The sequence below is a fragment of the Gallinula chloropus genome, assembly GCF_964237585.1.
Source record: "Gallinula chloropus genome assembly, chromosome: 16".
Lineage (NCBI taxonomy): Eukaryota > Metazoa > Chordata > Aves > Gruiformes > Rallidae > Gallinula > Gallinula chloropus.
The window spans coordinates 3,055,453-3,167,624 of record NC_140101.1 but is presented as its reverse complement, the minus strand read 5'-3'; the positions used below and the strand labels follow the sequence as shown (position 1 = coordinate 3,167,624).

Below are 112,172 nucleotides of genomic sequence, written 5' to 3'. Positions count from 1 at the left end.
CACTTGGCTTAGTACAAACATAAGGAAAAGCTCAAAATAGTAAGTTGTTTCATGTTAATTAGAAGTTTGAACAAAGCCAGTGAATCTTTCTCTTGCACTGCATGATGGTAGTAATGCAGTACTGGTTTTAGTCTCTACATTGAGTTAAGTTGTTGTGTTCTTTTCAGCCTAGCTTTTGCTGCCTGCTGCAGGTAGAACACAGGAACCTTGCTGTAAAATCCAGGTCCAGGTCATTATAAACTACATAAAACCGTGGTTTAAAAGAATTAGTCATGTCTGTCTGTCTGCTGTTGGGTTTTTTTCTGTCTGTATGCTCTTGGGATTTTTGTACCACTATATTTGTGGGAGGATGCACTTACTGTTCCTAAATCATGAAGAGATTCCCCCAGGTGATGTGTGATAAAGGACTGTTTCCTAGAAGATTCAAAGCCACACATCTATTCCATAACAAAACCCAGGGATTCATAAATGGTGTGAACTGAGTTTTTCCTTAAGTTCAAGACTGACCTGAATTTGGTTTTGTTGTTGTTTTTGTGGGTTTTTTTTATTCAAATAAATCAGATTAAATTAGGGAATGTTTGAGAGGAAATTCACCTGCAGAGATTTTCATCTTATATGCAGAATACCTGCAGTTAACCCTCAGCTGGTAGATAGTGATGTCCTGCAAGACTTCTTTGGTTAAACAATGAGGAAATGAGCCCCATGTGCCATAAGTCCCCTGTGGCTTGTTCAGAAGTAGCAATATTTAGAAAATAATACACACAAACAGATCAAAGAATAGGACAACAGTTCTCTGTAGGTGTTTATTCTACTTACAGTAACAAAAACCTGTGAAGTCCCATATTTTAATGTACAGCAATATATTTTGCCATATAAAATACAATTTACAGAAATTTCTATCAAGTATACCTAAACAAACACACTTAGCTTTTTGCATACTTTTATGTATGTCTTTTAAATTAGAAACATCTCATTAAGAAAAAGATCTTACATCATAGTAGATGTTTGTATTTAATACCACCTCTGCATGTTAATGATGTTTTGTTTTTTTTTGTCTACAGGTTCAGAATACAGATGATCGTTTTCAACCAGCAAATCCTGGATGGAAAAGGACTTGAAAGATGCACCGATGTGAACCGTAAAATCTGCAGTGAGATACACGGTGTACATGCCACTTGTAATGCAGTCTTCAGGATGCAAGTGTTGATAGGGATCTTAAGTTTACATTTCCAAAACTACTTTATAAAAATATCAAAATATTTAACCCAACTGTCCCTCTCCACGTTCAAATAAATTAGCAAGGGGGGGGGTTGTTTCATACTTTAGAATGATGTGCTTGAAGAATACATGGAAAAGCAGCGATGTGATGTATTTCACAGTGAAGAGCTTCCCCCTCTCCTCACAGCATGAAGTACCACCACTCTTCTTTCCAAGCTTAATGCAGTTATACCTTTCTCAGTGGAGAGTTTTATATACAACTACCAGCCTAAATACAATCTAACAAAAAACAGTAACACTTTTTTTTTTTCTTTCCCAGAAGCAAAACACTTTTAGAATGAACAGTAAAATAAACCAGGGATGTTCCTTAAATCTATGGCAAAATTCTGCAAAACCAAACCACCCCCCCCTCCCCAAAATACACCACTAAATCAGTTTGATCAAAGTAACAGATTTAGTGGCTTATTTAACCAACTATTTCTTCTTTCCTTTGGTGTACCAATTCATTTGTAGCCTTAACCTTTTGCAAAGAAGTTTCTGATGTTTCTAAAAGATTTTGCTGGTTGTAAAGGTGCTACTCTTTGATGTTCTTTAATTACAGATTTGTAAAAATGTGACATTTAAAACCCCCTCAGCCTCATGAAAAAAACTAAGTATGACTTGTTTCTTTGCTGTACACTAAACAGATGGATTCCAAAACACAAAATACCTGTATATAAAAAGGAAGATAGTGCACTTGAAGCTTATAACATTCTGTTTTCAAATCCTCTGTCTGCCACAAGGAATTATTAACACTGTTCTTCTGTGGCCTTTCCTTAAATACACACGACTCTTCTGTTGTAAAATAAGACAGCAACATTGGACTCCTTTTTTTTTTTTAAAGCGTGTGCTGTAGGAACAACTTTGACACCAAAATATCATGGAAATGAGATGTAAAGGTATGGCTCCTAAAGTCTGGATTAAATTCTCTTATAAAATTACAATTCAAGTTACTGGAAAACATAACTTTATAATCTTAAAAAGCAATATGCTCTTCTTAGACTTTTTCCATTTCTGTACTATAAATGGAAATTTTAAGATAAAGATGCAGGTAGAAAAACAAAATTTCAGTACAGGTAACGTTGTGAATTTTCATAAGAAAAACATTATGCACAAAATGCAGCAAGTGAAAGTCCAGAATGTCCTTGCCATTAATCTGTTAGAGTATCTTCATTCACAGTTGTTCAAAAATTGCTAATTTGTCAGTACGTTTTGTAAGGCGAGTTTGTAAAGGTGAGAATATACAGTATGTACAGAAGATGCTGACAGTCTGTGTTATAAAAGTACATTATTTGTGGGAAATCCACATTTTATGACTGATTGGTGGAAGATGAAGCCTCTGTTTCTGTTTTCTGAGTTTCCTTCAGTGTTTCTGGCTTCACCTCTTTACTGATTTCCCTGCTCTTACTCCGATCTTTGCGGTCTTTTCCTCTTTCTCTGTCACGATCACGATCTCTGTCACGATCTCTGTCTTTTTCCCTGCTCCGATCCCGGTCCCTGTCTTTGTCTCTGTCGCGATCTCTGTCTCTGCTTCTTGATCGCTCTCTATCACGTCTTCTGTAGGAGTCTCTCTCTCTGGTTCTTACTCTCTCCCGGTCTCTGTTTCTGTCCCATTCTTTAGCCCGCTCTGAATCCTTGTCTCTATCTTTGTTTTGGTTTCTGTCTCTGCTTTTGTCCCATTCCTTGTCTCTGTGTCTCTCCCAGTCCCTGTCTCTGTTCCAGTTTCTGCCACGGTCTCTTTCCCAAGGTCTGCCGTGTTCTCGGTCCCTTCGTCTTTCCTCAAAGGGTCTACCTTGCCGATTATCTGCTTGCTGTGGCTCTGGCTGATCTAAACCCTTGTCTTTATTTCCTCCCTCATATCTCTCTCTCTGTCTCCCTTCAAACGTCTGGCCTCTAAATTCAGGATTTTTCCCTTCTCGGAAGTCAGATGCTGACCACTGTCCTTCCGCCTCAGGTCCTTGTCCAGACATATTGGACATAGATGCAGATGGTCCAGCTTCCTCCCACATATCTTTTCTGTGGGATGGTGGATGGCTTGGAAGGTCCAGGAGCGGTCTTGGGGTTGGCTTCATACCTTGTGGCGACTGACCTTGGAAATGAAATCTAGAAGGGGGAGGTTCATTTTCTTCTGGAAACATGGCAGGTGTAGCTCCTCTTGGTCCTCCAAACTGCAGCGGTGCCGGACCTCTCTGGTTAGAAAATCTGGGTGGTGGACTCCCTCTTCGTTCTTCAAATGGCTGTGGCAAAAGTCCTCTTGGACCAGGCATATGATTTGGAGCCGGACCTCTCTGCCCTTCAAATTGATTTGGGTGAGGCCCTCTTGGTCCCCCAAAATGACTGGGGGCTGGACCTCTTGGCCCTCCAAACTGAGGGCCTCCCCTCTGTCCTTTAAACTGAGCTGGAGGGGGTCGTCTTTGACCTCCAAAAGGGAAAGTCGAAGGTCCTCTGTTTCCCATAAACTGAGGTGGATCTGGTCCTTCAAACTGTCCTGGAGGCCTGATCATTTCATTATACTGGGAATCTGAGAATTCCCTTTGTTCCGTGTGAGGTTCCCTACGATCTTCAAACTGAGATGGTGACATTCCTCTCGGAACACCAGGATAAGAAGGAGCAGGGCCCCTATTATCACCAAAAAGAGATGGTGGTCCATGCTGTGTAGAAAATAAGGAAGGAATGGGACCCTTCTGACCTCCAAATCTTCCTCTTTGTCCATCATTATTTGGAGAACCGTGCTCTTCAGAGAACTGCGGTGCTGGTCCTCTAAAATTAGGTCCATGAGGTCCCCCGGATGGATTGAGCATCAACTGTGGTGCAGGGCCTCCTTTCTGCCCAGACAAAGCATATGGAGGCCCAGCTCGGTTTTCTTCAAAGTGCTGTGCAGAAGGTCCACCCTCACCCTGAACTGATGGAGACTCAGTTTGTTCTACAAATTGATGAGACTGAGGATTTCTTTGTTCGTCATATTGCACTGATGAGAGACCCCTCTCTGGTTCAAAGTGACCAGGTACCTTTTCCTGAGAAGTAAACATTGCATTGGAAAAAGCATCCCTTCCCATTATTTCCTTTGCCTCATTGGACCAGGAGACTTTATGCATATCTTGCAAAGACTGACCGTCGTTTGGTGCAGAGAAATTAGGCTGGAAAGATGTACTGGGAGGTGTTGGAAGCAGCACTTTACGTAAAGGTTTGGATGTAGAAAGTTCTCCAGAAGCTGTCTGACTCAGGTTTTCCAAACCAACTTGGATAGTGTTTTCAAATTTGCTATTAGATGTCTCTTTCTGGGCCAACATCGAAGCCTGTTCACTTGAAACCCAATTATCGCTACTAAAACCGGGCTGAGCAGCAGCAATTAAAGTTTTGTCTTCCTTGCCAAATGATGCCTGCAAAGGATTTGGAAAACTTGCTGGAGCAACTTCTCTTGCAGCTATCTCGTTCTGTACCCCCTGTGGCTTCAGTCGAGAATCAGCGCTGTCGTTTACCTCTGTCGCCATTCTTCGAGCTTGTCGAGGGTCTCTGTTCTGCCTCGGGTCACAGCCCTGGTTTAACATTTGTGCTTGCTGATTTAAAGATGAAGCTAAATCTACTTTTTGTGCAGCTTGCTGGTCCGGATGGAATAACTCAGCCTTTAGTAAGGAAGATTTTGGTGGAGGTGACATTAAAGCATCAGACACTGAAAAATGAGCCATTGAAACACCGACAGCTGCTCTTTGCTGTCTGAGGGCTTCTTCTTGTTCCTCTAGTTGTCTTTTCTGTTCTTCTATTTGCTTGTTCAATTCCTCCAACATTTTTTGCTGTTCTACCAAGGATGAGGATGCAGATAAATCAGGCACATATGAAGCAGATGTTTCTGAAGAGTTGCTTTTAGTGTCCGTATACATTTTGTTAGGTAAATCATCAACAGTAACTTTGGCTTCTTCCAAGATAGTTTCATCCTCTGGATCATAGGCCTCATCCTCCAGTTCAGCTGCATTAGATGGCTTTTCCATATTATAGCGTTTTTCACTTTCACCAGTCTGCATTTCAAAAGCTTTCTCTGGGCCATATTCTTCTTCAGGATCATATGGCCTGTCATCCTCCTCCTCTTCTATAGCTCTGTCTTTCGACATCTGTCCAAATTGTTGCACGATGGGATCTAACAGAGGAACAGCTGACATTCCTCCATCAGCAGCAGCAGCAGAAGCTTGGCTTTCCTGATTTGAAGGCTGGACAGTTTCAGAATCCTTAGCAAGAGGCTCAAAAGTTTTCTTTTTCCCAAAAAGGGTCTGCAAGATGTGCTCAAGGGGTGTGGCAGTTTTGGAGGATGAAGAATGCGTAGCAGTGACGCTTGCAGGAGGGGCAGTTGAAACTGGGGGTGTTGCAGAAGTGGTGCTTCCACTTTTAATCGAGGACAGGATTTTTAACACTGAAGGTGTAACTGCTGAGGTGTCTGGCACGGGAAGTGGGGGTGGAGGTGGTGGAGATCCAGGCGGTGTTGTACTTACAGCTGAATCTCCTGAATACAGCATGTATTTTGGAGTCTTCTTCTCTTGCAAAGCAGCTGGGGGTCCTTTAGAGAACAGTGATGTTTCAGTCTCCTCATGCACTTGAATCCTGCTTCGCTTTTCCTCTATCTTGTCTGTTTCAATGCTGCTGGCCACACGTTTCCCTTTCTGGCAGATAACCAATCCCAGAATTAAATTTGGCCGAGATGACTCAAGACCTGAAAGAGAACACAAAGATTGTATATGTAAAAAGCTGTATCTAATTCTGCTTTCACTAGAAACTTATTATTTTATGTAGCTGCAGCTACAAAAGTCATAAAGTTTTTCCAAATCACATCTGATGACATATCAGCAATTTTCATTAGTCCATATACACACATGAAGGTATTTTACTTTTCATATGTATTTGCATAGAAATAAATGTTTTAATTCCTTCATTGATATGATCCCAACAACAACTATGATCATTAAAAAGTGTCTCTGCAAATGTTCAAAACCAAAGAAAGTTCTCACGTTTCTGTTCTATCAGTTTTGCTGTTGCTAAACCATAGTTTGCAAATACGCTGTATATGTACAGATCTTACAGAGTGAGAAAACCGTGGCTAAACTGGATTATTTCTGTTCCCACCTGTGCCAAAAGCCTGAATTGCCAGCAGTCTATAAATATTTTGTCTATCTCTAAGTTAAAACAAATACCAAAATTGCTAAAAAGGTAAATATCAAACAAGTGGTGTTTGGACAACTAGGGGTTGTAACCCACTCCCTGTTTGGTTTCATCCAGTTAGGTGTTATTTGGAAAGGTGAAGGAATGAAAACCTGGTAACTAATGTACCAAAGAGACACAGGGGAGCTAAGGTGGACAGGAGTCTAGCACGAAGGAGGAAGGGACATGGGATGCGTTTGCTTTCTCTGCAAGAACAACCCAGGAGGCAGAGGGCAGAGAGGATTTTAAACTCTCTGTTGCAGGATTCAGTTTGATGCTGGAGGCTTTTCTGTAAGTAAAAAAAAATATTGAGCAGAATGACTCCTTTGTGAAAGCGTCAGACTTGAATCCTTGGGGAAATATGTGAAAAATGATGGGGAAGTTTCTGATAAAGAGGAATAATGCAGAGGTCTGTAAGTCTTGTTTTGTGCTATTGTATTTCTTCCTCTTACATGCACAGCTCCCACTGGCACTTGAGGAAGATAAACATGTCCAGAGTGAAGGGCAGGGAATAAATCCTTTAACTTACAGTCAGTGGCAAATGTAGGAAAGATGTATAAAGAGAGGTTTTTATAACTTCTGGATTTAAGGACTTTTAAAAGACTCTCATTTGAGCACCCCTCTCTTTCCCCATGTGTGCCATTAGCTATGATTTGCATCCAGCTAGGAAGCTGTAATACAGAAACATAAACCATCTCTAAAGGAACAGTTTCTGCTGTGGTTAAAGGCGAGGAGCCTGACCTCCACTGTTCCTTCTATTCAGAATCCTGGAAGCAAGAGGTTTTTATATATACATATATTCCTTGTTCTTATTAAACCAACCCAGCTGCTCACTGAGGAACATTCTATAAGTATCTAATTATTAGCACTTAAGTTTTTTTGATACCAACAAAAAACCCCAAGCCTCACTGCTGTAGATCTATTCCATCAGCAACCCCCATTCACAGGCACTTTACTGAAACAATTCTCAGTTTTAAGGGGACTCCCAAATTAACCATCTAATGAAAAAATTGCACCAGCTGTTTTCCTAAATTTATGCTCATGTTTAATAAACATCTCTTTTTCTAAGTTCTTTGGTTGCTAACTTCACCCTGAGTAAAGAGTTTTGTATCCTTGTAGGTTGGATGGGAAGTTTTGACAGTGGGAAGAGAAGCATCCCTCCTACTGCTGCAGCTAAATTCAGTTAGAACCTTCCAAAGTACAGGATGAAAAACTCAGCTGAACTGATGCCAAGGGAATGCCCAAGTGTTAGAACCAAGACAGTCAAGATTTCATCTTCAATAAAAGCCTATACTGCAGGAATTATTTGCAGTTTGCTAAATTACACATCAAAACCATTGCTGCTTTAAAAAAAAACACTGCTTTAAATTTACTTAGAACTACCTCAGTGTTTGCTATCTAATAAGCAATAGTTTGTTCACAGAATGTCCCCAAATCACAAATGCATCCACTACTTATACTCAAATCTTATCCCATATAAACCTTACTTTCAAATAATGAACTACAGATAACTACAGATAAGACAGTAATTTTTCAAATAAAATAAGTTAATTTCAAATTTTGATGAGATTTCGACAACTGAGGGAAAACAAACCCTCCTCTACAATTCTGTATTCTTGTAACTGGTAATAATTGAGAAACTGTTTTAACCACTTAATAAAGAAACCAGCAAAGTCTGGTTACTCCCCAGAAATAGTATTTAGTAGTATTTGATAGTATTTAATAGTATTATGCCCAGAAATAGTATTTAAAAGACAAATGATAATGAATTATGATGAAAACTTAAGGCCAATCTAGAATATTTCCTTGAGACTCCCTATCAGGAATGGCTCGTTATAACTGAGAAACAAGAACTATTAACTTTGAGTGAATCTTTCTGGACCACAGATTTGCATTCTGGTTCCAAAATACAATTTCTATTATTTCACAGTTCAGTGGTCAAGCCTGCGTTGTCCACAGAGCTGTGTGGTTAAGAGGGCACTGGACATGCTGCTTAATCTTTGATTTTTCATTTTGTAGTACAGATTATTTCCTATTGGTACATCTAAAATTCATTGCCAGAAAGCTTTTTCTGCTGAGTACAAGATTTCAGTGTTTGTTGCCAATTTTCACCATCTTCATGTTTAGAAAAAAATAAAATACATATAAATACACAGAAAATTAACCAGCTATACTACCAGAACTAAGGCTTGCTATATAATCCAGTCCATACACAAGTTTCCTCCTTAAAAGGGGCATGGATGCCAGTGTGTACAATGAAAGCAGGCAGCATAGGAACTAAACAAATAATTACTTTCAGACAATCTAAGGTTATCCATAAAGAACTACATTAATACACCATTTATCCAAATACTCCTTTGCACCCACAGCCTAAAAGCAATTCTAGCATCTCTGTTCACAATAATCTACTACCTTAAATGAAATATTAATACATAACATAAAGGCATAGCTCCAAAGTAAGACAACAGGAGAAAAAACATTCACAATTTACAGTGAGAATAGACTAATCTGTTAGAAATGGTTCACTGTGTGTGAATTTGCTTTGTATTATTTCCTCTATCAATATATAAATAATGACTCTATGTTTGGTCAGTGTTGACCAGTGCAGAGTATCTCACAAACTGGTGTTCATCCAAAAATTCCTGGGAGGCAGTTGCTGTTGTTCTGGTGTTGTTTCGCTTATCTACTTATGCAGAGACTTGTGATTTATACAATTAGTCACAATATGAATCTCAAACAGTGAATAATTGAACAGGTTTCCAAAACCCATCAGACAGGATCTCTTATAAACAGCAGTTACCCAAAGTTTTGAATCCCTGGAAGAAGCAGAGATCAAGTCACTAATAGGGGAAAAATTTAATACACTTTCAAGACAACAAATTCTAGTAGTAAATTAATAACAGTAGTTATAATTTGATCTGTTTAGAGTCTAGCCATCATATCATAAAGTCATTAAAATGTCATATTGTGATACTGTAATTTTATGCAAATACTAGAAGTTCTGCCTACCCTGGCTTCTCCATTCCCTCAGTTTGAAGTGATGAATGGAATGGAAACACACAGCCTGGCCAGCACTTCAAAGGTCAGTCCCACTCCATTCCAATACCCATAATAGCTTAAGTGCCTAATTTTAGGTAATAACGAAAACATTGGCTGCAGTCTCCAACGACTGCTCAATGACTGTCTTTCAGAAGCAAGCATTCTACAAGTGCTGCAAGCTGTGTTGGCAGAGATTTCAGTACTAAATGATTTATAAAATAGTTAGTATCCTATTAAGTCGTTGAAGTCCATGTGCAGGTTTTATCAAGTCGCATCCTGTAACTAAAGCTATTAAAATACACTAAGTATTAATACTAGATGAATATTTGTTTTTCTTACTCTTAAGTACATTTTTTTCATTAGCTGAGTGTTACCCTACTTATGCATATAAAGGCCACCTTTCCCTAGCATCATTGGCTGGTAAGAAGTTACCTGCACCAATATAGATATACACCTGATTGCTGTACAGTGATGCCAAAGCCCTGGGAAGGGAGGAAGCTCACCCCCAGTCTACATTTCTAAACTGCAGAGACCAATACAAAATTGTTCTTTCAACTTCATCAACACTACAATTAAATATTTGTCCTAATTAATCAGGAGAGCAACTGACAACTATCATCAACCCTCTGCGCCCTTAATACAGGGACACAGATCGCTTCCAGCATTGCAACACTGCTGCAGGTAAGGGTGTGTGTGCTGGGTGGACAGGGGCTGGCACAGAACAAAGGGCCATGATGCCACGTTCTTCCACCATCTGCTGAGGTGAAGACACGCAAGGCCAATTTTCTTAGCAGCATGAGGGGATTTCACACCTTCAAGAAAAACACTTCCTGTTGTAAACTACCAAAAGAGCTATATTGACATTTGCAGAATCTTTAGCTGATATATGGCTGATTTATTCAAATCAATATGTTTCAACTATGTAAGATAACTTGTTATTTTCCCAACATTGCCACTAAATCCCTCAATAAATCGCTTTCTATTGGCAATTAAGCCCGATTATGCTGCTTTGTACAAAGTGCTTTGAGATCTACAGGTCAAAGTGCTAAATAATATTCAGTGTGTATGTGAAAAGAGCAAGTGAATTCACACACAGCAAACCCCTGCCAAGAGAGAACACGGAAGAGCTGACTGACACATAGAAGCTGGGAATAAATGCCTGTGATAAATTAAGTATAAGCATGGGTAACCTTCCATTTTCCTTGGGTTTAAAGTCACCCATGTCAAAGGTTTCTGCAGGTCTTGCAGGTACTAGTGCAGTTCAGAAGTCCTCAGTTGTGTTCCAAATCCAGCCCATCAGAAAACAGGAGGAATTCATAATCCGTAAGCGCCTGATGGAACTGGTTGATAGAGATGGAATATCTTCTAACTAGGATTTCTGGAGTGGCAGGGTTTTGTTGTCCTCTCCCTCCTCCCCCCTCCAGCCATACTTATCACAGCATCTCAAGCTATCTAAGGATAGTCCTTTGGAGTCCTTGCTAAACTCTATTTGAAGGGACACAATTAAATTTAAAGAGACAATGACCACTTTCCAGAAAAGATTTTTATTGACTGTGAAAGAAAAAGAGGTAAATTCCATCAGATGCCATCAGAAAGAATGGATTACAGGCCTTTCATGTTGTGGTTTTAATACATACACAGAATCAGAGAAACACCTTACCTGATTTGTTTGCACACACATCACCTCCCAGCTATGGGATCTAGTTGTAAAATACAAACACAGCTTAGCACTGCTATCAGGGTGAAGGCTGCTACAGAAGTTTCCAAGAAGTTTGGGTTGATGGCAGAAGTCTATGTGGGTCTTCTATGAAACTGTTACATCTTTGGCCTTCCTGCCTTTGGAACCTTGCATCTATTGCTATCCTTCAATCTGAACTTGCCTCCATGAACAACCTCTGCAAACAATACCTAGATTTCTTCTGAGCAATTCCCTTCAGTCCTGGAAAATTTTTGCATTTGAAACTCTGCAAAACCAGGCTGATGTTACAAATTTCTACACTAACACCCAGTAGAGTTGGTCTACATTTGCCAGTCTCCAGTGTAAGAGAAGAGTTTCACTTGGAATGAAGCTTATGATGGAAGAGTACAAAGGAAAGCTTGCACCTTTGCTGATTCATACTTACCATTTAATATTCTGCAAACCACTGCTGTGACAATGAGGTTTTGCTTTCACTTTGACCTGTAGTTCTTCAGCTTCTCAGTCTGTTACCTTATATGAAACCCCAGATACTTACTGGGAAACTAAGCATCCTCACATGAAGACAACTTCAGATTTTGTAACAGAAGGGTGTTTCATGGCTGAATTCATTCTCAGTTCTTCTGTCACCACGTTCAGTGCACAAACACTGAGCAAACTCAAGCCAAACATCACTACTGGTAATTTTATCTAAAAATAGAAGATTATAATATAACCTGCCAATACCAACTCCTGCCTGCCACCTACTAACCCTGAGGAACGTGGATCTCTTTCCTTCTCAGCAAACCAATTGTCAGAATCCAGTGATTTGACCAGTTTGTTCCAAGGAGAACAAAGCACTTCAGACACCCTGTGCACCGTATTGCATGTAGAGCATGACAGTTAGCATGAGACGGCGAGGACTGAAACCACTATAAACGTTACCTTTGTCTTCACAGATTTCTTGACTCCTCTGCTTGAGTATCCTGCTTGATTTAAGTGATGGTGAATGGACGTAGGGTTTGTGGATTGATGGGTGGCTGACGATAGGCTGGGGTCTTTTGTTGGTTTGGTTTTTGGTTTTTTATATAGTGGCTGTTCCATGTACTTGATTTTACAGATAAACTCATTCTCCTAGTAGCATATAAGCACCTTGTTGGAAAGGCTATGTAAACTTCATACAATTTTATCTTGAACAGAGTTAGATTTCCAATTTTTCCCTATTTACATGCTTTAAAATTGGATTTTGCATTTAAAAAATTAATTATGTTTATATTAAACATTCATTAACAACTTGTCTCAGATTGACTTTTGCTTTGCAATTTTACCTAGCATTTAACATCCCCTATTTTGTGCTTACCTGGTCCCTCAAATGGCAAGAGTTTGGAAGGAATTGGGTCCTTAGAACTCAGTGGGATCAGGTAGAGATCCTTGATATGTCTGTTGGTATTAGCTACAACACCAAAACGACCACGACTGCTAAAATAGGAGTAGAGAGAGATATAGGCAACTTCTTCCTCTTCTGTTGCAGGATGGAAACGAATCAAACACAATTCCTGTAATATAAAAGCAGAGTGGAAAAATTCAACCTGCAACACACCAGCAAATCAAATGGTCAAGGGGAAGTTCCAGGGGAAAAGAGGAATGGTATGTTCACCACTCCAAATAAGTTTGCAAGGCAATATTCTAGCTTTCAAAGTACTGTTGTTCAATTTGTGATATTAAAACAGGATTAGGTTTGTCATTTTCAGGAATGCAAATTACCTGTGCATCTTACATCAAACTAAACATCTGGAGGCTCAATATGAACCAAATGAAAAATTCATATTTTCATTATTTTACCTGTACACTGTGCATCACTTCTGAAATGTTTTAATCATAAAATCTATTTACATTAAACAATAATTTCCTTTTCTTGTAAATTTTAATTTCAAATCTTCAATATAGAGTAGTTTATGTTCAATCATTACTTAATAAATAGTATAAAGATTGAACTACTACGCAGGAGAGAGAGATCAAGAGGATCTGCAGCTCAATTAACATGTTTCTTCAAGAAATCAAAAATTTCAGGGGAGCATGTGGTGTTGGTAGCTTCCCAGGTGTGATCTATGTCAGTATTTGTAGTCAACTAATTTATATTATTAAAAAACCTGCCATTTTCTATCGTTGTATTTTTCTTCTGGGTTTTGCAAAGGATTTTAAGTCAGTACCTTAGAAAGTGAAGATTTGAGTTTGCCAACATAATCCCAGACTGTCTTCGGTAAGATCCTCCCACCAATATGAATTGTATCTGGTAAATCCTAAACAAGAAGTATTACATGGTAGCATGAGAAAACACAAAAGTGACCAGTCTTTAAAAGCAGTGCAGGTTGCCCCACCCCAGTGGATAATTTCTTATATCTTTATATTTGATATTTTTTAGTAGACTTTCATAAATACTTTTCTGATTTCAGACAGGCTATTTCTAGATGTTAAGGGGTTTCAATACTGTTTTACCCAAAGGCTAACAGCATCCACAAAACTGAAAAGACATTCCCAGACAAGGAAACAAACTGTCTAATAGCTCTGTATACCCATTACTGCCTTTGTTTTTATAGGGAAGGTGCTGTTTGAAATACAGATTTTCTCCACGCTTTCACTTTGTCACAAAACGCTGCTTGTGACTTTACTATAAATCACATGAATTCCAGTGAGCTACCTGTCACCAGGGCACTGAAACTCATTTTACTAAAACCAGCAGAACAACCAACTCTACTACTAACAGTCCTAAAACACATACTTGTGTTTGAAAGCTCCTAAAAGAGAAAGTAAAGCTTATTTCTTTTATTGCAAACCTTTATATTGTCTCACTATGTGTGCCCTCCCAGCATAGGTGGTTTTTTTTTTTAATTAGCCAAAAGGCTATTTTTCAAAAACAGCCAAACAAAATTTTGTGATAGATCACATCACTGACCCATCTAGTTTGAGACCTGAAGAAGAAATCTACTTTAAAATAGTGACTCTAAAACTTCTTCCTAAAAAATGAAGCCTAAATAAAGCATCATTCCAAGTTAGATCTAATATATACATGTTTAAAGACATAAGACTTCTTCACAAATTTCTGAGGGTTTTTTTTTTTTTTTAAAGAGGGATATTATCTTTTTTTCTTGAGCTACTTTCCCTTTTACTAAAGGGATGCCACTTACCACTCCCACAGTTCTAACATAAAATACCTACACACAGTGACCCCAGCCTTTCTAGCAACAGGAGCTGCAGTACAGGTTTACTCTAAACACATGAACACGTCAGTGCTAACCTCGCTAAGGTAATCAAAGGACCCAGAGACAGGATATGCTTTAGTGACAAATTTGGCCACGCTTTGCATGTTAATAAATCCTTTCCAAATGGTGTGGAGACGAGAGAGGAAGAGGGAGGTATCGCTGTCCTGAGGTGAGCGGGGCTCTGCCACACTGCAAAACAAATCCAAAACAGAAAGGTTATAGGATACAAATGAGAACAGTCTCTTCCTGTTTTCTTTTCTTTCCTCCCCTCATTGATCAAATACTTTCTTTTAAACAAACAACAGAAGTTTTACTAGCTGTTTTCTTAATGTTTTCCATTAAATTGATATTAATGAAAAAGGGAAGGAGTAACAGAATATCAACTTGTAGCTGTGGACAGGCAAAAAGATGCTGAAAGATAGGTTTTTGACAAAATTAGGTTAGTGCTACAAGTGTTGTGATCCTGACTTTCTAACAAATTCATCTGAATTATGTATTTCTCACTAATTGAGTCAACAATATGTACCTGAAAGATTCTGCAGTAGAAGTATTTGCTGTGGACAAAAAAAACCCTTTTAACTACTGCTGCAGAAGGACAAACCTTGCAATGCTTAGTTTTAGTATTTTATACACCCAGAATATGAAAGAAATCCACTTCCTTTCAAGCTGATTGGTTGATTTAAATTCTTATCCATAAATTCAGATGCAATAGTATTTTAATATAGGATGAAAACCTGGAAATGCCTTTAAACCATCTCTCATGTACGCTTGTTTCTATATATTAGTCTCCATGCAGACTTCTAGGTCTGCATAATACCTTCAAGTGTTATTTCTCTGCTGAAACACTGTGGAATCTTTGCTGTCAGGATACATTGATGCTCTGAAAATTTTAGCAACTAGAGAATGAGGAGATGGTGAATTAGAAATCTGAATCAGGCAAGCTGAACTCTGAAGCTGAATGTGCTTTTTGGCTGGAGGGGACTTGGATGATAACCACATGAAAGATTCGGTAGCTGGGATTACTATTAATTATACGCACTTGATATTGGGTGAATGATGAACTGCCAAGAACCTTGGATCTGGTGAGGATGATGGTTTTGTTAATATTGATTTGGGAACAGTCATAATTGGTTTTGAAGTTTCCTGTTTTGTTTCTCCTGTTGAACCTTTGTCAGATACAGGACCAGAACGCAGAGCTGGTGTCACAAGAGCAGAGGAGCTGCTCATTGCTGTCCTTGGGTCTCTGCCAGAAACTGTTACGGTTGTGACAACTGCACCAGTGCAAGAGGCAGGAAAAGCACAAGTCTCTTCAGGTACAGAAGAATCTGCATTGTTATGGCCCTGGGCTGTAGGAATGCAAGATCTTTCTACGATAGACTGAGAAACTGTTTCTGCTACTGGTCCAACTTCAGTTTCCATTGCATTCTCAGAGGTGGCCTCTTTGGCAGGCTCTGCTGTTGGGGTTGGTGCAGAACTTTCATACTTGGGCTGAACTTCTGGTTTTGATTTTGACTCTGCCTTTTTAACAGAAGTCACTGCTTTCATCTTCTTAGGTGGTACTTCATCTTCAGATGCTGAAATCTGACCTATAAATGTATTTCAAAAGCTTTTGATTACTATTTAACAATGAAACAGTTTGGAGAAAACCAAACTAACAAACACTCTTTAGACAATAATTCTTTTTCTTTGCACAAAGTCAGCACTGTAGATACCTGTACAGATTTTGCAGTTGAGGTCAAAGAGGTGGGCTCGGTGTTGACTTGTTGTGTCCTTCAGCATACTGCTAAAAACATCTAGAGAAGGAGCACTGTTTAAATTTGATGCAGTTCGGGATGACTCTTGCTGCTCCTAAAAATGAATAAAGACAAAAAGTATTCCAGCTGACCACTTCAACCAGAAAAATTACTTTGGAAACAACTTCGGTTGTTTAAAAATAATAAAATTAAATTAAAGGCCTTGTCTAAAGTGTATCACATCAGATTATAAAGTTCCCAAATAATATTTGTCATCATTTCCTTCCATGGTGTTCTAAAGTAGATAGCTAATGTTGAGAAATACAAGATTTCTCTGTAAATTGACAGCAGGGGCTGAAAAAAAAACACATTTGGTTGCTGCACTCCTTCAAACTAAAAGGAAAAAGGTTCATAGCACACCTACTAGGTAATAATACCCTTAGAGTTCATTGAAACAATCTGTACTTGTGATGAGAAATCTGAGGCCCTAGTTACAACTTAACTCCCCTGTTATCTTTGTGGGGAAGCAACAGGCAACACTTACATCAGAGTCAGACACTGGTGGAGAATCTTCCATGTTTACAACGGGCACATGTTCCCGTTTCACAGCTGCTTTCTTGATTTCATGAGATTTGCTTCTTGCCTCTATCATCTGAAGGAAACAAAAGCCATTTCAGTAAAAAGTCCATGTTTATTTTTTAATTTTATTCCCTTTGTTATCATTTGGCTGGTTGTAGAGAAAAAGTCTATTGAAACTAAATGTTACTTACTGTTTTAGCTGGTTTCTCTTTCCATACAGACAGTTCTTTAGACAACAGCTCTTCTGGTTTCATTCTCACTAGTTTTGAGAGTGAGATTTCCTCACGAAGGACACGATGAAAAAGTCCCTGAAAACAAAACAAACTTTGTTGACATGCTGAGGAGAACCTGCTTGGGTACCTAACAAGATTTGGAGTGCTGAACAGGCAAAACCTGTTCCAGCTTCTTAATTCTCTGTTAAAAATACCAGCTACTAGTAAGCCAATTTGGAAAGGGGCAGCAACCAGAAAATAAGCATGTTATAAACAAAGTATGAGTTCTCCTCATTAATATATCTATCAATAAAACTTTTTAACAGGAGTGCAGAAGTTGAACAGCCACTCTCCTGTTTCAGATCTATCATAGAAATTTAAAAAGAAAGGAAAGAAGTTTCATGTGTTCTCTAGTGAGTGTTTTCATCTGCACCAGCATCCTTTTTTTTTTTTTCTCCTTTAAAGTATAAATATGATCATGTACATGTGCAGTAGCTAACATGTACTACAGAATGTCACATGGGGAGAAATTTATTGATAGAGTCAGCGTTTACTTCAAGAAAGCCATTCTGTACATAAATATTTCCCACCAAACTCACAAATTTAACAAATGCACATGACCAACTAACTTGGAATTTCTACTGGATAAATTCTTTTTAAAAGATTTGAATGGCTTTATAATAATCTTCTATAGTATAATTCATGTATCTATCTTGAAACTCTTAATGTTGAGGGTTGAGTCTGACACATGGTTAAAACCCAAATGTGTATTTCAGTATATTTACTGCTTGAGGAAATTCCAAACCTGGTTTTTGGGGTCCTTCAGGTTGAACATGATGCTACGGTATTTACTCTTGTATCTGTTGTCCGTAACTTGAAACAGATTAAACATCTCCTTTTCAATATTGAGTGCTATTCTCCCTACTTCACTCTCTGTCATGACCAGATCATCACTATCGTTGACTCTGTTAAAGACAAAACAAGGTATGTGCATTTATGTTAGGCATTCATAGGACTCATGTTTCAGAGCTAGCCTAGGGTCTTCCTCACTCTGGGAGCTCAAGGCTCCTTTAAAAGACCTTTCAACAACAAAGCCTACTCCAGGACCTGGAACTGTGCAGGATGGCAGCCTTTTGCTGCTAAGCACAGGTGGCCCTAGAAGACAGCCTGGGAGCATTGGTGTCAGCCTGTATAACTACTGCTGCTCACGGTGTTGAAGTGAGGATATCTGTGCCGTGAATGACACAGGGAGCCCAAGCACTTCAGTTTTAATCCTGGATTTCTCACTTAGAACAGCACTTCCACTTCAGAGACTATACCAGAGCGCACCAGCCCATAATAAGCTGGCATTAGCTTTAATAAACATTGTGGGGATTTGTTTTTTTTCCAAGTGAAACAGTTGTCCAGTGATGAGTGTTATTGTTGATCTTTATAGTGGAGGACAGAATCTCTGCTTCACTAAGTCTTATGTTCCTGACAAACTCTACATCTCAAAACGCTGCTATCAATCCATTTCAGAGAGAGCACCTGCATTATAAAAGCTTTTATGCTGTAATTAAATTCTTCAACTATAATTGCCTCAATATTAATGGAACATTTTCCCCCCAGGCTTTTTAAAAATTTAAATCCAAAATGCCAATTCGACTTGGTGCAATTTATAGCATAAATTCAATATCCCTTTATCAAGAAGCACATAAAACTCTACAGGCTAAGGGTTTACATCCAGCTGTAGATTCCTATATAAAAGAGCAGCTTTGAATTCCCACCTCTTCCATAAAATTTCTTTTAGGGACCGTCGAATATTTTGTCGAATCTGAGAATTGGGTTGTGACTGGGTGGGACTGGCTGATACTTTTGCTTGACTGCTTCCAGAGGCAGTTGGAATGGAAGATGGTGAAGGCTTTTTGAGGCCTCCACCCAGACTGGAAGATGTAGCTGGTTTCTTGGACACTGATGAGCCTTGAGAAAGAGATGGTTGTTTTGAAGGAACACTGCTTGATGAAGGCCAAGGTTTCTTGGGAATTACACCTTTGAAACTTCCAGCAGAAGTTTTAAGTGGTTGCTTAGTTACTGAGGTGTTAGAGAATGATGGGGGCTTCTTTGAAGGAAGATTTTTAGTGAGAGAAGATGTCTGTTTCTCCATCATAGATGGAATAGCTTTCTTCGATGCTGATGAATGCTCTGCTCTATCTTCATGCTTTTTATCTTCCCTTTGAGCTGTTAAAACAAAGAAGAAAATACAATATTAAAGGCTTAACTTTGTAACTTGCTATTCCTGAAGATCAGTTACCAATCTCTAAAGAAAAGCCTGTGAAATGACATCTCCAGAGAGTAACTATCAAGTAGGCAATTTAAGGTATTTGCTTTCACTAGCCTTTTTTAAAGTAATTTTAAAACCCATGCAGAGGCTAACATAATTCTTTGAAGAAATTTGTCTTTGATCCTTTGGAGTTCTTCATCTCTGAGGCTGTCTGAAGAGCTGAAGAGTTCCACTTTGGCTCTAAAGGTTGTAGATTTTATTTGCAATCTACACAAGAAAACTGAAATTAAAGAGAAGGGAAAAAAAAAAAGAGGAAAAAAAAAAAGGCACCACCTTCAAAGATTCCTGAGTGGGATGAGCTCCAGAAACAGCACAAACTTACACACACAGAGTGATAATGCAACCCATATTTAAACAGAAAAACTCTCATAGTACCTTACAGAACCTGTTTATTACAGAGGCTGACACAAGAGAGTCCCTGATTTTGAAACTGCATTATTACCTTAAGTTTAGTATTACTGAAGCTTAATAAACCCTTTCCCCCAAGCTTTTTATTTTGAAGAGCAAAGACAAGCTAGTTACGTAGCACAGAAGTTGCTTAAAAAGCTTAAACATACTCAAGTCTACTTGGTTGCTGGCATTAATACCATAGCTGATAACACTGCCATACAGTATCATTAGATATTCCTATTAAGTTCCTAGCTAAATTCTAATTTATAGAATAATTAAACATTAATATTGCTGCTTAGGCTAAGGCCATCTAATACCCACCATTTGCAAATTATTCTACTTACACCAATTTTACATTTTGACTTTCTTCCTCCCCCCCCCCCCCTTATGTTAATAAAATGATTGATAAACACCATAGACAAGACAATTTACAAAGCATAAGTAAATATTCCAGTTTTCACCCCTGACGAAGGTCCTGCCCAGGACATTAAAAGCAAGCCTTTAAACTGCATTTCATCTGTCTGCCTTCTGGCACCACAGGAACAATTCAGCACAGAAAAAAAAGCAAGAAAAAAAAAACAAAAACAACCCCAAAGCCTGAACCAGGCACAGAGCAAAACACCCATCGTTTACACATCATTAAGGCTACAGTGGGCTAACACCAGCACATTTATCCTGACAGCTCAAACAAGGTTGTGTTCTGATGGCAACTACCATAAACCAACTGAAATGCACCTGTTTCAATTAGAAAATCTGAGCTTTCTCCCCAAAAAAAGGTTTCCCCCCCCTTCACAAATCCATCCATAACCACTGATTAGTTAATAAGGTAACTTTTAATTCGATGCTTTTAGCTAGCAAAGATCTGTAGATGAATTAGCCCAGAAGCTGTAATTGCAGAACACAGGACACTTCCTGGGAGAGATCCAGGACCTGAACCTGTGGTAACTTTCCCAAGGACCAAACAATCCCTCATCTGCACCTAGATCTGCTCTGACAAGAGCAGAAGGTACAAGGAAGGGTCCAAACTGTCCAACCTTTCTGTCTGTGCAGAGACAGACTCCAGGGGACAAAGCACCCCTGTGAAAATTGGCTCAAGAAACTCTCCAAGTCAGCCCAAGCTTTCAGTGGAAACACCCTTCAAACTGGGGAAGATCTGGAATGCTCAAGAGACATAACATGATGCTCCCCTGTTTCCGGAGGAAACGGCTTTACCACCTCTGCCTTCCTGAACATTACCATTCCCCTCCAACAAAGGTGCTTCTGTTCCTAACTGGGCTGGTACTGCTGGTGGTTATGGCACAAGCACAGGCCCAGGGGGTTATGATGAACAAAGAAATGACACTGTACTTGAACTTGGGTAAGGCAGAGTAGAAAGGGCTGTGCTGACCTTCTGCTGGAACACATGGAGAAGCCAGAAGATCCAGAAACACTATGTATTTATCCCTTCGCCCCCCAGAAGCATTTTACAAGTAGTGACCTTGAACAATTTTCCTGAGTGAGATTTCACTATTTTAAGTGTTAAATAGCTTTGATAGTAATTAAATAATTTTAAAGAACGTGACGATTGTGCTAGAAATTAGATTAAGATTATTACTTTTCTGCTGCTCCCACAGTTTTCCCAAGAGACCAGTCTTGCCTACTGTCAGGGACTGAGCTAGGGAGACCTTCTGTGTGACCGAAAACTTCTCATCTCTCCTCCTGTCCTCACCCTGCCCTACCCTACACCAAGGCCGTACTAGCTTCAGGAGGGCTTTGGCAGTCCCAGGCAGGAGGAGGGGGAAACTACTGCTCGTGTTGCTGGTCAGATGCGGCACCTGAAATGTAACAGAGGTAAAAAGCCAAACAAGCTATGTTGAGTTAATAGCGTTCAATAGAGAAAAGGTGAATACCCAAAATGTGGGCACCAATAAGACCAGAGGAATGACTCTACTTCCATTCTGTTTTCCTGTGTCTTCTGCATAGATCTGCACCTTCTCAGGCAGGTAGGACAGAGGCACATTCCCCTGATCCCTCAGGGAAAGGCAGGAGAGCACAGCTCAGGTTTCAAAATGACGACACTAAAAGTCAGCCCTCAGTGCTAAGACATTTAGTTCTTTTCTGGTTTACAGCACAAATACAAAACGTGACATTCTGAATTTGTATTTAATCCTCTATACACTATCTTTTAAATTAGTAATTCCAATTAGTTAACAAGAACTACATACATAAAATTAAAAATAGCACAGCCAAGATGTTTCATATCAATCAGATGAATGTATGAGAATTATAGTCCCAGCACAACAAACCTTTCTATGTTACAGACAGCTGTATGGTAGTAGGAATATGTACTTGTAAAATAAATTAATAAGTGCTGCAAAGGTAGACTGAAGCTCCCAGGGTTGCAAGGCAGCAGAATCAGTAAGTATCCAAGAAGATGCAGAAGCATCTTTTATTGTGCAGGAGGACATCATGGCTATTTAGAAGGGTTTCCAAAGGCAGCATGTGATTCTCTGCTTCTTCAGCACACAGAAAATTTGGCATGTAACTTGTAAGCTTCCTTAAGAGTTTCAAGCTACAATACTACTTTCTACCAATTAAAAACTGTCTACCTAGCATTACTTGTGGATTAGAAAAATTGATGGTACAGATTTGGTATGTAGTAATGTAGATTTTTAGCCCTCCAGAACATCTGCCAACCATTCATATTTATCAGACACCTCACTGTATTTGAAGGACACTGTCAAATCATGTGCATATTTTGACAAAGCAGAGAGACTATTTAAAACCTACACATGCAAATAACCTGTGATGACTGCAAGTGAGCCTAGTCTAAAAAATAATCTTAGCTTATTTTGACTATGAGAAACCAGAATTTCTGTCCCACCAAGTTTTTGTTTTTAGAGTTTTCTGCCACCTGATCCAGCTGAACCAACTCACTGTGTCGTCACTTGGGTCCCAAGCACCGGAGCACCTCGCTGCGTGTGAGGAAGGAGGGCTGCCTCTTCTGGTGGCAGCTCTCTTCTATTGACTTGGCTGCATTGTGAGCACACTGCAAGGTATGAAACCATGGCATGTGTATGTTTGGAGGAGTTAACTCCAATAGGTACTCTTTCCAGAGAGCAGTGTGCCAACATTTGTGGAATTTAACTTCTGAACAGATGCCACAGTTGCTCAGCAAATTGACGGGACACAGGATGCAACTGGTTTTCTCTCAGACCATGAGTTTCAAATTGCTTGGCCTTGCAGTCCACAACCACCTGAAGATACAGCCAACATCTACTACACATACAGGCCACTGTATTTTATACCGTGATGGTTCCAGTCCTTCTCATCAGTAGCTCTAGCGTACCTACAGTAAATACAAACTTAAAATAGAAGGGTAGAGAGGACTATTGAGCATTAGCCTACCCAGCTGAACAGAGTAATAGAGTTTCACCACAGACAGGATCTCAGTGTCAGAATAAGGCATTTAGTAGCTCTTCTATTCAGCACTTCTCAGCGCAGGGGTGTGCCTCCTGGCTCCGTGTTGGAAATGCTCTTTAAAACAAACCCTTAGTTCCCATTTTCCACATTTTGTCCTGCAAGCCAGGTATTAGGACAGCAACAGGATTCTTACTGCCTGAAGAGAAGGATGGGCTAAAATGACAGAGGTAAATGTGGAGCAAACAACTCAGCTCATTTCCAGCTGAAACTCAGTGAATCCTCTGGCAGAAAGAAGTGCATTCCTTGCACGACTTAAGAAGCAGCTTTACTACGAATAATCTCTCCCACTACATGCCAAGGGATACAGAACCCCTCCTCTAAGCAAGCTCCCTGTGAAGCTAAGCCAAATGTTATGACTTGCAGCTAAGAATGAAACTTCTGTAAGCGGTGGAGGACGTCACCACTGTTATCTGCTGTGCCACAGACCAGCCTGCTGAAAGCCCTGTGGTTATGTCTACTTCATTTCTGTACATTGATGTTTCAGTATTGTAATGTGGCTGTTGAGGCCCAATCCAAGAATGACTTCCAGGGAGCTCTGTTTAATTTTGTGTGAAGCTCTCCTATCACAGTCACTCACGGGAGGCTGTGTTTTACACCACTGGCATGGAAATTATCCTAAGGAAATTCTGCTCTTGCTCTGATCTCTAACCATTTCAGTATAGCTTTCAAGCCTAGGCTGGCTCTTCCCCCTTCACCTCTCCACCCATCTTTGCTTGTAATAATAACTTTAGAAAGTCACTTATAAAAACCACCCTGCCAACCACCCTGCCTAATTTCTATTTAAATTATCTCATTTGTGACGGGTTATTTTGCTGGATACCATTTCCTACTGTTAAATAACTGAAGAAATGTGCTATAACTTTCCCTTGTATAGTTTTAGTTATTCAAATCAGACCTTGAAGATCTTCAGTTTCTTCCTCTAATTGATGCTGTTTTAAATGCTGCCGTAGATAAACTGTAGGCAGCTTCACTTGAAGAGCTTTTTTTGTAATTATCTTTAAAAAAAGAAAAAAAAATCTTTAAAAAGAAAAAAGCATCATAGCCACTACTGCAGAACACCAAAAAGACCCTTGTGAAAGAGGTCTTGCAGCCACACACAAGCTGTTTGTTACAGGGTACTAATTACGAGAAGTTTCCCTACAGAATTAAAAATCTGGCATAAGGCTGCTCCTACAGAACCATCGCCTCTGGTGTCTAATATTGTCTTAACATTTCCCTGTCTTCTCCTCCATCTATTCTATCACACTTTTTCCCCCCTCCCCAGATAAAATTCCTCCAGGCAGGGTGTGTGGAGCACAGGCTGATGGCAGTGTCATCTTGTCCAGCTTGACACCAAGCTATCCACAGAGGGAGGGCTGGCCCACAGGAACACCCCAGCATTTGAGAAGCCGCTGCCTTGCACATCAGCGAGCCTTCATGAGCCCACAGTGCGGAGGCTGCTGAACACGTGTGGGTTCTACAGATACTTCTCTTGTTCCTCTGACACCGAAATAGGCTTTTAGGGGAAAAAAACCCATCCCACAGCATTCAAATGTATGCACAGCATACAAGTTTGTGTGGCACCTAAAGTAAGCTGGTAGTTAACATTATTTTCTGTAAAAAAATTCTGCAGAATTCCACAGTATGAATAAACCCTAAGCAGCAGAGTACAGCTACTTGCAATCCACCTTTAAAGTGGATCGTTTACTACATTTAGAAGGATTTTTATGTTCTTAAAAAAACAAACAAAAAAAAAAAACCCAAACCACAAATACCACCACCTAATGAGAACTTAAAGAGGAAAATAAGCTACTGTTAAAAAAGCAAATATACCTGTTCGAACCTATTCTACAACAGCATGTGTAAAGGCTGGCTAAAGCCAGGTCATGATGTATTCTGCAAGGAGCTAATCTCTAACCAGTGAAACAGCACTGGCCTTTACAATAGCTTGGAGTCCAACAGGAATGCAGGTGTGAAAGGACCGACCAGGAACAATCATCTACTTAGGAATTCACAAAAACCCCAGCCAACATCTTGAGTGTCACTCAAAAACAGGCCTGTGAAGCTGTGTCAGGTCCCGCAGCTCCTTCTGGCTCAGATGCAGGCAGCTGCTCCGTTTCTCTGTGCGGTCGTTCCAGCGTGCTGCGGCTGTCCGGTCTGATCGCTACAAGAGGTGCGGGCAGCCTGTTTTGGCACGTCACAGTAGACAAGGACAGTCTCTCAGTTCAGAGATTAAATAGCTCACTGCTATTTGCCAGCACCTGAGAATTTAGGAACTGTGTTTTCCCCTGTGTAAAGCTGCTGAAGCAGAGGACAGGCAGGACTTCTCCAGTTTAAAACTGGTGGTGTTCCAAGAGCTTCCCTTCGCCACTCATCCTACGGCCTAAGCGGCCTTGTGCGATGCAGCTGAGGTAGGCCCCTTCCTGCAGGACTCCCGACAGAAACACAGCGCAGAATGGAAACTACCCCCTCCGCCCCAACACAGTGGCTGACAACGAACTTTAATCCACAAGCTCTTCCGAAATGAAACCTTGTGATGCATTATCCAGCTTTACAAACAAACGGACCGCAATAGAGGGGCGAGCGGTGCTTCGATGTCAGCTATCGAGCGCTCGACAACGGGAAGTTACTTACCAGTTAGAAGTTCCTCAAGAGCAGCCACAGCCACACTGCCGGGATGCGTGCCTGCCATCTGAGCCTCGGGAGCTTGTGGAAGCGGATCCGTGAGGTGCCACTGAAGCACCCTCTTGTGGCACCGAGCACTCAGTGCCCAAGGCTGGCAAGGTGAGGTGCTTTGTAACCGCTTCGGTTCCACCGCCCGTCAAGCTGCTGATTTCCCGAGACCTGCTTTCAGACCTGCTCTCGCTAGGCTCTCATTTCCCTCAAAGACAGCTTAGCCTTAGTGCTGAATAATTCAGACGTGTTGAACTATTCTTCAATAGGTTTCAGTGTTAGTTTTCACTGCTAACTGCTCACAGAACATCGTGTCTGCTCTCTTTCAAGACCAAATCAAGCTTTATTATCACCGTGTTTCAAAGGTGTGCCTCCTGCCCTGCTGGTTTTCTCTAAAAGCCTCTATCTGTTCTGATCTGCAACACAATGAGAAGCTCCTAATTAAGCCGCCTGTGTGCCAAGCCTTTACATTCAGGCACACAAAGGAAGTGATTAACTTTAAAGCCAGATTTTCGGAAACTCTGAGGAGGGCCTTTACTGTGGTGGTGATTTGTTCCCATTCTAGCCAACACTGTAGCTATGATCATGCAAATCGGCAGTTTCGACATGCAAGGCTTTGTTTTAATCTATATGAAATTACAGTGATTTATCTCATCTACATCAGACGACTGTATCTCCTCAACTACACCACGCTGGAGTGAAAGAGAGGCACTATCTGCTGCAGAAGGGGGGCTCCTTATTTTCCAGTTTATGGATCGGTATCATCATTCCTTGCAGGGACAGGCCATCTTCAGGTTCCAAGTTCAGTACAGATCAGACACAGCAAATCAACAGTACCAAGATCGGCAGCAGAACTTGACTCCAAAGTCCAAGAGATCACCTCAGAGAAACCCTTTTATTGGGGGACTAGCAGAGGAAGACCTTTTGTGCTGGCTATGCAGTCAAATGAACAAGTTCAAAGAACTAAAGTAGTATTAGCAAAATAAAGCAAAACAGCAAGAGGGTGGTGAGGTGTTTTTTTTTAATCAAACTTTCATCACTTCCAGTGTTGATGACAAGAGATAAACCACCCTGATATTCATAATGCATTCATAAGTTGGTAGTAACAGGTTTCTGCCCCCCCAACCCTTCCCTTCAGACATGGTTCCTTATGCTGAAGTCAAGCACCCAACTATGGCAGGAGTGCTGGCTTTCTGTTGTCCAAGTGCCTTGAGGGTGCTAGGGGCTTGCAAGGCAAAACAGAAACACGCCAGCAGCAGGGACCCACCTTCCTAGCTTAAGAGACTCAGCAAAAATCTTCACATGGCTGCCAGCCACAGGTCAGATGTAACATACCTTGTAGAGCAGAGAAGGGGAGCTCCAGCAGTTCACAGGCAGGAGATGATAATCACTCCCCAAGGATCCCACTGCTCCGTTTAACTGGCTGGGTCCCAGGGGACGCTGGCGTCAGCAGCCACTACTAGTCTGCCTCACTCCTCAGCCAGGGTTCACGTGCCAGCGCCTGTGCCAGCACAGCCCCTGCCATTCTCAGGATGCAAGTGCCACACTGGAGCGGTGTTACACCAGACACTCCTGTACTATAATCCTTCCAGAGCCAGAACTCCAACATTAACTTCCCTGAAGTTCTGGCAGACTTCTCTTGGGTATTCTGATCAACATTTGGTCCGTCAGCAGCGTTTCTGAAAGCTCCTCTAGTTACAAAGGGGTAAGGCTAGACTACATATAAAGTAGCCACATGGCCCAGAAAAAAGCAACATAAAGTAAGCAATTATTTTTATTCCTCCTGGACCTATTCAATACTAATTGCCTCTCAGTAAAGGGTCTACATTGCAAAATATAGCATTAGGCAAAGATACCTTAGCTTTCAAGGAGCTCATTTGGATGCCAGAAGTAGTTTAGTTCTAACACTATGGAACTTGGTACAAGCTCTTTTTTCCTACAGAGCAGCACTCACACCAAATCAAAGGCATAATGTTTAACTACAATCAGCCCTTGCAGATAAATATAGTCATGACTTATGACCAACTCCCCACTTTAAGTGAAGTATTTTTTAATAATTAAGTCAAAGCAACAGCAGTACATATCCAGTGTATGTGGGTATCCACACAGACTGAAGAGTCACAACTTAAGCTGGTAGAGTCTTGCCTGAAGCATTAAACTGGCACCAGCCTGTGCAGAGACATGGCTTTATTTTCTTCTTCTCACGAAGGTACTTACAGCTTCCTACATAACTTGTATCTACTGAGCCCTAAGTCTGCTCTCTTTATAGGGGAGTATTTTTTCTTTCCTGCCTTCTTACTGTTATTACAGAACTAAAATTACACAAGAGAAAGAAAAGTATGCTGTAACCTAAGTATTTTGGTGTGTGCATCACATTTTCTGATGATGAGCTCCCAGTGTCATTGTAATTTTTATGTCACTGTTTTGTTAAGAGGTGTATAGGAATACTGTAGTCCCACTGTCCTTCCTATCTGGGACCTTTAACTATGCAAGCAAATACTGTTCACTTGTGAATAGCTCTTGGGTGCAGAGAAGTTTAGCTGCAGAAGAAGTGAAGAAAACTGGAAGCAAACAGCAGCTCTACAAACCTGGCCTCCCACTTCCAGGAGGTGGCAGCATTAAGTTGTCTTTCTGTAATTCGCTGCTGTAAAGCGGGAGAGGTACCACTATAACGGTGCTTTTAACGAAACACTTCCCTGCATGAAGTCCCACTCCATAACAATTTCTATGAAATACTAGCACCAAAACTAGACATAACAGCTAGCTATAAACTCACACTGTTCATCTGCCTACAGCTAAACAAACAGAAGTTTAGTGCCTTACAGTGACAAGTAAGTGCTTTTTACTCAGGAAGTTCTATCCCAAAACTAAGAAACACTTAAAATTTAATGGGGTTTTTTATTTAATAAGCTCCCTCCACTCTTCTGCGTGCTTAGCTACCTTTACCAATAAATGCAGTTAAGATGTTTAAGTAGCTTTAGCACCTGAGTTCAGTATTGGTTCACGTGTTTCCTTTATGTCTAAGATCAGTCAGGGGAACTTCAACAAAGATTAGAAGCACAGATGAGTACTTTGCGTACTAACTAGGTAGTTTAAAAATACGAGCAAATGTTTGTCTTCTTCCCATCCTCTTGGATTAATTTTCTATTTTTAAACTGCCAGTACATTTGCTGCTGAATTCTATTTGACAATTAACAACAAAAACAAAGAGACTTTTTTTTCTATCAGAAAACCTGAGCCCAAGTGCTTCCAACATATGAATTGGAAAACTTTATGCCTGAAGTTTCCCTTTACCCCCTTTTTACAGGGCAGCAATGAATATAATGGACAAATATTGACACAATACATGGTATTAATTAGTGTAAAACTAAGTATAAAAGCCCTCAGCAGAGACAGCTAAGCACTGGATACCAGCTGCTTTTGTTCTTTTTTCTCCGTAAGGAACCACATGTTTATATTTATGCTGTTCTAAGTTTGTTCTCCAGTAAAATTAAAAATGTTTCCCATTATGGCAAGATGTCTGTTAGTCTGCTACCAGAACTGAAACATTTCAGAAATTAGTTTGGTTGGTGCTTCCCCACAAACCCTGAGATGATCTTTCTAGATAAACTGCAGCTTGTTTTGCTTTTGTCAGGAATTTTACATCTCTCCTGATAGGACTTCAATATTGATAATTAACACTGGCTCACATGATGAATTCAGGATTCTATCACAACTTGAAGATCTGAACAACAAAGCTCCTAAATCTCACAATCCATATAGTTGTCTCAATTTGGAAGCTAGGATGGCTTTCGAAATTCAATATAAAACTTGAGCACTGCATAGTAAGTCAATACTAATTTGCCTAACAAAATTGAAAGCAATACTTCTGAAAGGGAATGTGACACATACCTAACTTCCTGTTGTATGTGTAGTTTAAATACTGCCTGCAACTTAAAAAGTACTTAATATTCCCTTATCAAAGCAAGTTCAAGGTATTTTCCACTCTAGCAATTAAATGAGTAAATAAGATTATTTTCCCTGGAAGCATCAAGGCATTAGAAAGTGTCATTAATTAGGCTCTATGTTTTGGTGTACAAAGTCACTTCGAAGTACAGCCCTAACTCATCCCCAAAAAAAAGCTACAGGGAAAAAAAAGTGAAGAAACATGAACTAATGGGGTAACATAGGAAAAAGAAGTTCAAAATGTCACTGCACTATGTAACTGCATAGTACTACCACCAAATATCCTTTGGGGTATTCTTAAATGCAAAACAGCAGGAGAAAAGGGGCTTGGTGTCTGGGTTAGATGCAAATGTAGTATATGCCCCTATCACGCACCACATCTCAAGAGTGGCTTGATTTTCTTCTTGCTACTCAATAAAAGTCATGTGACATTTAACAACAGAATCTTGGACCTGAGAAGTAGAGCAAATGTATAAACTAAGTCTGTGTCTGAAATATGGATAAACTGACTGATGGAAAGTGTATTAGAGAGAGTAATTCTGCTAATTCTGTTAAATATCCATAACTCCTGCAGGGCCTTGTGCACTGAAGTCACAAGGAAGGATTTGCAGAGTGCTGCCTGAAGCTCTGGGAAAACACAGGCTGTATCTGGAAGTACTGAACATGGAAGAAGCCTGTCCTTAGCTTCCTCTGGGCAACCTGAACATTAGACACTCGGATGCCTGAACATCTTTCATAATCTGTGTTCAGAAAGAAACATTTCTAAACAATGAGTCACCTTGTTCTAAGATTAGCGTCTAAAAAAGATGGAATGTTTTGTCTACTGAAGGTGTTTTTCTTTTCAGGCTCACTCAAACTGGAAGAGTTCTAACTCTGAGACACCTGAAGTGAGAGGTCTCAGAAATTTCCATAATGCTATGACTGCTATGTTTTGAATAGCATAGAAAGATTTGTTAAATAAGAAGTATCTTGTTGAACACTCTTAAAGATGATGCAATAGCAGCTTCCTCCGGAAGATTACAGATCAAACCCATCCAATCAAAAGGCAGGACAGTTGCAGGGGTTTTGTTTGTTTGTTTTACAAATACACAAGCTATTTAGCTGGGAATTTAGTAACAGCACAGAGCCCCCACATACTAGTAGAACTTACCTTAATAATAGCAATCTGAAGTTCTTCTTTGCATTTGGCATGAGAGTTCTTCATCACGCGAACTAGGTTGGTTTTCTATTCGTTACTGGTCTGGTACATACACACATTTTGAACCAATTTAACAATTAAGCTACAGGAATCCAATTTTCTAATCAAATTGGTTAGATCTGCATAACCTCCAGTGTGGTAAAACTTATGAGCAGCCCCCACCCCCCTTAAAAACCTCCCGAAGTCACTGCTTCAAAATCTGTATTCCAGTCTCCTAGAAATAAAAAATCTATAGCAATAAGGACATGAAGTGATATGGTTATAAAGACACTTGATATGGTTATAAAGACACATTGAGACAGGATGTGTCAAAATTTTGACATGTAAAATAAGCCCTTGTATGTTCGTTTACTTTTCTCTCCTAATTTTAGTTAGGTAAGAAGCCTAAAAAGTGCAAATTTACAAAGATACCTATCTTAAGAGTTCACCGTTAAAAAGGCACAGGGCCCAAGTAACAAAGTATTCAACAAAATACACAGGGAAAAAGTATAACCATCCAAATGTTTGGCTAGGGTAAATACAATTAAAATATACCTAGTAAGTCTACTATGTACTATAATAATAAAAAGCAATTTAGGGAAGCTGGTGTTCCCTCAGTGTTTAAAAATATCTCATCATGAAGATAAATTTTAAACTTAATAATTGCATCATATGTAAAGTAAGTGTTTAATACCTTGGTTTATTTCTGAAACTAAAACTATCTGAAGTGTGGTTTAGAAGGCTGTGAGAACTGAATTCTGCATTCATTAATCTTCAAGTGATTCAACATCAGGTACCAGTTCATGTGTTTTTAAAGTGTGAAATGTAAGATTTTGTCCGAAGTTCCACCACTGCATCATAAAACTACTTAACTGGAGTCAATCAAAATATGTCGTTAGCATTGTTCAGGCTACAAAGCAGTATTTACTTACCTTCACATGAGTTACAAGGATGCTATTCAAAACCTGCAAAAATATTCAAGGCAAGATCTCTGCCTAATATCCACTTAAGATGTGTTCTTGTGTGTGGATAATGTGTGAGGTATGAACATATAAAGAAAAACAAAGGGGAAAAAAGGAAAAAGAAAGTACTGCCTCCCCCCAAACTTAAAAGTAAAGAATGGTCCTTCAGTTATTTCATGTAAGGAAGAAAAACAGCAGAAGAACTTGGATATACTTGACAGTTAAAAGCTGTTTACAGAAGTGTGAAGTATCGTTGGATACCACGTTGAAGATTTCATTCTCGGCACTAACACTGAAATTGCAAAACCTGAGAGACAGGTGCCAAATCTAAATTACAAAAATACAACTCAAATTAGTACAGTCAGTTGCTGATTCGTGGTGCACACTGTGCAATCTTTTTGTAAAACTGAACACAAACTTAGCAATACTTACCTTTTCTAGATCAGAAACAGGTTTTTTTGTCTTATGGAAAAATAATTAAAAGCTTAATCATGTAGTTTTCATCCAGGAATCAGCTGGGTAGATTGACAGGCTCTTAATCATACAACTGTCATACGATACAAAGGAACCTTTTAAACATCTCCCACTTGTGCGTTTCTCTGTGTGCAAATCTTTGAAGGTAGAAAGTAGTTTGGTGCCACATAAAGAAAAAAACCCCAAATAAACCACAAATCCTAAACCTCCCTAGTCTTGCAGAGCCAAGAATGGATGGGTATTCAAAGAAAATGTAAATGATTATTCAGGAATATCCCTATGCGATACATACATTTGAACAACAGTGAAGATGAAATGGCAGCAGTCCTTTCAGGCTTTACAGCATTGTAATTATGATCGCTTGCCCAGGATGGTGTGGTGTTTTCTGCTGCTGGCTCTTTAGCAATAGGTTGAGGGTTTGCCTCAGTCTTGGCAGTTGTCAAAATAGTCTTCTTCACATTCACCTCTCTCTTTTCAGGAAATTGTCTCTTTTGGTTTGAAAGAGGCTTTATAGCTGTCTGTATGATTAAAAGAAGCTTCATTACTAATATTCATAAAAGACATTATATTTTACAAACAAGTGGAGATGTAGTTACTATGAAAGAAGTGTCTTTACATGTATACAAGCTCCTACACATACACTTGCAATGATGTAATTTCACATTCCAGTCTAGAAAGCAAAGGTGATATACACTACAACTTCAGGGAAATGAATAGTAAAGAAACCACCTCAAAACTGTGTTTATCATCAAGTTGTGCACTTGTTTTTTTTCTTTTGTTTGAAAAACTACTGCCCATTTTATAGCAGTTTCAAAAGGGAAAGGAGAAGGCTTTGATTTCATCTATTTGCTTCCCAAAGCGCACATACAATGTGGTCAAACTAGTTCACAATTTTCAGTAATTCCAAATTATTACCCAGTAATTTGAAGTTTTAAAAAGTACAATTAATTTGGAATGGAACAAAACTTTTAAAAGATGCTGTATTGCTTATGCCTTTAATTTTTAAAGGTAAACTAATTTGGAATTAATTCCTATTTTGTTTTTTTCAAGTGCACTGCCATCTAGAAGCCTTTTCAAGAACCTCTCTAGAGGCAATTAAGATTTTTAGAAGAACTGACAGGAAACCATCTTACTCTCAGAAGAACTAAACAGTGCTTTTATCACAGGAAAAGGCAAGAGAAGAAAAAAATTTAATAGAAAGCTCTTCTTCAGTGCAGGTCTTGACAGTTTTACGTCACACTAAGGAGAACACAGAAAGAAGCTACTGTGCTTCAGGACAACTGTTTTCGATCATGAACATAAGCTTACCTGCAGTTGAGATTTTGGCATGCCAGGTTTTTCGGATTTTGGTTTAATCTTCTCTTTAGGTTTTGGTTTTGCATCTTTGCCAGCACTTAAAAACTTCATAGTGGCTGCAGCATGTTTGAGAATGCAATCATTGCTACAGTAGACAGAATCAGGCTGGGCCAAATTAAAACAGCCAGGTCCAATGCACTTCGATGCACCAGGAGTTTCAACTACCTACAGATTGAAACGGAGTGAGTTCAAACTTCAAAGAGGAAACAAAAGATGCACACCCTTACAACATGAAGAAATGCTTACATGACTCACATGCACACTGCAGCTAAGACTGCTAGTGACTTGCACAACTGCCAGTGTTAAAACAACTTTGATTCACAATACAACAGAAACAACCCATAAAAATGTAAGCACTTCACTCTTAAAACTCACTGTTTTCAGGACATGTATTGTGAAGTGGCTGTTCTGCTAGCAGTGAACCATGAGAGGCTGTTCTCCAAATTTCTCAGACCCCTATAGCCCACAAATGCTTTTGTTCAATTCTCTAAAGCAAGAGAAACCTCCCCAATCACACAGAAGTGGTTTCTCAAGAGCAAGGTTTCTAAAACATTTTTTACTCCTATCTCCAGCACCAGCTGTCTTCAACCATTCACATATGCAAGAAGCAGCACTGAGCCATTCAGGTATACAGACAATTCTTAGTTTAGGGGTTTACCAATCCTAATTTCAGAAGTCTCCAACTTACAGCACCATGATTCTCCTAGGCGTTTTGCCATAGCCTAATACTCACAGGCCACAAAGTTTGCATAAACAACTTGTGTTTTCCTCTACTTAACCATTACTCTCCATTTTTATGAAGTAGTTCTTCAAATGTTAATGTTTAGAAAGTAGCATATTCCTTAGAGTACATTAGGTCAAAGTCTAGAAATATGCTAGATCTTAAAGAGCTTTCAAATATCATCTCCATGCATGCCTCTAGTCCAACTCTTCCAGATTACTCCTAAAAATGTTATACAACTGACCTAACACTTGGAACTTAGACAGTCCTTCCTCATTAATAAAATTCAGTGTGTTATTACCAAAAGGAAATTTGTCATTAGTATTTCCATTAAGAAGAGTACCATTTGTACAGTGCAGTTTATTTTTCCCCCAAAGAAAGACACCATCATCTGCTTCAGTCTGATATTAACCGGGTTTGGAAATAAAAATTAGTATTTATCCTTTGCTTTAGAATACTTTTCCATCATATACACACTTAACTGAAGTACAAGAAATATCAATTCATGTTCCTCAGAAGCACCTTAAAACAGATTAACTGAGTTGTCATTCTAATTAAGGGCATTTACTCAGATGATGACAAACCCTTCTGTGCAGATGTCTGTGCTTTCACAATCTCTAGTAGGAGTTTTAATCACAAACCAAAATTCCACAGCTGTAGGTGCTTATGGACACCAACTAAAAGTCTTTGAGTCTCTCTCAAAGTGCTTAAAACACTGGTATAAGAGAACAGATAAAGTGAATAATGAGATTGTTCAGTTACTGTAACACAGAGCAATTTCAGCACATCAGCATATGAAATAGCAATGATCTTTCTGCCTAGAGTGGGCAGGGAATTCTGCAGCATGAGTGGTGCTTGTTTATAGTAGCTATAGAGGGATCTGAGGGTGAGGTAGAAGGGACAGCATGGGGTAAAACAGACTTGAAAATTCAGTTCTCTAAAATCGCAGTACCACCCGGCAAGAGCATGTAGAGCAGTTCCATTCTGCTTGCAATTGCCAAAAGAATAGCTAAAATAAGCAGTTCTTCCAAAAGAGGCATTGAGTTAATTATGATTATGCTTTTCTTTAAATAAGGAGAGATGCCTAACACATTCAAGGAACTTGTTAGCATGCTAATATCAAATAATAACTTGTGATATTCAGAAACAGTGAAATGCAGAACAATGCCAACAAAACTGGACTCTCAAGAACACCTCTGTGTACAAAAACTTGCAGAGAGTATTTTTCTCAGTCTTCAAATAAGTTTTCTACACATCTAAAATGTGTAAATATTTATATATTAGACTAAAGCTCTTCTGATTAGATGTTAAGCTCACTATGAACAGCCCTGTCATTGAAACTGACTAGATGTCAGGGAACTGGGAGGATCTTTCATAAACATTCTGTAGAAAATGTGCTAGAACAGAAAGATTCCTCCAGAGAAACACTTACACTCAAACTTGTAATACTTATTCTACAGATGATTTCAAAGTTTAAATATTAGGTGTCAAAAAACCAAGTTCATACAGAAAAAAAGATGAACAACTGTACAATTCCAACAACAAATACACTGAACATGCTCTTCAAGGCATAGCAAGAAGAACAGGAAAGTGTTCAAGATGCTGGCATAACTACAGTAGCTTAAGCAGTATGAAGACAGCCACTATAGCATGAAGGCTTTTAATTCATGTACGTTTCAAGCTGAAGAAGCATCTTTGCCTCTATTCTGAATTGGGCATGGAACTTGCTTTTACAAAATGTTAACTACTTTTGTATTTTATGCCAGTATTTGCAGTACTTCAAAATACATGTTTTTTATGTTAAAAAGGCAGTATAAAACAAATCTCTGTGTACTAACAACCTGAAGAAGCATCATGACAAAAATCAGAACTTCAAACACTAACTGGAAGTACAGAGGAAGCACAGGTGGGATTAACTCAGACACTTGTCAATGTCTACAGACAAGGCACTGTCTCAATGTACCCAGTGAAATACAAAAAAAAATTTAAACAATTAAAATACTTACAGGCTGAAATATCTTCAGTTTTTTCTTCCCACTTGGATTTGCAGCTTTTTCAATCCTACCCTTGATTCCTTGGTCCTCCACAGATTTTTGTTCAATTGTTCCTATGCTTGTGAATTCTGTACCATCCACGTTTACTTGGCCTGCTTTAGCTGCATGCTGGTCTGCTTCTGAAACGGGCTCGTCCTGGCCCTGTAGAATGGTGCAGTTTGGACAGATATAGTCCTCACCATTCCTTTCCAGCAATCGTCCTCGAGCCTCAGAAATACCCACACAGTCACCATGAAACCATTCCTCACATCTATCACAGCAAATCATAAACCTGAAAAACAACAAAACCAACAACCAAAGAACAGTAAAACATTGTGAAATGAAGACAAGCAACATTCAACGAATATTTCAAGCAGCAGATCTCATAATACACCCTGCTAAAGTAGTGTTCTGCCTTACTGTTCATTTCTGTATTGATTTATCCCCTCTTTTAAATATATTTTAAACCCCTTTCTCCCCAAAATTTCCACAAACCCAACAGCAGCTTATTTACACGCACTCCCAAGGTAAGCATTAGCATTTAGGCTATTTTTTCATCACAGAGGCATTCCAACTACTTGCACAACATTGTTCATTAAAGCTTCTGCATACCTGTTGTTATGAGGCTGACGACAAATACAATACAGTGCATTTGGGTCATAAATCTCAGATTCAGGTTTGCTTTTGGGCAGTTCTTCGGGTTCTTCATCTGTAACTCTTTTTGCACCAAGGGCAGGCTTTACCTCTGTCTGAACCTGATGTTCTTCAGTGTTTTCCTCAGACACCACCACCTGACTTGCAATCTCAGTGTTGTCTGCTGTCTCAGGCTCTTGTTTGATAGGCACCTCAGACTCAACTTGTGTTTCGGAGTGGACATCAGCTGTTTCTGTAGGATCTTGTTCAGGATTTCTCTTCCCCAGGCGGTTCTGTATATCCTTCAGCATCAGCTGCACAGGTTTCTGTTCAACACGCTTCTTTCTGAGTCGATTCTGCAGTTCCTTTAGTGTTAACCCATCACTATCGGTATCAGAAGTTTCATCTTCCACTTCCTCCTCCTCATCTTCCTCCTCTTCTTCCTCCTCCTCCTCCTCTTTTGTGCGCCTGTTTTTAGAGCCTTTCTGATCCTTACTCCTAGTGCTAATACTCCGAGTTACACGTTTTATATCTGGAGTGCTCTCAACACTATCTTCTGAAGCAGTTTCAGCATCTGTAGCTGGACAAGATGCTGGTTCACTTGAATCTTCCAGAGCAGTGGGAACACTCCTCCTTCCTCTGCGTCTTACTGTTGTAAGAAATTCTTCCACTCTTTCTGTTCGCTTTGGTTGCCGTCCACTACGTCTGAGGTTTAAGCTTTGTTGCTGCTGTTGTGGCTGTTGTTCACTAGAGTCCACATCAACATCTCCTACACCTTCTCGCTTAGCGATTGTAGTCCTGCGAAACCCCCAGGTCTTTCTGAACTCTTTACTTGTAGGCTTGACAGTTTTTTGTTCCTCCTCATTGCTTTGCTCACCCTTCTCATCCAAAACTGAGGCTAAAAACAAGATAACAGTTATTAAACTGGTGGTGAAGCACATCTCATTTTATGACCCTGAAAACAGTGAAAAATGCTTTCTTAAGAATGGAAGAAAATTAAGTACATCACTGAACACTGTCTACAAAATCCAGCAGCTATACACTCTTCTGTTATTTAAAAATATACGTCCACACACAATGGACAACTAAGCATATTTTCTGCTCGATTTAGAAGGAAAAAAGGTCTTACCAGGTGAACTGTTTTCCATATTGTCGGTATTAGATTCAGATTCTAATGGCACTGGCTGTGAACTCACAGCTTGTTCCATAGCATGGACACCACTGTCCGCACCCTGAAACACTGAAGAGAAACATGAGGTTCAAAACTCAGATTAAAGGGTACTCATAGCCTAAGTAATTAAGTATTCTGATGGGAACTCATTATGTTATTGTAACAAATACGTAACTTGGATTTCAAGCCAGGAATACCAACAAAAAGTTAACTGGATTCCTTCAGAGACAAAGCACTAAGTTAAATTCATGGGTTTGGACACCATACTGACATTTTATTAAATAGCTTTAGGATTTTCTGGTGTTTTCTGATACTTCTCCAAAAAAATCCTTTCACTCCATGGAATTTGTCTAGCAAAAAGCCTGTAGCAGTTCCACTCCTCAGGTGGGCACATGAACCATGCACACACCAGGGTGTGGAAGACCATGGAGCAGAAAAGACAATACAGACACAATTACTGTTTTAAAGGAGAGGATGGAATTTGGTATCAATCATATTTTCTGGTAGAAAAGACCAGATATTCTACAGCAGGATAAGAAGCAAGGTAGAAAAAACAACCAGTTTCAAGACATTCAAAGCTACTTCTGTTTAGATAATATAAGGTTAGTCAAAGAATAACGATGTTTGGGATTTTAAACAAAATGTAAAACTGAAGAAATACCCCAGTCTTCCTTAATAAAATAAACTAGGCTTGTATCTTGCCTATTAAACTGTTTAACTGCTATATTTAAGTTGTTTCAGAAACACTGGTAGATATTCAGGATAAAACAACACACTTTCCCTTTGATAGTTCTCTGACAAGGTCTATTGGATAGAAGAAATTATACAGAAAAGAATAAAAATATATAACCAAACACCAGAAACCCACAAAAAGACCCCAAATAAACCCCCCCATCTGTGCTGACAATCAGGATCCCTTTTTTCTCAGAAGTTTTTCCAGTATACTACAAGACTCTCCTCTTTGAAAAGACAGAAGCAAATGAGAGAAAAATAAATATAAAATCTGAGACTGAATTTTGAGCAATTCAGGAGTAACGTGGTCTCAAAAATATTGAAGTTAGTGCAGTATTTTAAATGAGCTGGATGCAATGTGAACCCTCTCCTATATGAATGCAGAAAAGTATGTTTTGCAGTCACTACAAATCCATTAATCAGAAACAGAGTTTTAAAAACAAAAGAGAAAGCCCCTAACTCTCCCTCAAGTGTGTTTTTGGAGCAGTTATACATGTGCGTATTCCTGGCTCAAGAATCACACCAGTGAACCAAAAGGGAATTCCTAAATAACAGTCACTTGCTGGAAGAATCAAAGACATTTCTAACAGCTGTACAGATTACAGCTACGAGTTCCCAGAGGCATTATTTAGTAAGCTCTTCCCATTCCTGCAGTGTACACTGGTAATAAATGCCTCCTTATTTCATATGCAGAGGCAGTTGCATTATTGTTCCGCCATACCAAACATGATCACTGTATAGTGCAACTCCTCTGCTTTCTAGCATTAACAATGTTAAAACAGAAACAACTGTAAATGCTACAGAAACATAAACTTCCATGCAGATGTTAAATAAATTAACACTCAAGAGTCATTGAGAGACTACAGATGCAGTTGTAAACGTAGCAGACTCTGGAACATCAATTTCAACAGCAATTGATTACTTTTAACATTACATCTAGAATAAAAAGTAAATGCTAACACTGTACTACACAGGTAAAAAGTTGAAACTGCTTCAATCCAATATGAAATTCCATTAAGTTCCCCTGCCAAAAAAATAATCACTAAGTATAGGGGGGGGTATTTTTTTAAAAAAGAAACTAAAATTGTATTCACACCACCAAAAGGCTGCAATGGAAATAAGGGAACAAGTCAACACAGTTAAGAGTTTACATCTTTGTTTACCTTGGAAGATGAAGAAATACTACAAGCTACAGGCAGAGGTAATCCAAATCCTGAGATTTAAATTCCAGATAAAATGTAAAGAAATAAAGAGTCTCTTCAGTGTCCTCTATATGCTTTACCTGACACAGCATTAGAGGTTCTATTGCTTTCTCCCTGCAGAGCTGATTGGAAAGGAGAGCCAGATGAGGGCAGCAAAGAACCAGAGTCATTCAGCATTATCCTTCCACCACATGCTGAATTTCCTGACGCGTTAGACCGAGTCTCTGAGCTGTCATCAGGACCAAATACTATCGATCCTCCCTCTCCTGCTGGCTCCTGGGAAAAACAAAACAGTGACAAAATCAGGCACCAGTATATTTATGAACTTTTCACTGCACACATAAACTTGGAATTCTTTTGCCTCTATTATATTATAAAGCAACTTCCACTATTCTGCCTTTTTGATAGCTCTCTATGTTCAAAAAGACAACTGGAAAGAAAAGTCAGAGTAAAGCAATGACACCTCCACCACTTACCAATGGAGACCTTTGAAATAAACACAAACAACCGTACTCTCACCAACTCATTCACATCCCATTACAACTTCTGGAAAGTAACAAACCACAATCAACAAGCCTTTTTCATTTACAGTATTTAAAAGCATTCTGAGAGCGGAATTTAATAAAAATATATTGTGCTCTGAAAATGCAGAAATGCTTTTAAACTCCACCAGAATGCCTAAGGTTACAATACAGAGGATTTACCAGTTTGTACTAAATTTCATCACAGAAAACCGACCATCTGCAGCTTTGAAGGTTTAAATCCAAGTGGCTGCTCAGTAGTTTTGCAAGGTGGGATGATGAAAATTTATAGTTCATCTTCAGAATTAAGAAATATTCCTTATCATTGTCCCTTTCACAAATAAAGTTTGCCATATTGAAAATTTCAGCAGCTTTATTTCAAAAGGCAGCAGTTTATATCAACAATAGCTCATTTTCCCAAAAACTAACCCTCAGAAAACATTTCAGACACAAGGTTTTCATTTAAAGCATCTGAAAAAGAACAACTATTAAGTCCAGGAGTCCCCATCCACATGCAGAATAACAATGGAACACCAACAACGACTGCTTCCAAGAAGGTGAGCTTTAAAATCAGTAGGAAATGCCTGCATTTAATTCAAAGTACTGTGTCTACCAACCTACAAGAACACTGGAAAAGAACTTGGGAAGGAGGATCAAATGAACAGGACAGCAAAAGTCACTTTTGAACTGGGCTATAAATCAGTGAAGACAGAAGAATATTACTGGACACACGACAATGCATGTCAGCATTCTGCAAGTGAAGATGCAGGGGAACTGTCACAGTAGGTGTAAAAAAATAACTAAAACACGAGTAACTCTTGCAAAGGAGTAAAAACTGATTGTTAGTGCTCTAGGTGAGGAGAGACAAGAGATTTAAGAAGTGATTAGATACCCCTTCACAGACATGCAAATGTCTGGCTTTTTAAAGAATTTTTTTTCCAAATCTCTCAAGCTCCCAATTCTTAAAGCATCTTAGCTGCTTAGGTACACTTGCTACTTCCTTAGCAATGAGCACCTCTCTGTTTTCTCCAGTGCCACATCACTGTCCCAAAAATAAGGGGAGGGGAAAAGACAAACTTCTCCCCAAACCTAATTTTCATTAGCGAATAGCTTTGTAATTTTACAAACAATAGAACTCAACATTTGCATGACAGTGGCAAAGCAAAACTAGGGAAAAACACGTGTGTATAGCTAGACCCACATCAGTATTTCCTTCCCCTGTACCTTTTCGGTAAGGGATTATGAGCATTACCTACATTCCTTCCCTCACTCCAAAGCTGGAGAAAAAAGATTAAGCTAAAAAAAAAAGACAATAAACTAATGTTGAAGACCCTAGTGCTGTATCTCATGGCATTGAATACCTGCTCTAATATGTATTTTGCTCCATTGTCTGATTCAGTGATTATATCCAGGAAGTCAGTCTCTGATGGCTGAAGACATTCTGAGTTTAAAGTGCCTTCTTCCACGCTGCTGTTCTGTAAAAACCTTTCAATCTCCCTGTTCAGAATCTCCAACTCATCACACATCACGCAATTTTTAAGTGATAGGCCTAAAGGAAGAGGGAAAGTCAACTAGTCACTTCTTGTTCAACTCAGTGTTAAACTGTGAAAACAAACTATGCCTCCAGAACATTCAAAAAGCACATCCTATTTGAATAATCTATCCAACAATACACTAAAATAATTGTCTAGAGGATTGTTTTCACTGTGCACAATTAAAAGAATCTCTTTGTTCAAGGCTCTTTACAGTTATGCTTGAGCCACAGAGCTGGTGTCACTAAGCATTCCAAAACCAGAACTGGCATCCTCTCTTATTAGGAGAGATCCTGGCTCATGGAATATAGTGCATTTTACAATGTTAGTCATACCCCACCCAGTGGCAAGGCTGCACAGTGCAGAGTCTACAGCTCTGACAAAATAAAATGGCATTTTTAACAGAAATAATAATGGAAAACTAAGAGATTCTATACAAGAATCACACTTGGGTTTGCATTAGTAGATGTTATCTCCTCATTATTACCTGTATTATTACTACTTTTACCTACAGGAAAATCATTAACAGAACTGCAATTTTGAAAAGTTTCAAATTTGATAGGTATAGTTTCAGTACACTTAAACCAGCAAAACTGCAGACTCTCTACATTTTTGACAACACACTTGGTTTCTTATTTAGTATTTCCATTTTTTTCTTTCCCCATTTGTCAAATTATTTTTTTTCATGAAAATCAGAGTAAGTTTCATGCTTATTTTACATTAATCCGGCCCAGTAGGGCTGCATTTTAATACAGGTTAAACTTAAAAGCCTAGAAGCAGCTAAAAAAAAAAAAATAAAAATCAAGTATTATCAAAACAGAAAGTACAAAGCCTTAACTCACACTTATGCTTTTAAACCTAGCAGGCTGCTGGCATTTCTAAGCAAACATTCTACTAACTGCCTGCAAAAATATTTACTACAAAATAAGGCAACTGTGGGTGTCTTCTCCATTCAGCATGATTTTTTTGTTCAGTTTGTTCTCAAGTGAGATATTGTATCTCAACTGAGATATTGAGAGAAACGTAAGATAAAGAGGCAAACTGGGTCTCTTGCTTTAAAGGAACCAAACCTCTGAGAAGTTCTCATTCCTCCTAATACTGTATAATAAATACACTTCTGAAACTGGAAGTTCTAGCTGGAAACTGAAAATTACTGTAACCCCCTTAATTCCCATCATGTCATCCCACCTTTATCCTTTAGAAAGGATATTATGTACCTCTGAAAACTTGGAAGGCAAGATTCTCTGTATTTTGCTTCTCTGTCCTGTCATTTAATGTTAAAAGTAAGCAGATACAGCATTGCTTACTGAAAAAGGTTAACTTCTATGACAAGCAATCTCCACTGTAAACATGTCTAAGCTTTTAAGACTGATACAGTTAGAAACCCAAGACTTTCTTAGAGGAAAAAATCTCCTCTCCCTTCACAGATGGAATCAAGCTTTGCCAATACAAACCCATAAGTTACTACCCATGTACCGCTGCACTCAACGGCTTAACTTCTGAATCCAAGAGAAACTTAACCCATGTAAGTATGATCCAAAAGGAATAAAAAGCAACCCAAACCAACAATCCCCGCCCCCCCCCAACCAGAACTAGTATAAGGATGTGCAAGAACAGGGATGGAGACAAAGATTCCCTTAAAGAGGCTGATCCGGTGTAGCACCTTCCTGTTACTTCATTCAACACATGCCCACCACCATCCACACAGCGAGTGCTCATCAGATGAGAGTCAGGAGGATTTAATTAACTGCCCCCTCGGTCAAGACTCTTTTAAGCTTAGAAACTGTAATAACATGACCATTCCAGTGAAACAGAGGAGTCACTTATTTAAGTGTGAAGCATAAAGATGATGCATATCATCTTGAGAAAGAATATTCAGCCAAGAAAACATTATTTACCTCCCCCATTAATTTGCAAGTAAAGTGTGCCAGTTTCCCCCAAACAAGTTAGACACCTGAATTCATTCTGGACCTAAATTCTAGAAGCAATTGAAGTACCAAAGTGTCCTACACCAGGGTAAAAGAAAGAGGAAAAAAGTCACAAACCTGTCCCAAGCTTTTAAAACTCATTTGGTCAACTATTCTCCAGCAGTGACAAACCCCAAAACACCAGGTTGCTCATCCTGGAGGGCTACAGAGGCCACTGCTCATGGGATCTCTACCTACTGCGACTCTGTGTAGTTTTCTGTATACATGGTTTGAAAATCCAGAGCAGCTGCCAACTGACAAAAGACTTTTAGAAAAAATATTCCCAAATCCTGCTACTGCACCACCAGTTGTTCACAAATACACAATACACATTAAAAATCCACCCTCCAACATGCCTTTATTTTAAAAAGAGGGAAAGCTTGCAATCTCGCTCCATTTTTCTGTAAATGTATTTTCACTGCCATATTCAGACAAAACCTCAGGAAAAGTATACACCTATCTACTGTCGTCTTTGCAACCCAAGAGCTTACAAGTGTCAGGCCGAAAGAAAGGGAGATTATCTAAGCCAGTAACACAGGGCTGAGGGGTATTAATTGCAGGACAGACAGCATGAAGACACCTCCATCTGCTTATGCTCCTCCATACATCTTAATCTGATGATGACAGAGCAAAGCCTTTCAAGAACAGCAACATTTCCCTATTTTTTTGTGTTGAAAGTTTTAGACAAAGTCCAATTCAACCAATTTCCATCAAATATATATTCAGATCAGTAGCTCCATTTTTATTTTTTTCACTCATTTCCCTGAAGAGGTAATAAAATGTTCAATGGGTCCATTTACTACATAAAGATACAGTAACTGCATTAAGAATTCCCTGCCTCAGTTAACTGGGAAGGCATGGCTCTAAAAAAAAGATCTTGAAAGACAGGTCAGTATTAAAATCTTTAAGATGACCTAAACCACCAAAAAACCCCACTCAATCTCTTCTGTGGACTTGTGTAAAAAAAAAATAACCAAGCAACCAAAATCAAAATTTATCTAAAAATTAGGGTAAATTCTCCAGTTTCAGCCTTCTAACCATTTCATTTAGATTTTTGAGGCATCTAGATTAAAGACTTGTGATCTTTTTCCTCCCAGTTAATCCTTATTGTGAGCAGCTTGGTAACAAGAGATGCTGTACCTTATTCCACGTTCAGCACTCTTGAATACTCAGCCAGCTCACCGTAACCTGCACAGATTCTGCTATCTGACTGCAGAGGTTATACAAGCACCCTCAATAATACTTTAGTCCAAATGATAGATATCTGGCACCTATTACTTCTTTTATTCCCAACTAACCCTAGGAACTCTAAAGAAGGATGTCTCTGCTTCTGGAAGATCTCACATATAATCACTCTGATTCAAGCATCCAAGAAAGCAAGGTTAACCCTGAAAGCAAAGATCACCTTCTATTTAAGACTTGGGATAGACTCCAGTACCTGCAGGAGTTGTTTCAGTGTTGCCCATTACCTAACAACTGTGACAAAGAGATGGGTTTTGGGGGTTTTTTGTTAGTCTTCATACTAAAGCTCCAGTAAGTTATGGAAATTCAATAGCCAGGGCCCAAGGGCAGAAGTCTCAACCAACCACAACAGCCAACACAAGATTTAGCAACTGCCAGAAAACTAAGATTAGTGAGAAGACACAAGACTGTTTGGGAAGTATTTTAAGCCTTCTAGCTTTTAAAAGCCAGGATCATTCATGAGTGATCAGTTTCATCACATCCTGACACAAACACAGTCTATGCCAGTATTTAAGTTACTGGCTTCAATTAGAATGGCTTGTAACTGGCCTTTAATTACATTTTTCTGAGTTTCTTCAGAATCAGAAGTCTTGCAAGGTGTCTGGCTAGACCCAAAGCCATCCAGGACAGATTTCTGAAATATTAAAAAGAAACTGCAGGATGTTAGGAACAGCATTCCTTTTGGAATGATCTAACAGCGATTTGAATCTCAACTGACACTATTTGCTCATTTTATTCCCAGTAAAAGAGGCACTGGTCTTGGCCTATGCCTCCTTTAAGGGTTTAAAAAAAAATTCTACTAAGAATATAAATTACCATCACACAAGAAAAATATTATCTGAGATCTGACATAGTAACACTTCTGATGCAAACAGAAGAAATGTTGGGTTTAGTTTAGTTGATTCCACTCCACTGAAACAACTGATCCCACTGAAAATTGCTTTGCATCCCTATTTGTGGGAGATGACATCTGGGAAACCTGCACTCCTTCTGCTAAGTAGCAGCAAAATTAATCCCTTGCGTCAACAAGCATTACAAAAGCAGCCCAAAGGAAGTCAGTAGGGCAAAACCTATTTTGTACATAAGTGAGCAGTTCCATTCAGACCATGGACAAAAGGGACAATCCATTGACCCCTAAAACCAGCAGGAAACAGGTTCTGCACTAGCACTGGAAAAAGCCATGTACAGACAAGGCTGCAGTGCAGTTCCCTCCATCTGCTTGTCCATGAAAGATGTAAGTGCAGTCTACTTGCATGAGAAGCAACAGAAAACCAACTACCATGTGGTCTTTTATTTTCAAGTAAACAGTGGTTAAGTTTATATATAAGTATCTTCCTTCTGAAAGAAGGAAAATACCTTTCAAAAAAGTTGTGAAATGGGAAGGTTGTGACAAAAAAGCAGCAATTAGAGTTGAAGAACAAGAGAGGCAGCAGGTGTAAGGCTCAAGTCAGGATACAGAGAGGCACTAATGTGATCCTGAGCTCTCTCCTCCACCCTCCCCAAATAATTTACTGTCTCACTACTTGACTGACACATACAAGCTGCAGTCCAAGGTTGAAAGTCCAGACATCCCTGCTAAATACAAAGATTTCATGCCAGGAAGAAGTTTACATTTAAAAGATCATGTTAAGAATAAAATCTGCATAAAATTTAAATATTTCACTGCCCAGTTAGACCTAGAAAAATAAAACCAAACCAAAACAATGCTACAAAAGCTCGTAACACGTATCTGTAAACACTTTTCTGGCTATGAACACACTAAATTAATTCCACCTCATATACCCACAACACTACCCATTTAAAAGTGGCAGCTAATTCTCTCCTATTCTAGACTCAATATATTATTTCCATTAAAAAAAAAAAAACAACACATTAACAAGCTTTGAAAACTGCATGGTATAGGTTCAGCAATATGCAATTCATTAACTCTGCCATGTTGGTCAGAAATAACTCACCCTAATTTAAGAGAAATGTATTCTTCTTAAATACTGCATGAAGCAGCAATAACAGCACTATACAGCTTAATTAGAATGAAGCGTCATATAATCTATTTTTAAGGTAGATTTTAGTACCACAACAGTATTTTGACTCTACATGCACAAAAGATGATACAATCACAAAACAGTCTCAGATGACACCCTTCCATTCAGACCTGTTGTTTCTTGCCTCTCTTCATAAAGACAGGTTCTGATACTTGCAGAGCGTTGGGGGTTTTTTATTGGGGAGGAAATGTTGGCTAGTAGGCCATTTAAGATCCTACCAAAAGTAATGGAACAGAACTGACTCGACTAGCAGGGAAGATCAGGCTGCCCCAGAACAGAAACAGTTGCACCTTTTGACATTGGTGCAAGGACAGTGAGTGATGGTACCCATCCTGCAGCAGTCTCCACCAGGAGGAGACAGCTCCCCAGGACACTTCAGGACACCACTGGAATCAGATCTTCCAGAGAGGGAAAAAAACCCCACCCCAAACTTCAAAGGCTTCTGCATCTCCATTGGAATACTCTTCCTCTATCTTGCTGACATTTTAACACAGAACCGTTGAAGGTTAGACCTTGAGGTGTCAGGATGTGGGGTAGTCATTCAGTGGTGTCCATCACTGCCACATTTCTGGTAAACCAGAAAAAACAGTTCAGTGAAGTTTTGTGGTTTGCAGCCTTTCTAACTTTAAACGTAGGTTTGAGTTTTTGGTGCTGAAAAATTATTTCAAGTGTCCAGAGTATGGTGCAAGACACTTGTCCTTCTTACTACCAGAGAGCCCATTAAATGCGCATTTTGGTATCAAGTACTACCAACATGCAGTGCTGATGACAATCAACTACTGAGATCTAAAATGTAAACATTAGTAGCTTTTTTTTTTTTCAAATATGCAGAAAGAAGTGTCTGATTTGCTTCTAGATTTTTCTCTCATGAAAAACAAGACAATAAATTCACAGATTTCACAAGATCACTTTTTTTCACTTGGGGACTGTTGAAAAAATATTGTAAACTTTATAGCAAACCAACTTAACAGCTTACTTTATGAAATAATTAAGCAAATGTATTCATTCCAAGAAATAAAATAGCTTCCTTTAGAAATGATAAATACTTTCACTTGGTCTCCGTTCTTGTAATAACAAAGAAATTAACCTTTCCAAATGAGAATGTCTTTGGTCACCCATTATAAGCTGTATGTCTGAAATGAATACAGACACCATTGTCCTTCCCATGCTTTCTGTCAGGCTGCTCACTTACCTTACGTAAGCCTTACAAGAAGGCCACTGCCTCACACGGTGGATAACTGCACACACACAGGGCAGCAATCCTGCACATATGCAGTCAATACAGGACCTCTTGAAGTGCACAGAACCACCTTACCATGCACACAGCAGACTAGTGCACGGGAGCAGTTAGACAGAAAAGACAATGAACAAATCCACAGTGTGACACAGCTACTCCAAGTAGCTCCCTGGTTCACGCAACACAAAATACACACACACACTTAAGTTTATTTCGATATCTTTTGGACTAGAAAAAATAATATTCCCAAGCAAACCATTTATAAAATGTTCTTATTTCAGATTCAGACGTACAGGATCAGAAGAGTTAGAAAAAAATATGAAGGGATGAACCACTCAGTAGGTACTGGAGCAGAATTGGAACAGCACCAGATATTACAAGTGTATTTTATTCTGCTCAAGTAGCAAAAGGTGCTTCTTTGAACCAGAGTTCAGTTCCCACAGCTAAACAGCAATGTCTAGTAACATCTGAGGCACTTTAGGAGCAGGCCCACCAGCAATTTGGCAACCATAAAAATTTTATGTAGTAACAGACCAGACTGTGATCGTATTTGCACTATGGATGTTCACTGTCACAACTGCACAAGTCAGGAACTTCAAGAGGTACAATCCCTAATCAACAGAGCTGTGCTAGCATAAGTGCCTCACACTGGTGTAATCACACCTGCAAAACTGTACTTTTACCTGTGTGAGTCGTTCTGTTTGCAGGGTGGGGTAGCAGGTAGCACCATCCTGGCGTGGGGGAGTTTTATCAGTGTGGCTGCACACACAGTACGAAAGCACTATCAACACACTAGCACAGGGAAGCTGTTTATCTCAAGAGGAAGCAAGACTTTGGAAGTTCACTCAAATTTCTTCAATGTAAAAAGCTACATTAGCAAACAGGTTCCAGGATACCTACATAAACCTAGGAGGTTTTGCCAGCACAGCTCTGCCTGTAGCTGGGGAAAGAAATGTGACTGACAACTGTATGACAGAACTTCAGTAAAGGTCAAAGCTTAAAAGACACTTAACACTATGCACATCCTCCAACCTGCACGCCCATAATAGTGTTTGATAACCAAAATACATATTGAGTGTTTTCTGCATTTGAGGAAACATTTACTAATTTTAGTAGAAAAGTTCTATATAGATGTGATTGGTATTCACTAGTTCAGAGCTTCACGGGTGCTTAGAAGACTAAGATGACACACTCCATTGGCTTACTGACAAACTGACATTTAGCTTCTTTACTACTCCTATAATACCTTCTGAAGCCTTTATTTATATTCTTCTGAGTGTGTTAATCCCGTATCTGCCTCAACAATGAAAATTTACCCAAATACAACAAAAATAAAATGGAATTTTTTAGTCAGGTTTACTTTTGCTCACAGGGTCTGAACACTATGAGCAAAAGGGAGATAGCAAATAGAAAAAAGCAGAGCCATCTACACTGCTTGTGATTCTGCTTACGAGTTTTCTTGGTGAGCAAAATCTTTCTCTTTTATAAAATCTTTTGAAAAAAAGAAAAAAGCACCTTTCTGTAGTCAGAAGCTTAAAACAACATAAATATCTCTGTACAAGAAATCCTCTAAAGACCCCTGTATAAGCCAATTTTATAAACCATGGTCCTGAGCTTAGCCAGTAGAAATCTCAATTGATTTGTTATTGAGTATTGATACATTGTATCTTTACCACTCCATCACCTTGAAAGAGAATGTTTTACAAAAACACATTACTTAGAACTTTGCCTAATGTTCAATTTCTGCTACTGAACTTGACCTCTCCAGCAGCACTGAAAATGTGTTTTCAGCACCTGTTCAGGAAACAACGTGCTTTGGAAAGGTGATTCACACAATCTGGCATTCCTCTGCTGAAGCCCCAAAGAAATTAGTTCTTTATTATGGCTGTTAACTGAACAGCAACAGGGCTCACAGTTTAATTCTTCAACATCCCACACCTTGTTTATTTTTAAAACACACAAGACTACAATTCTACAACTGTCAAATTTCAGCTTGGATACTTACACTGTGCTTATAAATCCCTCTTCTTAAACAGTAAACTTACTAATGCTGCACAAGCTTTTTGTCACGCTGGTATTAAAACGGTACATAATGCACATTTAATCTTTGTGTCTTGGGTCCCTAACTGGAAATGTCAGATTTTACTTAACCTCAAAGCTGATCAAAGCTCTTGAGACTACCACCACAACTGAGAGGTATTCGATTCTTTCACAAGCTCTATTAGATTAAAAAAACCCTTATTAGCAGTACAACCCTCAAAGCATTAACAGAGTTGGCTGAAGACTCTCCTAGTGAGGAAAGAGGCTTGACAGCACAGGAAAAAAAGTAGCCAGTTCTTGCGCAAGCTCCATAAACCTCCATTAACACCCCCTCCTTAAACCTCCTACAGCTGTCCTACTACTTGTGGCACTACAAGCAGAAAAAGTGCCCCAGAGAATAAAACAAGTGCAGACAGATGCTACCACTTATGTCACCTAAAAGCCATCCAATCTTGTTCTGGCTCAGTACAGGCCCTTCGTGCATTTTTATTGGTGAAATTTTACAAAGTCTCAGCCTAACCCCTATAATCTTTGTCCTTCCTCTCCCCATTTAATAGATCCAGCTGAGGTTTCAGGCTGTAGAAAAATAAGATCCTACAGCTGTAAATTACAACTATAAAGATAATCATTATTGTGAACTGGAAACAAGTAACTGAATCTACTGCCAGGGAATCTTTGCAGGATTAGAGGCAGGATTAGAGTAGAACACACACTGACTTCTGATGAATCCCCTCAACACTGAAAAATACTTTAATTTAATTTACTATTCTGGACTCATACAAGGAATATATGGGTAGTGCTGTTGTTTTGGTGTGTGGCTTGTTTGGGCTTTTTTTTATAAATTCTAGACATCTCTTCATTGCATGAAAAGCACCTTCTGAATCCCTGTGGTGAATTATATGTTATTTCATATTTGAACAGTTTTCAAGTCTATAAATTTTTATATTGTACATTCATTTGCAGCAGAGCAAAAACTTCATTTGCATACCATGAGAACTCAACTGAAATATATCTTAAAAAAAACCCCAAACAACACAAACTTTGTAAAAAAAAAAAAAAGAAAATCAGGTAAATGCTAGTCTCAAAATCAACAATTATTCAATTAGCAAATTACTGGAGTCATGCAGTCTCAAAGTTGGCTGAAGGCTAACAGCTAACATGAGCCTTTATTCTTCCCAAGTGCATTAGAAAATACCCCAAACCTTTATGTGCAATATGCTTCTGGAATCAGTTAATGCCTAACTGAACAGCTATTTTGAGCTTACTTCTGTATGTACTCCTATAGAAAGTTCCAAATGTCAAAGACTGGTAACAAGCAGCTGGCATACTTAAAAGTGGAGCACATCCCAAAATATCTATTACACTTAACATGGTATATGCTACACTTGTACAGTAACTACACATTGTTATTTTTCATTGACTAGAAATTAAACTGCTTAAACAGGTAGTAAATTCTGATTGCAGAAGTTGCATCAAGGCAGCTGAAGCTAAACCAATTATCACTTACAAGAAAACTGCATAAATCCAAGACAAAAGAGCAGATAGTGAACAAGTTCTCATAAAGCAGAATATAGTTGATTATCAGCTGCCAAAGAGTTTAGTTAAACAAGGATGTGATGATTATGTGTTCAAAAAAGCTGTTTCTACAAAAAAAAATTAAAAATCAAGTAGATTATCCAGGGGGAAAAAAAACCCCACACCTAGGAAAATGAGGAATGCAATCTACATCTTTTTGAGTTAAATAAAAGGAATCACCACTCTTTTTTTTGTCTCACTTAAGTTCCTAGAAGGAAAACATGAAAGCCCATGCAAGAAAAGCAGCATGTTACACTGTTTTGAGTTACCGACGTACAGACAGCAGGGACAGTGTAACACACATACATTTGGTAACACGTTAGAGAGATTGCAACGGTCTTTCCCAGTTAAAAACTACAAGCAAAACCGGCAAAGATTTTTTTACCCCATTACTAAAACATAGCTATCGCTTGGAGGTATAAACTGAAAACTATTCTGATGGATGAAAAAGAATTTGGCCACCAAAAAATAGGTCTGCTGCAAGCCAAATAAGCAGCTCCAAACTACCATCACCTCCAAGAGACAGTATTTCAGTACAGTAGCGCAAGGGGCGGGGAATAGTTATTGACAGGGAATTTACGGAAGATTTAAAGCCAGCCAACAATTACTACGGTCTAAAAATCCAGCCCCTCCTCCTTCCCCCTACACGAAAGCTATCAGAAGGTGATGAAGTACAACTTTGCTTGTTTAACTCACCAAGAGGGTGATCGCCTCCACCGCCCGGAGCAAAACCACATCACCTCGCAGCAGGTAAGGTTTAGTCCCACCCTCCCACGACCCCCCAAGCCCAGAGCGAGGGTTCGGTGGGTTTTGGGTGGGTATCTAGAGTCCCCACCGGCCCGACGAAGGGTTCTACCCCCGCACCCAGCCACCCACGGGGGCCGCGGCGGCGAGCCCCTCGTCCGGTACTATGGCAACGGTGAAACATGAGAAAGACGGTAAGGTCGGTTGTAACGTCGCGGGGAGGGTGGCCGGCGTCAGCTTCGTTATGACTTCGATCGCCTCAGAGCACAACCATCCTCTCCTTTCCCCCCCAAGATGGAGGAGCCCGCCTTCTAGCCCGCTCCGCCCGGGGAGGGCGTCCTTTGCGCTCCGGCCCAACCACGTTATGAGCTTACGGGGCGGCGGCTTTTAGCTTCCTCCGGGGCCCCCGCATCGAGTCGCCGACCTCCTCTGGAAACGGGCCAGGCCTCCGGCGTGCCCGCTCCCTGCAGCCGCATCGACGGTGCCCTGAGAACAGGCCCCGCCGCTCCGCCCCGAGGTCCCTCCGGCCGCCCTGACCCGCACCACCCGCCCGCCTCCATTTTCTAGTCGAGCCCAAAGGCGTCCAGGCCGGAGGAGGCGGCCGCCCCTTTTTCCGCCATCCCTCCGCCGCAGCGGCGGCCCCGCTCCCTTTCTCCTCCCTTCCCGCTGCTTCTCCGGCTGCCTTCCTCACTCACTCACCGCGGGGAGGGGGCGGGGGAGGGAGGGGGTAAATCTCGCCGCCGCCGTCAAGGGTCTCAGCCGAGCCCAGCCGCCATTTCCTCCTCACAACCGCTCCGGAGTGCTGGGCGGGGACGCTCCTCCCCCGCTACCATAGAAACCAATATGGCGGCCAACGGCTGCCTAGAACGTCTATTTTGCGCACGACCCGCGGAAAGACACTGGCGGCCGCTGGCTCCGCCTCCCGGCCGGGCGGCGCGCGCGCTTCCTCGCGCCAGGGCGCTGGGCGGGAAAGCGGCGGCGCGGCCGTTCCGTCATCGCTGCTCGCGGCTCCGGCCGCCTTCAGCCCCAGGGGAGACCCGTCCCTTCCCCGCGGGGTCCCCGTCCCGTCCTCTCCCGTCCCACGCTGCCGTTCTGCGGCCACCGGGGTATAACCAGGAGGCAGGCCGCCCCGGTTGCTTCAGGGCTTCCTCTGCAGAGGAGTTTTGTGGGAACAACGACGCTGCTCCCAGTTTTCTTACCAAAATATGGCGTAATCTTACCTCAGAGGGACTTGTGGGTTTACTTGAGATTCGTGAGGCTCCAAGTGCAAAGTAAAACTGCGCTGCAGCAGCGCTCAGTACCATTCTGCCTGCAGAGATTTCTCTCACTGCACAGCTTTGTCACAGGGTTAGCTATGGCAGAAGAGCTCAGCTGCTTGCAGAGCCAACTGCTCACTTCAGCGAGGCTTCCCGCCTGTGCTGATCCCATGGCAGGTTTGGGTTTTTTCCTACTCTGTTCTCTGTTTCAGAAGAATAAAACAGTAGTTGCTGCAATAATGCTTTCCCTTGGGTCGAAGTTATGGAGTGCTCTGGAAGGGAGCCATGCACTAGATCAGCTCATCCACTGTGTGGTTTCTTAGTGAACACCCTTTAAAAGCAATGATGCTACTCAAAACACTCTTGGGGGTCCAATCTGCTATATAGAGTTTTGGTTGTACTATCAGCATTTGTGATGCCAGCAGCCGGAACACATCTACAACCACCAAAGGGTCCCAAAGGCTGACAGGAGGACCCGTGGGACCAGGCAGACACGCCTGACCCACACAGCTCAACAGCCATGCAGGTGTTTGGAGGTGTGATGTTTGGATCTGATCCACCCTGACCCTGTACACTGTTCTTTATGGGTTGATAACACCAATTCCAGACAGGCACAGTGTTTACTAGCACGGATTAAGGAATGAAAACTTGAAGAAACAAACATATTTAGCATTAATTCTATACAATTACAGGATTCTATTGAGTAATTTGATTACCTCTTTTAGAAATCTATAAGACTTCTGGTGGTAAAAGCTCAGGGTAATGTTGGAAAAGCAACTATTAGCTTTTTGCCTGATAGCAGTCAGCCTCTTTCTCCACCTGTAGAACTGAGCAGTATTAATACTTACTACACACAGGAACACCAAGAGGTAAAAAAACCCCGCAGCTTCCTGTGCAAAAGTACAGGACACCATGATTAAAGGCAAGCAGAAGTTTAATTTTTGTTCTGCAGCTACAGAGCTACAATAAAGGAGTAGCACATGGAGAGGGAAATACCTTATGATTTGGTAGATGAAGCTGCACTGTAATTTTTGGCCTGTGAAAAGCTAACAACATATTGTTAATGGACATATTTAGCATCTAGGGAGTGCTCAAACCCAGGAGCTACACACCAAGGGAAGGGGAACATGCAGAACAAGCACGTTGTACACCGACTGTGAATGGGGGATGCCTGCGATGGGATCCAGCAGTGAAACGAGTATTCAATTCCTCTTACACACATTTCCTAAGAGGCTTACACCTGCTTAACCTAATACTGATTCACTTCACACACCCAGTGAATGCTATCCAAAGCAATTTGCACTTCCAGCCCACAAAACCCCTACATCTTTGTGTTATAGCCCAAGTCAGAGTATCACCTAACTGTACCATCAACACTTCCGTTCCTTTCCCTGCCTCATTCCCTTCCTAATTATTTTCCTGTTAGAGCCTAATTTCTGTTAACTCAGGAAATTTACAACTGGGTTACTGGTCTGAGTCTGCATTGTCGTGGCAGCACACAAGGGTTTTTTTTGTGATCTATGTACTGCAAGTTGTTTCAGTTTAGGACTCTTCTCATAATGCAATGAGAGTTTCTCACTGCAAACACCACTGGGAAATCCTAGCAGAGATTAATGACTATCAAACAGCTTCTAAAACAGCCTAATAAGCACCTTTATCTCTTTCCTTCCTAAACACCAGAGAAGCTTAAGCTGAGCTAGTTACAAATCCCTCAGCACTAACTCTCCTTAAAACATTTTCCACTGCTTTCCAAAATCTCTTCTGCTTCAGGCAGTAGGTACACTGAGACCTTCCTTTGCAGCTGACACATCTTATTTGTTTATCCATTGGATTTCCCTATTCTTTTTTTTTAAACTTCAAGGTATCTACAAACTGGCCTTACTTCTATTTGTAGTGTCTCACAGATAGTCTTTAAGCATGAGCCAAAAAACTCTGACTTGTGATAGACACCATGCTTGTGTTGTGCAGAGAGGATATCCCCAGGTCTGGGATGTCAGTTCCCTCATTCACCTCTCCCCTCACCATGACACCCACCTTTCCCCGTGGTTGAAGATGCAAACCCTTCAACAGAATACTTACTTCACCTTCACCCCTTCCCTCAGCAACTCCTCACCAAATGTTCTAGTGAGCCAATTTCAGCAGCCAGGTAAAAAAACTAAAGATATAGTGAGCCTGTGAGAGCTGGGAAGAAACAAATGAGCAAGTTCTCTTCCCTGTTCCACATCTGGCTTTTGTTGTTCGTTGGGTCAGGGTCTTTTTTAAACTCATTAATAATTTTTAGTCAGAAGAGATTATTTTCTGTTGGTTGTGTTCCAGCTTTACCTTTCTCTGGGGAAAATAGCCTCTGTCCTCAGAGTTCAGCACATCACTCGGAATAGGTTAAGTCAGGTGTCAAGGAAGCATATCTTCTGGGGCCTTGATCCTCCAAGGCTCCTAATACTTCCTTTTTCATAAAGGCTAGACAAACACAGAGAAATACTTTATTAAGCATTAATCATACTGACAGAAACAGAGCAATCCCCTTCCCTGCCAGCTGACAGGAACTTGCAGATTCCCCCACACACACCCTATAAACTCTCCCTCCTACCCCTCAAAAAAGGTATACATTGGGGTTTTTTTGGTTGGGATTTTTGTGACTTGTCCAGGAATTGGTGATTTTGGTTTGGTATTCACACAACTCTGATAGAGTACCTCTTTGAGATCAGAATTTCTCAAAGCCTAATCGATGTAAAAGTTCTATGAACTGCCCTCAATTACACTTAAGCTTCTTTTCGTCTCAACTCTGTAGCCTTCCCCAGAAACCCAGCTTTCCATGTTACTACTGCCCTCACTATTGTAAGGTTCTTGTAGGACAGTGGCATATTGAAGCCACATGATAGTTTCCCAAGGGCAAAGTAGCTTGTTTCCATGCCTTTACATCCACCTTTGGAGTCACAGAAGCTTCCTGTAAGGTTTTCCTTGAGTAATAAAGGTTTGGTTCCAACTTTGGAGAAAATACAGTGTTTTTAACAGAAGTTAGGCTGTAGTGCTAACGAGAGGAGCAACTATGGATGAAGGTTTTGCTCTGAATTGCTGCACTGCTTTGTAACATCCTACTCCCTTCTGAATTTCATGATGAAAAGCCATGCAAGTTTGCTATTTCCAATCCTTTCCAGGTCAAAACACAGAGAACACAAGTGTTCCTCTTCACTAAACACAGCAAGCAGGTGTTATATGGAATTGATTACACATTTATTTGCTGAGGTACAAGTTAAAAAAGAGAGGGGTACAGAAGGTGACTGTCAGGAAAGCATTGTTCTAAAACAGGTATCATTAGTTACTCAAGATACTGCTCAGCCCCCCAAACATGAAGAGTTTTCATTGCACCCAGAGCATCAGTGGGGAAAAAAGGCCCATCTCAAGATAAAGGAATAGCTTTGTAAGGTTTTATATGCTTATGACTTTATCACATTGGGCCAGTGCTGCCATAAAAAAGCCTCAGTGTAAGTACTACTACTTAGTATTACCAAATAAAAACAATTAATGCATTAGAAAGGCACCTCACTTTCGCTAAGAAAATGCTTCGGTAGCAACATTCAAAGTGTGTTTGTTGCAACTAAAGTGGCCAGAAAGCCTCTTCTCCCCAGTGAAAGCCCAGTTTCTAAGAAGGTTCAGCCTTACCAGAAGCATCAAAAAGCTGAACAGCACATGAAAGGGAGGAGAACAGAGCTGGCCACAACACTCCACACAGCCATATTACAAACTTCTTTTTGCTAACATCACAGCCAGAAATCACACCAGCTTCTAGAAACACTCAACAACCCACAGCAACAACAAACCAACTGTTCCTCAAGACGCACAAACCCACAACTCGGGAGCTACTTTGGGCCCGTGCTTATTATTCCTCAGCTCCAGGATAAGAGAGGGGAACTGCTGCTGCCGTGGGTTGGACACCCCAGCCCCTGACAGGGCAGGTGCCAGCCCCACACTGCCAGCACCTCACACACGCTACACACCCCAACTAACACAGCACCCAAAAGCAATTTACCTGCGACTGCAACGGCAGTGAGCGACACTCACCCACCTCCTCCTCCCTGCTCGGGGCACACCTCCCTGCTCGAGAAACCTCCCCAGAGACAGGCCCGCACCTCCCCGCTGCCTTATGGCCCCGGCCCCTGCGAAACCCCTCCTCGAGGGAGGAGCTGACAAGAACCGGGCGGGACAGCTAAGCCAAAGAGGTTCTTAAACCTGGTCAAGGACAGGGTGAGATTTGTTCCCCGACAACTCAAATCGATTGGGATTCGCTTTTAAAGTGTGAGCCTCTTCTCATCAGTAGGAGTACTTCCAACAAGCTCTGTCATACGGCTAATGCCGTGTGGCTCATGATTAATGGCATGTACTACTAAGTATTTGTCCCCAATTCTGTTTTGTTTATAAACTTGGAGGCTTGGGGAAATGAGTTAAAGTGATTAATTATTGATTACATCATAGATTTTCTCCACTTCAGCGTAGGGAAAACTGTAGCGAGGGTATTGGAAGCTGTGTTACAAACCCAAGAGTGGAAAATGAGTAGGTGTATCTGCAGCCCCATTCTGAAGTGAAACCACGTTTTCCAGAGTGTCACCTGCAGCGTTTCACACACGGGGGTTGTGCCCCCGGAGCCGGCTCTCCGTTGAAACGCACGACTTGAGGTGCTGCGCCGGCTGTTACACACAGCACGGTGACACAGCCCGGCCGGCTCTGGCCCAGAGCGAGTTTACTGCCTCCTCAGCAGCTGACACAGGCTCTGGCGGCGATCCTCAGCCCCGGGCGGGAGAGCCGGTGGGACACACACACTGCGGCAGCGGGCCCTTCCCGTTACCCTGGTGGGGCCAAGGCTGGCGGCAGCGGTCCGCGCTCCCATGGCCTTGCCCAGGCTCCAGAGCGACACTGTGCCCGCGGCCCGCGCTGCGCCCCTGCCGCCGCAGTCCCACCCTCACACGGCGCTGCCTGCGCACACCCACTGGAGCGGAGCTCGCACCAGCCGATCGCTCCAGCTCCGCTTCGGCTGTTACTGGCGGGCTCGGTGTCCCTCCCCCGAGGGGGCCCACACTACCACCCCAGCCGTGATTATCACGGAGGGATACGAGCCCCCGGGCAGCGGCTCCCGGCAGAGGTGGTCGGACCGCTGCGGGAGGCGGCATGGCGGAGGAGCGCGGATGCCAGCCCCGCGGCCTTGAGGGCAGGCACGGAAGGGGCAAGAGACCCGGCGCGCTCAACCCTGCGCGGCCCCGCTGGCGGCGGCGATCCCCGTCCGCACGGGCCGGCACTGCCGCCCCCCCCCCCCCCCCGGCTGCCTGAGGCGGCGGAGCAGCCATCTTGCAGCGCTGCTCGCCCCGCGCCTCGGCCGCCGCCGCCGCGCCGTGGCGGACGCAGCGAGATCTCGCCCAGCCTCTATGGTACCGAGGCGCCGCCACCCTGGGCCGTCTCTATGGTACCAAATCCCCGCGTTTGGCTGTACCTGCACGGACAGACGTACGCTCTATCCCGAGGACCGACTCTATGGTCGCGCTATCTCGCTCCTTTCCGGGCGTTGATTGGCCGAGAGGACGGTTCTCGCGAGATCCGCGCGCCAGCGGCCTGGCGGAGGCGGCGGAGGGGCCCGTGTTCGTGCGTTGGAGCCGGCACCGCGGCGCACTCGGTAAGATGGCGCCGACGGGCCCGTTCCTTCCTTCGGGGGACGGGGGCTGGCGGGGTCCTTCTCTTGGCCTGGCGGGTTGGCCCGCTGCGAACCGCCGCGGGCGGTAGGGAGGCGCCGGGCCTGTTCTGAGTAGGGCCGAGCACTTCGGCGGGCCGGGCCCCGGTAGCGCCTCGGCGGGCCGGTGGCGGGCGGGGGCCGCGGCGCAGCGCGTCGGGGGAAGGTCGGGCTGCTCCGGCGGGCGAGGGGCCGCGCGGGGCTCGGGCCGGCGCAGCCCGTTGCGGCGGGTGCCCTATTCCCCCTCCGCGTGGTTGAGAGCGGAGCGAGTGCGGGGCCGGGGACTGATCGGGCCTTCGACCGGCGCCGGGCTGGTCCTGCCTCCCGCCGTGCGGCTCCCCCGGGGTCGGTGCGGCTTCGGCGGTGATTGGGAGGAAGAAAAACCTGTTGGAAGCGGGCCGGGGCCGGGCAGGCTCGCTGCCGCTCGTGTGTCCGAGGGGCGGCGGTGCCTGTTGCTGTTGTTGCCACCTCTCCTCCCCCTCTGCCCCTGTGGCCGGGGCTGGAAGAGGGAAATCGTTACATTCCGGCTCGAGCGAAGCGTGTTGCGTTCAAACCTGAATAGAATACGTTGTCGGGAGGAATACTAGGAGGTAATATTGGAGCAGCGTTGACAGGAGTGCTTCTGGGGACAACCGGGCTAAGCTAGTGTAAGTCCTTTGGTTGGACATCGGATAACGCGTCGTACACCGGTAGCTGTCCCGTCTGAAGTTTTGGTGGCAACTTTGAAAACAGATGGTGTTTGCCGAGGCTTTGCTTTAAATCTTTGCCGCAGTTTGTCTGGCTAGCTGCCGATCTCTGATTTCCTTGTGTCGCTCCGTGATGCCGCGTGTCCTGTATAACTTGTAAACAAGATTTGCTTGGAGTGGTTTTAAGAGTGAGCACGAGAAGCCGGTATTTGAATTTTCTGTTCTGATGGTTGATGAAAGCAGCTTTAGAGACTGGCTAGTAGATGTGAAGGAGTGTGGGAACAAGGAGGAGGAAAGAAAAAATGTAAAATTGTGGTTTGAGATAAAAGGGTCTCTTTTGGATTATTAATTGAAAAGATCTCATAAAAAAAAAATACAAAGATGGTAGTAACATAGTGCTCATACACATTAAACTTACATCTTGAATGATGATAAATTAGATGCTTTGCTTTTCTTGTAGTGGGAGTCCAGGATGAGTTATGCAGAAAAACCTGATGAAATTACGAAAGATGAATGGATGGAAAAACTTAATAACTTGCATATCCAGAGAGCAGACATGAACCGCCTTATCATGAACTACCTTGTTACAGGTAAAAATGAGAAGTAACCCTGGGAGGCTCCTAAATGCATGTTGCCTATTTTATCAAGACAGACAGTTTTGGTTAGAAGAAGCTACTAGATGGAGTGAAATTAAGGGCTCTGAGGACTTGGTAGTTGCTGTTGGCTTATTTTAGCTACATACAACTGCTGTTGTGTTTTCTTACGTAGAAACTAAGATTCAGAGACCAAGCAATTACAATGCAATAGAAGTGGCATTTGTTAACCTTACTCTTTTGCTAAAACACCCAGAAAAGAAAGTGTTTTGGGGAATGCTGTAACAAACCTGACCCAATTCTGCATGATGTTCTATTTTGTGCCACTGAAACAGTCTTCAGGACACACTGCAGTTGTTAAGTAGCACTCTGAAAGCTGCGCAGAACAACTGTCAGAAGCAAGTTTTAACTGACTAGAATGGCCACTGTTGTCAAAATAGTTTTGAGGCCAAAAATATTAACCCCTTCAGCATGTAGCCTAACTTTATACTTAGAACAATCAAAACCCATCAGCAATAGTCCCTAGCAATTAACGATGCATACCGGCACAGGAAGCTGGGGCAGGGCGGAGGCATCCGCATCCCATCTACACCCCTGTTTACACTGGTGTGGAGTTGAAACCTCTGGGGTGAAGGAAGAGCATCTTGGTAGCATAAATGATTTTTGTATGTGTGAAAGTGTGACTTAGGGTCGTGGCTGGTGCAGCTTTAAAAAAAAATAATGTCAGTCTGAGAAGGGAAGATTAATTTTCAATTTCTTCTCAGTAAAACCACCAACTGCCTGAACAGGCTCAGGGGCTGGAGGGAGAAGCAAAACCATTTGGATTTGGAACTTGTCATTTTGAAAATCCCATTTGGAATAAGTAAACTGCTCTGTTTAAGTATAAAACAAGCTTTCAAGTTAAGAAGTGTTGGACTACAAGTTGCACACATCCTTACAGAATGAGGGTGCTTGAGTTAAGAGTGAATGAAACATGTACTGTTAGGTGCATGTTGGATAAATGCTTATTTAAGTAGTTCAGTCTTCATCTTTAACCCCCCAAAATTCACAAGCAATACTCAAATCAAGCTGTTTTTTTTTAAAGTGTTTCATAGAATATATTTTATAATTAAAATGTTTCTATTTCAGAGGGCTTTAAAGAAGCAGCAGAGAAATTTCGGATGGAGTCTGGAATTGAACCCAGTGTTGATTTAGAGACTCTGGATGAAAGAATAAAAATTCGGGAAATGATATTGAAAGGACAGATTCAAGAAGCCATTGCATTGATAAACAGCCTCCATCCAGAGTTGTTAGATACAAACAGATATCTTTACTTCCATTTGCAGGTAAGGACAGGTGGCAAACTTTTATCTTTTTCTAGAGGTTGGAGAGAAACTGGTAAAAGTAGCACAGGTTTTATGAGTGTGTTGGGAGGTTTGTGACTGAATGTGGATGTTCTTGGCGTGGTTTTGTAGCACCAGGAAACATTGTGGCGTGGTGTAGAAGCAATTGGTAACAAAAACTTGAAACAGCAGCAGCAGCCTGTGACTTGCCAGCTGACAGTTACTGTTAGTCTGAATTTCTAGTAGTTGCTTTAGGACCTCATCTTTTCCAGGTTACTCAGGAGCATCAGGTTACCTTTTTCAGTAGATCTTGTAGACAAGTCTGCTGCTCCTTGTCTCATATGTGGGGAAGAATTGACCTCAAACTGTCAGATTATGGAAAAAAAGTGTTTGTCTCAAATTACTTGCTAATGTCTGAAGATTACAATAGCAATACTGAAGATTTGTTAATTTGGTTAGCTGACATTGCTGTGTCTTCTGTATGTAGCAGCAGCATTTGATCGAACTGATTCGGCAGCGCGAGACAGAAGCAGCTCTGGAATTTGCTCAGACCCAATTAGCAGAACAAGGGGAGGAGAGCAGGGAATGCCTGACAGAAATGGAGCGTACCCTGGCTTTGCTTGCCTTTGATAATCCTGAAGAATCACCATTTGGAGACTTGCTCAACATGATGCAGCGACAGAAGGTAGTTCTTTTCTCATCAGGAACTTGATGTCTTTCTTTTCTGTGTGCTGAAAATGATGTCCAAATACTTCTGCAATGTTTAGGAAAAAATCTATATAGTGGTATGCAAAAGATGAGTATTTCCTGAGCAGGATTTTACTTTTTTAAATGTTTTAATGAATTCAACTACTTGACTCTCTTCTTTTTCTCCAGGCTCATAGTCTCTGGAGCTTTGTCCTGACCACGTTCTGAGGAATTAACTCACATTAGCAGTGTTAATCATAGGAAAACTAGTGCTGAACTCTGGCATTTCTTTTCCAGGTATGGAGTGAGGTTAACCAAGCTGTTCTAGACTATGAAAATCGTGAATCAACACCCAAGTTGGCGAAATTACTGAAACTACTACTGTGGGCTCAGAATGAGCTGGACCAGAAGAAAGTGAAATATCCCAAAATGACAGACCTCAGCAAGGGGACGATTGAAGAACCCAAGTAAAATGTGTGCAGATGGACATCAAACAACCTTAGTACTGCACAGTATACATTTATATCAGTCTGTGACTGAAATATTTTTACTACAGTACAGCACTCAATTCAGATTTTTCAATGAACATCTAATTTGAAGGGAGAAAAGTCCCTCTTAAATGCTGCAAAAACTGCATTGAAAGGCGCTGTATCTCTTTGAAAGTCTGACTTAGGCTATGCACTATAATACATTTTTAAAAAGAAACCCAATTAAACAGGACAGGAAGAATAGCATTTTTAAAAGTACAGAACTCAAGCTTTCAAATTGGCTACTGATGCCTAGTTTAGTGGCCATTGAGTTAATACGGAGTTATATTGGCAACTATTCAGTTAAGTTTAACTGTCTCCTGTTTGAAATGTGTATATAGAACAGTGAATATTTTCTACCTTTAAGTTATAGCCAGATATACATTCCCCTTAAAAGTAACTGGTCAAGTTTTCATCTATAAACTTTGCAGTAAGGTCAACCTTTTGCTTAGGAAATAGTGTACAAACTTGTAAATCATAATTTAAGGACTTTTTTTCTTTTTCTTGGTTGTTTGGTTGGTTGTTTGTTTTGGGTTTTTTTTTTTTCCTTTTTCCTTGTTTCTGACTCTTTGGTGCTTTATATGGTGAGAGCTATGTTCATAATGGATCAGTGACCCATCTTTTCAGGAGGAGTATTGTTGGATACAAGGGTTCTTTTCTTAACTTTCACAAACGACCAAAATGGCCCCCAGAGGCATTTGAGGGGTTTTGTTAACAGGGGCCTTTCCCCCCACCGGTTAAATTTACAGCTGTAGCACTGCAGTGATTCTGCTAAAGCTTTGAAAGCCACTGGATGTTTTTAAGCTGAAAGACATGCTTGTGTTATGAAATTAAGGGGGGGATGGGGAGAGATGCTCATTGAAGCCTCTGATGCATCAGCTTGTGCAGGATCTGCCTTTATGCTTGCTGAATAAGAAATGTAGTTTTGGAGCTACTTGGGCCATTTTTATGCCTTGACCTGAGCAGGGCAGGGCTGTCTAAAACCAGAAATTCCCATTTTTGTTTTTTCAATTCTTCCATACCTTTCTGAAGAGATGCAGTTCATCTTCACCTGTATTTGTTTACTGACTGTCCTCACTCCAGTTAGGATTATAGTTTTAATGTTTTCCACGTGAAGTCCAGACTTTCAAGTCAACAAATTGTAATCTTCTGGGTATGGGATGTTCTGGTCGACTCAGTTTTGCAGCACTGTTCACTGGTATATATCCAGTGGTAGGAAGCACTAATCTTGCCAAATCAATCTCTAGATTTTTAGGTCCATATATCAAGTTATTGCAGATTTGCTAAACAAAGACCGAGCCGATGGGTGAAACAGCTTAACATCATGAGACGCTGACAGTTGTCACACCGGTCCCATACTGTACATAATCTAGTCTTGTATGGTAGATATTACCCTGTAGAATGAAACTTAGTTTTCACTTAATTTTACTGGAATACTTACGCATTAAACTGTATAAAGCTTTGCAGATACACCTGACGTACGGAAACTTAACAAAAACCTGTTACTGATTGCATTACTGTGAACACTGTTTACTTGTGTAGCTATTTTTTGTGGGGGGAAACCGTTGTTAAGCAGCTATTAGAGATGTGGAGCGCTAAGGTTAAGCTAGATGATGGATATTACAAATGATCTGTTCCCATTTATTATTGATCGTTCTGTTCTCCACTTCGAGGCACTTGTGGTATGGAGGTCTTAATGTTTATACGTAACAAACAAGCTACCAGTAGCCCCCCAACTAGAACAGGGCTCTGGCTTTCCTTCACCCAGGCTGGTTATTCTAACACCAAATTTTTTTAACAGTTGTGGGTTATTTTCTTTTTTTTTTTTAATTAATTATTTTTTTCCAGTCGGTTGATGTCTGAAAACCATGTGTAACTTTTAGTTTGTGAGAAACTGTATGGTTAATGTAACTTTTGTTTAATAACAAACTGCAGAAACAAAACTGGAATAGCTCTAATTTCTTCATAGATAACTGATCAGCTTTTCCTCTGTTCTGACACTTGTGTTGTTAAGTCTCATCTGAAGCTTCTCCCGGATGAAGTGGAAAGTGGTGCGTTTTTGTGGCATGCCTAGCATTTTTCTCCATGAGAAATGCAGTATTACAGTCCTGGTTGAGAACTTCACTGTACTTCTAGAACGCTACATTAATTTCATATAGTGTTTGGGTAAAGATTGAGCATAGATTACTTGAATTTTTCACTAGCTTGGTTTTGGTTTGTTGGGGTTTTGTTTTTGGGTTTTTTTTCCATTAAAAAAAGAAACATGTTTTTTAAGGGGTTTAATATAAAATTAGTATAGAACTATTTCACTTTGTTTTTATGAACATGCCACATTGATAAGCAGCTTTAATCTGTAAAGTTTTTGGTAACTGCAAGAAAATATTCGAAAGCTATGCATTTTAGAGAAAGCGTAAAGGTAGTGATAATGGTACTTCTAAGGATCTTTATATTAGTGTATATAAAATAGTTTGCATATACAAATATAATATATAATCTGTTTGAAATATTCTTGAATGGTAGGGGCTGTGAAACATATAATTTATGGAAATATTGTACACAGTAAACAGACCTCTCAGTACACGAATGAACTTTTGTCATATGCATGAGAAATGTCTTATTTGGTGACTACTAATGAATGGGATTTTGTTAACCCATTTTTTGTTAGATAACCACTTTAACAGATATTATTAAATGCCACTTTGATCGGTTTGCTTTAGTGTAAAAAATAACGTATTTTGTTCCACTTGATTTAGAACGAGATGAAAATAACTTTTGTAAGAAGATTTGTTCCAAACTCAGCGGTGGCAAACAAATCTGGTCATTAAACCTGGTACACTACACTTACTCCTTCCCCAACCTCTCCTTTGTTGAAAGCAAGTAAGATTATTTTATTTTCATGAATGCTATGGGCGTGAAGTTGGGTTGTAAAATAACCCACCTTGCCTGCCTCTGCAGAAAGGCTGTATATCAAGCGTGTTCCAATGAGGTTACAAACCTCTCTCCTTTTCCAAGACCTATCACCTCCCTAATATTTGTTGTCTTTGCTGTTGCCATGTTTCTTTTCTGCCTGTCAAATCTATGCTAAGCCGTGGTTGCTTCTGTTGTACAAGGGAGTTGTTTGTAAAGGGTGGGGGAGGGCGGGTTTCCATGAAGATGAAGTACTGGTGGTACCTTCTGAGAAATACTGACCCATTTAATTTTATGTAGCTGGAAAAACAGAGGCTGCTGTGCAGAAACTAATCTTAAGTAAAGCATTTCCTCTCCAGACTTTTGAAGAGGCAAACATACAGCTTGAAATCGGGTGAAGTACCCCTTTCTCTCTTAAGATGCTTTCATTGAAACACTCTCAGCTCCTTCCACCCACATTAGAAGAAAAGCTGAAACGAAGGTGGAGAGCGCTCGTGTAGCACTGAAGGTGTGTGAGATTACCTGGAAATAATTCTGTCTCCTTTCCACTCCTTGTACATATAGGGGAAAGCCATTACATTATTCTAGGACGATTTTATTGGTTTTAATTTGTAAAATTCATGCTTTGTATGCTTGAGTATAAGCTTAAAAGCATTACTTAAAAAAAAAAATAATCCTTGACTAGTAGCTGAGTGTTGCTCAACTTATTTCCAACCACTTTCTGTCCGAGTTCGTTACGGCGCTTATTAAATTGAGTTGGAGCGTTGGTCCCTGTGTGTCTTATCTTCATGGGTAGTGGGGCCTCCTGCTGCTGCCAGCAGCTGAAAGCATCCTTGGGGTTCTTATCTCAGGACACGGAGCCATCATTTGCTCTGCAGCTGCCTTGAGGCCACAGCGAGGTGTGATGGGTTCTGGCCCAACCCACACTGGGGTGAGGGCACCGGGCAGTGAAAAGGGGTGAGGAGACTTTGAAGCTGTTGCACAAGCAGTGGTGTCCCCAGCCCTGCTCATCACCTGCTTTGCTGTATGTGACAAAACACAAAGCCTACCACAACACCCTCAAGGATTTGTATTTATTTCTCAGTGGACCTGTCAAGGTGCTAGAAACTATTTTTATTGCTTTCTTCTTCCCTCCTGCCTTCAGAGAACATCGAGGATGAGGTTGGCCAAAGTAGCAGAGGGCTGCATGTTGATGTGATCAGAGCCCCATCTGTCTGTCTTGCTCCACACGTTAAGCGTGCTGCTCCCCCTGCACCCCTGGGTCAGACTCAGCTTTGAGGTGGCTGTTCACTGAAGACCAGTCTTGTTCTGTCAATTCTCTGAGGGTTAGCTTCCTTCTCAGCAGGTGCTGTCTGCAGCAGTTGTACCAAGTTGTGTTATTTAGCACTAGAAGCCACACGCATTTTCTTAAGGCTGCATGGAAGCAGCTCTTGGTTAGCTGGGAGCTTGTGTGTCCTTTCAGGAGGAAGAACTGTCCTGGGACACAGGTGCTTGTCTTGCCTTTTGCACCACTTCAGGGTTTGGTCTGGATCTGTGGGCAGAATTCGATGATAGTAAATGTCAGCTCAAATATTAACACGATAATCTTTGTGTTGGTTTAATCTTCTGACCAACTAAGCTGAACAGGAAAAACTAGAGGAGGCTGCGTTCTTGCATGAGGTTATTTTCTTTAGGCAGCGCCCGTCTTCAGACCTGATTTCATTCCCCATTTCAGTGGCAGCAGTAAAGGAACCATGTCTGTGTTTTTACTTTTTAAACTTAGTGATATGCATGTGATGGATATTCTGTTCAGACACTTTTTTTAACTGTAGCTATTTTTGACAGTGACACTCACTTCTTACCTGAGAAGTAAATTACCCAAAGAACCCGTTCATTGAGGTGATGCTGAGCAGCACCCCGAGTGGAACTGGGAGTCCAACAGATAAAGACAACTCTGCAACCTGCTTCGCTTCCAGATGGGATCAGAGTTAAGTGTTGCAATGTCAGTGTAAGGTGCCTACCGCCCCCAGCAGTGAAATGCAGCATAGTATGAAGTCATGGGAGTTGCAAGTATTCCCTGTCTGTGATTAATGTGGCACAACTAAGACCTCATCAGTTCTTTCCTGAATTTGATTACATGCATTTTGCTTCTCCAGTTAAATCTGTGCTTCTCTCCTGCCTCGAATTAACTCCAAACACACTATTTAAATCACTGTATTGAACGATGGGTTTGATTTTTGGCTGCATCTTGCCATGGCTTGGCTCCCTCTTCTGGAAATGGGCACAGTAGCAGAGTGAATAAACATACTTTATGATTTCCAGTTTCCTGTACAATTGAGGGAGGGAGGCCTGCAAGTGGAGGAAGCCCTGTAGTTACTACGTGTGGTTCCCCTCAGTTCCCACTTGTACCGAAGCTCGTTGTTTGTTTTCTGCTGGCAGCAGGTCTGTGTGTCTGTGGGTGACTGTGCCTTTGGGGGAGATCTCTTGCCTCTGGGGAAGAAGTACTGAAGCAAAGGACAAAGTGTGATTTTTATAGGTTTTTTACTGGTCAGCCCTGGTGACCTTCTGCTTCTGGAGTTGTTTCTCTAGTTTGCAAGGAGCCTGTTGCTCTTTCACTCTCAATAATACTGTTACCCTTCTTGATTTAGGCAGCTAACTGCTCTAAAGGGACTGGCACGGTATTCCCGTTAGGAGAATGGGTGACTTGGCTGCTAACACTGGTCTGCTAAAGGCTTAATTTTAATGGCCTTTACAGGCTGCAGGAGTAGCAGACAAGTGGTACCTGCCCTGCACCTGCACCCTAAACATTTTGGTGCAGCCCAGCAGCTCCAGTCTTCCCAAGGGCTGTGTCTGACCTTGGCCAGGCTGTGTGGGAGCTGCTCTGTCAGTTGCTGACTTGAAGTTTTGCTGCTATCGGTCACGGAATCCGGTCACCTGAACAAGGTCTTAACACAGCTCCTCCTAACAGAGCTCCTCGCCAGCTCATTCATGTTGCTGAATCGAGCCCTCTTGTTTTGCACTGAGATAACCATCGCTTTAATTAGCTATTTCCATAAAGGAGACTGATTATCTCTCTCTGATACTTAATGCAACTGCTCTATCCAGCAGCCTTAAACCAAGCTGCAACAATACTGACTCCTGTTTATTTTTTCCTTAAATTCTTCGGGTGGGAATATCATATTCAGTTCTAATCCCTAAAAAGCAGAGGCAGAGCCTTTCCCACTGGGAAGCCAGAGGAGCAGGCAGCCACCTCACCAGCAGTGGATGCTACTTTCGGGGTTATTGCGCTCAGGGGAGAGGAGAGGCTTCGCAGGGCCCTCTCTGAATCCCGATCCGGCTTTTGGGTGGGGCGTGAGCCCTTACCCGAGGAGAAAAAGTAGAGAAAGAGAAAAAACCCATCGCGCTCTCACGGTTGCAGGCGAGGGATGGAAACCCCCCCGCCCCTCCCCGGCCGGGTGCCGGGCGCCTTCACTGGCCGTGCCACCCTCCGGGCGCCACAGGTTCGAGGCTGCCCCGGGACCGGGGATCGAGAGCAGGACCCGCCCGCCCCCGGCCGCTTTGCGGGCGGCGGGACTTCCCGGAACGGCGCGGCGGGAGGCGCTGACACGTGGCCGCGGCTCGGCGGGGGGAGGGAGCCGGCGGCCGCCGCGATGTGAGCCGGCGGAGGCGGAAGGCGCTGCCCGCATGGCCGCGGGTGGCGGCGGCAGGAATGTGCCGCTGTGCAGCGCCGAGCACGGCCCCCGGGCCGCGCAGCTCGACGGTATGAGGCGGGATGGCGGCGGGGACCCGTACTGGTCCAGGTAAGGCTGGACCCTCTCTCGGGAAAGCCGCTTGCGGCGCTCGCCCGGGACCCCCCTCCCGCGTCCCCCGGCCGGTCGCCTTCTCGCCCCGGGACCTCCTGTAGCCTGGGACAAGCTCAGCCGGAGGCTCCCTCCGCCTCCTCCTGAGGCAGCTCTTGGGAAAGATGCAGGTTCGGGCCGGAGGAGGGCAGGCAGCCTGAACCGTTCTCCGGAGAGGAGGTCTCGGGAGATGCTCGGTGCTCCGCACCGGGATGCCGCCGGTCGAGACCCTCCTGCCGGGCGGTACCGGGGGGCGCTCCCACCTCTCCGGGGAGTCTCCGGTGCCTCCCTCCGTCGGGCTCCAGGACAGTAAAGGGAGAAGATACGAAATCACCATGAAACGCGGGGGAAAGGGGTCTGTTGAGCCGGTTTCTGATCTGCAGTCAGTTATTTAAACGTGAGGTTGGAACCACGATGAGGTTCTTAGCGAAGTGTGCCAGCAGGGATGTTTGTATTGGTGATAATAATTAATTAAGATAAAGTCAGGAGTAGTAGCTGGGCAGCAGCTAGATAGCACGAACTGTTCTTCAAGTTAAGGGAACAAAATACTGAAAAAAATACTATTGAGCCCAAAGTGACCGCTTTTAGCAGGAGGGGTATAGCAAACACAGGGTGCTCTTGTGTTTGGAGTGGAGGTTGTGAACCAGGGATCGAGCTGGGATACCTGGGGCAGCTCTGCTCCTCTGCCACCCTGGGAAAGTCATCCAGCACCTCGACCTCAGGACCTGCTGCCTCTAGCAGCCAAGGCAGGGTGAGATGATGCTTCAAAAGTGCCATGTGGCAGCTGGGAGTGACGGTCAGAGGCTTTTCTGGAAGCCCTTTGACTTTATCGTGTTGCCTCTGTGCTTTTGAAATGTGATTTGGTTTAATGCTGCCACGAAGAGGAACTAACGGTTGGTTGTCACGGCCGGTGAGTTCCCTTGACCCCTTCACCATCACTTGGGGCTGTTGTGACCCCGTGGTGAGCTCATCCCGGCAGGTGAGTGGAAGGGCAGCCATGGGGACAGGTGACATCGGTGCCGATGCACAGGAGAGGAATTGCCCTGTCCAGCAGCAGGCAGCCGCTGGGTAACTTGAGGTTTATCATTTATCGCTTCCAGCAGCAGGCAGACCGCCAGCTTTAAACTGCTGTCCCAAGGGAGACTTTTCCTGCAGCCAGAGCCATGGAAGTCTAATCAAACCCACACTCATCTCAGGAGTAAGGGGGTAGGTCCCACAGGCAGACCTTTAGCATTAGAGTGGCTTAAAATTAGAATGCTTGCTCCCCCAAAAGCCATTAGGAAAGTTCTTTCTCTTTGTTCTCCCCCCTTTCTAACTTGTCCCTAAGTCTTTGTGCGATGGGAGTGGTGGGAGAGGAGGAACCCCAAGTCAAATTTTCATCAAGCAAAGTTTTCATTTCGATGTTTGTCCTCTAGAAAAAAAAAATAAATCATACATTTGGCCAGAGTGAAGCCTCCAGCTTCCCAAAATCTCTTAGAAAAATGCAAACCATCGACCACATCTTCCAAAACAAAAGAGGTGGTTAACGAAGACAGCCCGTTGATCAAGCCAGATGTATTCTGAAGTGATTCTGACCACCCTGAACGCTGCTGGTAACTGTAGCTGTTCATGTGAAGGAGCAGCAGGATAATCATAACCCCCATCAGATCCTTATCTATATTGCAGCAATTCACAGAAGCTGGGATCCGGTTGGGTGCAGACACGCACGCGTGGCCATGGCCCTTGTTTGAGGAGGCTTTATGCTCTATAAACAGGGCGGGTGGAGGGTGGGCATGGGAAGGGGGGAGCAGGAAGGGAGAGCAATCCGCCAGGTCGCAGGTTGGTCGAGTTGCATAACATACCTCACTGGATGGTGTAAAGTCAGTTTGGGGGACAGGTTTTGTACAGCAAATAAATAGCCCTTAACCAGTTCCAAGTAAGGAGGTACTGCCGTGGAGCCAAGGTTTTATCACACGGGGGCACTGACATGGATTCTCCGTTCATGCCTCAACAAAAGACATGCCAGGCAGCTTTCCAAGATCTGTCTGCACTGTCAGTGCAAGGAGAGATAAACAGTTATCTCAGCAGGTTTGTTTTTCCATCTTTGTTCATGTGGCTTCTTCTTTTGCCCTCCCATTTTTCAGCTGGCTTTTCCTTCCTCTTCCACTGTTCTTGCCCCGTGTTTTATCCTGCCTCTCCAGCTGCTTTTCCAAACTTTTCTGCAGGTTTCCAGTGGCTCCATTATCACACATCTCCTGTTCCTCTTCCAAGAACAGCACGTGGAGATTTCTGTCTGGGGCTTGAAAAACCCCTCATGTTTATTTAGCACACCTGGACATTTAGATAGTGTTTTTTTATGGTGATCTTAACATGCCAAGGCAGGACTCCTCGGGCAGTAGATGTGTTTTAGCAGCTCTGGTTTAACTGGGGGAAGACTGGACCTCTGAGAGGAGGTATCTTATTACTGAAGGTTGCACCCAAAGCCACAGGCAGATCCAGCTGTAGATGTGGGGATCACATTTTGGATGGTGCCTCCAGGGGGCAAAGGCAACATGGAAAAGTCGGGGTGTCCTGGGAAGCAAATGACTCCTGAAACCACTCTGCATCTCCCAGCCTCTGGCTACACCCAAGGACAGGGGATCTTTATAACAGGTTCTTTAAGCTCCAGAGATAAAAGGAATTGTACCACCAGCCGCAGCCTGGTCTCCCCCAGTCTCCTGACTGTGCTCTTTGCCTGGAGCACCCAGTCATGGTGTTTTTCTCAGTTCTCTGCCCTGATCTTTTGTCAACACAATGTTGCAGCTTCAGCTGCTTATTTGTGTTTGGAGGTTGGTGGGGTTTTTTTCTTTGTACAAGTTCCTCACCCTGTTCTTAACCGTGTCCCCTGGAAAACTAAGCAAGAGACACGCTTCATTCCCAGCTGATCCATGGATGCTCCTAGATCAGCGTGCAAAGCGCGCGGGCACTTACTATTGCGTTTTCCCCACCGCCTTCACCTGGACTTGACAACAACTATTTCCAGCTCAGACGAGCTGCTGAAATCTAATTTCATCTTGGCTCTTGCCGAAAGCAAGAAGTGAAGAGAGGGAATAAACCCAGAGCCGTGCTTGCTGAACACCACTTTGTTGCCATCTGCGGCTCTGCGGAAGGAGTTTGTGCACAGGAGGCGGGCAGGAAACCAGCAGCTTTCCCAGGAAAGAAAGAAAAAAAAAAAGCCCTGTGTCCTCTGTGCTGGTCTCCTGGGCGGTTAGCTGGTAGATTTGGAAACAAAAAAATCCCTCTTCTAAACCCCAAAGCTACTTTTGACAGCAACAAATCATTAGCTTGGAGCCAGTTTGCAGCACGACAGAATCAACTCAAGGAGGGGTAAAAAAAACTACAAATCTCGATGAGGATGTTAGGTTTTCATGGGAAGGAGAAATTGTTGAGAAAAGCAGAGAGAAGTGAGAGGACTGTCAAACCGGGTTAAAAATAACTACCTGGGTATTATCTCCTCGCACAGGAGTGTCTGCACGGCTGCTGTGTTTATGCCACGTCAGTCAGGCTGTGCTGGAGATGACTGTGAATTAAAGCCACAGGCAGGCAAGCTGGGAAAGAGGGTTTTGAAGGAGGATGCTCCCATGAGACAGGGAATGAATGGGTTGCAGGGAGAACAACATCCCCAGGTTGCAGTGCAGCCCGTCACTAGGCACGGGGTAGGGGGGGGGACACCACAGGCACCAGCTGTCTGGGCTGGGGATGTTCCCCAGGGAGATGGCCCCATGTGTGAGCTGCTGGGGGCCCGTGGTTTAGAGCTGGGGGCCCTGTGGTGTGGGTGGGCACTTGGTATCACCATGGGGGCTCATCCCCACCCAGCTCATCCTTGCAGGGGTGAGTGAGTGTCCACTGCTGGCGGCTGGGATGAGCGAGCGTGCTGGGGGCACTGGAGGTGGCTTCAGCTGACGTACACTCCGTGCACCTCCCACAGAGCTATTTTTAATCTCTTTTTAGAGAAGGGAACTGAGATAGAAGTGCCCTGGGGGCGGGCAGCATGGCCTGCTGCCGATACCTGCGCCCACCTTGGCCATGGCGCAGCTCCAGTGCCAATCAGGAGCTGCAGCTCCCAATTCTTCTCCCACTCCCGATTCCAGTTTTGGAAAACACCCACAAACCTCAGAGATGGCTTCTGGCCAAGAGCTGTTGCTGGGACAGACTGTTCGTAGTCTTGCTGTCTAACACAGGTCTCTTACCACTTGAAAATACCTGATGGTCCAGACTTGAAGGGGGTGCTAAACTGTAATCTAATTGATAGCTTAAACTCCAGCGAGCCCGTTTCAACAGTGACCTGCAGTGTCTGCAAACAGACAGACCTGGGGGAAAGGAGGGAGGCAAGTCAGGAGAAATAAAGTTGAATAAATATTTGCTCTGTGGCATCAACCAGAGAAATTCCTCCAGCAGGAAAACAAGCTGCAAATAAAGATACCCAATGCTTCTGCTGGCTCTCCTTCCACTGTGGGACGGCTCGGCTTGGTTTCACCCCTTTGGGGCCCTGGGTTGGTGGGATCCAGGTCTGAGGGGAGTCACTAGATGCTTTGAAGCAAAACTCTGACCACCCCGCGCTCCAGGCTGGGTTTGGAGGAAGAGAACTGAGGGCCATCAGGCAGGGCTGGCTTCTCAAATATAGGGTTGTTGAATAGCAAACCAGGAAGAGTCATTAGGGCTCGAGCTAATTGTGATCTGTCTGGGTGGTGGTTGGAGGTTTATGAAATAGGAAGTGTTTCTAGCTGCATGGCTGCTTTGCTCTGCGAAGGGGGTCTCGGTGACCTGCAGAAGGGGATGCACCTGCAGGGCCTGTTTCTTGTAAGCAGAAAGGCATGGCAGGTCAGGAGAGCACGTGCTGGGCACTGAGGAGCTAATTAAATCAATAAGGTGGCTCCAGACATGGCTCTGGTGATTCGCCTGCCCCCTCTCCCAAAGGTCCCTGTCCCCTGTAGCCACAGGGCTGTGGGGAGATGCCGGGTTTGTTCACGCAGCCAGTGAGATGGGCACGGTGGCACCAGTGGCACCAGCAGCTGTGACTTCCTTAGGTTTAGAAGTCCTTTACTCGGGCTCAGATTGTCTTTCTCCCACTCAGATTATCCCTTCCTGCAGGGAAGCCATTAGATTTAGTTTGTTAAGGCTGGTAAAGCTTCACTCTGCAGGTGGCCGGTGTTACCTGCAAAGGCTGTCATTTGACTTGTCTTTATTCCTTAGTTTTAGGAGGAGGTTCAATGCTTCCCCTTTGTGCTGGTCGAGGTTCCTCCTGTAACCTCTGCTGTTGTTGTTTTGCACAGAGCAGAACATTGACTCATCGGCAGCCTCTGTGATAACTATAATTAGGAGAAAATGCATTTACAAAGCTCTTTCCTCTGATGCAAGCACATCATTGTCCTCACAGGGAAATAATTCTTGCCATGCTTTCAGGTGGGTGTGGGCAGCCAGTGATTACATTTGACACTCATATTCTTTGAGTGGATTTTCCTAGCTGGATATGCTACTTAAAGAAGCAAGTGCTAGTCTTGAGCCATCTTCATACTCCCCACTTGTTCTGAGCATGACTATACTGATGCTGTTAAGCATACAGGGAGATAATACAAATGTATAGATTGGGGTTCAATCAATCCATTAGCACCAAACCCTGTCTCCCCTGCCCCCTGCCTGCACGTTCTTTGGACACTGGCACTGCTGCCCAAGGGTTTCGCTGTTCCTGGGTGCAAACATCCACTGGAGGGAACAGACCTTGGCAATGCTGTAAGGAGAAGTCCAGCCACACACATCTTTTTCTCTCCATCACACACGGCTGTGTAGGGTTTAGTGCCAAGGAACAACAGTCATTCTAATATCCCACTAAAATGCTGCTGCACTCCTCAGGATACTGGCTGGGAGAAGAGTCAGAGCTCAGCCCCACTCCAGGCAGTGAGAAAGCTCGCAGTCAGGGGAAAAGCACAGATGGGAAAGCTGTCTCAGCAGCTAAATACCAGGAAATACCTCTGTGCATCTCAGGCTGCTGCGTTTTACTTGGTCAGCCTCTGTTGTTGCAGGTTCAATAGCTCAAATTAATCAGCACCATGGTAGATAACAGGAGAGATATGGCCCTGTGCTGGCAACATCCCTGTTCTGTGGGTGCAGAAGCACTGGCTGGGTGGGTGCAGGGCCCTTGCTGATACCTGTGTGCATCTGATCCTCTGTCATCCTGAGATGTGGCTCTAAGGGCTCTCCGCAGCATTTTCCATTGCTGGTTACCCCTCCACCTGCTGCATCTGATGGGGATTTTTACCCCAAACCACCTGCCTGTCCCATCCCATCCCACTGGTGTAGGTCTGATGCCTTGAGCCTGCCATTTCACCGTGCTTTGCTGCAGTCAGTGAAGCTGCTGCTCCAGGGATTAAATAACCACCCCAAACAGATCATCTTAGGCTTTGCAGCAAATTAAGATGTGATTGCTGCACATCTTCCTCCCTGCACAAGGCCAGGAGAGTGTTTACCAGCTGGTTCAAGCAGCTGAGACAGGTCAGCCCTGGGGGAAGTCACTCTTCCAGCAGAGACACAGGAGGCTCTCTGGCTCCCATGCAGTTTGTACGTGTGCAGAGAAAAGACGGTTCCAACCTTCACAGCACCAACTGAAACACTTCCAGTTCCTCCTGCCAGAGCCTGGCACCAAGCTGCTTCTCTGTCTCACCCCCAAACAGCAATAAATTCCCCAGGGCTGCCCGGCACGCTGGGCTTTTCATTGTTCCTTTCCCTCCCTGCGTGACGGGGCCATTTGACACCTTCATTAAACGGCCTTGGGCTGCGTGGGATTAACCTACATTTATCACCGATCCGGTACAGAGGAGTAAATACTCATTTCAATAGAAAAAGTGACCCAGGTTGTTTCCTGTGCAGAAGGTGGGTATGTTTAGTGGGGTGGAAAGCACAGAGGTGAATGCCCCGGTACAGCCAATTCCCCAGTCATCTCTGGAGCAGAGAGAGTCTGTTTGCTCAGTGCTCTGTGCCTCTGGGCACAGAAATAACCCAGTACAAATAGTACCAATAGTGGGTGTTCTCACTGAGCTTTTAACTCTGTGATTCAAGGGTAGGGGGCGCCCAGGCTGGTGCTGGTGGGGCTGGGGGAAGGCAGAGGAGCTGATCTGCTCCAGAAGCACATCACTGACTTGGAGCAGGAGAAAATTTCCTTCCCACTTACCTCCAGCCTCTATCTTCTGGAGAAGCACTTTTCCTGGGTCCCACCACTCAGATGTATTCTTTTAACATATCATTACTCGTATTATCTTAACCTTTTTTTAAGGCCAGGCTGGATTAATTTACTCCTCTCCCTAGGGTATTAAGCTCCATCATGTCTCATCTCACACTGAAGCGTTCCTCCATCTCCCTCCTGTCTAGGAAGGGTAACACACACCACCAGGCTTGGGAGTGGGTAGGAATGCCAAATAACAAATGTTTGCTACCCAGACAGTGTGTCTCATGCAAATGCTTCCAACCTCCAGCACTGACCTCTCCTTTGTTATACTTATCTTTTAAAGAACAGTTTCTCAAGCTTTTGTTTGGGGGACAAAGCAAACAAACCAGGTTTCTCCCCTGCAATACTTGAGCAGCCTGTTCCACCTTGGAGCCTAAGGACAGACACTATTGTTTTCCTGATGGGGTCAAATACTGTTTGGGGTAAAAGCATCACTCATGACTGTCACCAGACTCCAAACACTCTGTGTCAGAAACACTGTGCCACAGGGGAATTGCCCTGACCTTTGTTCTGTCCAGACAGGCTCCTTTCAGTTTGCAAGCAAACCAGCCTGACCTGTAAGTCCAAGGGTGGGTGGGTGTGGATCTACAGACCATTCCACCTGCCCCTTCCCCATCTTCCTCTCCATCCTTGCAGACCCGAGTCCCGCGTCTGGACAGTGATGCTGCTGCTGGGGACGTGCCTGCTGTACTGCGCCCGCGTCACCGTGCCCATCTGCGCCGTCGCCCTGAGCACCCACTTCGACTGGGACAAGAAGCAGTCTGGCATAGTGCTCAGCAGCTTCTTCTGGGGCTACTGCTTGACACAGATTATCGGGGGACACATCAGTGATCAGTACTGGAAATTACTCTCCTATTTTCCTGTTTTCAATGACACTTAGCTTGGTTCTGACCTCTTAGGTCAAGCCTCAACAGAGGCTGTGCCAAGTTTCACCCTGGGACAGCGATGGGGTGGGAGGATGAAGCGTGTCCGTGGGTACAAGTTTTATGGGGTTGCTGTGGAAGCGGTGGAGGTCTCTGTTATCAGCCTCCCTCAGGGTCTGTAGCTCAGATTCTGGGTGGATACGTGTAGTTTTGACTGTCTGATTCGATTCCTGGGTCTTGAAATTGCTGCTGTACTTAGGGCAGCATGCGCTGAGGGACTTTGCTCAGGCAAAATCCCCAGCAAACATGGGCAGTGTCCACAGGATCTGTCCTGCCTCCACAGTTCCTGCATAGCAGCTGCCAGGAGAGATCCTCAGTCACATTAATGGACACTTAAACCAACATAGGGAGGGGTTGTCACCTGGAGACAGGGAAGAGCACTTTCATACCAGCATGTTTTTGCTGGAGGTTGGTTTTAGCACCGATTCAGTAACTGGGGTAAAAATAAAAGCAAACCCACAAGCTTACATGTTAAGCTGGTGAAAGAAATAGTGGGTGTAAAGCAGACTTTATTTTAGAAAAGTGATAAATGCTGATGCTCATGCATAGCTCCTCACTGCCGCTCACCAGGAGTGATATCTGTCCATTAACAAACAGCTGAATCCCAGTGGTGCTGGACAGCTATTTGGAAGGGTTTAGAGCAGCAATCACTAACCACAGGAAGAAAATATTTCCTTCTCACAAGGAATACAGCTTCTATTTATTTGTTTATTTATTTATTCGTTCTGCATAGTCTCTTTTTGTTTCCAGTCCAGCACCTCCAGTTTTCCTACCCTCTATTCTCATGCAATCATCTTCCCAAGAAAGTTTCCATCACAATTTCCATCGTGTTTGGGAAAACCAAGTGTCTCCATTTTATCACATCAATTACAAAAAAAAAAAAAAAACCCAAAACAAAACCCACCAACCTTCCTCAGTTGGCTGTAAGGCAAGATCTAAGTAATTAACTGATTAACTGCACAGGTTCTTTTCCCCAGCCACCCTGTGAGGAAGGCTTTCCAAGGAAATCTTTTGTGAGGAATGCATGCCTGGAAGGAGGACATTATCCATGCAGGGCACTATGCTATTTAATCATGTTCCTTAATAGTTTGCAAGCAAATGCCTGCAACCCCCCCCAGATATGAACTGGCAGAGCTGATGCAAAAGAGCAGATGGAAGCAAAAACATCGCCACTGGTTCTGGAACACGGAATGGTGACATCAGCTTGGGCTTCCCCTCTGTCAGAGACTCAGGGCGTTGGTGCAGGGGTGTCTCTGGGGCTGACATATGCTGTGTTGGATGGACAGCGTCCTGGTGAGAGCGGTGCCGTTGGCCAGCTGCTCACTGCCTGCTCTGGGGAGCAGGAGGTGGGAAGGGAGGAGGTCAGAGCTGCTAAAGGTGTTTGTAGGAGAAGAACAGGTTTGACTGACAGATCACTCTTAAAAACAGGCTAAACTGGGAAAAAGACTTCAGTGTTGACTGGAGGGGCTTTGCCCTTTTGCCCCCTCCTCATTTTTGCTAACGCCTGTTCTGTCTTCCAGAATAGGAGGTGAGAAAGTCCTCCTGCTCTCAGCGTCAGCCTGGGGGTTCCTCACGGTCCTCACCCCACTGCTCACCCACATCACTTCTGCCCATCTCGTTTTTATGACCTCCTCCAGGTTCCTCATGGGGTTGCTGCAAGGTGAGGCCCCTCTCCTGAGCGTGTCCATGTGTCTGTCTCCCTATGGGCTTCCTTGCACGGGGGATCATGTGCAGCAAATTCAGATGGAAGTCGTGTGGTTTGCAGCGCATGGACCCTTCCACATGCTCGAGAGATCCTCTGCATCCAGAACTTCTGCAAAGAGAAGTGACAGATCCTTCCCCTGTAGAAACATCTCTGCCAGGCTGGGGCTGTTGGCTCCTGAAATCATCACTCTTCCTGTTCAATTTCCCACATTTATTTTATGACTCCTCAAAGCACTCGGGGGAAAAAAAATCACACCTAGCAAAAAGGTTTGCATAATTTGGGATGCTTTCCCTTCCCTCTTGCCAAGCTGCAGCACTTGGGAGCTGCTGGCTCTACAGTGATGGTGAAACAGGATTGCAGAGAAGCCACAAACAAGCCTATCGTGGCGAGGGATTTGCTTACTTTTCCATACCCCTGTTTTAAATCACCAGAAGTTTTGTTGCTTTCCCTCTGAGTTCAGCTTTTTAAACTTGCTTTTGATTTGCTCACGAGGGCAGAGGGGCCTGACTGCTCCCTGCCTTGCTCCCGTTGCTCGCAGGGGTGTATTTCCCATCCCTGGCCAGCCTGCTGTCCCAGAAGGTCCGGGAGAGCGAGCGAGCCTTCACCTACAGCACTGTGGGGACTGGTTCACAGTTTGGGTAAGTTCAGAAGGCTTTGAGTGGTGAGTGACAGTCTCTGGATGTCGTATGTGATGAAATGCCATTAAATAGTTGGAGGCAAAACTTGCAGCCCAAAGTACATGTGGATTCCTGGGTCCTTGAGGACGCCGGCTGCAGCTGAGGAAGCCTCAGGCAGTTGCTGTCGTGCATGTCAAGGATTTATGTATTTTTTTTCCTCTTTCTTTTCAAGCCAGACTTTGAAGAGTGTTTGCAACATTTAATTACTATGGGAAACAGCCCAGTTCAGTGGGAAGAGCAAGGGTCAGCCTGAGACCTGTCCTCTCTGATAGAAGGAGACAATATAACTTCCCCATCTCTGCTGATCTTCATGAGAATTTCCTTGCTGAATGGAAGAGTTTTTTAAAAGCCAATTAGAAATATTTCTGCATTTAATCACTTAGTTTCCTTTTTCTGATCCATACATTCTCTGAGATACTCTCTGCACACCAACAACCTCATTTTCTTAACCTGATGAGTATGTTTCCATGCGGCGCAGGTGAGCGTGAGGTCCCACTGGGGTTTCTCCTGCCCGGCTGAGGATCTGTCTGGAAATGCCACATAAGGAACAGGGCAGGTTGCAGAGTGGTAGGGTGACCAGGCAGGCAGGCAGTGCCTGCACATGCAGTGACTGATGGCCCTTTGAAGTATGTCTAGTGTTACACAGCATCCACCCCAGGGAGCATCTCCCTTGGACACGTGCAGTCCGAGCGCTCATAGCCAGGTATAAATCCAAGTGTGGTTTCCCTTGCAGGACGCTGGTGATAGGTGGTGCAGGATCTCTTCTCCTGGATTGGTATGGCTGGGAGAGCGTTTTCTACTTCTCTGGTTTTCTCACTTTGCTCTGGGTTTACTGCACCTGCAAGTACCTCCTGAGTCAGAAAGGTATGTGGAGCCGCCTGCATCCCTCAGGCTGCAGGTCCTGTGGGGTACCACCTGGTTACCTGTGCAAAACCCCCCTGGTTCCAAGATCATGCCTGGTTTTGCACAAAGCCCTTTTGTTCAGATGGCTTTTTGAGCTCTTGTGTTGCTGATTTTCTATTTCAAGTCCCACACTGGATTATATTGCTGCTGAGAGCCTGATCTGGCTCCTCAGTACTCTTAAGCATCAGTGAAAACACCAAACAGAGCATGATCTTCAAAGTGGATTAAGCTAATGCAGGGGCAAGATACTTATTCCAAACTAAGAGCATCTACACAGAGCTTTAAAAACCAGTTAATCCAGAATATCTCTTCCCAAATAACTGTCTCGGGGTAATTCCACATGTGGGGAAACCATTACACCTGGCTACAGCATCATTCGTGTGCCTGTGGTATGTAGGGTCTCAGCCCATCAGGAGGCTGGTGTGTGCCTGGTGCTGCAGGAAATCCAAGCCTGGTCCCTGCTCAAGGGATTTTTGTTTCATTATAACATGAGATATTACAAATGGGTGAAGGCAGCTGGAAGGGGAAGTGTGTGGGTGCAGTGGAAAGATTTTGATCAGCATAACAAGGTGTTTTCATGAGCATTCAGTGCTGCTATAGCCTAAAAACAACTTAGGAAGAGATTAAAGGTAGTTGTATAGCGGTCTCCATGGGCTTCCTCCAGCTGCACAGAAAATTACTGATCAGAGCTTTCCTTTTGTGTGTTTTCTTCCCTGCAGAACTCATCATCCCCATAGATTATTTGATGAGAGGCCTCTCGATATCCAAACAGACCAAAGTTCCTTGGAAGCAGCTGTTTAAGAAGGCGCCGATATGGTAGGCAGCTGCAGTGGCCTTGAGCATCGGCAGGGCTGGGAGAGCACCCTCTTCCCAAGGGCTTTTTCTCCCCTTTGTTCTTATTTCTTCTGCTTATGAGTATTTTGCCCACTTGTTTATTTATTTGGGAAATATGGCTGGGTTTTCTAATACCTTCTGTATAAATAACTAACTAAAAAGGTAAGCATAAGAAAAGGCAGTTTATGTTCTGTCTGGAGGAATGTCAGGCTTGAATATTACTGGCAAATCTTCCTCTGTTGCAGTGTGTTCCCTGTGTGGGTTGCGTGCTCCTCCAGAGGGATATTCTCCACCGGGATTGTTAGAAATGCTCCATGTAATGAGCTCCTGAGAAGTCCCAGGACTTCTGGGACTGGATGGCACAGGCTGTTTTCTCATTGCTGGCAAGACATCTTTTTAATAGCCATTTTTTCTTTGGGATGCTACGCTTGGTACCAAAGTTCTTCCAAGCACGTTGCCACGTGCTGTTGAAAGTCAGGGAGGAGGGTGAAGCACTGCAGCAAGCCCGGTCCTGCCTTGAATAACCACGAAGCATCTGCTGATAAGAAATCCCCAGAAAACCCCAAACACCCCGATTTGGAGCAGGAGAGCACTTGCAACGCTCCAAGGACTGGTGGGAAATGCTCTCATACCATCAAGGTTGCAGTTAACCTCACCCAAACCCAGGGGCTGATGTCAGGCACCTGCCCAGGTGCTATGTGGTGAGGGCAGCGAAGGAACGAGCGGTGCTGCAAGCCACAAGCCAAAAGGAGTAGTTACCTATGAAAAAAACCTTAGGAAGCTATTGTGGTGCTGTCAGGGATTTATTTATAGACCAGGACCTGAAATATTGGGTTGCTCGAGTGCCTCTTTCCTGCCCAGTGTGACCTGTCACTCCTGATTATTTCCTCCCCGCTGTGTGTTTCCAGGGCTGTCATCATCGCTCAGCTTTCTACAGCCAGCACGTTTTTCACTCTCCTTTCCTGGCTGCCAACCTTCTTTAAGGAAACTTTCCCCGAGTCAAAGGTAAGTTGGCTCTGAGACACCAGCATTGCCGGTCTCCGTGCAAATGAGGTGCTGGGTGGAATGGGTTGGTTAGGGAGGAAGGTGATGGCAGAGGGATTTGGTGATGGGAGGAGGTGGGAGGGCTAGAAGCTGTTACTTCCCTGCTCCTTACAAATGTCTTTTCATGGCACGTGTGGAAGGCACTTTATGGTATATTTGATATCATAGAATCATAGAATGCTCTGGGTTGGAAGGGACCCCAAGGATCACAGAGCTCCAATCCCCTGCCACAGGCAGGGACACCAACCTCCAGGCCTGGAGCTACACAAGGGTGCCCAGAGCCCCATCTAACTTGGCCTTGAACACCCCCAGGGATGGGACATCCACCACCTCTTTGGGCAGCCTGTTCCAGCAATTTCTATTTAATAAAAATGTAGTATTTATATTAAAATCATGTATCAAATCAGCAAACATAGTTGTGACCACCTGCACACCTTGAGTAATAAGCTTGTGCAGCAGCAGCATCCTCCCTCCTCAGCATTATATCACAGTGCCCTTATGTAAGATGCTCCCTTCCTGCATCTGACAGTCGCTTCTTACCTTTTGATTAAACGGTGCCTGAGGATGCTTGATCGTAAAGGATGGATGATAATCTGTAACGTGGGAAACCTGTGTCACCTACTGGTCAAAGTCCCTTGCTGCAGGTGAGCTGCCTTCGCTGCTGCCTACGCAGCACCCGCAGCCCACCCGGGTGGAGGTGATGGAGGATTTTGGCTCAGGGCAGTAGGCTGTAGGGATGAGACAAGGGATGTGTGTTGGGATTGGCTTGCTGAGCAACTTCAGCTGGTGTTAACAGGCACCAGAGGTATTAGCCCACAAGTCCTATGGGGTAATATTTCCAACAGTGACCAAGACCCAAAGTTTCAAAGGCACTGAAAGATGCCCATGGAACCCAGTATGATTTCTAGGAGCAGCTGAAACAGGATTATTCAAACCCAAGATTATTCAGCCTTTCTGAGCATCCTGAAGCCAGGCGAGGAGGGGAGGGATGCCTCCACGGGGTGATGGACTCTGAGCGAAGGGGGAGATGCAGGGGATGATGGATGGATGAGTCGATTTAACCAGCTGAGATGCAGCCCAGAACAACCTGATCTCAGCTCCTTGTGGGATCTAGGCGCAAAAACGCCTCAGCAGCCTTAATCCAGATGACCAGCAATCATCTGTGATTACAACTGTAGCAAGCTCACTTAATTGAAAATAGACCAAAATATGTTACTACCCATAATGTTGCCTAATCCTGGCATTAGGAAATCCAGCTGTGTTCCCTCAGCTTCGCAGCAATGCTGCTAATGAGGTTGAAGCCGGTGTCAGAAATTTTGCCAGCAGCTTTCCTGATGCCCACGGGGCTGAGTGAAACCTGCAGCTTGCTACCCAGGGCTCCACAGCTCTCTGCCACACCACCGTGCTGAACAGTAAACTTTGCAATGTTTAATCCCTCTTTGCTGGAGCAGACAGGGCTTTCTGCCTCTCCCTCCGAGGCAGAGACTGCAAACCTACAAATGCTGGGGCCCCTAAGAGACTTTGGAGTGGTGTGGGGTGTAGCTGAGGGCTTGCTATGGGTAGAGATCCCACAAGAAATCCTGATTGCTTCATTTTCCCCCCCAACTTTCTACAGATATCACAGGCTGTCAAATAAAGTTTGAAACCAAACTCAGCTCTGGCAACAAACCTCTCTTGATCTTTGCTCCTTTTCAGGGCTGGGTGTTTAATGTGGTCCCCTGGCTGGTTGCAATTCCAACAAGCTTGTTCAGTGGATTTCTGTCTGATCATTTAATCAACCAGGGTAAGAGGTCTTTTGGCTTTTCCTTAGCTCTTGCTTCATGTGATGTGGAGAGAGGACCTGGGTGGGAGGAGGTGAACGTGTTGGCAGGGAGAAGACGACCCAGAAAATAGGCAACATGAGGTTCTGATACAAAAGCAGGACAAATACTGCGTGGTCCAAATGCCACCCATGTATTCAAGGCTCCCTTTGATCTCAGCCACAATATGCTCATTCGGAAATGAAATCTGTCCATCTGAGATCCACTCACCCTGTGGCCTCCTGGCTGGGGAACACAGAAAACTGCTGAGTTGTGCTTAACTGCAACTCTCCCTTTCTCTTCCAGGGTACAAAACCATCACCATTCGTAAGTTCATGCAGGTAAGAGAGCTGAAGCCCCAGCAGTGACACTTGAGCTCCCTGCATGGCGGGTTAGACCTCTGATGGAGCTGGGTTGGTGGTTATAGGTGGAAAGAGGGGAGGGTTTGTAGCTTTGCAGATAGACAGGTGGTCAGTGCATGTGGGAAATGAAATCCGGAGGAGAACACAGACTGAGGAACAGAGCAGGGGCCAGTGTTGAGCACAGCAATGTGTGTGTGTGCTCAATGTGTGTGTGTGCTCCAAAGAGGTTTTCTTTCACCCACAAAGGCCAGCCATATGCTGTCTCTCCCAGTGACCCCTTAGATCCTAGGAAACAGCAAATTGAGAATGAGCAGAAATAGAAACTCCGGCTGAGAGCACAGTGTATCCTCTCTGCTCTGCAGCATCGCATCCCTCCACACAGACCTCTGCCACAGAAAGGCAGGACAGGGGGGGAAATAAAAGCTTGAGAAGCACCTGGTGCTTCTGAGCTCTTGCCATTATGAAAGGGAACAGTTTGTCTGTGAAAGGCATTGCTTTCTCCCTTACAGAAAATGTGCTGCAGTGTTAATTTTCCATGTTTCCAGGTCATTGGCTCTGGTGTCTCCAGCATTTTCGCTTTGTGCCTGGGCCAGACATCCAGTTTCTGCAAAGCAATAGTGTTTGCCTCCGCCTCCGTTGGACTCCAGACCTTTAACCACAGGTAAGGAGAGAGATAACCGCAGTGGCTGTGTCCCACACTTGGCATTTTGGGGTCTTGGAGGAGGCTGCCTGCCTCATGACTATGAGAGCAAGAGCTGCCGCTCGTCTGAGCATCACGTGTTGGTCCCCACGAGGCTGGTGGAGGTTTGTGCCTGATGGGTTGGAAATGATCCAGCAAACCTCCCGTGTGGGGAAGGGCTTTGTGTACTGGAGGGCATGCTGGATAGGGAGGTACTGGGGGATGAAGCAGGAGAGGAACTGTGTTTTGGGGACTCTGAGTCCAGTGGAGGGCCACAAAGATGATTAAGATCCAGGCATCTTGATTAAGATCCAGATGATTAAGATGTCTGGACCATCTCCCTTCTGAGGAAAGGCTGAATGAACTGGGGCTGTTCAGCCTTGAGAGAAGAAGACTGAGAGGGGATCTGATTAATGGTTATAAATACCTGAATTGTGGGACACAGGGGGAAATGGCCAGCCTCTTCTCAGTGGTCTGTGGGGACAGGACAAGGGACAATGGCTGCAAGTTGCAGCATAGGAAGTTCCACACCAATATGCAGAAGAACTTTTACACAATGAGGGTGAGGGAGCTCTGGGACAGGCTGCCCAGGGGGGTGTGAAGTCTCCATCTCTGGGGATATTCAAGACCTGTCTGGACACCAACCTGTGCAGTCTGTCCTAGGGACCCTGCTTTGGCAGGGGGGTTGGACCTGATGATCTCTGGAGGTCCCTTCCAACCCCTACAATTCTGTGGGTCTGTGAGTGCTTTGAGTTGAATCCTTTTCCTCCGGGTACTCTCCAGTGCTGCTGCACTCTCAGCCTCTTCCCCCCTTTCTCCTGACAGTGCCATTTATTGTCTAGGATCCCTTCCTTTTGTTTGACAAACTAACCCCTGTGAATGATGGAAGAGCCTCTGTGCTCCATTAAACAGCTGCTTTCTGTTTCTCTCTAGCGGCATTTCAGTAAACGTCCAGGATCTGGCCCCCTCCTGTGCTGGCTTACTGTTCGGTAAGGGCTGCTGCGGGGTCTCGGTGGTGCCAGAGGGTGATGGGTACAGGAAAGAAGCCTGCTTTGTACTTGCAGGCTCAGCATCCTTCTGCTGGGGCAGGTTCACACCGTTCCATTCGCCGCATGCTTACCTGCACCATGGTGGGGGATGAGGCTGATAGGCGCTGGTGGTCCCCACCATCAGCGAGGCATTTCGTGGTGCAGGCAGACCTGGGGTGGGATGAAGCCTCCTACACCAGCAGGTGTGGAATACACAATGTCTTTCTTTTCTTTACAGGCGTCGGGAATACAGGTGGAGCCCTCCTAGGTAAGGTACCCTCCTGCAGCTCACCCTTCCCTGGGGAGTCCTCTGCTGGCAGGTGGGCAGGATCTGTCCCCAGAGCCTTTGCATTTCTGTCTCACTCCTCCTGTCCCAGGTGTTGTTTGTGTGTACTTGGCTGGCTACCTGATTGAGACAACTGGCTCCTGGATTTCTGTTTTCAACCTGGTGGCTGCTGTTAACAGCATTGGCCTCTGTGCCTTCCTCGTGTTCGGAGAGGCCCAGAGGGTGGACACAGACTCTGCCTACATGGACCTGTAGAGACGAGCCCAGCAAGCAGCAGAAGGACAGGAGAGTGTCACATCCATGTGTCATTGTCACACAAAGTGCCAAAGAACATTTTCTTTTTGGTTTTTTTTAGGTGTTTAACAAGAAAAAATTTATATACTGAGACCAAGTAGGTAATGGGTCTACGTGAAACCCACGGGTGAAAAGAAAGCTAGAGTTCATTGTTTGCTCAGGGTGTAGCTGGTGGCTGGTAGAGCCATCGAGCTCAACATCTCCAGTGAGGATACGACCCGTGTGACCAGTTTGCCCCAGTCTGTGTCTAGTGGATAAATATCCATGTGGCCAAAGCAGCTTACCCAGCTTGCCTCCGAAGGAGCCACACTTGGCACGCTCTGCCCTGGGGCAGTCGCTGGCAGGGGGGAGCTGCTTCTCCCTGCCAGGAGCAGGGGGTCCCTCTGTGCTCTGCTGCCCATGACTGCAGGGAGGGTGCCCAGCTCTCAGCTGCCATGTGACACGTGTGGTCTGAAAGGAACCATCCAAACGAATGTACCTCTGACCTTAACCCTCCCTCGCGTGCCTTCATTTTGCAGTCTGCTGGACAGGTAAAAGCCAGGTGTACAAGAGGCTGTGAGATGGATTCAAGGCTTCCCTTTAGGGGAAGTCAGCTGGCTGGATGTCACCCATGGACCCCGCAGCATGAGGCTGCATCAGTACTGCCTTCACCGTGCTTGAGCCGAGCCAGGAGGTTGCAGAGCGGAACTGCTCAAACCAGCTGAGCCCATCTTTGCCCAAGGGCAGAGCTCAAGGGCTCCCCCCTCTCCTGGGTCACTTTACTCCAGCCCTGGTAGACTACCTCCAAGGTGAGAGCAGAGGAAAGCTGCCATCATCACCTGTTGTTAGGCTTTGCTGTGCTGACCTCGTGGTGTGGGTACAGCTGAAGAACCCCCCGGGAGTTGTTTTGCCATGTGCTGTGAATGTATGGGAAGAAGAGATCACCACCCATGCTATGGATCTGTACCCCCAAATATTAGAAGTGTCCTTCACATGCTCTCAGAGGGGTGTGGGAGACCTCCCAAAGAGCCTGCAACAGGCAGGTTTTGTTTCCACTTCAAGCATAAAGCAGATTTCTGCATCAGGGATCCCTAATACCGGGTGCGGATCCTCCATCCCCGTGTCAGAGGAAATACTCAGCTGCACACGCCTCTGAGCCTGAATGTCTTAAGTTATTTCTAAATATTTTTAAATTGAAGGACCAAATTCTATATTTTATGTACTCAAGGCCTGATTCTGCATTGTGTTGTGTGGTAGTCCCATCAAACCCTGCAGCATTGCTAGACGAGAAGGGTTTTCCAGCCTACTGCTTTTAAATGTGACATTTCATGTTCAAGCAACTCAGTGCTTTTCCTCCCACCCCTCGCTTGCAGCCTGAAAGGATCTCTTTGATTCCTGTAGTGCTTATCAGAGAACTTCAGCTGAGACTTGGGAGCAGATTTCCCAAGGGACTTTGCTGTGAGGGAAAGCCACAGGCTCCAATTCATCGTCCTTGGGGAAAAAAAAACAATCATTATCTTCTGCTTCTCCTCTTGTTTTGACCAAATTGATCCTTTGAAGGTATATTGGAGCCATGTGAAGTTTGGGACTGACTGGGTTTGTAGTGAAAACACTGACAGCCTTTTAATTGCGGAGATACTAATAGGAGCCACTCAGCTAAGCTGTGCTGCTTATTGGGGGATATTAGGAGATGAAGATGCAACTGCCTGATGCCTTTGCATGGGAATGTAGGATCAGGGTGGCCTGACTGGGGGCCAGAGAAATAAGAAAGTATCTTTTTCTCCTTCTGTGCTTTTTTCTCTAAAAGGCTGGTTGCCACCATAGGTACAACCCTGCATCCAGGGTGCTGAAGTGCTGGAGAGCTGGGACATGCAAATCCTCTTAAAATCAGCGGGTAAAGTGGGGAGGGCACACACAGCAAGTGCAGTCCAGGCTTGCCAAAGAGGCCCAAGGCCAGGCAGACATCTCTGCCATCTCTCTTGTCCCCTCTGAGCAGATTGTTTGCACAAGCTCTTATATAGCTGGATTTTGTTCTTCCCTGGCTTTTCAGTGCTGCCAGTCAGGAGCACAAGGAGTGAATTCTGGTTCTCTTTGCTGGTTCCATTTCTCATGGAAGAGTTGATGAGTTTAAATCACTCACATTCGAACCAGGCAGCTTGGCTCTGCAAGCTGGGAAATGGGGAACTAAGATCTTCAAAGGAAAGTCAACATTGCTGGCTGTGCCTTCGTTGTCAATCCAGCTGACACTATGGTGGGCTGTCCAGATTCTCTGTCTCTCTAAACTGGCTAATGAGTTAAATATTTGAAGTGCATTTGGGGCTTAGGTTTCATCATGTTCGTACCTCTTTGGTGAAGCAGTGAAACCATTTTACTATTTGTTTAAGCAACCTTGCCAAAGCCTGCTGTCTGAGAGGTTTTGTTAGGGAAGGACCTAAGAAAATAAAGGCAGCGAATCATTTGCACACTGTCTGATTTTCCTTTGAGTGCAGAGGTGCCAATTTGCTTGGTCACTAAGGGACAGACAGAGCTCAAGTATATTTAATGTGATTTAACTCCATAGTGCTGGGGTGGGAGGATGGGGAGGTTGTGCTGGGACTGGCAGGTTTTCACAGCAACCCTGTGTGTGCTCATCTGTCAGACCTCAGAGTACAGCCAGCTACATCTTCCCACTTACTTTAGAGAAATGATGGAGAAGCAGTGCTGTGGTCAGCGCAGCATCAGGGGACAAGGTCCAGTACCTGCCCTCAGGAGTAGTAACACAAAGGACACAAGTGTTTGGTTAGGTGTGCTGTGCCCCCTCAGAGAGACCCCCCCACTTCCACCCGAAGACTATGCTCAGACCCAGCCTCGCCAGTGTTTCTGCATCCTGGCCATAGGTGCGATCAGATGCCAACAGATGGAGCTGTTAGATCTGGGATGTGGCAGCTCCCGGCCGGCCGAGCGCGGCTGAGCCCGGCCCTGGCACAGCTGGAGCCGCTGGAACATCTGGCCCCACCGGGGAGCAGCCCTGGCTGGTGGCTGCCACTGCCAGAGCCCCTGTCGGGGTGTCCCTGGACCTGCTGTCCCTGGACCAGCTGCACCAGTTTGCTTCCCTTCCTCGTGTGTCCTTTGGGCAACCGGACCAGTGACTGGGGAGAGTGGTAAGCAGAAGTTTGGGAGGGCATTTTCAAAGGGGAAATAGCCACTGAAGGAATTTTAAAGCCTTATCTGGAGGGTCCTGTAATCAAGACAGGATCCCTAAGGACAGGGAAATCCACTCATTTTCTCCTCCATGTGCTCAGAAAGAAACCAACGTGAAACATGTCAGTATGAAATTGATAATTTGAATTGTTAATTCAGCAGGATGCACGTTACCCCCAGCTTTTCCTGTCCTTTCACCCATCCTACAAAGGTACAGACACTCTCTGACCACACACTTGAGCTGTTTTGCCCTGAAAAGCTCTAAGAAGCCACAGACCCCACTTAAACCCTGCCCTCATCTTCCTGGTATCCTGCAACTGTGTGAAGGCTGAAAGAACAAGCTCTGCCACCTCCTTTAGACTGTCAGGTCCCAGTGCTGCCCTGCCTGCCAGGCTGGGTCCCAGCTCTCCAGCCTGCCCTGAGCAAGCAGGGATGGGTATGGTGCAAAGGGGGCTGGGGATTTGGAACTGGGTTTAAAGGCTGATTCATCCCAGTTGTATTGCTGCTGTGAGTTGGGATTGATGGGTCGGTGTGGAGTTAAATTGTTTGGGGTGTATTCAATGGCTGGCTGGGGAGCATTGGAAGGATACTGTTTTATTGCAGTTTGCATAACACAGAATCAATAAACACATTCAAGCAGATGGAAAGCAAAACACAGGAGAAAAACCCAGCACTATTTGGAGGAGAAAAGAAACCACAGAGAGCCCTTCTCACTGCTACTTTCACTTTGAAAACACAAGCAGATGCTCTCACAGCAGAGACCTGATCTAACATCCACCTGCCAGCTCCCTGGGGCCGGGACATGCCCCAAAGACACCAGTGTTCTGCAAAGGGCACCCAGCACTGTAACAAGCAAAATATCAGCGTTTATTGCAGCCGTGACCTACTGCATGGCACGTAATGAGGAATTTTCCATTTCAAACTTTAATGCAATAATTAAGATGTCCATTAAGGTCCTTACAGTTTGACTGCTTGTAATTAAAAATGGGGAGGATGGAGGGGGGGGGGTAGTAATGGCAGAGAGTTACAGTCCCCATCGTGCTCTCCTGATGGGTTTGTCTCTTGTTTCTTTCTTTAAAATAACTTTCCTGGGTTGGTTTGTAGCTATCCTCAGGGCAGGTAGCCTGAAAAACACACAAACCCTAATCTGAGTTCCCACAAGTACAACTTGATTTAAAAAAAAAACCCTTTTTTTTCCTTTACCAAAACATCTCCAAAATACCAATGCTACAGGCTTTCAGGTTTTTTGGGGTGTCTCTGAGCAGGGAGACCCTGAGGGCATTGCCTTGAGCCAGGCTACCCCATTTGACAGCCCCACAGCAGTGCTGGGGACACGGCATGAGCCAGGCCAGCTGAGCTCCAGCAGTGAAGGGTCACAGGAGTAACCCAAAACCACAGCACAACCATCAGCCTCGAGAATGGTAACTGTGGGGGTTTATGCTCCAGTTGGTTTCCAGGCTGGTAGAGCTCCCTGTTTACACAGTTCCTGGTGCAGGATTAGGGGTGGGGTAGGTTTTACTTAATCCAATAATGAAAAGAGGAGAAGCTCCCATATAAACCCCCATCCTCCGAAGTGTCTCTGCTCCTGGGAGGCCAAAGTCCATTATCCAGTAATAGGATTTGGCCTCCTAACACAGTACTGAAATACTTGCAAAATTTTGTCCCCAAATCACCAGATTTTTGCAATGGATTAACAAAAATTAATGATTTGACTGAGGAAGTAGCTGCTAGAAAAGCTTCAGCTGATCCCTTGAATCCCTTCCCAAATTGCTTTCCCCTGATCTGTACAACTACCAATTTACTGGCGACTCGTTCTCGTTCTTCCAAACACAGCCCTGGGTGTGATCCCCTGGCACTCTGGCATTAATTATTCTCTAATAAATTGTTTTTAATTTCAGCTCTGAAGGAAAAGAGAATAAAAAAAATAATCCCACTTCCATGGGAGACAAGGGGAAGGTACATGTGTAGCAATTATCTGTAGGCTTCTACACAAAGAATTAGCAACCTACTCACGCATGTCCTGCTTTCTCATTAAAGACAAACCATTTGTGGTTGACAGGGGATTTTCCTGTGCAACCATTTAGGCTCATTGCAGCTGTTAAATTCCTTTCATACTGTGTTTTTCCTCCCTCTCCTACCAAGCCTCGTACAAACCCACTCATTTACAATCTCTCCTGTGCACCCGTGTGAGCTGCGAGGGAGGTGAGGTACTCATCATCCCTTCAGATGCCTGGAGCTGGGGCAAACCTTGGCTGATCACAGGTGCCTTTCTATGTTTTGTTCTTATTTTGCCCCAAATGAGACAAGTGATGGCTCATGCCCATAATCCCAGCATCACCAGTCTCCCAGCCGCAGCCACCTTCGTGTGGTTTTGCTGCTTCAACCAACCTGCTCCTTAGTGTGTGCAGCTCCACTCTGCTCCTCCAGCATCCTTTCTCCAGCCTCTCTATCCTGCGACCTATCCCTCTGCCAGGCTCTCTCCAGGACCAATGTGGGGGAGCAATGTGCACATCAGGCTCAGGGAATCAGCTTGTTCAAAGGGTAGAGAATGGCAGGACAAGGGGGATGGATTAAAGCTAAAGGAAGGAAGGGTTAAATTGGATATTAGGGGGGAGCTCTCTGCAGAGAGAGAGAGGTGAGGTGCTGGAACAGGCTGCTCAGAGAGGGGTGGACACCCCGTCCCTGGAGTGTTCAAGGCCAGGTTGGATGGGGCCCTGGGCAACCTTGTGTAGCTCCAGGCTGGAGGTTGGTGGCCCTGACTGTGGCAGGGGGGTTGGAGCTCCGTGATCCCTGGGGTCCCTTCCAGCTCATACTATTCTGTGATTCTATGATTCTATGATGATGTGTCCTCTTCTGCAGCACTCAGACCCTGGTTATTTCCTGGTTATGTATCAAAACAACCCCCCAAACAAATAGTATTATCAGCAAGCCCATAATCAGGTATCAGAGAGGTCTTTGGGTGAGTAATTTATTGGGATCTGCTTTATTTCATTTCAGTTCAGCCCATCTGGGGCACAACTGTGCTTTGAAAAGGGCTGGAGGCTGCAGTTCCCACTGCAGGAGCCACCTGGACCAGCAAGAGCTCAGCGTAAAACCTCCGTCCTCACAATTTAATTTTACAGAAACCTCTAAGTAGGACACACACTGAGCAGAGTGGGTGACCTGAGAAACATTTTCAGGGCCATGGGCTGTCCTTCCAGGAGAGCCTGTGCTGGTGTGAGATGGACTGTTCTGCACCTGGACAAAAAGGTTCTGACGCAGGAACAGTGACAAACCTTTTCAATGCGGAATTTATATTCCAAGGATTTTCTGCCTGGAGTCAGCTGGGAGCACAGAACTCAAATATAACTCCCTGCTTACTTAAGTGATGCATTTTGTTGGGATTAAAACTACGGGGACATTCTGACTCACCTCCGCATCAGGTTCTTTCCCTGGCTCCTGGCTCTGCGATGAGCTAAGGGACAAGCTTTAGCCTCTATGTCCCCAACCCTGGGTGAAGCTTTTCATCCTCTGAGCTCTATCAAATCCCAAATGAGCTCTCAGCCCCCTCAGGTCATTTCAATATTTTCAGAAACAGGCTGCATCATTTTGATTTGAGTTAGGACAAAATGACTAAAATCCAGGAGCTGAGACAGAGCCTTGAGATGGACAAACTCTTCCTGGCAGGTTCTGGAAATCGTAACAGCTCCTGATTGAAAAATGGGGACTGTTTGGGAGAGCTCAAAGATAAACAAGCCTGCAACCAGCTGTATTTTAAAGGGTTTAGGATAGAAACCATGCCTGAAAGAGCATCATTAAGATGTATTACCCACAGGTTTAAAGGATATGGATAAAGCTGTTCAGGATGGAAACTGAACCAGATTCGCTGGTGTTTCAAGACCAGATATGCTAATACACATGCAATTATATGCCGAATTTGCTGTGGTAGTTAGCCTGGCTGAGACCTGCCTGTGTGGGTTGTATCTGCCTGCACCACTGCAGCTGAAACACACATGGAGCAGGCACGTGAATATCTGGCTTGTAAACGTAACCCCAAGGAAATGCAATTTGGGGTATTACCGGTTGTTTTCACTGTTCAGATTTAGGGGTGTGTGTGTGTGTGTGTAAGGCTGCCAGCTCAAATAAGGGTCTCAGACCACTAGAAACCAAGAGGGGTTTTGCTGCAGCACCTGTGCTTTTCTGCAGAGCCAAAAACTACACCATGAGGGAGGAACAGCATGTTTTGGCATTGCTCAGGGCTCCAGAGGTTGTAGGAGAATCTTTACCCCGTGGCTGGTAAGAACATGTCATCGCTCTCAGTAAAGACACTGTTTTCTCTCCTTCCCTTAAATGCAGCGCCAATTTTTATCCTCTTCTGATAGTGTCTGTTCATCCTCTCCCTCCTCATCCTCCTCCTCCTTGGAGATTTCTGGATTAAAGAATAAAGCACCGAATTGATTTCCTGAACGTGCATTAGAGAGGATTATTCCAGGAGATTCACCCGTGTTTGGTGGATTAATATTTACAGGGAAGGGCATCTCCAATCTCAGCCAATACTTCTCTCAACAGATCCCAAACCCTTTTTTCCCCCTGCTTTAGCAGGGAAGGAGAAAGCCTCTGTAACATCGGGAGACAGAGCAGGAGTTCACAGCGCTGGAGTTTGAGCCCCGCATCAGTGGTTCCCATGTAAATACATGAAGGGTGTTTTATGTGAATTCTGCCTTTTCTTTGCTAGTAATAAAGAATAAAACCAGACACATCACACACAGAGGCAGAAAACACACCTGGCTCCAAGAGACATCGGATACGAATCCCTGTGTAGCATCACTTGCCAGCACCAGCACCCTCTGAGAGGAGCACAGCATTCAAACAAATTAGGGGCCCACCCAATTAATTAATTTGGCCTCCATACCCTTCACAAAGATAGCAGATCAAGGGCCTATTATGCTATAAGAGCAATCTGTGAAGACTTTAGAGCAGTGTGTGGCTCTGGGTTACGCTGCTGAGGTTAACAGCTGAAGTGGAGCTAAAGCTCCCTCCCTCCTGGTCTGTCTTGCACGTGGAGGAGACATGGTGTATAATTGAGCAGAAGAGGCAAAACCTCATCTCAGGGGAGGTGGAGGCGAGTCAGCCCCAACCCTAATTGAGACCTTGGAGACCAGCCTTTAGATGTCACCCAGCCGGACAAAGAATGATTACTCCTCAGTCATGCTTGGACAGATCAGCTGGGCTCCCCTTGCACTCGGCTTTACTGGGGCTCAGTCTGGGAATGGCCATAAGGAAAAAGAAGAAAGGAAAGAAAGAATTAATCAGATTTTAGCAGGGGGCAAAGGAAAACATTCAGAAGGGCTGCCCATCCATCCCTGGGAATTGTACGCTAGGTATCGACTGCTTGTACTCTTGCATGGTTCAGGGTTTGCTGCAGGCAGGGTAAGTGTTAGAAGGAAATTGGGGACTGGTACCCACAGGTAAAACTCTCCTGCCCTGCCAGCAGCACATCTGGCAGCTGCTTCAGAGAACGAGAGGGTCTTTGCTTTCCTACTGCCCACCAAGACACTGGGTATTGTAGCCACACTTCTCTGAGAGTCTGAAACGCTCAGTTTCAAGAGATGGTTTGATCTTTGTTTCCAATCTCAGTCTAGGACTGGAGCAGGACATCAAGAAATGTCAAAAAAATTCACCCACATGTCTGTAAGGATGGGGAAAGGGGCAGAGCCACTGCCTGGCTCTGAAGGGGGGGTGGGAAAACCTGGCAGCAGCTGAAGGGCCATGCTGAAGGAAAGATGGAGCTTCACTCACCCATTCAGGCATTCAGAGCAGGAGACCAGATTAGGGGATTTTAACTCCTCACCCACTGTGAATAAGTAAAGAGCTGGTCCAGAGGCAGGGATTGCAGTGTATGGGAAGGTCACAGTGGAGAGGAATGTGTTGGAAGGCTTTCTGTAGGTGAGGCTATTTGGCCAGCTACGTGAGGGGGAGGTGTGATTCTAATTACTAAATTTTGTGTCCTTGCTTCTGCTTTCACATCGTTTCTTGCATGAATGTGACTTGCTTGACTGTTGTGGAGTTTCTCCTGTGTCTGGGAAGTTAGCCTGTCCTTACCCCAGCAGATCACCCCTCCTGGCAATGTGTTTATCTCCCTGCTTTCCTCAGGCTCTCAGGGATGATGTTTGTCATTTGTACAGGTGACACCAGCTGGGTTAGATAATCCAGAGAGAGCAGAGCAAGAATTTGAAGTGCAGGGGCAAAATAATTGGCTGATGTTTTGCCCATCTTCCTAGCAGCATCATCCCAGTGGCTGCATCTGCATCCCTGCAGCTCCGCTGAGGGACAGTCCTCTCACAGCACACACAGAATCTCCTTGGCAAAAGCATGGATCCATCCAAACAGGACCCCATGGTTCTGTTACTGTTACAAAACTGCAAACATAGAAAGTGGATTTGCATTTTCTTAGAGCCACCAGGAATTCAGAGGACTAATTCTTCTGCCTGATGCTCAGCTCTGGGCAGTAAGGATGTTACCCGTGTGCCACAGCTCTGCTCAGGATGCTGAAATGCAGAAACATGACAAAGAATACACAGAAAATACAGGATTTATTAGTCCCATCACATGATGTGCTGTTAGCTAATGCCTCAGCAACACATTACCAACAGGATATTTAATGAGTGTTGTCTTGCTTGGCTTCAGATAGAAACTTCAAGCTGAGACATGGATTGAAACATCTCCTTGAGGTCCCTCTTGCTTTCCTCCCTTTTTCCATGGGAATCGGAGGAATCTCCATCTCCCTTCACTGTCCCCACAGTAGAAGTATCCCTTACCAGACCACCATCTATTTCTCTTTCTGCAACTTCTCTGTACCTCTGTGGACCTAAAGGATACAGTTGGACAGCATCTTCCTTTCCTCCCAATTTCTGGTTTCCTGTAAATAAAGTTTTCTCTCTAAAAGATTCTTCCCCTCTCCTCATGCTCTGCCTGAATAAAACAGCTCTTAAAATAAAATCATTGGGGCTCAATATGATTGTGCTCCACGGGCATTTCTCTTGGGTTTGTTGTCCAAGTGTTTCAAATGGAAAACTCAACCAGATGGTGCCTGAAAGAGCCTTGAGTTTTTTAGGACTGACATAACTCACCGTCAACTGCAAAATAACTTCTTGCACACTCTTCCTTATACGAGCCCTTAACAGCAGCCTCTGGCCACACAGCTCAGCAACTAACACCCATGCTTGGGAAACATAGAATCACAGACTGGTCTGGGTTGGAAGGGACCCCAAGGATCACAGAGCTCCAACCCCCTGCCACAGGCAGGGACACCAACCTCCAGCCTGGAGCTACACAAGGTTGCCCAGAGCCCCATCCAACCTGGCCTTGAACACCCCCAGAGATGGGGCATCCACCCCCTCTCTGGGCAGCCTGTTCCAGCCCCTCACCACTCTCTCTGTAAAAAACTTCCCCCTAATATCCAATCTAACCCTTCCTTCCTTCAGCTTTAATCCATCCCCCTTGTCCTACCAATCTCTACCCTTTTAACAAGCTGATTCCCCTCCTGTTCCTCTGCTCCCTTCAGGGACTGGAAGGCTGCAATGAGGTCCCCCCGCAGCCTTCTCTTCTCCAGGCTGAACCAGCCCAGCTCCCTCAGCCTCAGGGAAGCGATTGCTTTAACTGTGGAAATTATAGATGTTGCTCCTGAGCTCCCAGATATTTGCACAGGACCGGGAAGGCACCTGAGGATCGGTTCCCACTGTGGTTTCCATGTAGCAAAGGGAGAGAAAAGAGGAGAGCAATGCAACACCCAGTCCTCAGAGGGAAAAGAGCCTGGGAGTGTGTGTGGTAGAACCACAGCCTGGCCCCACTGTAAACCTTCCCCCTGTGCAGCAGTGCTTCTTGCTTGCTAAACGATGCTCCAGTCCGGAGTGTCAACAGGAAAGAAAAAAAAAACCCCAAAACCCCCACTTTTTCCTCCCCCTCTACTTCTTTCTAGTTATTTTTGACAAGCTGGAAGAGAACAGGGGGAGAGGGAAAGGCTGACGCATGTTTGATATACACTTTTGACGGAGCTTTTACTTTATTATGTTTAATTGAAAAGTGTTAACGTCGCCCGACATGAATATTCAGCTGATGCCTTTTGGTGCTGTTCCAGGAGTTACGATCGCCTGTGATTCCACTACGGCTTCTCAGCACGGAGCCCTGTCAAAGCCAGAGTGACAGTGGGGAAGCTATTAATTGAAATAGCTTCATTAATTAGTAATTAACAGCAGGGTAATGACTATGTCACACATCGTATTTCAATGAATGCCCTTCATGTGTTATGGGGCCTTTAATTAAAGAATATGCATTTTAATTAAAGGCAAGTTTGGCCCTTTGGCCTCTGGAATACAAAAGATGTTTCTAACTTTCAAGGCTGGGAGGAGGAAAGGTTAGTGTGGGGAAAAACAGGCTGAGGATGAGGCATTTCAAAGTTAAATCCCTGCCACTGCCATGCCTGGACCACGGTTCCCGGCTCCCAGCCAGGTGAGGAGCAGCATCTATGTCTGCAGGATCCATGTTTAAAGCCAGGTCCTAGGAAACTGTGTCTTTGCACACAGGGTGTTGCTGGAAGATGCCCCACGCTTGGCACAGCAGCCACATTCATGTCCGACCAAGGGTTTGGAGGGGTTGGGAGCTGCTCAAGAGCTCCCAACCATCCTTCATGGTGGTTACTCAGGAAGAAAGTTCCCATCACTCCTGAGATGGGCACAGAGCTTGGACAGGATCATTTCAGTGAGCCAGATGGGATAAAGGACAGCAAATTCTGGTCTTTGCATATTCTGCTGGTTAGGATTATTCCCTGGAACTGGACTGGGCACAGTGTTGGTTTCTGTTGGCTATAGTACAGCTCTTTCTGGTGTGATCCTATGTGGAATGGATGGAAAGACAATTTGGAGGTTTGAAATACGTGGACTACACAATGAGCATCAAGGGGAAGTTTAGGAAAACAAATCCAAGGTGCCCGAGAGCTATTCAGAGTCTCAAGAAAAAAAACCAACCCTCAAACTCACAAAACAATAAAACCTCAACCCAACCAGAAACAACCACCAAAAGGGTTCCTTTACATTTTGATCAAAAAAAGCATTTATGTTTTAAAAACAAAAAAATACACTTCAAACTGCCCCCTTTCAAAAATAAACTCTACTCCCCTGACATCCCGATCTGAAAGCCTGAAGAGAAGCTTCCCAAATGTGATGAGGATTAGATGAGTGAGACATTGCATTTCAAAGACAAAATGGCACATCAAAGGCGGCTCCAGCCCGATATTGAAGTACCCACCCAGGAGGGCTCCTGCCTGGAGGATTGCACAAGGCAGAGGCGGTTGCTGCTGCTGAGATCCCTTAGGAGACAAGGTGAGAAGGGCAAAAGGCAGCCCCACATCTTTCTGATGGCAGCTGGGGTCCGGATCAGGTTTTGGAAAACACACCTGCCTCTCCCAGCTAATGATGCTGGTTGGAAAGTCACCGCTTTGCCCTGTGCTGCTGAAATGTCAACAGTGTAATCGTGTCTTTAACCAACCCCAGAAATTAATTTAATAACGAATTAAGAGCGTCTTCTGCCTCCTCACCTGGTGATTTCCAGGTGATCTTGGGTGAGGCACCCTTTGCCTTACCATTGCACTGTCACCGTGTCTCAGGGACAGCCAGCCCCACCATGAGCACAGGCTGATCCCTCGGTCCACTCTGTGACCGAGGACACTGTCTCCCTTGAGCAGACCTGGCGCTGTCTCAATTTATGGTCCACAGAAGATATTCTGCTAAAATTAGTCATAAAAGCCAATAGTTTCACCAGGTGAAGATAATTTATACTACTATTTGTACTAAAATATGACCCTCTTATTGCACCAGAGTGCTGAGCTCCTCCAGTGACTCTTTAGCCTCATTGGAGAGGGTGCAGAGAGATCTGTTAGTACCTGATACCCAACAGCACTAACTGAGCTCACCCTAGGTCTTGGCATGGGCCAAAACCTTCCAGGACCTCTCCTAATACTCCATGGATGGGATAGCTGGAAACTGGGACACATGGGTACACACCAAACTGAGAACTTGGGGGCTGTGCTGCCAAAGAAGTTGATGCAGAGGTCTGGAACAAATCGGGCTGGGATGGTGAGATCTCATCTGCCAACTCCCTGCTGCTGCTCGAAGGAAAAGAGTGAGGAAAACAAGTGGATTTCTAAATTCAGAGTTAGACTTTGGAGGAGAAGTTGGGGGAGGGAAAACGTGTGAATCACTCAGGGTATCCGAGTATGGTAATTAATGTTAATAACATTAAATAATTTAAACAGACAAGCAATATTTTATATTATATTTCTCTGGCATTTTTACTACACTGGGTTTGTCCTTGTCTCCTGGATCAGTAAGATCCCATTTATGGTGAGTAAAACCAAGGGTGACTTTGGGGTGAGGGCTTGTTTTAAAGATTTTTTTTTCTATGTCCCAAAGTAAAATTCCAGGTGGGAATGTCATTTTTAGACAGAGATTACTTGTTTACTTTGCAACAGCAGGTATTTTGTGGAATTATCAGAAGATGGACCATGTTTCTGCTCCCCAGTAAGGCTTATGTGTGTACATTTTGCTGTTGCTCTCACTTAGGCACTAAAACCAAGACATTTTAAGCATTTTTTCACCTTTAGGCCCTACATCCATTCAAGAACCCCTGGGTTTGGTTTCACAGCCTGTGCTAAAGTTGTGACTGAGCTGGAGGGAAAAGTGTGTCAAAAAGAGCCTTTGGTGTTACCATGCTTGTTCCTAGGACTGGTCAGATGCTGGTGGTGTGCTCAGCTGTGTATGAAATGCAGAGATCAGGTTTGTCTCCTGAGTAAGGCTGCTTGAAAACTCACATATGAATTTTAAAAAGGAAAATGGCTCTCTAGGTAAGGAAGTGGTGTATCCACCATAAATGGGATCTTACTGATCCAGGAGACAAGGACCAACCCAGTGTGACACCAGTAAGTCGGTGGCATGTAGAGCAGCAAAAGATGCTGTGGCTTTTGCAAAGATAAGAATCAAACCCTCTTGTTTTGCAGTTACTTGATGTGTAACACTGGCTGGATTCACCTTAAGAGAAAAAACCCTAAAGGAACCTTCATTTTCTTCAACAGTTCTAACCAAAATAAGTCCTGATTTAGGGTGATTCTTGACAGACTGAGCCTAAATTTTGTGAGCATGAGATACCTGGATTGTCCCATCCTGATTCCCTTTCTTGCTGTAGGGCAGAGAGATGCTCAGGGTGTTTATAGACACAACTCTGCACAACTTTGCTGCTGGGAAATTCATCGTAATACGGTCACATCCCTGTTCAGCTGCAATGCAGACTGGGGGAACAGAGTGTGGCTGGTCTCTGTGGGACAGACTGGGCAGAGTTTTCCTTTCTATATGCAGACACAGCAAGAACCTCCAACCTGGACGTGACCCACCCTGTGCAGAGCAGCGTTTGGCTCTGACTCACGGTGCCTGTGATTCAGGTCTGATGATGCTCCTGAGGTGTCTCCCACCTTGAAGAAGAGTCTACCATTAGGTGCAACTCATTAATGTCATTGCTATCACTGTGGAAAGGGTTCCCAACAGCTCCTGTCCCCAGCCACGGGACCCCAACAGCTCAGTCTATGTCCCAGCCAGCTCTGGAGTGAAGCCAACACCGCTCCACGCTTGAGCTCCACCTGGGAAGAGCATCACGGCAGAAGAAAGATAGACATGTCCTGTTTACAGGTTTAAGTGAAATCCAAACATCCCCACGACGTGCGCTGAAAACCCATGTAAATGCCTGACCTTGCTCTGCTTTCCCTCTGTTGTACAACTCCAGGAGGGGAGCCAACTCATCCCTTTTCTCCCCCCTCCTCTGCTTTTTTTAATACCTTGTTTGTTGTGTACCAGAAGCCGCCTCATCGCTTTCAAATCAAACGTCTCCTTCCTTTTTGCTCCCAGAAATCAAAATGTGGCAAGGGCTTTTCTTTTTTTTTTTTTTATTTCCTTTTTCTTTTGGGTTTTTTTTTGGGGTTTTGAACAGCAAGATTAAAAGTTGTTTGAAGAATAATGTTTTCCTAAGTTTTAGCTGACATTCAATTTTAATGACTTTTTAAACAAAGTAACTATTAACTGTGCATCGTTTTATAGTTTCCTGATGTCTGACAGGTGTTTTTGCCCATGTGGGAAACAGATGCTAATAACATTTTCCCTAATAGCTCATAAATAATAAGCATTTAGCATTTTCCTTTGTATACTGCTCTGTCAATAGCCAATTTACTTTTCAGAAGCCACAACGTTTTCCTGTCAATCAGTTCTAGCCTCGGGCACTTTTTGGTGATTAGAAACCCCTTAGAGAGTGAGAACTCCAAATTAGTTTTAAATAAAAAATAAGAATATTCATGCTGTTGAACATCTAAAGGTAAAAAAAAAAGAAAAGAAAAAAGAGAGATCTGGGTACATAAATATCACTGGTGGGGTATTAATACTTCATAGAAATAGAGTGACCAACTGCTCTCAGGAGAACTGCAGTGAAGATGAGCACATGACACAGAGAAAGTAATATATGCTGGAAAAAAATAACTTTTTATTTAAAAAAAAGAAGTAATTTAGGGGTTAGCTAAAAAGCTTTACTTCTAGGAGAACTATATCACCTTCTCATTTGGAAAATAAGCAGCAAAACTAGCATAGCACTTGATGCCTACCACGGTGTCTCATCCTTTTTGATATGCCTTGGATCCAGTCCTGACATTTTGTCTCTTTCCAGAACGGAAAAGGGGGAAAGCTGAAATCTTTCCCTCTGAGGGGAGAGCAGATGCAGATCTGGGAAGTCCACAGTGGCAGGCACCGAACCCAGAAGGCACCTGAAGGACTATGGGGACTGTGTGGAGCAGGGGCCATCTCTCCAGGCAGTTGTCTTCTGCTGGTTCATCCCTGTAAAACCTTCCCTTTTCTAGACACAGAAGTGTCAGATAACGGTGCAAGTACCTCCCCTCAGACCCTGCAGGCTTCATTCCGTAATATCCATGCACTGCCCAGGTAAAATCAGTTTTAATAAACTCCATTTGAATATCTTTTTTTTTCTTTTTTTCCTTAAAAAATCACAATTTCACAATTGACAGCACTTTGGATGAGAGGAGAGCATTGTGCTCCAGGATTCAAACCTATTCCTGCTGGTGGTGCGTTCAGATTTCACACCAGCTTCGCATCACCCGACTTTATCCCATCAGCGTTTTGGGAGCTGCTGGACCTTCAGCAGAGTTCTGGTCCCTGCTGGAGACAGGACACCAATACAGACAGAGCCTGCCTCCCACACAATTTGGCCTTTTCTGCATAAATGAGCTGAAATGCATTGATTTCACTGTTCCTTAGCCTTACATCATCACGTTGCACTGAAATACGCAGCTCTTCAACCAAAGTTCTGTTCCCATTCATTCTGCAGGAGGAGAGTGATGCAACGTTCACCAACCAAGACAAAAGGCACCACTTTATTTTAAGAGAAAGTGGCCTCATTTATTCTAACACATTGACCCAAAACTGTGGCACTCTGACATATCTGCAGCCATGCTGAATGCCACTAAACCCCAAGGGGTCTCAGTTAATCAAATATAAACATGAATAATGCAGTGACATAAAATGCAGGTATCACGTATAGACAAGACAAAGGGTCAGACAGTGGGTTAGTTCTTCTGGTTGATTTTTCTCCTTGACTGAAGGGAAAAGAAACTTTTGCCCTCAAATGAAGTGATTCTTCAGTCCCTACCATCAAACATGACACCAGTGACACGACCCACATTGCTTTCTTCCTTCGCCAGCTCGTTCGGTGGCAGCAGCAGTGTCACATCAGCTCCTTTTGAAATGACAGCAAGGAAACGGTTAATGGCCCCATTAAATGATTATCCTTGGATTTAGCATTAGCTGAGGTGAGGAAGCCTGGATTTCTCTAAGCAATTCCGGCTGCCTGGCTGCCCATGCAGAAGGCAAACATGCCTAATGTTTCAATTCACATGTGGTGACTCACTAATAATAGGGGTGTTAATTGAGAACAGAATAGCTCTAGCAGGTGAGTAACAATTAGCTGATGCTCCTGCTTTTACAAAACACGCCAAGGCACATCCGTGCAGAGTAGGCTGGAAACCACTTTTGCATATCCAATTTTTACAGCCAAAAGATGGCTGTTCTGGAAGCAAAAGGGCTCCTGGCACGAGGCTGGGGTGCTGTGTTAGCACTCACTGCCCAGGAGAGGCCCAGTGAGCAGCCCTGGCATCATCCACCATAGGATGTTGGGCTTACTTCAAAACCCAATTCCCAACTTGATGGTCTCCTTGAAGAGCACTTGCCAGGAATAGCTGGACCAAAGAAAGGTTGATGCTTGGCACTGCTGCGATTGCAACTCCTTTTCATGGTCTGGGTGCTGATGGAGTAGGGAAACCTGGGGGGAAATTTTGAGACTTGCTTTCCAGATGGTGTTGGGTGGGAACTGTCACTGCTGAGTAGCTCAGTGCTTATTGTGAGAGGTCTGAAAGAAACCTGAAAGACTCACAACCCTTCTGTCTGTTAGTTTTTGTACATTGACTCCTTGGTAATCTTCTCCCACCCATCCCCACCAGTCCCAAGTCCCTTATCACTGCGTTCAGGTTCCCATGTGGGAACAGTTCAAGTCAGCCTCCCTGGCCAACCTCAACATCCCGAAGACAAGGGAGAAAGCTCTTAAAACCCACACTCATCCTTACGAGACTTTCTCTTGCACGTCAGAGTGATGGTGAGAAATCAGAATAACCCCAATGAGCTATTTCAGTGTATTTAGCCCCAATTCCTCACCCCCCTGTGTATGATGCCTGGTTTTGGTCTTCTTGCTTGTTTTTGTGGCTTCCTGCACACCAAATGGTAAACTGCCCCGACCAGCTACCTCGTTAGTTTTTTCTCTCTGAGCAGTTGGGTTGAAACATATGCCATTAGACCTGATGTCCCCAGTTAAAACCCCTGTCACATCACTAAATATTTTAGCAAATAAAGAATTTTTTAAACACGCGGCCAGATGTCCACATTGACATAGTGCTTAAGGCGTTTGACTGATAAAAAGCCAGGGCCCTTGGTAAGTGGGGATTTAAAAACATGTCCTGAGGCAAGTGTGTGATATTAAAAACATCCTGGGCTCTTTTGTATGGAGATTTGCATACGTTGAGGTTTTAAAGAGAGTGTCCATCTGTCACTGAGCATTCTCCCAATACAACAAAGCATCGACAAATATTTTGAACCACAGTCACTTTTCAGCAGGCACCAGCAAGGAAGCAGAATGGTTTCAGCTGGGATATCCATCGCTTTGTGCAATAAAAGGAGCTGCAGTTTCACTTGGAAGTGGTGGTTAATATTGATGAGGATGACAGCCCTGTACAATTACAGAACTACAACCTGGACCTTGAGTGATTCCATGAAAAGTATCAGCCAGCCAGAGCAAAGAGAAAAAAAAAAAAACAACCCTGAAGCTTTTGCTCTGGAAAAGTCTGGTTTCTGGATGTGGTGATGTATTGCGATTGTACTTCAGCACCCACTCACAACACACATGGCAGTGGGCCTCATGTCATGTCCATTGAAGGAATGGAAAGACTCCTGCCAGATTTAATGAGGACTGGAACAGCCTGGATGCAGCTGAATTGTCACCAAAGTGGATGAAATTCATGGTTCTTAGTATATGTTTTGGGAAGAAAGGGTCAAAAATCCAACCAGCTGCAGTCCTGTTCAGATCCATTGCATCAGTGATGGGTTTGGCTCTTTGGATTGTAGACAATATTCTGTTTCAAGGCTCAGTCTGGGATGTGAGAAACACACAGTGGCAGCAAGGATGGGGATCAGGATGTTCTCACTATACTCAAGTATATAATCCCAGTGTGAGGGAGGCATTTTACAGATGGGAAAAGCAAGCAGGCAGACATTGCTTAGTGCCTGGAGGAGCTGGCAGTCTTCTTTCAGACAATGAATGACCATCTCTCCAAATTCCACATTGTTATTTAGTTTTGCATTTCTGGGATGACATTTTCCAAGGAGGTGCCACACTCCTCTTATTCTCCAACCATCTAGAAGATCTGAAGCATCTAATTGATACAAGACAAAGTCACAGCACAAAATACACTTGCAGCAACTACTTTACTTAATTAGACAATTACAGTTTAAGCATGCATGCATCTGAGCAGATTGACTAGCTCAGTAGATTTCCAGCCCATCCTTCTCATATTCTTTCCTCCCTTTAATCTGAATCCATCCCTGAACGCTTCCTGTCTGATGGTTGATCTTTTGGAAGAGCCACCCATAAAAGAGATGGTTATTCATCATGGGTTTCTCTGTTTGTCTTGCAAAGCTGATTCAAATGGTGCAGGAATATTATGGTGTTGATGGTGGGAGATGCCAGGTGGCAGAGAGATTTTTTCCTAGGTGCAGCATGATGTACATGGAAAGGTGACTGTATGTCCATCGTCACTGAGAAAGAGGAATCTCTACTAGCACATGTTTGGGGGTATGTAAGTCTCATGTTTAAGTTGTTAAGTATCTGAGGAAAGGAGGGTTTCAAGAAGGCAAGAGGCAGACAATAAATGAAAACATCCCTGTTTCATTTGCAGAGTACACACATTTATTGGAAAGGGATTGATTTTTGCCCCAGCAGGCAACACATGCTTACTGCTGCTTGAAGGCAGCACTACTTTATTTGCAGGCAGATGCTGCTAAAGGAAACTCTGATTTTACTGTTGTCTACAGCTGTAGTATGGCATCTGCCCAGGCAAGGGACACTTGATAGGCTTTGGGACAAACTCTCTGTGTCTTGATGGTTAAACGGCTGCATCAGATGTGTCAGTGGTGCTGGTGTTAAATGCGTGATTGCTTGGGAGAACAGGAGGATGTGACAGAGGAAAAATGGCTCATGACCACATTCATCTCAGGCAGAAGACAGAGGATGATGTGGATTAAAATATCAGCCAAAGACATTCCAGTCCTAAGGCCAGAGTTTGGAGAAAGTGAACACTGACCTGCTTGATTAATCTCTGCCTGAAGTTTAAACCACCCAATATGCAAACTGGGAGCTCAACATGCTCACCAGCAGCTCACAAGCTTGCTGCACGCTTGGCTGCTGGCAGTAAGACATGAGATCAGACAGCTCACTTCTGAAAAGGAAATCTAATCTAGTATTCTAGTCTTTGCTTGTATTTTGGGGGCTGGTTTATCTTAAAGGGCCATCTCTCCCCTCAGGTAGAAGACCTCAGCCATCACTGAATATAAGGGCTTTAGGTGTTTTCCTCCAGAATAAGGACTACAATGGCCCACAGCTTGCATCCACCACCATGTGGTACTTCTCAGAGGCTGGTAAGTGTCACAGACCTTCCCTGGTGAAATCTGGTTCCCAAGAATTTGAGCCTTGGGCTGCAGGGAGGGCTACTTCCACACCCCAAACCCCTGTGCTGAGCAAACTTCTGCTCCTGAGCAGACACCCTTGCTCCTTGGATTAAGCAAATGAATTTCAGAGGTTCTACCCTGACTGATGGAAACTGGTGCAAATTGGTTTTTGAATTTAAAGCTTGACACATCAGGAAGGTGCATGAAGGAGCAATCATGCTTCCAGCACAAGCAAGAGCCAGGAAAACAAACAGTGGCTTCGAAGCCTTTTTGGCCAGTCCCAGCCCCTTTTGCAGAGGGGTGCAGCTGCAGGACCAAGTGTAGCTAAGGGTGCAGCACAGTTGGGCTGTGCTTTATTTCATTTCCAGGGATGGCTTGGGTGCACTGATCCTGCAGCACGTGCAGTGGGAGAAGGACTGGAAGACTTTCATTGCCCATTTAATGACTTATTCGTTGGTGTGTCCCTGAGCCAGCACTGATTGCCTGGGGAATGAGAACACCATGCTGGCATCAGCCAGAGCTTCACCCCAGCAAGGCAGCACAGTCATGCCAAGCTACACTGGCACTTGACTCTTGCCAAAAGGGGATGCCATAGAAATTAAAGGCCAAAACCTTCTCCTTTTATATAGCAAATTACAGTCAATTAGTCAGCTGGTGGGAGCTGGACACACCAGCACTGGGGTACAGACAAAACAGTTCTGCGTGCCTTCAACAAGCAGAGCTGAATTACTCTCTGGTTTTGTTCCCCAGAATGATTCCAGCTAAGGGAAGAGACACGAGCTTGGGAGGAGAAGCTTTTCAGAGAGAAAAAATCAGCCCTGGCTAAATCCATATCCCATCTCCTCAAAGCTTGCTTACTGCCAGCTCCCTAATTTATGTAAACTGGTCGTCAGAGCTGAATTAAAACCTACAATTAGCAATCCAGGAGGGCAGGCTGTAATTCAGACAGATGTGCCACTTAAAAATATTTACATAAAGCTTGCAGGATAACCAGCACTCCCAGAGGGAGCCATCAAGCAAGCCTCCTGGCACACCAGCACAGCCCAGCCAGGGAAAACCTGGCCCTGAGCTGGCTTTGGGGTGATGTCCACCAACCCAGCTCAGCTGGCCCCATCTGCAGAGCACAACCATGGGCTGGTTTACAAACTGCTGCAACCACAGCTGTGGCTCTTGGGATCAAAAAGTCTGAAGACCTAAAGAGGTTATCAAGAGCCTGAATGTTTTCTGACCCTTTTCTCAGAGGTGATGGGAGATGTTCTGCAGCCACTGTTTAGAAAAGCTCAAAACCATCTTAACAGAGCAGGAAAGCCTTGTTGCTTTCTGCACCATAAGCAAATACCCTCCCTGCACAGAATGATTAGGACTTTCTGAGCTTAAAGTCCAGGAAGAAGTTCAGGGCATCAAGAGCAGCTCTGCTCTGCTTTTTCCCTCCACCACTGCCCTGGCTATGGATAATCACAATTTTCCATCTTTCCAGTTGCAGAACTTCACATTTAGTGTAAAGAAATTTCAGCCTGGAGAATACAAATGACATTTTGAAGATATTTAGAATCCCAGACTGGTTTGGGTTGGTGGGGACCTCAAAGGCCTCCCAGTCCCACCCCAGCCATCAGCAAAGACACCCTCCACCAACCCAGGGTACCCAAAATCCCATCCAACCTGTCCTTGAGCCCTTCCAGAGATCCGGGGGCAGCCCCAGCTTTTCTTGGCACCCTGTGTCAGGGCCTTCCTCCTACCTGGGAAGGATTTCTTCCTAATCTCTAATGCAAATTTACCCTCTTTCAGTTTATCTTTCTGATACTTGCTTGCAACTCTCATCACATACAGTATTTCATTCTCCCTTGCTGGTAGCCAACACCTCCTCTGGCACTGAAACATCTTCCAAAAAGATTGCAAAATCCCATGTATTTATGGGAATACCCAGAATATTCACAGCAACAGATGAAAGTACCAGATTCACATACAGAAAAAAAAGAGTGGTTGCCTCCTTTTCTTTCTATTCTATTCATGGCTTGCTCAAAATTTTCCAAAACTGAATATATTTTCATTCTAAAATGGAAGTGACTTACACCAAGCTTGATTCATCTGCTGGCCTTGATGGCTGGAATATTCCAGCAATGGGTTTGCTTTGTTTCAGCACAATAGAAGTTGAAAAAAAAAAAATATACTGCAGACCAATTTTATTATTGCAGCTTTTATATGGGACATGAAAGCGCACTAGTTTAATACAAAGTCATTACTGCAGTTAAAACCATTAAGTTAATTAATATGGACATTTATTACTACCGATAAAAGATAATATCAGGGGATTTATAGAAACAATATATCTGTATATTCTTCCTCCTAAAGTCTCCATGAAGACAGGACTTTCAGTGGGGCGGAATATATTGTAATGGCACCTGTTCCTGGGGCTTGCACTAGAGGTAGGTCAAGGGGAACACTTGTGGAGGAGTCGTTAAGATAACCCTGTCCCTGAGAGCACCAGGGCTCACAAAGTTTATAATTAATTAATGTGGAAGAACTTTTCCCCAGGGAGGGTGAGGGAGCCCTGGGACAGGCTGCCCAGGGGGTGTGGAGTCTCCATCTCTGCAGAGATTCCAGCCCTGTCTGGACGCTGACCTGTGTGACCTGTCCTAGGGAGCTGCTTTGGCAGGGGGATTGGACCAGATGATCTCTGGAGGTCCCTTCCAACCCCTACGATTCTGTGAATCTGTGTAAATATAATACCCATAAGGAAGCAGAAAGTCCCCTGGTCCTGCCAAAGCTTTGAGTGGTGAGGAGGGAGTTGTTGGTGTCACCTCTTCCTTGGATGGGAGCAACCCCTCTACTACCAAATGTGGGGACAGCATCAGGTCCTGCCCATAGACATAAAGATAATTCTGCACTCAATTTTTTTTAGGCAGAGAAAAGTCAGGAAAACCTCATCTCTCACCCCTGCCACCTCCCTGGGTCTTTGGAGCTGGAAAACCTCGAGTTGTCCCTGACCGCTCTTGGTCATTTCCTTGTACTGATGCCGGATAACAGTTGGGAGACGTGGTAATTTAATAAAGCTTTGCAAATGTAGACAACTGCAGAATGTGATAGAGGGGCTGTATCAATCACAGTAATGACAGACATTAGCAGAATGCCAAGTGTTTTGGTCTCGACAGATCTGTCACCGGTTTGCAGGCGGCAGTTGTAAGTACAGGTCTGTGCAACGGCCGCTCTAATTTAGTGCTGTCTGCAAAGCTGTCATTTCAAGAGAAGATTTATTGGGCTGATACATGTGATTTATGTCAGACGGCTTCAGCTTTGCTAACTTCTGTGCGACAATAGT

General features: G+C 43.9%; 3 protein-coding genes across 3 annotated transcripts; 2 read left to right on the top strand and 1 right to left on the bottom strand.

Moving 5' to 3' along the window:
* Positions 1–2,567: 2,567 nt before the first annotated feature.
* DIDO1 (death inducer-obliterator 1) lies at positions 2,568–40,361 on the bottom strand (the record flags this gene model as incomplete). Its single annotated transcript, XM_084271687.1, has 16 exons — positions 40,250–40,361; positions 38,194–38,304; positions 37,044–37,962; positions 36,405–36,723; positions 33,630–33,842; positions 32,614–32,839; positions 18,706–19,156; positions 17,745–17,904; positions 16,919–17,035; positions 16,693–16,800; positions 16,128–16,263; positions 15,455–16,001; positions 14,451–14,604; positions 13,366–13,455; positions 12,516–12,711; positions 2,568–5,956 (listed from the first exon to the last, which is right to left on the bottom strand). The coding sequence occupies exons 1-16, from the start codon at positions 40,344–40,346 to the stop codon at positions 2,568–2,570; spliced, it is 7,233 nt and encodes a 2,410-aa protein (XP_084127813.1). The 5' UTR covers positions 40,347–40,361.
* A 20,835-nt stretch (positions 40,362–61,196) lies between these two features.
* GID8 (GID complex subunit 8 homolog) lies at positions 61,197–64,026 on the top strand (the record flags this gene model as incomplete). Its single annotated transcript, XM_084271382.1, has 4 exons — positions 61,197–61,314; positions 62,446–62,642; positions 63,127–63,324; positions 63,624–64,026. The coding sequence occupies 4 exons, from the start codon at positions 61,197–61,199 to the stop codon at positions 63,795–63,797; spliced, it is 687 nt and encodes a 228-aa protein (XP_084127508.1). The 3' UTR covers positions 63,798–64,026.
* A 6,397-nt stretch (positions 64,027–70,423) lies between these two features.
* On the top strand, positions 70,424–88,782 carry SLC17A9 (solute carrier family 17 member 9; the record flags this gene model as incomplete). Its single annotated transcript, XM_084271726.1, has 13 exons — positions 70,424–70,539; positions 78,452–78,649; positions 80,259–80,398; positions 80,982–81,081; positions 81,854–81,984; positions 82,743–82,839; positions 83,766–83,862; positions 85,597–85,684; positions 86,007–86,041; positions 86,608–86,723; positions 87,675–87,730; positions 88,008–88,037; positions 88,147–88,782. The coding sequence occupies 13 exons, from the start codon at positions 70,424–70,426 to the stop codon at positions 88,308–88,310; spliced, it is 1,368 nt and encodes a 455-aa protein (XP_084127852.1). The 3' UTR covers positions 88,311–88,782.
* Between the last annotated feature and the right edge of the window lie 23,390 nt (positions 88,783–112,172).